General features: G+C 36.3%; 7 protein-coding genes across 12 annotated transcripts; 5 read left to right on the forward strand and 2 right to left on the reverse strand.

The window, feature by feature from the left end:
• The first annotated feature begins 15,764 nt into the window (after positions 1 to 15,764).
• LOC135156100 (uncharacterized) lies at positions 15,765 to 21,121 on the forward strand. Its single transcript, XM_064107238.1, has 2 exons — positions 15,765 to 15,803; positions 20,399 to 21,121. Exons 1-2 carry the CDS (start codon positions 15,765 to 15,767, stop codon positions 21,119 to 21,121), a joined length of 762 nt encoding a protein of 253 aa, XP_063963308.1.
• Positions 21,122 to 28,818: 7,697 nt separating this feature from the next.
• LOC129272783 (exogastrula-inducing polypeptide-like) lies at positions 28,819 to 40,724 on the forward strand. 2 transcript variants are annotated; one of them, XM_054909885.2, is made up of 7 exons: positions 28,819 to 29,227; positions 31,617 to 31,658; positions 33,610 to 33,771; positions 34,458 to 34,646; positions 36,504 to 36,719; positions 37,624 to 37,839; positions 39,506 to 40,724. In XM_054909885.2, the coding sequence occupies exons 1-7, from the start codon at positions 29,158 to 29,160 to the stop codon at positions 39,610 to 39,612; spliced, it is 1,002 nt and encodes a 333-aa protein (XP_054765860.2). In that variant the 5' UTR covers positions 28,819 to 29,157; the 3' UTR covers positions 39,613 to 40,724. The 2 variants fall into 2 exon arrangements, with proteins under 2 accessions (XP_054765860.2, XP_054765863.2); XM_054909888.2 differs by lacking the exon at positions 33,610 to 33,771 and having other exon boundaries at positions 29,003 to 29,227.
• A 1,565-nt stretch (positions 40,725 to 42,289) lies between these two features.
• Positions 42,290 to 51,189, reverse strand: LOC129272784 (aqualysin-1-like). The gene is made up of 9 exons (XM_054909889.2): positions 51,081 to 51,189; positions 49,555 to 49,668; positions 47,406 to 47,546; positions 46,499 to 46,628; positions 45,896 to 46,002; positions 45,340 to 45,481; positions 44,044 to 44,228; positions 43,267 to 43,438; positions 42,290 to 42,703 (listed from the first exon to the last, which is right to left on the reverse strand). The coding sequence occupies exons 2-9, from the start codon at positions 49,666 to 49,668 to the stop codon at positions 42,564 to 42,566; spliced, it is 1,131 nt and encodes a 376-aa protein (XP_054765864.2). The 5' UTR covers positions 51,081 to 51,189; the 3' UTR covers positions 42,290 to 42,563.
• Positions 51,190 to 55,825: 4,636 nt separating this feature from the next.
• LOC135156101 (uncharacterized) lies at positions 55,826 to 57,154 on the forward strand. Its single transcript, XM_064107239.1, has one exon. The coding sequence runs from the start codon at positions 55,826 to 55,828 to the stop codon at positions 57,152 to 57,154; it is 1,329 nt and encodes a 442-aa protein (XP_063963309.1).
• Positions 57,155 to 58,574: 1,420 nt separating this feature from the next.
• Positions 58,575 to 65,534, reverse strand: LOC129273147 (aqualysin-1-like). Its single transcript, XM_054910187.2, has 9 exons — positions 65,448 to 65,534; positions 64,472 to 64,588; positions 63,584 to 63,724; positions 62,930 to 63,059; positions 62,114 to 62,220; positions 61,432 to 61,573; positions 60,682 to 60,866; positions 59,997 to 60,168; positions 58,575 to 58,800 (listed from the first exon to the last, which is right to left on the reverse strand). The coding sequence occupies exons 2-9, from the start codon at positions 64,583 to 64,585 to the stop codon at positions 58,661 to 58,663; spliced, it is 1,131 nt and encodes a 376-aa protein (XP_054766162.2). The 5' UTR covers positions 64,586 to 64,588; positions 65,448 to 65,534; the 3' UTR covers positions 58,575 to 58,660.
• A 3,520-nt stretch (positions 65,535 to 69,054) lies between these two features.
• On the forward strand, positions 69,055 to 117,646 carry LOC129272785 (dynactin subunit 1-like). Of its 5 annotated transcripts, XM_064107600.1 has the most exons (23): positions 69,060 to 69,145; positions 77,336 to 77,448; positions 78,834 to 78,951; positions 80,544 to 80,645; positions 81,741 to 81,815; positions 83,330 to 83,404; positions 88,623 to 88,949; positions 89,603 to 89,879; positions 90,205 to 90,283; positions 91,295 to 91,418; positions 92,594 to 92,629; positions 102,270 to 102,374; positions 103,984 to 104,175; positions 105,532 to 105,648; positions 106,616 to 106,715; positions 107,586 to 107,671; positions 109,660 to 109,787; positions 110,603 to 110,717; positions 111,132 to 111,317; positions 112,657 to 112,740; positions 113,643 to 113,729; positions 114,412 to 114,514; positions 116,328 to 117,591. In XM_064107600.1, exons 2-23 carry the CDS (start codon positions 77,351 to 77,353, stop codon positions 116,438 to 116,440), a joined length of 2,727 nt encoding a protein of 908 aa, XP_063963670.1. In that variant the 5' UTR covers positions 69,060 to 69,145; positions 77,336 to 77,350; the 3' UTR covers positions 116,441 to 117,591. The 5 variants fall into 5 exon arrangements, with proteins under 5 accessions (XP_063963674.1, XP_063963671.1, XP_063963670.1 ...); XM_064107601.1 differs by lacking the exon at positions 81,741 to 81,815 and having other exon boundaries at positions 69,059 to 69,145; positions 116,328 to 117,646; XM_064107602.1 differs by lacking the exon at positions 83,330 to 83,404.
• Positions 117,647 to 129,603: 11,957 nt separating this feature from the next.
• On the forward strand, positions 129,604 to 140,231 carry LOC129272728 (dynactin subunit 1-like). Its single transcript, XM_054909835.2, has 12 exons — positions 129,604 to 129,704; positions 130,284 to 130,374; positions 131,235 to 131,363; positions 131,707 to 131,849; positions 132,644 to 132,819; positions 133,271 to 133,356; positions 134,444 to 134,515; positions 134,911 to 135,087; positions 135,820 to 135,969; positions 137,357 to 137,452; positions 138,122 to 139,005; positions 139,050 to 140,231. Exons 2-11 carry the CDS (start codon positions 130,303 to 130,305, stop codon positions 138,260 to 138,262), a joined length of 1,242 nt encoding a protein of 413 aa, XP_054765810.2. The 5' UTR covers positions 129,604 to 129,704; positions 130,284 to 130,302; the 3' UTR covers positions 138,263 to 139,005; positions 139,050 to 140,231.
• Positions 140,232 to 144,179: the final 3,948 nt, after the last annotated feature.

Here is a 144,179-nt window from a genome sequence, read left to right on the forward strand (position 1 = left end):
TTCAAAGGGGGGTCATCTATTGTTTCACCCCCCCCCCCCACTTGAATAGTATGACGTCATGGATCGACATCAGTGCCCCCATCTGTAATAAGCATGTGAGGCAAGAACATCGATGAATGACCATTGTGATCGTGACTACGGAAAAACGAAATATGCTGAGTCATCCCGATGTATTGTAAATGGCAATTTTTTTAGTTTACAAAAAATATAGGGAGCACACCACTAATCATCCATATTTAGGCTCACGTGTTAGAATTAGGATATGATAAAATCACAAATTAAAATAAGTGTTAATAATGACACGATTCACACCCTTGTCATTAGTAGATCATTCTGAGAAGTGTTTTCAGGGTTTCCTTTTTCCCCCTCGGTCGGGGGCCTGCATCCCGAATACTCCGAAGCTTGGCTGTAGCAACCATGGCAACAGTAGCCGTGGTGGTGATGAGGATTCTTGGGCAACTAATTAAGTCCTCATAATTTCCACAAAGGATTAAATATGATACTCCATTATGGAACTTACCTGAAGTAGCATCAATTCATCTTCATATTATTATACAAAAAAAAATCCAAAATATGCCTCACTGATTTAATAAGAATTTATTTATATAAATGACGCGCGGGTAAGGGGAATTCCCTGATATGTCAGGAACTTATTAAAGGTGTGTAACCTATAATACTAGAATAAGATTATGAGAAGCTAAAACTGTATACTCTGTACTGATTCCTTTCATATATTTTTGATTTTGTATAAAATTATCGCATTCAATCGTTTCAAGACAGTTTGTATTGATTGCCAGATATTTACAAATGTACTCCTCAAATTGAAGATTTGCGTCACATTTTGCCAGCTTTGCGCCATGGTTAAATTTAAAAGCGGAGTTCCCAAGACGGGCCATTGAGTTTATTTTGTTTGAAAGTTTTATACCAATTCAACTAGGATTAGCAATGTTTCCATTTGGACCTTATCAACAGAGATGGAAATTCAAGACGAGTGAAATTTGCTGAATCATCATCATGTGTAAAATTTGCCGGCGAAAAAAATAAATAAACGAAAATGAAGATTCAGAAATCCGTATTCGGAGGGAGTGTTTGATAGCTATTGAATCTGTGGTCGCTATGTGCAAACATGGCTCCTTGAGCATGTTGAGTACGTGCTTTATTCACGGTACATTGTTTTCCTACGATGGCGAATTGGCGATTATCTTCGCCAGTTCTATGAATTACTAGAAACGAAGTCAGTCCTCCCCTTAATTGCTATGTCATCATGTTTAATGACTATGTGATAACTAAATCATAGAACGATTCCGTTACCATGGTTTTGGATGATTTTACTGTCGGAGTTAAAGTGATGCTCTGGTCTGAAATTATTTATATCTGAATAAATAGAGTAAAATTCAAAAAGCAAAATGCCGAAAATTTCATCATGTCATCATTTAATGACTATGTGACAATTCAAAACCGAAATAAAAGCTTATTGCAAGTGTAAATCCAAATCAGTGGCCTCATCCAATCGCAAAATCATAGAACGATTCCGTTACCATGGTTATGGATGAGTTTACTGTCGGAGTTAAAGTGATGCTCCGGTCTGAAATTATTTATATCTGAATAAATAGAGTAAAATTCATAAAGCAAAATGACGAAAATTTCATCAAAATTTGATAACAAATAAAGAAGCCATTGAATTTTAAAGTTTAGGAATATTTTGTGTAAACAGTTATGCATGCACAACGTCATGAATATTCATTAGGTGGGCTAATGATGTCACATCCCCACTTTCCCTTTTCTTATGTTATTACATGAAATCATAATTGTTTCATTATGTCATACATGTGTGAATAATAATGTCTTCCTTATAATTAAATAACATCAATGAATATCTAATGTTGTTAGATAATAATAATCAGTTGTCGATCCATTTCTTTAGTTCTTGGAGGAAAAAAATGAATAAACCTAATTTCATATAATAAAATACAAAAGAACAAGTGGGGATATGACAGCATCAATTCGCTCATTGAATATTCATGAAGACATGCCTAGAACTGTTTCACTGGAAAAATGCAAAACTTTAGAATGTCATAACTTCGTTATTCCTTGTCCGATTTTCTTTATCAGTTCAAATCATATTAACTTTAGCCTGGATTAACCCTTTAATAAGGACTGGAAATGGTCGATCCCATGCATTTTAATTATGCGTGTGTTATGCAATCCAACAGATTGCAGATATACAAAAATTGTGCATGTGTATTTGGTCGTTCCAGGCATGTATCAACAACTGAATATGTATTATTTACGTCTGAGATCGAATTTTACGTCACCATCCTAAGGACGTGAGAGTAGACAGAGCGTCGTCATACATGTCATATAAGTTAATCAATGTTACAAACCATCCTCAGTAGTGTTCAGTTGAGGAAACAAATAAGTATTGAAGACGCCTTGCCCCAAATGAACGTACAATGAAGGCGCCCCATAATGCATTCCCTAAACCCCTCAATTTGTATCGTATAATTAACTTAATTGAAGTGCAAAATCTATTCTATCGCAGATTATCTGTTAACATAGAGATATACAAACATTTATCTTCGGTTTTCTAAGAATTTAAATCCTCTTTAAACTTTATAGGAATACGATTAAGACCATTCGAACATCTTTGATAAGATCAAACAGGTCCACTGAAAATTTGCATTTCGGATATAACGTAATTGATTAATTACCAGCAAAGAATAATTAGGTATTCATCAAGGAATTGTTTTGAATGTTCAAACTTAGAACGGATGAAGATCAATTCTTAATCGACGCTATCATTATGTACTTCAGAGCCTATCATGAGCGTACAGTTGTATTTAAAACCTTGAACGTCAACAGATCGAATGAAATAAAAAGGATAACGGTCTTTGTTTATGACGTAACAATAGCTGTCGAACAGTGCAAATAAATGCACTGTAGTTAGGGCCCGAGTTAGGGATGGCAACATGCAGCAATTACCTCAAATAAAACCTATAAAGGGTTGCTAATTATCATCAACATGCACATTTAAGCACACGAGCTAGTCTCACACACACCCACACACCCTGATCTCACTTTCACGGAAGGGTCCGGAGGGGAACGTGTAACGATAAAATAACATTGTTTTAATTGTTAAAGGGGGTGGGGGTGGGATAAGTCAACATTAGGACACCTTGTTCCGAGCAAGGTGTCCCAATGTTGACTTATCCCTCTTTTAAGAAAACGAGCGAGATGTATAGTTACACATCCCAACAAACTCTTGAATCAATTTCATTCTTTATTCATTCTTTTTTTCTTCCTTTCCCCTTCTCATTTTTCTTCATTTTTCACAACTTGAAACAGTGATAAGAGACAGAAACACCCTTACCCCTTGTTATTCCAACCCCTGATCACATTTGATATATAACTTCAAGCAGGGGAAGATCCAAGTTTTTCCAAAGGGGGAGGGGGCACATTTTCCCCCGAGGATTGACAAATGGAGAAGGAAATAAATCAAACAATACCTGCTGGAAAGAACGCGGTGTCACACAGTGTGATCACAGTATGTTCACATAGTAGACTATGTGTGAAAATATTATTCACACTGTTAAAATGCTCAAATTCAACAGTGTGAAAACATTTTAACACATTGGACACTTCGACAGTGTGACTGTTCACAGCGTGTTCACATAGCATGCATAGTGGACTAATTTAATTTAATATGTGATTCACACTGTTGAAATGCTCAAATTTAACACTGTGTATTGGATTTCAAATTTGTTCCACACTGCGAACACACTGTGGCACATACTCAGGGACATTGTGCTCTTTCAAGCATAGCGCTGAAAATCAATACAAGTTGTAAGATAAAAAGATATTACATTTTAAAGTTTCGATTAATTTCAGGAAACAGTTATTTATGCACATAATGGTTGGTATGGCAATGAGGTATAAACCGTTGACGTCAGTCATTTACTATTTCTCTCTTTTTATTCTATCATTTGTAATATGATAGGCTTATAGATTTTCCTCATTAAATGTGTATTAATGTTGGATTCCTCTCTAAACAAATGGATTTGTCAAAAGTACAACCTATATTATCATTTATTGAAAATTTCTTATGGTAAAATCGACCCCCTCCCAAAAACATTTGTATCATCCATGTAATGAAACACTGAAATACAGACTAAATGGTGAGTGTGTGACGTCATTAACTCTCTCAGTCTCATTTGTTTATTACTTTTGTTGTGCATTTAGATGTTTTATGAAAACAAGCGAAACTTCAGAATGTCATAACTTTCTTATTTGCATATCACTTTTGTTGTGTTGTGCAAATATAAATTTATATGAATGTTTGTGAAAATAAGTGCATTTTTTTATTTATTTTACGTCCGATTTCGATGAAATTTTCGGCCTTATTGCTTGTTTGATTTTTCTTTGTACAATCAAGCTAAGTTACTGCAGGAGTGGACTTGATTCGATTCTCATATAGTCGGACTTTCATAATCGCGTCCAACCTTTTTCGGAAGGAAACCGGATGGGCTACTTATTGACCCCCGAACGATAGGTTATGTTTATTGTTTAGTTTCCTTCCATTTATCTGTTATAATAGGTCAGTAATTCCAAGGTCAATATCCTATTTTGCTACTCATTGGTTCATGTGTTTGTTAGTTGTTTTGTTTTTTGGGTGGAGGGGGTTGGAGGTGCTTGAGAGACGATTTTATTTACAATATGAATACTTATCAATTTAGTTGATTTCACGAAATGTGTCAATATTATTCAAGAACGATGGACTGACTATGAAAACAGTCGCAACAACCCCTCACTTGCAACTTGATAATCGACCTGAAAATTCGTCTTTCATACAAATGCTCTCAAAATGTTTATATTATTGGAGAATAAATCATGGAGTGGGGGGGGGGGGGCATCCAATGCACTGATATAGCACCGAACATGCAACTTGTAATCATCAAAATTCCATTCACATCCGTAAAAAAAATCTTCTGACGACAATTTTTTACTGTTAAATGTCGGAGTCGATGATAGAATCAAGGTTTTTCAAGATGAAATTCTAGAATCAATGAATATTAAGAATAATACTATTTCAATCTCTTACAAACTTCTTAACACATGTTTTGTTGTATAGCGCATATCACATTATGTCATAACGTCCCTATGCGCTTCCAAAGGACTTGGATATTATTACCATGGCTTTATGCCCCGCAGCCTTTTACAGCGCGGAGGCATTTCAAGGAATAAATTCCTGCCAGGTACCCATTTATCTCACCTGTGTTAAGTGCATGCAGCACAATGTGGATGAATTTCTTGCTGAAGGAAATTGATTCGATCTTTAATGATGTTTATTTTCCTTCCATTGTATTTTCCACTAATATTTGAAAAAAGTAATGAATGGATTCGATTTTTATTATTCATATTTTTGTGCAATGCCATCACATTTTAATAAGAGAAACCGACGAGTGTATTGGATATATAAATTACAGTCAAAGTATTGGATTATACAACTGATTAACATTATCATGAAAAACACCATGAAAGATACAATATACCATCAGTGATTGTTTGTCTTGTCATTTATGCAAATACATAAATACATTTAAACTATAATGTAATAACACATTTAATTGATATTATTATGAAAAAGACCTTGTAAAATACAAAGTACCTTGAATGATTGTTTGTCTTGTCAACTTGACAAGAACACGTTTTACATGTTTCGAATTGATAAATTATATTTGTTAATGTTCATAGGGTCTACAAAATACAATCTTTATCAAAGTTTAAAGTTCACATTAATGTCAACGCAAATGCATGACGTTTTTATTATGTCCTTCCCCTATTATGCTGGTACTATTATGTACAGTGATATAAGAACAATATAGGCAAAGTCTTAAAGGTCAAGTCCACCACAGGAAAATGTTGATTTGAATAAATAGAGAAAAATCAAACTAGTATAATGCTGAAAATTTCATCAAAATCGGATGTAAAATAAGAAAGTTATGACGTTTTAAAGTTTCGCTTATTTTTCACAAAACAGTGATATGCACAACTCAGTGACATGCAAATGAGACTGTCGATGATGTCCCTCACTCACTATTTCTTTTGTTTTTTATTGTTTGAATTATACAATATTTCATTTTTTACAAATTTGACAATATGGACCAACTTGACTGAACCAATTCCATATTTTCAGAGAGAAATTATTTTAGTTTCACTTGACAATGAGGAGAAAATTAGAATTTTTCACATTTCATATAATAAAATACAAAAGAAATAGTGAGTGGATGATGTCATCAGTCTCCTCATTTGCATACCGACCAGGATGTGCAGATAACTGTTTTGTGAAATTAAGCGAAACTTTAAAATGTCATAACTTTCTTATTTTACATCCGATTTTGATGAAATTTTCAGTGTTATGTTTGTTGGATTTTTCTCTTTTTATTCAAATAAACTTTTTGTTGGGGTGAACTTGTCCTTTAACAATTGTAGAAAGAAGCGGTATAAAATTACGAGTTATACGGTGATGATGATGATGATGATGGTGGTGGGTGATGATGATGATGATGATAAAAATGATAATGAAATAATGAAAAATAATTCAGCTTTCTGGTCAGTATAGTTTATTTTCTTTAATTTAATTTCTCACATTTTGATGCAATGTATTTATTGATATTTGATTTTTTGTAATAAAAAATGCAAATGTATGTTATGTTTATGTCACATGAAAATACTACAGTGTATTCAGCTGGATGGGGTATGGGTTAGGGCGGTCCGCGGACTATAGTTATTTGGTTAAAGGACAAGTCCATCCCAACAAAGAGTTGATTTGAATAAAAAGAGAAAAATCCACCAAACATAACACTGAAAATTTCATCAAAATCGGATGTAAAATAAGAAAGTTATGACATTTTAAAGTTTTGCTTAATTTCACAAAACAGTTATATGCACATCCTGGCGGGTATGCAAATGAGGAGACTGATGACGACATTCACTCACTATTTCTTTTGTATTTTATTATATGAAATAGGGAATATTCTATTTTTCTCCTCATTGTCAAGTGAAACAACGATTAATTCCTCCCTGAACATGTGGAATGAGCATTATTTAATACTATATGGTTCACTCAAGTTGGTCCTTATTGTCAAATCCATTAAAAAAAAATGAAATATTGCATAATTTAAACAATAAAAAACAGAAGAAATAGTGAGTGATGGACATCATCGACTAAATCACCTAGTTGTGCATATCACTGTTTTGTGAAAAATAAGCGAAATTTTTAAATGTAATAACTTTTTTATTTTACATCCGATTTTGATGAAATTTTCAGCGTTTTGCTAGTTTGATTTTTCTCTATTTATTCAAATCAACATTTGTCTGGGGTGGACTTGACCTTTAACTTTGTCCAATGCCTGGTTGCTCATCCGGGTGAATCCAGTATTATTTTTGTGTTACTGTATTATTATTGTGTTACTGTAACAATTATTTTTATCATTGTAATTGAAGTGTTTAAGTGATTTGTTTTATATTCTGCTAAATAAGATAATGATAATAATAATAATAATAACAACGATGATAATGATGATGACGAAATTGACGATGATGAAAACAATCAGTCAGTGTAATAAGTCTGATCGTAATATGAATAATTTTCAAGTTGATTACAATGTAATTTTAAACCTAACTCAACAATACTAGCATCATCATATTCATACATTAATTTCCAAGCATATATAGCAGTTTCGTCGTAAGCGTTCTTGTACAATTTCTTCAAAATATTGCATGCAAAGAAACACCTTTAAAAGAACAATGCTAAATTCAAAATGACCTTTGCTCACTGATAGGGTCTGTTTATGGTCTTGGTTTTAAAGGTCTCCGTTAAAGTTCTTTCGCCGAAGTCACACTGTTTGCCAACTCGACAAAGAATTTGTAGAACGTACGGATATTTCAAACAGCTGATTTCTTATATTGACAGTGCAGGGTCTCACACGAGAATAAACATTCATCAATATCACTCTTTCTATAAAACACACAAAAATAAATGGCTACAGAACTACTAGAGGCGGTTTCGGGATGTTTTGATAGGTGGGGTAGGAGTGGGGGGGGGGAGGTTACGCCCGAAAGGTGACGTCATGGCTTTTATCATCTGAATTGATCAAATAGTTACACATCCCAGGACCCCGTCTTACAAAGGACTACGATTAAACCGATCAACCTCAAGTATTATGAAAATCCATAAATTAATTATTCCTCAGATAATTTGCACAAAGTCCATTGTAAACAAAATGATTATGCACATTGAATTTTCAAGAACACTATAATCATGATAATCTAGAAAATGTTGAACAATCATGCTAGTTATAATGACGTTGCTGGCTTTCCATAGTTGTGGTTGATCGGATCAATCGCAGTTCTTTGTAAGACGGGGCCCTGATCTCAACTGTTTTCTCTTCTTCCTTCTTTTTCTTTCTTTCTCTCTTTCTTCCTTTCCCCTTTCCCCTTGTTCTCTCCTTTCCTCCCCATTTTCACGACACGAACAATCCCGGGAGGCAGTTGCACCCTACCCTCCTGTCGCGCTGCTCCAGCGCTAGAGAATTAATATCTTTTGGATACAGAAAAGGGATTGTGGGAGCTACTGGACAATTCTTAACACCATGTTTTGAAGAAAAATGAAATAAAAAAGGAAGTATTAACATGAAATTTGTTTATACAAGTACACCCATCTCCGGACACCTCCCCGTTGGGAGATAAAGTTTGGAATGGATTCGTCAACTCTGACGGTGAGCCGATTTTTTTTTCAGGATATAAATAGTGTAGGCCAATAACAATAGCTAGGTCTACAGGATACAAATATTTACTTTTATTACGAGTTTATTCCAGAGATTGAACAAAATCAATATCAATATCTAACACCAATCATGTTAGTACAAAATCTGGAATTGATATGACCAGGGGTGATAAAGGAGGAGGGGGCAGGACAAGGGGGGCGCCCCGTAATTTGGGTACAGAGGAAGAAATCAATATAACCAAGAAGAGAGGATTGGGTCGTGAACTGTATATTACTCCTGTTATTCAACGTGTTCAATTAAGAAAATAAAATAATATCACTTTCTGGATGTCTTGACCCACCCCATATCGAAATTTCATGGCGCCGCCCTGGATACGACCAATTGTATGCAAATTAATCAAATACCGTTACAACAGAGCGTGCGGGAGAAGGTTCCCAAACAGAGAGGTTCTGATAAATCACAATTATAATCGTTTGTAAGTATAGTTTTGTGTTGATATAGTCGATAAAATCAACGACTTCATAAAGGATATCGATTTTTTTTTGTGTGTGTAAATATTAAACAAGATTAAAAAAGGGAAATCTGAACAATGAGAGTGAAAATAGACACTGACACTTTTTTTTTTTTTTTTACAACGGATGGGTGTGCGTTTCAGGCTATATAGGCCTACGGGTTTTTGTAATCAGGTAATAGAGAGTGGAGGATAAACTAATTGTAGAAAGGGAAACCAGAAGAGAGAGAGAGACAGAAAGAAGAGAAGAGTCGGAATAGATAAAGAGAGGAAAATGAAGACCAAGTAAAGAAGCGAGGATAGTAGAGAGAGGAGGGGGAGAGATACATGGGGAAATGAGGAGAGAGAGAGAGAGAGAAAGAAAGAAGGAAAGATGGAGGGATGGGTAAAAAAAATTATAGCAAACGCAGAGGGGGCTAGACTACGAAATTTGACAGTGGGGGTGCCGTGGCCGAGTGATCTAAGGCGCTTGACTGGAGATCCGATGATCGGGGGTTCGATTCCCGGCACGGCACTTATGCCCTTGAGTAAGGCATTTTATCCACATTGCTGTTTTATCGTATATAAAATGAATGAAAATGCTATATGCATTATGAATATCAATGTGTGCTCTTTTTTAACCCCCCCCCCCCCAAAAAAAAAAAGGAAGAAAAATTCCCTTTTTTTCAAATGATTATCCCCTTAACCGACACTCTCCCGCATTTTATTCTGGTCTTGTATGCATTATATTGACACGAATGGCAAGTGGATCTGTATGGAAGTGAATATAATACACCCCTTCTTTCATTCAAATCAACACTCGGCTAAAAATTTTACTGCAAACCCCCCCCCCCCCAAAAAAAAAAAAAAAAAAAAAAAAAAATAATAATAATAATAATAATAATAATAATAATAAAAATAAAAAATAAAAAAAAAACGGCGACATAGGCGCCGGGCATATGTGTGACAATTAGGGGTCAACTGAAAGCTTTCAATTATACCAGTTTCAGCAATAAAGAAACGGTACCAATAACATTACAGTTGTCACAATATGTGCCTATATTCAAAGTCTCCTTGATTTACAGCTTCGTACAAGTTATGCTAAAAGATAGGTATGCACGATAGGAAATTATAATATTTTAAGATGAGATATAGAATCAAGGTTCGATGAACATGGGCCCATATCATCTGTGGCATGCTATCGCGTTCAAACTTACCCCCACTACCCTGACCACAGCACATATTTTGTCACTGGGTAAATATTAATGGTGTAGGGAACTAGTTTGTACATTATTCAAGTTTATTGCAGTTTTGTTTGTTCATTTCAGTTTTGGTTACAAGTTCATTACTTTAAGCCAGAGTTCACAGAGTTCTTTAACCCCTCTCTCATTTTCAGGACATTGCTCTACTCCAAAATAACCCTAATTTATTTTCCCCTTTTCTTCAGTCTCCATCAGCATTCTTGCCTTTTATCCTCATTTATCTCTGTTATCCCCATCTCCTTTGTCATCCTCATCCATCCTTCATCCCTTGCACCCCACACTTGATCATTCCTTTTGTTATCAAATTCCTTTATCTCTTGGTCCTCTCAGCTATGTTAATTACTCCCCTCATCTCTCTTGGTTGACTGAATCATGAATATTTATGTTGTAAGACTCCTTATGTGTGATTGGTTCTTATTCAGGATGATGCGTTACTTCTGTTATTGTCATCCTCCAAGTTAATTTGAATATTTATTGAAATCTAGTACCTTGTGCAAAGAAAGCCGAGAGAGGAAATGAAGAATAAATTATGCCCTGCCAAGCTAAGGCAGTTGAGCACAGACCTTCAAACCAGCAACATCTACCTCTTTACCTGTTCTTGTTCTGTGTTGGAAGAACCCGCGTATACTTAGAGCTAATAAAATATAAAATACAGCTCCTACAATGGAATATTTTAAAAAAGTTTGAAGTAAACCAGGTTAGGCACTCATACAATATTAATTTTAATATGAATATACCGCTCTGATCACCACTTGAACATTAAAAAAAATATACAGTCACTATCATTCATAATATATTCACAATTTATTCATATATAGATATGAATTTATTGACCAGTTCTTTTGTCACATTCCCAGAAAAGTAGTTATATTTACATTACATGCAACGCTTAAAGGGGAAGTTCACCCTGAAGAATAGTTTGTCGTAAAAAAGCAGAAAAAAATAATAAAAATATTGGTGAAGGTTTGAGGATAATCCATTAAAGATTAATAAAGTTATTAGAATTTTAAATTTTGGATTTGTGACGTCATAAACGAGCAGCTGCCCCATATGTTATGTAATATAAAATGCATGAATCTCTTTTTTAATGGTTCCCGATTACTTATTTTTGTTTTCGTTTCATGATCGGGTGTGAAATGATTTGTCTATTGATATGCAAAAGGTACAGTAATAAACATTTTCAATTTTCTGAGAAAATGACATTTCCTTGATTTTTAACCATTCGCTATGTAGGAATGCTGCTCGCATATGACATCACAAATCAAATAACTCAGATTTTAATGAATATTTAATTCTTTGATGGATTTTTCTCAAACCTTCTGTAATATTTGTTATTATTTTTTCTGCTATTCGTACAATAAACTTTTTGTCAGGGTGAACTTCCCTTTAAGTATATGATATATTCATTTGATAATTCATTTTCAAAAGCTAATATATCCCAGAGCAGGAGCTATGGACTACAAACAGTTTCTCTCCGAGGATATTCATTCAGTAAGAAGAGTCACCAATGATGGAGCTATGTACTACAAAGAGTTTCTCTCCGAGGATATTCATTCTTTAAGAAGAGTCACCAGTGATGGAGCTATGTACTACAAAGAGTTTCTCTCCGAGGATATTCATTCCTTAAGAAGAGTCACCAGTGATGGAGCTATGTACTACAAAGAGTTTCTCTCTGAGGATATTCATTCCTTAAGAAGAGTCACCAGTGATGGAGCTATGTACTACAAAGAGTTTCTCTCCGAGGATATTCATTCTTTAAGAAGAGTCACCAGTGATGGAGCTATGTACTACAAAGAGTTTCTCTCTGTGGATATTCATTCCTTAAGAAGAGTCACCAGTGATGGAGCTATGTACTACAAAGAGTTTCTCTCCGAGGATATTCATTCCTTAAGTAGAGTCACCAGTCTCCTGAGTATATCCAGTTTTAATTCTCTCTTGTTATTTCCTTTATCATCCTCGCTTGTATCGGCTGTAAATAAAGAGAGAAGATATGATTATTGATACGATTCATATTAACCAATCGTATATTTCGATGTTCATGACGAAATGCAACGAGGGCTGTATTCAAGATTATAAAAAAATACGTTTCGGAACCGTGCTATTCGAAATCTTGGACGTCGCAGTACAAACTGTATACAATCCATAATACAACGATGAATTAGGTAATTAGATTATGATTAATTTATTAAACTGCGCAATTATTGTTCCTAACACAGCTATACATCGTCACTTAGTGTGGAATATAACATTGGTTTATAACAATAGGGCTATATTATATTTCTAAAGCGCTTACTCTAGTTGTTTCAAATCATTTGATATCGACAAAATTTGATATTATACTATTGGCAATTTCACCATAAAAATAATATTGTATAGACAGTATAGATGGTCATATTGGCAAAGCGACTTAAAGCTTTCTTCATATTTTCTCCCAAAAAAAATCATCTTGGATGGTGAAATTGGCGGTGACACCCTGCTCTGGTTAACCCCGCTCCCGGTTAATGAGTCTACTCACGAGAGCATCCGCTGTAGAGGTTATTCCTGTAGCCCTGGTAGCATTTGCAGATATACTGTCCAGTGGTTCGCCCAAAGGTGGACTTCATACACTCTCCAAACCCATCGCAGTTACTGGTGTCACGGTTACAGATGGCGAAGGAATCACGTGCCTCGACATCCAGCTCAATGTCTCGGGCGATCATGGATAGGTACTCCCGCTCATCCAATGTCATGACTGGTTGTATGAGAGAAGCAGAAAATGCCAAAGCTTTTACTTTTTACAATATTTACAATTTGGTGATATTGTCGCACCCAGTAGCAAGACTGGTCTTTAAAGGTTGCTAGCGCACATGCGAGTGTGGCACGACATCCAGCCGACTAAATGCGACTACTTTGTCGTGCGAAATCTTGCATCAAGTCGTGCAACGCTGAACATTCGAAATTCGCACGACTGGTCGTACGATCTGCTGCAAGTTAATCGCGATCTTATTTGATCGCGTTTGGAGTTTGAACATGTTCAAAGTTCAGATGCAACCAGTCACGACCACCTCGGGTTCGTGTGATCGTCTGCAACGACTTCGAGTGTTCGAAAGACAAAAGCGATCGATCGTGCAACACCAGGAAAAACCGTTCTACACTGATCGGGATCAATATTGTGAAAGGGCCTTTATTGCTTGACCAATGAAGGGGTAATCTAAGCTGAAAATGACATTTGATCGGATGAAGTAAACTCTTACAAGCGAAGCAGTGAAAATTTCATCAAATTTTGGAGCAGGAATAACTAAGTAACAATATAAAAAAATGCATTATTTAGGTGAAATAGTATTATGCATGTCTTCATGAATATGCATTTAGGAAGCTAATGTCATATCCCCACTTATTCTTTTTCTATTTCCTTATACGAAATTATATTTCTTCAAATTTTGTCCACCAAGAAAGAAAACAAATATTGATTAACAGCAATGGCGGATCCAGGGGGGGGGGGGGGGCAAAGCCGACCCGTGCCCGCCCCCCCCCCCCTTTGAGAGGCACAATTAAAATTTGTAATGTAAAAATGTCGTTAAAACAGAAGTGTGCCCCGCCCCCCTTTGAAAATGAAGACTTTTTTTTGCTTCTCAAAATTTTCCTCGAGAAAATGTGCACCCCCTTTTGGAAAATCCTGGATCTGCCCCTGATTAACAGATCTGTTATATAAGATTATTGCTGCAAATTATTTTGCAACAAGGGAGACATTATACATACATACATGAAAATATGAAATAATTATGATTTCATGTAATAACATAAGAAAAAGGAAAGTGGGACATGAGATCATCATATAATCGTTTTCACAATATATAGTTCACATTTAGAATTCAATAACTTCGTTACTCGTTATCAGATTTTGATGGAATTTTCAGCATTTTGCTTGGTGAGTTTATGAATATAATAAGAACGACCGAAGTCCACGACCATTTCGAGTAAATCCAGAAAGGCGGAATAATTGTTGTGTCAGTTTTTTTTTTCATTTCTGGATAAAGATACCAACATCGTCACCACACCTTAATGAGACGATACAAACATCGTCACAACAGCCAAATGAAGTGATACAAACATTGTCACCACACTCGAATGAAAAGATATGAACGTCGTCACCACACCCTAATGAAAAGATATTAATATCGTCACACCACCCTAATTAAAAAAAAGCAAAATTGTCACCAAACCCTAATGAATAGATACCAACATCGTCACCGTAACCTAATGTTTAGATCCCATCGTCGTCACCACTCTGTCATTAAACGGCACCAACATCGTCACCACACCTTACTGAAAAGATACCAATATCGGCACACCACCCTAATGAAAAGATACCAACATCGTCATCACACCCTAATGAATAATTACCAACATCGTCACCGTAACCTAATGATTAGATCCCACCGTCGCACAGTGGGCCAGAATGAGTTGAAAGTGCGCCAAAATTATATTCCGTGTTAGATTTTTACTTTAACATGTTGCCATGGGTAATTTTGGGCGTAGAATCGACTGAACATAATCTAAAGCCGATATGACGTCACCTTGATACCAAATTTTGATTGGCTGCTTAAAACCTATTTGTGAAAAGACAAATTACGCTAAACAATGTGTGGTATATAAATGTTGTGTTATGTGCTACTTTAAGATTGACCAGAGTGAATGTTGGTTTATGCTTCTCACATGCCTATTTTGATACCTAATTTTGATTGGCTGCTTAAAACCTATTTGTGAAAAGACAAATTACGCTAAACAATGTGTGGTATATAAATGTTGTGTTATGTGCTACTTTAAGATTGACCAGAGTGAATGTTGGTTTATGCTTCTCACATGCCTAAAAGGTGTGTATGATATGCCGAAAATAATTTTATGGCATCAAAATGATCATTAATTAGATTTATTAAAAAAAACTTTAAAATCTGAAAAATATTAACCGCGCTTTATCAAGCTGTGTTGACTTTTGTAAAACGCAGAGTATATAACACCACGAATGTATCACTATGAGGAGGGTTTTTGGCTGAAATTATTCTACAAGTAAGTTTAACTCTAGAAGAGTTGTGGGTATAGCCCTTATTTGGGTTAGCAACCTTTATTTTGTTTATTATGCCCGGAATTATGTCATTTTCATGGAATGGAAGGGGAATCGTCCTCGCCATGCAAAAGCGAATGGCAATTTGCCCATACGGTGCGCTACGATGACTGCGCGGTATAAAAATGACCGTTTTTGAACAGGTTTTTGGGGTGTTGTGTCAAGTAAAATCGGCTCTACATGACAACGGGCAAAAACGGGCAGCTAAATTTGGTATCGACTTAAAGCTTAGACATCGGGAAAAATGATGCTTATAGAATATAGACGGAAATCCACGGAAATCTAAACGTTTCTAATGTAAATGCAAAAAACATGGATTTTCAGCCTATTTCGAGGAATAATCATCCTATAAACCGCCTGAAAGGTGTCTTTTATCTACTTTGAACCCTTTCTTACGAAAAAAGAATATTTCAGGATTATGTTGGAGCCATTTCAGATTCCTACATGAAAAACCTCCTGTGAAATGGCCTGCTTTTCAACTAGGTTATCATATACGCGAAATTTCGCAAAATGTCACATTTTACGATTTGAGGTAGGAAATTAACAACCTTTATGCAAATTCCGGAATGAAATATTTTGCTGAAGTATTCTTCAAAGTGTTGTCTTTCAGCTGGGCATAACAAAAATTAAAAATCTGAAATTGCCCAAAATGACTTTTGGCGCACTTTTGTTTCGCCCCGGCCCACTGTGCGTCGTCACCACTCGCTCATGAAGCGGCACCAACATCGCCACCACACACACATGAAACTACACAAACATCGTCACAACAACCTAATGAAGCAATAAAAACATTGCCATCACACTCTAATGTAGGATGCGAAATATATTGTACGTTTGATTTTGCCAGCGCCATAATGTGGCTGCGACGAATGCAAGGAATGCTCCCCAGGGAGTGGAAATTGTGCACTTTTCGTGCTTGATTGAAATGAATCAAATGACCGGGGTAATAATATGCTGTAACGCGCTTTGGGCCATTCTGGGAAAAGCGCTTTATAAAAATTGGCTATTATTATTATTATTATTATTATTAATGAAAAAATATTAACATCATCGCGCACACATGAAGCAATACAAACATCGTCACACCAACCTAATGAATAGATATCAACATCGTCACCACACCCTTATGAAAAGACACCAAAATCGTCACCACACCCTAATGAAAAGATTCCAACATCGTCATCACACCCTAATGAAAAGATACCAACATCGTCACCACACCCTAATGAAAAGACACCAACATCGTCACCACACCCTAATGAAAAGACACCAACATCGTCATCACACCCTAATGAAAAGACACCAACATCGTCACCACACCCTAATGAAAAGACACCAACATCGTCATCACACCCTAATGAATAATTACCAACATCGTCACCGTAACCTAATGATTAGATCCCACCGTCGTCACCACTCGCTCATGAAGCGGCACCAACATCGCCACCACATATACATGAAACTATACAAACATCGTCACAACAACCTAATGAAGCAATAAAAACATTGCCATCACACTCTAATGAAAAAATATTAACATCATCGCACACACATGAAGCGATACAAATATCGTCACACCAACCTAATGAATATATATCAACATCGTCACCATAACCTAATGAAAAGATATCAACATCGTCACCACACCCTCATGAAAAGATACCAACATCGTCACCACACCCTAATGAAAAGATACCAACATCGTCTTCACACCCTAATGAAAAGATACCAACATCGTCACCACACCCTCATGAAAAGACACCAACATCGTCACCACACCCTAATGAAAAGATACCAACATCGTCACCACACCCTCATGAATAGATACCAACATCGTCACCACACCCTCATGAAAAGACACCAACATCGTCACCACACCCTAATGAAAAGATACCAACATCGTCACCACACCCTCATGAAAAGACACCAACATCGTCACCACACCCTAATGAAAAGATACCAACATCGTCACCACACCCTCATGAATAGATACCAACATCGTCACCACACCCTCATGAAAAGATACCAACATCGTCACCACACTCTAATGAAAAGATACCAACATCGTCACCACACCCTAATGAAAAGATACCAACATCGTCACCACACCCTCATGAATAGATACCAACATCGTCACCACACCCTCATGAAAAGACACCAACATCGTCACCACACCCTAATGAAAAGATACCAACATCGTCACCACACCCTCATGAATAGATACCAACATCGTCACCACACCCTCATGAAAAGACACCAACATCGTCACCACACCCTAATGAAAAGATACCAACATCGTCACCACACCCTCATGAATAGATACCAACATCGTCACCACACCCTCATGAAAAGATACCAACATCGTCACCACACTCTAATGAAAAGATACCAACATCGTCACCACACCCTAATGAAAAGATACCAACATCGTCACCACACCCTAATGAAAAGACACCAACATCGTCACCACACCCTCATGAAAAGATACCAACATCGTCACCACACCCTCATGAAAAGACACCAACATCGTCACCACACCCTCATGAAAAGACACCAACATCGTCACCACACCTTAATGAATAGATACTAACATAGTCACCACACCCCATGAAAAGATACCAACATCGTCACCACACTCTAAGGAAAAAAATCAACATCGTCACCACAATCTCTGGAAAAGATATCAACATCGTCACCACACCATAATGAAAAGATATCAACATCGTCACCACACTCTAAGGAAAAGATATAAGCATCGTCACCACACCCTAATGAAAAGATACCAACATCGTCACCACACTCTAAGGAAAAGATATCAACATCGTCACCACACTCTGATGAAAAGATATCAACATCGTCACCACACCCTAATGAAAAGATATAAACATCGTCACCACACCCTAATGAAAAGATATCAACATCGTCACCACACTCTAAGGAAAAGATACCAACATTGTCACCACACCCTAATGAAAAGATACCAACATCGTCACCACACCCTAATGAAAAGATACCAACATCGTCACCACACCCTAATGAAAAGATACCAATATCGTCACCACACCCTAATGAAAAGATACCAACATCGTCACCACATCCTAATGAAAAGATACCAACATTGTCACCACACCCTCATGAAGAGATACCAACATCGTCACCACACCCTCATGAAAAGATACCAACATCGTCACCACACCCTAATGAAAAGATACCAACATCGTCACCACATCCTAATGAAAAGATACCAACATTGTCACCACACCCTCATGAAGAGATACCAACATCGTCACCACACCCTCATGAAAAGATACCAACATCGTCACCACACCCTAATGAAAAGATACCAACATCGTCACCACACCCTAATGAAAAGATACCAACATCGTCACCACACCCTCATGAAAAGATATCAACATCGTCACCACACTCTAAGGAAAAGATATCAACATCGTCACCACACTCTGATGAAAAGATATAAACATCGTCACCACACCATAATGAAAAGATATCAACATCGTCACCACACTCTAAGGAAAAGATATAAACATCGTCACCACACCCTAATGAAAAGATAACAACATCGTCACCACACCCTAATGAAAAGATACCAACATCGTCACCACACCCTCATGAATAGATACCAACATCGTCACCACACCCTCATGAAAAGATACCAACATCGTCACCACACCCTAATGAAAAGATACCAATATCGTCACCACACCCTAACGAAAAGATACCAACATCGTCACCACATCCTAATGAAAAGATACCAACATTGTCACCACACCCTCATGAAGAGATACCAACATCGTCACCACACCCTAATGAAAAGATACCAACATCGTCACCACATCCTAAGGAAAAGATATAAACATCGTCACCACACCCTAATGAAAAGATACCAACATCGTCACCACACTCTAAGGAAAAGATATCAACATCGTCACCACACTCTGATGAAAAGATATCAACATCGTCACCACACCCTAATGAAAAGATATAAACATCGTCACCACACCCTAATGAAAAGATATCAACATCGTCACCACACTCTAAGGAAAAGATACCAACATTGTCACCACACCCTAATGAAAAGATACCAACATCGTCACCACACCCTAATGAAAAGATACCAACATCGTCACCACACCCTAATGAAAAGATACCAATATCGTCACCACACCCTAATGAAAAGATACCAACATCGTCACCACATCCTAATGAAAAGATACCAACATTGTCACCACACCCTCATGAAGAGATACCAACATCGTCACCACACCCTCATGAAAAGATACCAACATCGTCACCACACCCTAATGAAAAGATACCAACATCGTCACCACATCCTAATGAAAAGATACCAACATTGTCACCACACCCTCATGAAGAGATACCAACATCGTCACCACACCCTCATGAAAAGATACCAACATCGTCACCACACCCTAATGAAAAGATACCAACATCGTCACCACACCCTAATGAAAAGATACCAACATCGTCACCACACCCTCATGAAAAGATATCAACATCGTCACCACACTCTAAGGAAAAGATATCAACATCGTCACCACACTCTGATGAAAAGATATAAACATCGTCACCACACCATAATGAAAAGATATCAACATCGTCACCACACTCTAAGGAAAAGATATAAACATCGTCACCACACCCTAATGAAAAGATACCAACATCGTCACCACACCCTAATGAAAAGATACCAACATCGTCACCACACCCTCATGAATAGATACCAACATCGTCACCACACCCTCATGAAAAGATACCAACATCGTCACCACACCCTAATGAAAAGATACCAATATCGTCACCACACCCTAACGAAAAGATACCAACATCGTCACCACATCCTAATGAAAAGATACCAACATTGTCACCACACCCTCATGAAGAGATACCAACATCGTCACCACACCCTAATGAAAAGATACCAACATCGTCACCACATCCTAATGAAAAGATACCAATATCGTCACCACATCCTAATGAAGAGATACCAACATCGTCACCATACCTTAATGAAAAGATACCAATATCGTCACCACATCCTAATGAAAAGATACCAACATCGTCACCACACCCTAATGAAAAGATACCAACATCGTCACCACATCCTAATGAAAAGATACCAACATTGTCACCACACCCTCATGAAGAGATACCAACATCGTCACCACACCCTAATGAAAAGATACCAACATCGTCACCAAATCCTAATGAAAAGATACCAATATCGTCACCACATCCTAATGAAGAGATACCAACATCGTCACCATACCTTAATGAAAAGATACCAATATCGTCACCACATCCTAATGAAAAGATACCAACATCGTCACCACACCCTAATGAAAAGATACCAACATCGTCACCACACCCTAATGAAAATATACCAACATCGTCACCACACCTTTATGACAATACACCAAAATCATCACCACAACCTCATTAAAAATACAACCATCGACATCAAAACATTGTGAAAGTATGCAAACGCTGTCACATGGTGCAAAGCAATCAACAGAGATAACATAGTCCGAAGAAAACATATGCCAACATGTGGGAGATAATGGATTCTTATTCATTTTATTTGATGTACGTTTCAAGGAGAGCAACAGATCGCCATCTACGACATGAAGAGAGCAAGGTCATATCAATATTCAAATTACATTGTATTTACCCTCTATTTCGAGCTAACAATTAAGGCATGATTGACAGGGCTCTAGGCCTACATTTTAATGATGTAAAATGCTAATTCAAACATTTTGTATAGATTAGAAGTTTAGAACAGACTGCTGATACAATGGATAACACTAATATGAGAGTGGTGTTGGCTCAGTCGGTAACGCGTCTGCCTGTCGAACCAAAGATCGTGGGTTCGAGTCCACCCCGGGCGGATGACTGAAGCCAGTGCGTTGTGTGTAAACGTCTCTCCCATGTTTCATAGATGCAGGCTATGTTACAATGGAAAACACTCCGTCCCTCGGATAGGACGTTAAATGGAGGCCCCGTGTAGAGGAGAGTCACCACCTTTGCACGTTAAGAACCCACTGCTCTATTCGTATAAGAGTAGGGGGAAACCCCGGTGTAGTGGTCCACCTGCATTCCCCCCAATCAGTTATATCGGGAGGAGAGACCTGCGGGTCATAGTGATTCAGTTCGCTTTTCGCCTCCCAGGCACAGGTGACGCCAAACAAAATAATAATAATAATGATAATAATATTGCTATTTTGCATTACAAAATAATTCCATTGAATGATATGTACAGTCTAAACTGTATGTATATGTTGTATCTGAATAGGTGAGTGTTTTTTCACTTAGATTTTGATTCACCGATTTTTGACAAAGGCTGTTTTGTCATTGAAGGGTTTTTAAAAAAAAGCGCCTCCGGAGTGTTTGCGAAGATGTCCTTGTCATTCCAAGCGGGGTCGTAGCGATGGATCTGGGGTTGACCAGGAAAGGGGCTTCTCAAACGTTTTCTTCACAAAACTCTATCAAGCAAAAAGGGGCTCATCACCCTGTATAAGATGTATTTCGCCGTGTAAATAACAAAAGAAAAGAAAAAACAGGGGTTACGATACCCACTGATGCCACGGACTGGGGCCTCATTTTCTAAATCAAACCTAAAGTTATGTTTCTTCACTAAAGTTTTACATTTTCCCCGAGGGTTTGGAACCCGGCCCCCATGTCCGAGAATCCACCACTGCGCGGACGATATCATAGAATGGAAACTTTAAGTGTCTTTCTACATGACAAGTTTACAAAATACTTTATCTTGTCATTTCGAGTAAATTTTGTTTGTCGACATGGCCACAAAGTATATCTCACCATGTATACTTCTGTAAAATGACTTATCGCCATGGAATTATAAGGTTGGATAAACAATAATTACGTTATATAGCAAGACACACTTTTTCATTGAACATTGTCTCGACAAAAACATACAGTCGACTTGATAAATTCCAGGGATGTTGGCGCTCGAATGTTTTAGTAATGAAGACATCCCTGGTAAACTCTAGCTACCAAGGCTTTATTCGATTGCTTCCTTTGAAATAAATCTGTGAGGCTTTACCTAATAAAAGACATTGTATATCTCAGTGTTATTTACGTAAAAAAGCTTTTAAAACAGCTATTGTTAAGCTTCTCGACACCTGAAGTTTTATCAGGCCACAAATCCAGTTTACTTTTGTTTTCTCTATTGCAGCTTACTGTAGCAGAAGAAAATACAACGTGCTGCAAGAAACAGAACGCATAAAAAATAAGGAAAATTATTATTTTAAAAGGACAAAAATACAATATGTCTATATAAGAAGAAAAGAAAAGAAGAAAAGAGAAAAAATGCAGGAAAAAATGAAACAAGAAAAGAAAAAGAGAACAAAAGAAAAGAAAAGAAAAAAAAAGAAATGAAAAGAAAAGAAAAAAGAAAAGAAAAAGAATAGGAAAAAAGAAGAAAAAAAATAAGAGGAAAAAGAAAAAAAAATAACAAGAAAAGAAAAGAAAACAGAAGAAAAGAAAAGAAAAATAACAAGAATAACAAGCTGTTGAAAATGAACAAAAGCTGTGGCAAAAATAGTCAATCCTGACTGGTTGCCAACCAAGGAAAGAAGAAGAAGAAGACATGCACTCATCGGAGTAGAATCGCATGAATGAACAGAACGCTAGAGCAAAACAGAATAGGCCTATAGATTGTAGATTGTGGGATATTGATAAAGAAAATAGGGGATGATGTTTTAAAAAGTATAAGTAGATCAAACGTACTCGTTGTATGCAGGGATTATTCATCAAGGTTGCTGTTGTCAGTAATTCCCCATGTGTTTTCTTGGAAACATTATTTTCTTGTTTTACATGTATCTTCAGTAATGGTTATACTAAATCATGTGGACCGTTTACATATGACAAAATATATCATTAAACATTTTCTTTAACTTATCTAATCAATGAAAATTTCAATACCACTGTAAGTAAATATGTTGTCAGCTGTTTAAAATACATGCATGTCTTTTTAATATAAAATTGCGTTAGGAACATGACGTTTCTACAATCTATACCTCTCCGAATAACAGCGGTTAGACTGAAGATGGTTATCCAGCTCATAATATGTGGAAAACTAATAAATAAACATAAAACAAAACGAAACAAAATAACCCAGAATCATACTTGAATCAAGCAGTAGGTTCCATAAATGCACATCATATTCAGTTCATATTCGTATCTTCAAGATATTGTTCAGAATTATACCATATTGTAACAGAGCAGGATGGGGGGGGGGTTAAAGTCCGGATTGTTAATAACAAGAACGAAATTCCTCCTTTTTCCTTAGAATTTGAAAACAAAATATAGATCCATCGATTCGTGCAGATTTTTGTTATCATTCATCTTCATAATAGTGTCCAGTATTACTTTTATAACAATTCATATATTTCTTGCTAAACTATCATACTTACTGTGCTTGTTGGAGTACAACTTGTCCGATCATATAAAAAAAATGATGATTAGTGTATGGTCTGCCATTACACTTTTATATGCACAAACAATTATGGGTGAAGTTGAACATGTTGAATAGCTCTATACAAGGAATCTCTAAGCTGGTGTAGTATTGAGTTTTTATACCTTACGGTTTGAATGCATCGATCTTAAAAACGTCCACACTCAACAAATGATGCACTTTTATCCGTCAATATATATGTACATAAAATAAATTGAATAGATGCGATTTGTGTGATTCAGGAATCAGGACATTCCCTTTCCATTGCTTTCTAAACACGACAATTATCCCTATATCTCCTGGAAAGTTTTTAAAGAAAGAGCTTTATTCTCCCTTGTCTGAATTTCCTTTATATCACGTAACTTTCCACGTCAATGGTTGCTTTGTGAAAAAGTGACCGATTTAAGACCTTTCGGCTTGTCGGTGTTAAGTAAAGGAAAGAGGAATCCTCAATTGAAACAGAGGAGCTAAAATTTCTTCATCGGCTGACCAGTGCTTACTGTCTAACAACCAGTTTAAAAGTACATGTCTAATAGCAAGATGATAAGGGGCAAATAGCCAGGCCAAAAATAAAGAACAAAACTGTATTCTGTAGAAGGAGACCATAAACAATATAAAGAGTCTCTGGAAATATTAAGTCTGAGTCGATCAAAAAAACCCTCTTACTCAATGTAAAGGACCCCCATGGAAGAACAGTGGTAATTTGTTAATACCGCTGAAATGGGCCATCCTCCATATTTTATATGATGTATACGATTTGTTGAATTTGAACATAATTATTTTTATATGGAAATAAATACAAACAAACAATGATTCTCGTTGCTCTGCCTTGTTTATTCATTTTTTTAATGTTGTTTTGGTGTTTGCGTGTGTGTTGGAGGGAGGGGCGTGTTTGTGAGTGTGTTGGGATTCTCGTTCTTATTGTATAGCGCATAACAAAATACAACCATAGGATCACCACAAGCATCTAGGCTGACACAACACAACTCTTTCCAGGACAGCGTGTACGCTTTTTGCTGGGCTTTTTTTTTGGGGGGGAAGTACCTTTTAAAGGTTCAAGGTTCAAGGTTTACTTATGTTTCAGTCACACCGCCCATAACAACTCCAATCCGATTAATGATATGCCATTCAAATGAATATAATGATTGGTCCTGGGTCGGACGGTTAGATTGGTATGACTGAGGCATTACTCTTCGTTATGATGATATAAGTGGTTCCCATTTTCTTCTTCTTCTTCTTCTTCTTTTTCTTCTTCTTCTCCTTTTTTTCTTCTTCTTAATCTTCTTCTTGTTATTATTATTATTATCATTACTATTATTATCATTATTATGATCATTACTATTATTATAATTATTATTTATATTATTATCATCCTTTCTTCCTTTCTTCAAAATCTAGTTCTCGTTATCTGCCTCCGCTCTTTTTATTCTACTTCACCAAAGCATGCATCTTTGCATCTTCTGATGAAAGGAACAGAATACGGAACCCTTCAAAATGTAAAGTTATACAGTGTTTATTCATTTTTTAAATTTTGCTCTTCAACAAACCATGCTTTCTTTTGGTAAAGAGCACTGTGTGATTTAAAGGAATTTCCTTATATCGATAATAATCCGATTCCACACGAGAGTTGCTCATTGAAACAGATTTACGTTTACAAATCTTTTCACATGAATAACCATCGCTTTATTTACAAAAAATCTCGATATTGATTTGTTATTGTTCAAGTATGACACTGACATCCCCTTATGAATGAAGACGAATTTTAAAGTTTTGAAGAAAGTAAAAGCTACTCAGGCGCGGATCTAACCGGATTGGACACAATAGTTTTGAGAGTCCTACTACTGTGCGACATGGCCCTAAAAATGGTAGAGTGTCTAATCTGACTGTACCCGCTCCCACTTATCTGCGAGTAATTCTCACGCCTTCTACAGTTTGTACAAGGTCTTTTAATTAAGAATCAAATTTCAATTTTATCGGATTCCCATCTGAATTCATAACATACTGTTGACATATTAAAGAACGAATTTGATTGAATTTATTTCTACGACAAAAACACAATACAAAATGATATAGTATTACATTAAAAAGTACATATAAAGATTTTCATTTATAAACAATTTTCATTCAAATACAAATTATAGGGAAATAATCTCTTTTGAACGATGTGTCACATATTATTGCCTTCTATTTGTTCAAACAGATCGAATCCACAACGCCATCAGTATGGCAGGATGTAACGGCTAGTGTTCCTTCTTTCGACTATCCAATGGCGGTGGCGGTTTCGTTTTGATAGCATTATGGAATGTGTTTACGATTTTTTTTGGATTTAAAAATACAGAGAAAAAACATTATTTTGGAACATATGCATGCAAGAGAAATCATATACAATTAAAACAAAGAATTATAAATATGGGAGATTTATTTCATTTTGTGTACGTTCACTTCGGTTTGCATTTGACGTACTCATGATTTATGTTCTGCTGTTCTACAATTATCACGTAAGAAGGCAGACTTCAGTCGCCAGAAATGAAATACTAAGTTGTATCCCATCTCACTGCCACGCTTCTTAGCTGCGGAAGATACGGTACAAGGAAGTCGAGATGTTATGCTAGCTTCAAGATAGGATTAATTAGAAATAGAAACGGTTGAGGTGTTTAAGGCTGAGTCTTTGCACAAGGAAAATAACAATGGAAGAATAAAGAAGGAAATCCAAGCTCAAAAGTGCAGTTGGTTGAAAAAAGAAAGCATTCTAAGATATAAATAACTCTTTACATTGGGCCTTTTCTACAATGAAGAGACGCTCATGCCGCGAGCGATGGGGAAGGGGGGGGGGAAGGTGACTCGGTCGTTCAACTTTGGTTAATTTTATTTACTTTTATTTCCCATATCTTGAACTATTTCTGAGAGTGTACCAATTAATTCACTTTAGTTCATTATTTTAGTTCACTGTCAAATTTCCAAATCATTTCAAAATGTTACCCCTCAATTTGAACGAAACTTCAGTTTTATATTTGATTTAAACACCCAGCTCCGTTTTTATCAAATCACTTTTGGAATAAGATCTGCAATAAAACATTATTAAAAAAAATGCATCCCATATCATGGCTGTAATCGGAGTGTCATTCGTTACCTTATATATACTGTGTTGTATAATTTTAGTACGGGGTTAAGAAAATCCAGTGTTAAAAAAACGTATGAAATGTTTATTCCTGAGTGAAAAATAAAATCAGTGACAACAAATGTCACATCTCCTTAAATTATTAGCCTTTATTAGCTTTATTAGCTCTCGAACCTCTACAAAATATGGTGACCGCGCCTTTTCTTCAATTGCCCCTTCCCTTTGGAATAAGCTACCATCTTACATTCATAATGCCAAGTCTGTAAATCAGTTCAAAACCCTACTCAAAACCTACCTGTTTAATAAATGATTCACAGTTGTGGGTCGGTCAATTGGAGGTGCACACCAGTTTTGATTTTTGATTATTAGTATAGTTGTATTAGCTGTGTCATTTTCCCCTGTCACTTTTATTTTACTAGTATTTTATTTTTAACCCAAATACAAACCATAAACAGAACACAGTGCGCTTAGAAACACCAGTAGTAAGCGCCTTATAAATGTTATGTATTATTATTAAAATGGTATATCTTAGCATTTCTAAGAACGCGTATCACTGAAAAACATTGTTTTAAATATAATTTGACAAAATGAACTTGGTTCTATTTCATGCTCTATCAGTGCAGTGAACACATTGAGCTATGAAAAAATAAAAGAAATTCAAGCATTTAGAACCCTACAGCTTGTTCATTTCTCATCTCCGTACCATTTCTTATAATTTTTTAAATCACTTAAGTGCATTCTGCTGAGTACATTCATGTTGAGTAAAGTCAATTCAAATGCGTAAAAGAAACTTGTTATGGACGTAGTGTTGACAGACAAATCCACGCTTCATATAATTTCCCTATTTATTGTGTCGTGGAGGTAAACAACCTAGGGCCCGTAACACATAGCTTAACAATGATCGTAGAACATTTTCTATGATTGATTCCATTGACTACAATGTACAATCAATCGTAAAAATCAAGCGTACGATCAATCGCTAACCTTTGTGTTACGGAGCCCTGTTCAGTATTTTGTACCACTTTTTTTTAAATAATGGTACTCAATGAAGCTTGGTCATAACTAATACGTTATTCTTTCAAGTAATACAAGTCTGATAATTATCAATTTGATAATTTTTTTTCTAAACTATCATAAACATTGGGTTTCCTTTTATTGACATGTCACGTATAGTTTCTTTTTAACTTGTCCAGGTTGATTTATGATAGGAGAACCTCAGAAATCGACTTTCTTAGCAAACACTAAATCTACAAAAGAGCAAACAGAAATGAATTTGACGTAACACGCCAAGTGACGCGTCGTTGTTGTCAGGCTCCGTGTGGTTAGTGTATTTTGTTTCCTTTCGTAAAAGATACACCGATAATCTACTCCCCGTCCACTCTCCTAGCTCTTCCCATTTTGCATGTTTATCTAAATCCGCGTTAGCTTTAGAACTACTTTAATTTGAATGGGGCCACAAAATCTCTGACTCATTCAGTACATCGTTGATAATTGTCCGTTCGCCCTCCAGATTATACATCTGAGAAGAAAAGAAAGAAAAGCTTTCAATCAAAGCAACGCATTCAAGAAGGAATCCCTGAATTCTCAGGTAACTCATAAAATGGCACAACAATGGCAAGAATGCTCATCCGCAAAAGCTACTTTCTAAAGACTCCCACCGTTTAACGCTCGCCCCCGGGTTGAGTCGACGCCTAATTCTTGTCAAGGAAAGTTGATGCCTGGATGGGCACATGGTGCAACTGGGCGCGGTCCAACGAAGAACCATTCACTTTCCCCTGAACCGTATAAAATGGAAAAAAATCTTGTGGCTGTCTGACACTTTCATCCAAATTTCTGCCAGGAGAAATCTTTCTGCTCTGCGCTGCGTCGGGAATAAGACTTCAAGATGAAGACATATCTTGCTTTCATGGTCGCCATCATTGGCGTTGGTATGGTTGTCGCTGAAGAGAATCTGAGTACGTATTCTTCTTTTTATCTTCATTGATATTCACTTTCTAATTAATAATAACTGATAATTGAAAGGCAACGTTTTGTTGACATATAGTCCTAGCAGTATGTCACCCTCTTCGTCGTTGTTAACCCTATTCGAATAATGTTCGTATCCTTGTATTGCTTTATGATTTTTTTCTATTGTTTTATGTTACCTTTACTTAGTCTATTATTGTTGTATTTGCTATTGCTCTATTCTAAACTCTGTTTTTATTGCATTGAGTGAATAATATGCTGACTATATTGATCATTTCCTTCTTACTATATATTTTTTTTAAGGCATGTGCCACGAAAATATTACTGCCAAATATTCAGCGTTTAGATATATTTTATTATATCCAATTTGTTCTCTCTATCCCATCACGTTTTGTGTAGAATCTTCGCCATCATGCAAAGCGTTCCCCTTTTTTCTTCAAAATTGAGAATCCGTATCTATATTTTTAGTCCGGACTTTCGCATTTACTACGGAAATACTTTTTCCTAGGTCTATGCTACAAGGCACCAATTCCTTTGGAAATGCAAGTCAAATCATAATGGAGTGCTGAGAGGCTTTTGTCGAAAGTTGGCGGACTGGACTGGGACAGCATCGGAATCTCTTGACTCTGGACAACGACGTTTTGCAATTGTTCGTCTGGTGCAAATCTTCGGTTTATCTGCTGTCCCAGTCTATCAACTTTCGACAAACGCACGTCCGCTCTAATTCTCCATTGTGACTTTCATTTCATTTTAAAGGAATCGATGCATTGTAGAGAGTGTCTGAGTGTGTCTCCGTAGTAAATGCGAAAACACCCAAATGATGTGCCTTTTCAGTGTTGTTTTGAGGGATAATGAAATATCCTCGCATGTCTCGCGATATCCATATAATTATTGATTAAATGGATGGGAAATATGATATTAGAAAATATTGAAATCTTGCCGGAAAATGTGGGAGCTTGCAGAAAAGTTGCAATTAAATGAAAAGGAATCGATGCATTGTAGAGAGTGTCTCCGTAGTAAATGCGAAAACTCCCAAATGAGGTGCGTTTTCAGTGCAGTTTTGAGGGATAATGAAATATCCTCGCATGTCTCACGATATCCATAGAATTATTGATAAAATGGATGGGAAATATGATATTAGAAAATATTGAAATCTTGTGGGAAAATGTGGGAGCTTGCAGAAACGTTGCAATTAAATGAAACCTAAAAAAGAGATGAAACGGGATGAAACGTTACATATTTTCATCCCAGATGAGCTCAAGTATGGGACTTACAGGCCCGTATTCTGAACTCATGTTTAAAGGAGAATGAAACCCTTGAAACCAGCTGAATCCATATCAAAGAGAAAAATCAAAGAAACATATTGTTGAAAGTTTGAGGAAGATTGAATGAATAATAAGAAAGTTATGAGCATTTGAATATTGAGATCACTAATGCCATGTAGATCCTCCCATTGGCAATGCGACCAAGATCTGTGATGTCACACACGTACAACTCCCTCATTACTTCAGTACTTATTTCACTTATATTCTCACTTTTATAGAGTCTATCACAAGGTGAGGTGTTCATTTTATGAGAGGACGAGTACAGAGGTTTCACAACATTATATCATTGATGAATCGTTTGTCATATGATTAGAATGAGCAAAAAGAGATGTTTTGGGGTATATTTTCAGTGTCCAAATGGGGAGAGTTGTTCATCTGTGACAACATAGATCTTGGTCGCATTGCCAATGAGAGGATCACCATAGCATTAGTGATCTCAACATTCAAATGCTCATAACTCTTCTATTGCTAGTCCTATTTTACTCAAACTTTTTTTGATATTATTCTTTGATTTTTCTGCTTTCAAAAAAGCTAACTTGCTCCAAGAGTTTCATTCTCCTTTAAATCAAACCCTGGTTTAAAGTTGTGGTTTAACTATGGATAGCCAATTGGAACATAAATCTCTATTAGTTCATGTTCAATTTATTAACTCTTAATGACACTCAAATCATTTATATATAACTGTTTCAGAAGGATAACTGAAATATTTTCTTCATTTTGAAAGCAAAGGGAAACAAAATAGTAAATATAAGAAGTATACAATATAAGCAGAATGTTTGATTTTTTTGCTCTGCATAATTTTAGCACAGAGTTAGACTTACTATGGTCTAAAGTTAAACCTGACTTAAGAATACGGGCCACAGTATCTGATATCTAAATTAGCATTTGAAAACGGTCCGTTCAGAAGCTCGTCCAAGATACCGAAGACTTATTCAAGGTGATGGTCAACTACTTATAAGGCAGTCTACCCTAACAAGTACATGTGGTTAATTTCCTTGCCGTGATCGAATTGATCCTATTCAAATTATATACATGTATACATTTTTCTTTTCAGAGGAAAGGCTCGTGGTAGCCCTGAAATCACTTGTACAGGACAGTAAGTATAAACTAATTTTCATTAAAAAAAAAAGTTAATAAATTTCCGAGAGAATATATCTAAAGGAGAATGAAACCAGGTTACACTATAAAAGCAGATCAACTAAAGTTTGAAGGAGAATGGAATTGAGGAGGTTAAGATTTGAATAATCACAAAATATGTGATGTCCACTGATCTGTAACTGATCAGTGGTTACGTCACACCTGAACAGTCACTCGTTATTCTTGTAAGGATTCAATCTTCATTCTATCTCGTCTAAAAATTACACATTGCAGAGGACAAGTACACAAGCTAACCTGTTCCAAAGATTTCCTTCTCGTTGAAAGGATTTTGTACATATACTGTACGGTACCGTATGTAATTGTAGAAACAAAGAATTTACATATATCTCAAATGTTCTCTTTACTATATCCAAAGTAAGTTCCCCTCATAGTAGTGGTTTACAAGATTATTTTATATCAGATTATATATATTTTGAACGACAAGATATAAGCAAACTCATTACCTTTGTTTTTATTAAGCATTAATTTCTCCATATCATAGTTACATCTTCCATATTTTGGGTAAATATAATAAAGCATAGTCATGATTGTAGGCAAAAATAAATTCACAAACTGTCCATTTGGAATTCGGCAGAATGTAAATGAGTTTGTCATTTCCTGCGATCCTGCGGACAATTAACTATGCTTCCGACCCAAGATGCAAGTTTGGCGAATCCCTGGAAGAGGAATTGAAATCCCCATGAAAGTGAGTTATCGCAAATACTGGACAGACGCTTTCTGAAACGTTGAGAATATATTGTCAAAAAAACCTTCGTGAAAAAGCAGTCCTTGTCGAAAATCGGTGAATCAAAACAGCAGTTTCGTCCTGGTCTTTGGACAATGATAAATTTGCAATTTTTTGTCCGGTCCGAGTCTAGGGACGATCTGCTGTCCCGTTTCACGAATTTTCGACAATGACCTCTAATCTGTTCATGGTAATTTGACGGGCATTTTCAATAGATTTTTAACGCTTCAGAAAGTGTCTGTGTAGTGGTTGCGAAAACTCGCCAAAGCCACAGTCGCACAAACGAAACCGACCGATGACACGTTATAGGAAAAGACCAAATAGCTTTGGTCGGTCTGGGAGTGGGAAGCCTACTGAACTAGATCATGGTCGCAGACAGGGGGGGAAGGCCGAGGCGCATGCCCCCCCCCAAAAAAAAAAAGTTCGCTTGCTTTGCTTCCTCGCTTTCGAGTTTCTTTGTATTTTTTTATTAGTCCCCCTCTTAAGTTTGGGTTAGGGGGAGTAGCTCCACTTTAACACAAGCCAAATTGGACAATGATCTTGTATATTCACTTTGAATTCGTAGGTGGTACTCTAGCAGGGAATGACACACTCGTTCAATTGTTAAACGGTTTTGAATGCAAATTTTGCTTGGAGCGTTGTGGCCCGGTAATTAAGTCATTTAGTCACAGGTGTTCAAAACAGAAAGAGGGTCGTGGGTACAAATCCCAGTCAGAGGTAATTTCCTTCAGCTAGAAATTGACCCACAATGTGCTGCACTCAACCCAGGTGAGGTGAATGCTAGTATGGAAGTATTTCCTTATTTCCTTTTCCCCTGAACATGTGGAATTACCATTGTTTAACGTTTTATGGTTCAGTCATGTTGGTCCTTATTGCAAAATCTGTAAAAAAAAAATGAAATATTGTATAATTCAAACAATAACAGACAAAAGAAATAGAGAGTGTGGGACATCATCGATTCTCTCATTTGCATGTGACTAAATTGTGCATATAACTATTTCGTGAAAAATAATCGAAACTTTAAAATGTCATAACTTTCTTATTTTACATCCGATTTTGATGAATTTTTTAGCAATATGCTTGTCTGATATTTCTCTATTGATTCAAATCAACATTTTTTTCTGGGGTGGACTTGACCTTTAAATATCATTACCTTCCGTGATAGATGAGGAGCTAAGTCTGGAAGCCCGAGACTCTCAGACTAGGTGCATGATGGATACCAAGAACTGCAACGAACACGGTTCATGCGTTTCGGACCGATGGGGATCGTACTACTGCAAGTGTACCTGGCCATACAGATATGGAGGATCCGACTCTTCTTGCCATCGTTAGTATACAAACGAACAAAATTGTACAAGAGTTGCTCTTTTCCTTTCATAGAATAATTGCTCACACTTGTTTTCTTTATACGCACACTTGAGATAGATTTACATCTATCCGGACAAAAAGAAATAATAACACCCCCATAGCTATATCCCTAAACACATCCCTTACAGTCGGACGTATGTCCCCGACATACCCTACATCCAAGTCTTTTGAAAATGTCCTTTTGTTTGAGTGGTATCTTCTCGTTTTGTCCCAAGTGTCATCTGAGACTAAGACGGAATACTTACAAAAACTTACGTACCCTTTAAAAAAAATGTTTAAAAATGTATATCTATTTCATTGATGTCTTCTCGTATTGTTCCCATCTAAGACTAAGTCCTAAGAAATACCCTCGAATCATAATGTACACAAAAATGAAAAAAAAAAAGTAAAATGTCTTTGTCTCACTGATGTTATTTCGATTTGTCTCGAGTGTCATATAATAGCTTCTCGTCTTGTTCCCAGGGCCATATGAGACTAGCTCGGAAGATTAAAAAATGTACACGTTCCCTATAAAACAAATAACAGATGTCTTTTTGTCTCCTGGATGTATTTTTTCTCGTTTCGACCCCAGTGTCATAATTCTTACACACGTTCACTATCAAAATAAAATTCTGTCTCATTGATGTCTTTTCGTTTTGTCTCCAGCGCCACCTGAGACTAAGCCGGAAGACCTAGAGATGCAAGCCAGAGACACCGAGAGCAGGTGTATGACAGACACTAACGAGTGCGATGGACACGGTACTTGTGTTCAGAGTACGTTCGGTAGGAGGACTGGACAGTTTATCTGCCGCTGCGATGCTGGATACAAGAACAACCTAAATGGTGGTTGCAATGGTATGTATCAAAATATGGGGGACAGGGGCGACTATGACTTTCAAGCAATTAAAAAAAGAAAAAGAAAAAAGAGAGGAAATGGATGAGAAATACGAATTTCTCGGGATTGAAATAGATCCAGCGCGGCTTTAAGTAGGTTCTAGTCGCATTCTAACAATTTAAAAGAAATAACATTTCACTTGTATTTAACATACACACACAAAATGAGGATAAATAACATAACCCTTTTTTTTAGTCAAATGAGATTGTTTACCCAAATTGTAAAACGACACTTAATGTGATGCATTCACGACACGAAATTATGGATAGTTGAATAATTTTTAGAAACACGCGCTGATGATAGTGAAAGAAGCTATAAGTCAATAGGTTTTCAAGTATCACTTAAATATTTCCTATTCATTTTCCCAAACTACATAGGCATCAGAATACAGGTATTTGCACTTATTGACCTGGTTTTCCTGAATTATACCTCCTCCCGGTTATCCGAGAATGCACTTCTATTGATATATTTAAACGTTACTTGAAGGCACGTCTATTAAATTTTTCCTATTCTTAGTGTAAATTACTCCTTCTTTATACCTCGGATTCAAGGTAATGAAAAAGCTGATAAGTTAGCCAAAGAAGCTTTAGATCTGGATGTAACAGAAATACAGATACCTTACACGGATCTAAAATCAAAGGTTAATACTTATATTAGAAATAAATGGCAAACATCATGGGATCTAAATCCTAATAATAAACTCCATCAACACCAACCAAGACTTGAATCACAAAATTCTCTTCCATTAGCTAAACGACGGGAAGACATTGTATTGACCCGTGCTCGTATTGGACATTCTCACTTAACACATGCATATTTATTTGCAGGAGAAAATCCACCTCAATGTATATCATGTAATTGTACACTTACAGTTAAACACATCCTCATTGAATGTGCTGATTTTGCACATATTCGTACTAACTTTTATGATGTTCCTGACCTTAAGACATTATTTAGAGATATTTCACGATTATGTATTGTAAATTTCCTAAAGGAGATCAATCTTTTTATTAGATTTTAGGTGGGAAACTGTTCGAATCCCAATCACAACAGGTATACCCTTGGGCAAGGTATTTTATTCCAATTGTCTAGTCTTTCGGAGGAGACTCTAAGCCGTCGGTCCCGTGTAAGGGAGAGTCACACCATTTGCACGTTAAAAAACCTACTCCTCTTTTCGTAAAGAGTAGGGAAGTTATCCCGGGGAAGTAGTTAACATATTAATTTATTGCTGATAATCACTTATAATCCTGTTCCTTTGTAAAGTTGCATTAGGGTAATTTGTACTGTATTATAGTAACCTTTCCAGATTAACTGTCCGACACTTATATGACACGCATGTGTTGATAGTGTCGTTAAATTTTTATCAATCAATCAATCTTTATACCTCGGTCACATTTGTTCTACGGCGGCAGTATGGCGAGTCGAAAACAGTCGTTTTAACATTTTTTGTACCAGCTAATTATAGGTGGTTTGAATAAAAATGAATAAAACGGCTGTTTTCGACTCGCCGTACGGCCGCCGTAGAGCAAATGTGACCGAGGTATTAATGTATCATTGCGAATGTTGATTTTTTTTTCTCTCCATACCTTCTTTCTTTCATTGCCTCTTGGGCGCCCTACCGCTACTACATACTATCATCATCACCATCATCATCACCTTCATCATCACCACCATCATCATCACCATCATGATCATCATCTTTATGATCATCATCATCACCATCACCATCATCATCGTCATCATCATCGTCATCATCACCATCATCATCATCGTCATCATCACCTACATCATTACTATTATTATCATTACTCCTGCAGCCCTTACTGAACGAGAGATCGAATACCTGTCCAACGTTGCTCGCGACATGGAGCTGGAAATGTTGACCCGTGACACAATGTCCCGTTGCGTCTCTGACACACAGAACTGCGACGGGAACGGCAAGTGCACACAGAGTACCTTCGGCCGTAACAGCGGACAATACATCTGCCTCTGTGACGCTGGCTTCAAGAACAATGCATACGGAGGCTGCTCCCGTAAGTATTCAACATCTTTACTGTCACTTGGTGTACAGGCAGTTACTCTACTTCTCGCATAGTATAATACCACGTGGTCTAATTCCATTTGGTCTACCATCACATATACTGTGTTTGGTCTATAATACACTTGATCCTATACTCAGACAATTCTCATCTAAGCTAAAGCACAGTTCTTATCACCTAAAGCTAAAGTACAGTTCTAATCACCACTTCGTCGACTAATTATGGTAAACTTTGTCACTATTTGGTCTATAAATAGTTCATCTAACCATAGAGACTAGACTCTTAGACCAAGTGTATATTACATAAAACAGGCGGCCTAACGGGAAATTAGACAAAATTACGCATGGACATACTGGTGATTAGATCAAACAGTGCACTAACTGGGTGGTGTTTTCTTTAAATAAGAGTGGAAAACGCTATAATTCCTTGGCTTTTTTCCACTCCTTACCAGCCTTTTGCCATTGCGTTTTTAGAGTGTACGAACTCGGATTAGACCATGCGCGATAAGACCGAACGAAGAGAAGACAAAGCAGGTCTATTTAGACCTATCGGTAATTTACCTATGCAACATACTCAGAAATTGTAACTACTATTGCTGCTATTATGAAATAAAAATGATTAATATTTAAAGTTACCGATGTTTGAAAATATGATATAAACGGGCTGGGCATCTTTCTCCCTTGGGGGTGGTGGTGGTGGGACGGAGGGGGTTGTTAGAGTTTCGGGAGCTGTATAGTAATATTCGTTTATGAATCCAATTGACTTGATTGATATCTAGCTTTACGAATATCCTGATAGAACGTCCCGCTTTGTTGACCGGACCCTCATTGTTTAACGTTGTTCATTAGTATAGAATCGTTTGACCAATATTCATATTTGTGTTTCCCGACATATACAGCCCAAACAGAACGTGAGGTTGAGTTTCTAGCCATGCTCTCTCGCGATCTGCAACTGGAACTGCAAGCCCGTGACACCTTGCGTCAGTGTAACGCTGACACCAACAACTGTGACGGGGCCGGTGAGTGCAAGCAAAGTGCCTTCGGACGTAACCTTGGACAATACATCTGTTGGTGTAATACAGGCTACAGCAATAACCTGTATGGTGGATGTTCACGTAAGTATATCATTTAACGAGTTATTGTGTGATTTTATTTATTTGTTTTAGTTATTTATTTACCACTCGTGGGATGGAACACCCTATCTGCAAATGCTGTTTTCCATAGGGGTCCATACATACAAAAATAAAAATGTACAATATACAATCAAACATGGTAATGACAAAAGCATAAAAACATAAAATAATGGCGAAAGAAACAAAATACAATATGATAATAAAAGCAAAATATATATAAAAGCAATAAGGGGATTAAAAGAAAAAATGTTTAAAAATGTAAACAATAGAAAAATAACTTAAAGATAACCTAAACTCAAGCAGGGGCTAAGGGATTGAATGAAGAGGGAAATGGTGTAGGCGTTGCTAAGAACAATAATCAGGATGAGGGGGATGAGCATGTTTTTAAGGTGTGTTTTAAAGGAATGTAAAGTGATTCAAGGGGGAATTTTCTTTTCAATAAAGTTCCATATTTGGGCACCTCGGTAGACAAAGCATCTTTTACCATAATTCGTCTTTGGATGCGTTAACCTTAATTGTGTTTTTCCAGATCTGGTATTACCATAATGATAAAGGCGCACCAACAAAACCGTTTCCAAACCAAGCGATTCTCTGGTATTATAAATTAGTTTAACTTAACAGTATGGTCGGTCTGGTTTGGTTCTACCAGTATGAATGTGGCATAATGAGAAGTATTTCCATAATTCAAGTTTGAGGCCATTGTAAATTAAATTAATTTTGATTCCCAGTTGAAAATTTTATTGACCTATCAACATTTTTACACCAACCTAAACATAACAATAAATTATTTCAATCTGGACTGGACAAATCCAGATTTTGTCAAAATATTATGCCAAATTGTATTTTACTTAACAAATACGAGGATAATAATATCTTTTCCTTTTCAGACATATAAAAAAGAATGAAAAAACATTTTACAACACATCATTCATGTACAAAAAGTGACATTTTACATTTCAATCATTCACACTCAGTCAACTCATGAAGAATCACTCTAACAATTCACACTTGAAATTCAAACATCAAATAAATTGGGAAAGAATAGAGCAAAAGCGGTTAAAGATATACAATTTATTTCACAAAACAAATCGAGAGGTAGTACGAATCACCAAAAAGGGATAAGCTTATACCAGTAGGATACTCTACAATGTATGAAGTAATACAAATCAAGAAGGATAAGCTTATCCCTGTACAATACTCTGTAATGTATGAGGCAATGCAAATCAAATGGGAGAAGCTTTTACCTGTATGACATGTCATGCCTTTACATGTCTTTATGAAAGGGACGAAATAACGTGATATAGCTGCTGTGGATCAGGGGTGGCACGAGTCCTTTGTTTCTCAGTGCAATGTTTATGCTTTACCACGGAACAATGCAGGGGGGAATTCGATTAAACCAGCCTTATTGCGCGTAATCTTTTTTAAATATAATTTGAAGTACAAAACCCGGAATTGATTATCTATATTACCAAAATATGCAAAGATACAAATACACCTTGTATGTTGGAAAGCGTGGAATAGGAGATAACAAAAGCCCACATGTGTATCCCTACCAGATAAGATATTGCGACGGTGATGATAAAGTATAGGTTTCTAAAAACGTACAATAGATTGAAATAAAATGGGTATTTCTTTTTTCTTTCTCCAGCCGACGAACTTCCTGAGAATAAAGAAGAAGATGAGGTCGCGGATGACGTGTCCAAACGCCGAATGGAACTTATGCAGCAGATAACTGACCTCCTAGCTGAAGAATAAACCAAGTATAAAGAGACCAAAACTGTGATACCATTAGAAAATACTCTATGTTCCCTCTAATTTCCGCTCAGTCGTCATTAAAAGAAAGAAGATGGTGTGTTGTAGGCTTCGTGTAGAGTCGGTGACCAATCAGAATTACCTTCCAGTCAAATAACTTTCCAACTCCATATATCTAGAGAGTCAAACTTTTGTAATAGTTCCCCCGGATATTTCATAGATTCAGTTTGAACCCTGGGGGCCGTTTCATAAATATGTTCATAAGTTGAAAGCGACTGGTGATCCTTTCTTGTGGTAAACGATATTCACCATTATGTTCATTGGTGATTATTTAGCGCGTAAGAAAGGTTCACCGGTCGCTCTTCAATTCGCTCTTAACGAACAGCTTTATGAAACACCCACCAGGTATATCGTAATTTCAGCTGCTACACTCAATGATATGAAGTCGGTTGGTTCCCGGTTTACTGTTAAATTTGGTTAGCATTTGGTTTAGTGTAACTAGGTTGGTGCCGAAGATTTCGGAAATTCTATGATAATAACCAAACTCTAAATTACTCTGGCACCGTACCCTCATATGTGACCAGCTTTTTCAAACTAATCAAGTCAAATGAGCTTGTAATTCGTTTAATTTGATTTTTAAAATCAGTTTCCCTGTTCAAAGGTATAAGTTTTAGCATTATTATTACCATTGATCATGTTAATTAATGTAAAGATAGTACCAAAGGTGAAATATCTATAGCCACACTTACACTTACATAAAAAAGGCACAAATGTCTCATCTTCCATGAAAAAGTTACCCAGACTAAAACGTCGATATCACTGTTTTGAAAAATAGGTCATGGAAATAGGTTTATCCAATATAAGATTTATATAATATAATTGATATCATTATCGTAGTGGTTATTATTGTGATTTATTATCATTATTGTTAACATTTTTATACATCTGATATCTTTATTTTCAAGCTGCAGAGAATTAATGTCTTCTTCCATGTTTGCGAATAAATGACATTTGCAATGGAAAGAATCGCGCCTTGTGAAATTTCTTTGTACATTAATCTCTTCTTCATGATACAATTATGACATGTTCATGTGAGATTATAATACACAAATGAATTAATCTTGTGTAAATTTCAAATTGACACATGTTACCTGTCTACAACTTTTATAAACAAAATAAGTGAATGAATGTCAAGGAAAATTGGAAAACTCACATTTATTTATTTCATTTTTATTTAGTTTACTGAAAATTTGTCCAGGGAATGTAAACTTTGGAAGAAGATCTCATAAAGAAAAACCTATCAAACAACACAACTATTGATGTTTAGGAAATCCTTGCGTATTTCCGTAAACCCCGCGCATTTTGGTAAACGTTTGGAACGGAAATGTTTTATTTAAATTCTCGTGAACACACCCTCGTGTGTAATATATCATTCTCGTCACCACACCCTCGTGTAAGATATCATTCTCGTCACCACACCCTCGTGTAAGATATCATTCTCGTCACCACACCCTCGTGTAAGATATCATTCTCGTCACCACACTCTCGTGTAAGATATCATTCTCGTCACCACACCCTCGAGTAAGATATCATTCTCCTCACCACACCCTCGTGTAAGATATCATTCTCGTCACCACAATCTCGTGTAAGATATCATTCTCATCACCACACCCTCGAGTATGATATCATTCTCCTCACCACACCCTCGTGTAAGATATCATTCTCGTCACCACACCCTCGTGTAAGATATCATTCTCATCACCACACTCTCGTGTAAGATATCATTCTCGTCACCACACCCTCGAGTAAGATATCATTCTCCTCACCACACCCTCGTGTAAGATATCATTCTCGTCACCACACTCTCGTGTAAGATATCATTCTCCTCACCACACCCTCGTGTAAGATATCATTCTCGTCACCACACCCTCGTGTAAGATATCATTCTCGTCACCACACCCTCGTGTAAGATATCATTCTCGTCACCACACTCTCGTGTAAGATATCATTCTCGTCACCACACCCTCGAGTAAGATATCATTCTCCTCACCACACCCTCGTGTAAGATATCATTCTCGTCACCACAATCTCGTGTAAGATATCATTCTCATCACCACACCCTCGAGTATGATATCATTCTCCTCACCACACCCTCGTGTAAGATATCATTCTCGTCACCACACCCTCGTGTAAGATATCATTCTCATCACCACACTCTCGTGTAAGATATCATTCTCGTCACCACACCCTCGAGTAAGATATCATTCTCCTCACCACACCCTCGTGTAAGATATCATTCTCGTCACCACACTCTCGTGTAAGATATCATTCTCCTCACCACACCCTCGAGTATGATATCATTCTCCTCACCACACCCTCGTGTAAGATATCATTCTCGTCACCACACCCTCGTGTAAGATATCATTCTCATCACCACAGCCTCGTGTAAGATATCATTCTCGTCACCACACTCTCGTGTAAGATATCATTCTCGTCACCACACCCTCGAGTAAGATATCATTCTCCTCACCACACCCTCGTGTAAGATATCATTCTCCTCACCACACCCTCGTGTAAGATATCATTCTCATCACCACAGCCTCGTGTAAGATATCATTCTCGTCACCACAATCTCGTGTAAGATATCACCCCTCTAAACCATTACCATCTCAGCTGACAATTTGTTTAAATGAAACTCAATTTATTACAGTTGCAAAGGTGCTATATTAATCATAACATAATATCGACATTTAGGAAAATTCCACATAAATCTGAGTAGTATATATGCGTGTGGAAAGGCAAACCTTTTGAATAGAAGCTACTGCATTTGGGTCGGGATTGTTTTGCATGTTCGGGATAAGTGTATCATGCATTTATTGTAGCATTTAAACATATCCAAACAGATACTGGTAGATAGTTGGTAAAATAATCTTACAAATGGGGTGGATCGGGTATTAGTTGGTATATAAGAGGAGGTTTGGAGAGAGAGCCCTGACGTCACTGATCTTGTTTGCAGAAGCATTGCCGAGGAGGGCGCTAGTGACAGAGGCTGGGGAAGCATTGGGGCTTTCTTGGAGCATCAAGGCGATAACACCTGAATGAGGAGAGGGCAAGAAAGATATGGGGAAACGAATCATTAGTTACCAGGATGGGATAATTTATTACTGAGTAACACAAAATGAAAGAATGAATGGAAAGCGAATTAATGCAGATAGCGATGAATGGGAGATTATGGAGAGAGATGATGATGCAGAGTGAGAGAGAGTTGGGGGGTTCGAAGAGTCTGGGTTTTTTCATACAATATCTTTATCACAAATCCACAGAATAGAGTGCAAATGCATTCAAACTAAGGTCTGGCCATGATAAGTTAAACAACGATGGACATTTTTTATTTCTGTAAAAACATAACTAACAAATAAATCGGATACAAATTCAGCGTTGCGATACCAGCAAAAGAACTGTGACTCTTCAAACATTCCTTCCCGAGAAACTTATCTTATTTTTATACATCGAACTTATTCGTTTAATTCACTATTCTCCATTCTTAACCATCAAATCAGTTGGTCTTGGTACCCTACTTGTTTACTTTAATCCGATTCTAACGAAATAAGAGTTGAAAGCGCACAGAATTAATGCATTGGAGTGCAGTAAGATTACCTGAGACGTGTGGGCAGGCCATGGAGGTACCACTGATGGTGTTGGTGGCACTGTCGGAGCGGATCCAGGTGGAGGTGATGTCCACACCAGGAGCCCAGATGTCTACACAGGAGCCGTAGCAGGAGAAATAGGCACGGGCGTCATTGATGTCGGTGGCTCCAACTGTTACGGCCTGTGTGGTGGAGAACGAAATATACGTTTAAAGGCTTGTAGGGTGGGTATTTAGCCAAATAGAGTCCGCCATTCAATGCCATTTCAAAACTATGCTTGATGCTTAGTTTAGAAATAACAAAAATTAACTCGTTTATCCTGAATATGTTTTTTAATACAGTTTTTACAAGCTGTAGACATGGTAGATAATTGCCCAAGCCGTGTTATTATTACTTACGACAATTTTAATTTAATGAATTACGCGCTTTAACACACCTGCAAAAATGTCTTACAGCGCTACCCCTGGGCTCGATCTGAAACATTCATGTTTACAAGCAGTTAATTGTTAACGGCACTGCCCAATCAGCATCATTGTTGCATTCGCATACTAGTCATCAGACCGATCATAAACCAATCAACAGTATTCTTTCATTTTTCAATCCATCGCAAACCTTTGTGTTACGGGGCTCTAAATTTACTGAGTATCGGTATAAAACAGATGTGTAATGGCTCCCTACGTGTTATATTTGTGAGGAATAAAGTAATCAAAGAATCTTCATCCATTTAGACTGCTTCAAATATGCCCAGAGATATATTATCAACTTGCACTTCACCCTGAGTACTTACGTAGCCGGAACGAGCGGGGGAATAGTTGCATGAGTTGTCGTCACTGTTTCCGGCTGCTACGGAGACCACGAAGCCGTTGCGGTACAGAGTCCTGACGGCCTGATCAATAAGGGCAGATCCACCTCCTCCAAGGGACATAGATACAACAGCTGGCTTGCTACCGTACGTTGCAACGTAGTTCATACCTGAAAAATGATAAGAAAATGATGCACAAGAGTCTTGGTCTAGTGGTTATGTCTTAATAATAATAATATAGGGTATTTATATTGCGCACATATCCACCTTGTTAGGTGCTCAAGGCGCTCCTATATTACCCGGCTAAGCTAGGCGTTCATAGCGCACACAGCTTTTTAAGGAATTACTTCCTACCGGTACCCATTTACCTCACCTGGGTTGAGTGCAGCACACTGTGGATCAGTTTCTTGCTGAAGGAAATTACGCCATGGCTGGGATTCGAACCCACGACCCTCTGTTTCAAAGTCCGAAGACTAATCCACTGGGCCACAACGCTCCTTATAGATCATAAGGTCAGAGTTCGATTTATGCATTTTCTACACTTGACCCAGGTGAGGTAAATGGATTCCCGACTGAAATCTGTTCTTAAATTCATCTTATTGGCAGCTTTGCTACAGCCGGGATAGTAGTAGGCAGCATTTGTACAAAGGCCTTTATAAATGTTACATATTATTATTATCATTATTATATTTAATGATAAACCGAGCGTTATAATGAAGCTGATGGTGAAACTAATGATGATCAGAGTGATTTTACTTATATGATAACTTTGTCACTATGGCAACTACCATGGACTGACTGGCTACTGAGCCCTGCTATCATGTATTTAACCGTAACCATGGTAACGGAAAAACTACCATGATCGTAAGTTTTTTTCATGAAACGGGGTATATGATTTGATTTCTCTTTACACATTGCTAGCAATATGAATCTGAGAACAAGCTGTGTAACATTGGAAGATATAATTGATATATAAAATCGATTGGGTTTTTTTGTGTAAAAGGACCTCTCTAGATTTAGTTACGCTCAATTCTACAATTTATTTATAAATATTTGTTCATGTTTGATAGTTTTGAATTACAGCTATAGAAAGAGTGGACTGGCAAAACAAAAAAAAATCCTTGGTAGAAGAAAATGTGACGGTCGTAATCTCGAGCCAAAGAGTATTTCAGCATGAAAAAAAAACTTTCTTTCCGGAACAATAACAATTTTTAAGATTTGTTGTTGTTGTTGTTTGTGGTGGTGGTGGTGGTGACGATGATGATGATGAGTCAGTGTTACCGTCAACGATGCTGCTATATGATCCAGATCCGAGGCAGCTCAGTACACGGACGCCGAAGAGATTGGCATTCTTGGCCACTCCGTATTCGGTTCCTCCGACGGTACCAGCGCAGTGAGTTCCGTGTCCGTTGCAGTCAACACCCTAGTTAAGGGATCGAAAAGCAGGCAGGACAAAAATTGATTTCATTATTAAATCGTAACATAGTATTATACGGATCATCAACACTTACACTAAATTGACAGGTAATTTTGTAATTTTGTTAGATGTAAGGAATAATTGTATTTCGCGTCAAACGTTTTACATACATATTTATAATTAATAGCGCATCGTCTTGATCGCTCCACACCAGTCGAGCTGATCGATGCGTTGGGAATTACGCTATATTCTGTTCCATGAATATTTCATTAATATTCAGGAGGCGTAGTCTGACCATAGAGCTATTACAGATGGTCTGACTAAATAAACCCTACTGGGCACCGTTTATAGTAATTATCCCTTATCGTATTAAGTGTGGGGGAAATACGCCAACCGCACTTTGTAACAAAGAAGACTTACGTCGCCTCCAAGAGCATCATAGAAGATGGAGCCACGTCCTCCGAAGTCGTTGTGGGTGTTCCAGATACCGGTATCGACAACGTAGACGTTGACGTCTGATCCGTCGTCTGTTTCATAAGAGATTGATATTGAATAGGCAAATAGAAACTCACCTAAAGTCTGTGATATATCGTAATCATTTTCCAGAATGAGATCGTGTTTCGTAATAGCAACCATTCATTACAATACATAGTTTGCCTAGTATATTAAAAGGTATCTTTTAATTCGAATAAATTTCTACAAAAACATATTTCTATTTTCTTATTCGCCATATTCTTGCATGTGAGCAAGATTAGTGCCCCTGGCTGACAATATTCTATGAACTATTACCAACCCAAGATTTCGTTTTAAATAATCACGTGGGTAGGGCGACATTGGTGGGTAACCAGCGACCGTGAGTGTTATTTTATTCAGAAAATAATTCAAAACGAACAAAGGTATGCCATTGCAAATAACATCATTTAATCCGTCTGGAATAAGTTTCATTGGGTTGACTTCGATAATAACCTTAGCTTTATCTAATCACACATATCTGTTGAAACTGAATCGCGAATTATAACTTACTAATTGAGTTGTAGGTGTTATCAAGAGGAAGATCCCTCTGGTCGATACGATCAAGACCCCATGAAGAGACGGCCTGGGTACGGACAACACCATCCTCCTCAACGGTTACGATTCCATCAAAGCGACGAACCTGTCAATGACATCGGAAATAAAAGGCTCTACATTATACTTGTGTGAATTTGATTGAACGAGTACTATTCGAGAGCCTTTTTGTGATGCATGCATGATTCTAATGTGACGTCTCGGCACTATTTTATAAAAGATCTTGACTCTGATTTGACTTTCAGCTTCGAGCAATCCTTTAGTTTCAATTTTCAGTTTTTCAATTTCAATTCAACATTAATTTTCTTCCGACTTATATTTCATCCATTTTTCATGTAGAATGTACAAATCAATAATATCATGAATATGCAAAACAATGAATGTAAAATACAGTATGTAAAGTGTGTTCATAGAAGGCGTAAAAACCCCAGAAAGCAGGTTCTTGTGTCAGAATACGCCTATAGAACTATAAATCTATATCAGTCAGTTAAATTGACTGAGAGGTAGAATCTTTGGTTTAAGTGGCTGAGTAGAACTGATTTCTGATGATCGTCATTGATCTGTGTAATGGGTCTCGTCAAACAGAGCCTACTCAGAGGTCTAAATAGATGTGGTAGATTTTACTTAATATTACAAAAAAGAGAAGATATCATATTTCATCCCTTTTCCTGTCTATGTTTTTTTTTTCTTGATCGTGGCCTCCCCCCATATGTACCCGAATGGTCCTACCATCGGCCAGTTTGCGGTCGGTTTCGCTATTTAGGATAATACAGTTCTCAGATTAGACTAGACCGTGGTCTAAAAAAAGGCCAAATCTTCTCCCTGTAAACTTATTCCAAGTCGTGGAAGGAATATGCCAACTTACGAAGTCGACGGCCTCATCGCTGAGTTCAAGAGAGAGGGCCCTGACAGCACGGAAGACTTTGAGGACCTTTCCAAGCTTGAATCGACGAGTGTTAAGAGCCTTCTGGAGACGATCAGCAAACACACCTACTTCGACGTCATCCTGGTTTTGTAAAGGGAAGAAAATATAAGAGGGCGTTGGAATAATGATCCTTTTTTTTTTTCAGAATAATTTTCACGATCGATAACAAGGCTCTACTTCGTTTTTTAGTGAATAAGACTTGGCGACCCTTCGGCGGTCAACTCGTGGTCTTATAAACGCGAGTGCCCCGAAGTTCATGAAGTTGGAAGCCAAGTCGAATTGTTATTTTGACCATTGGCTGGGTAATTCACTCTGTTTTAAAGAATGTTTATTTAAAAAGATGACACTGAAAAATACACATTTTATTGAAGTAATTTTTTATTATATATATTTTTCAATCTAGGTACAAGATGTTTATTTCGACCTTGTAAGTTGATTCGCTGAATGAATTCTTACATAATAACATTATACTACACTCTTAAAAATGTTGGGCAACATACTGTCTACAAAACAATTCTGGGTAGTTTAAACCAATAATGTGTGATTTGGGTGAAAACTACACAGTATTGGTTGAAAACTACCCAGAGTTGGATAAAATTTTTAACCAATTGTTGTGTGGACAGTGTGTTGCCCAACATTTTAAGAGTGTCACTTTAACATGTATGTGGCTGTTTGGAGATTAGTGGAAGGTCTGTTTACTAGCAGTGTGTGCTACACATATACCCACACACACACCCACTTACACACAAAAAGATAAACTGTAAGTAAATATTCCAAAGAATAAATTTTTACATGAACAAATAAAACAACTGAAAAAACGTAATTATAATTAAAAAATATATTGGGTATAACCCCAATATGAAACCAAATAATATTTCCTTAGTCTATTACATGTTATTTTAGTTATTAGAATTTTGATCATTGGTGGTAATGGTATTTGTATATGAGCTGTGTTACACTCTACGTCATAACACATGTCAGTACAAGCAGTAACCAAAATACCTTAAATCTCAAGCCATCTGGAAAACGGAATAAGGTTTTATTACGTAAACTGATGGTAAGTATATTTACTTATTTACTTTATGATGATAAGGTGTTATAAGAGATAAGAAGTAGTAATCGGGTTATGATAATTGAATAATATTGGTCATTTTAAACCAAAAAAATGTGATAAGAGAAAGAAAAGGAACCAATAGGGAGAAAATAATACTTGAAATTATGTTAACTGGTGTGATTATCTTTTTTTTCCATTTCTGTTTCAGAGCATAAGCTAGTGTATTATAATCAGGCATGAAGGGATAGTGTAAATAATGTGATTCGTGCACTCTGAAAACACTGAGTAAAAATTTATCCAATATTGGGTAGGAAGGAATCATGCATGTTTGCTGGATATTTTCACCAAATATTGGGCAAAATGCACGTTTTAAGGGCAAATTTCAATGCAACATTGCGTAAAATTTACAAAATATCTTTTTGCCCAACAAACAAGTAAATTCCCATTTTACCCAATATTGGGTAAACTTTTTTTGTGTGTGTATATATTCGTCTGGTCAGAAATACATGAGTTGACTATCAATTAATCAAATTTCGATTCAAAACCAAGAGCTTGATTTTTATGATATAAAGGATTTTCCTGGTCGCATTGTCAAAGCTCAGTCACACCAAGCCAACCGACTCCAAATCGACCGATAGTACGTCATTGGTAATAACGTAATAGATTTGATCGGTCTGGAGTCGTTTTCGTGGGTGTGACTGTAGCATTATCTATTAGCTATTAGGGAGCTATCGCACTGCTACGCAAAACGCTTTCAAGAACATGGAAAATGTATTGTCAAATACTCTTCATGACAATGAACAGCCAAGCAGTCTTTGTCAAAAATCGGTGAATCAAAACAGCAGTTTCGTCCTGGACTCTGGACAAACGACCTATTTGCATTTTTACATCAGCTCCGAAACTCAGGACCAAACTTTCATCTGGTTCACCAATTTTCGACAAAGCCCTCCAAGCTATTCATCGTCATCTGCCGGCATTTTCAATACTTTACTGTGTTCTAGAATTCGTCCGATGTGAAAACTCAAACATCTATACCTTGATAGCCACTACATATCGGTTCTCGATCTTCTCTGTAGCGGTGTTGTAGGAGGCGATGCCGTAGGCTGAGACGGCCATACAGGCCAGGAGGCACAGAGTAAAAGCACGCATCTTCAGGTGAAAAGAAAAGAAATTTATAAACATATGTATGTAAGCCATGATGGAAAGAACACACCGCCTTTACAGCTTGAGAGTTCACAGTGTGTAAGCTTAAAGTGGACTGTGTAAATATGTGATTCACAGTATTACAATATTCACGGTCATGGTGGCTCAGTGGTAGAGCGTCCGCCTCATGAACGGGAGGCTCGTGAGTTCGACCCTCGGCCGAGTCATACTTATAAAAATGGGACCTTCTGCCTACTTGCTAGGCGCTCAGCATTTAGATTAGAGAAGGGTAACAATAACATAATTATTATGTTATGCAGGGCCCGCTGGTAGAGCAGATTCCTAACTGAAGTGGCTATACCCTGGGTAAATAAAACGTTATTATTATTATTTATTATTTTTTGACGCTGTGGACACCTCGACAGTGTAATTTTTCACAGTATGCTCACATAATGGAATATGTAAAATTGCGATTAATACTTTTAAAATGCTCAAATCTAACAGAGAGTTGAATATATTTTCTCCCTGTAGACTCCTCTACAATTCGAGGGTTCACATTATGGCCTATTTGAAGATGCGATCCGCACAGTTATATGTGAAAATTCACAGCGTGGTGAAGATATTTCTACACCGTGGACGCATCAACAGAGAGTGAGAGTTAGCATTGTGTTCACATACTGCATGGACCATTTGAAGATGAGATTTACAGAGTTAAATGTGAAAGTTCACATTGTGAAGATATATTCATATAGGGGACACCTCTCCAATATGAGTGTTCACATTGTGTTCACGTAATGTAGTACGTAAAAATGTGATTCATACTGTTAAAATTCTCATATTTTCTAGTGATAAGGATGATTTCTGTAGATCACTAGGTTTTTTCAGCAGTGATGTTCTAATTTTGTACTGCTTTAAAGATTTGCTGTCTAGTGAAAAAATATAATTAATTAATATTGATAGTACATTTTGACTATTATCAAATGGATTTATAATTTGTTCAAAATTACTTCCAGCATAGATTGAAACATTTTTTTTGGAGGAGATACAAGAAAATGTTTTTTGTGAAACATATGCGTATGTGTGTAAATGACAGGAATCACTTACAAGGAAAGCTTAACAACATTGGGTACTAAGTCATAATTAATAAAACCATGGCTGTTTTTTTTTCAAATTATTTTTTTAAATAAATGTCGATTGATACATAAAATGTAAACTTGATAATTGTAAAAAGGAAAACAGATGAATAAGTATTTACCCTTTTTAATTAAAGGTTAGTATTACCCAACTCTACAATGCATATATTTACTGCCTACACATGTAAAGTGAACCATATCAAGAAAATACAAATTTTACACATGAAAGAAACAAGACAGAAATAAAAAAAAGACCAGTATAAAATAATAATGAATTGTACTTACTGTGACCTGGTAATGTCTACTTGCTTGTTCTGACTAAAACTGGAAGAGTGTACAAAATGGAAAGATATACCCCAATTTATACCAAATTTCTTCTTTCTATGCTGGAGACGTGCAAGATTGGTGCAACATAATTATATAACATATAATAACATACTAGAATCAACAAGAGACTACCTTGAAACAAAGAGGATTAATTTCATAATATTCAAATTAGGAGTCGTTGACGTTTGTTATTATTTTAATCTGCCGGACCCACTGACCTGGCCAATGGAATCCATTGACCGAGATTGGTATAGAATAACAGATGTTAAGTTTTCACGAGGCTTGAGGTTATGGGGTTCAGGCTAATTGATTCACTATTTTTAGAAGTTTATTCCAGCTAAAGATTTAGATTGCATCATTTTCGATGAACGTCATATGAATGTCAACTAATTGGGCTTAAATTAACGATAAAAATTTGATTATTTATGATTACAAAATTCCCTGTTATGTAAATGAATTGTATGAGACTGAATGTTTTTTGTATAATATTTGATGTTGTATTAAATCATTTCCAACAAATTTAATGAAAAAAAGTTAATTAAACGAACGACTGGATCACATGCACGTAGAATAACAACAACCCAAGGATAATATCCAATTTTCATAGATGTATGTTTATTATCACAATGAAAAACATTATCACAATGAAGTTTGTATGAAACATCTGGGGACCGTTTCATCAACATTTTTGTCTGACAAGTTGCCAGATCTGACATCTTTCCTTCATTATGATTGGCTGAGAGACACTGTTGCTATAGTAACTGTCGGATAAAACGTCCGACAAGTCCATTCATGAAACGCTCCCTTGATCACCCCTAAAATTACCTGCATAAAAGAGTGATGACTCATCCCCCTCCCCCTTCCCGCCTGGATTATTATATGCGTAGTACGAATGCAGAAGAAAACATTTAAAATTAAAAAATGATAAAACGTTACCCCCTTCTTTCTTCTTCACTGTTGATTTCGTGTTGCGTTTGTGTGTGTGTGGGGGGGGGGGGGGCTGGCGGTTAAAATGTGATAATTTCTTGCGATCGGAATCTTCTTTTTCCGGTTGTTCATATTTTTTGCCAATTAAAGTAGAATAATATCTTATGAACCCACCCACCCCGTCGATGAAGTCCAGGACCCGCTACTGAATCAGACTGAAGTAAAATTTGTCACTACGAATCCAAACACGTAGCCATATCATCTTTCTTCATTATTTTTTCAGTCAGCCCTAAATAACAAACACATACACAACCAACAATATAAGAACCCTATCTCCTTACAAATCCAAGGAGGTCCATGCTTTTATCAAGATTGTTATTAGTATACTCCACCTCTCATAGATTAATGTTCATCTTTTAATTTTGATTAATTTATATCAATTTGCATGTTTGAATGGAAAAGATGATAACGCATTGGATCTCAAGTCTTTAATTATGTTTATTTTGGTTTGTACAGAGAAAGTACACAAAATATATGACTGGGGAAATCAACCATTTTCTTTGTGATCAAGTGTATTAATGTATTCTGATTAGCTAGTCTGAACTAGTGGACAATCGCAATTATATCCGTATAAAATAATTATATGCATTTAGATGTTTGATATGCTCATTTATGCATTTCCATTTTATTTAATTTCAACTGATTGTTGCCGTTTACGCACCAGATGCTCGGCTAGTGACTGTTTTTGTTTTGTTTCTATTTTTAATGTTGAGTGTTACGTATTAGCTCTCCAACTTAGGGGTTTAGTTTGTTTTTTTCTTGCCATGGAACATATTTGGGTCATTCTTGTATGGTGGGTAAATTGGCCAGTTACTATATAAGACTGGATTGCATAATGCCTCATCCTTTGGCCCACCCCTCAACGCTTCGCGCGATTTTACCTTTTAAGAATAAAATACTAAGAAATTCTAAAATCAAAGAAATACGTTAGGAAAAATTTTGCTTTCATAATTTTTCTTCATGAAAACCTTGAAAAATTATTACAAAGACGACATCTGGAAAATGCAAGTAGTGTTTTTGTCGAATGAATTTGCATATTTTATTCCTATTTAAGTTTTTGTATGGTAGAGAAAAGATGTGCGTGCCAAATTTTGGTGCGATCGCGCGAACGGCGGCCGGGATCAAAAGAAGGGCAGTAACCCCCCCCCCCCTTCCACTCCCCGTCTCCAATACATCTCAAATAGTCCAGTCGTTTTTGTTAGAGACTTTCGAAGCGGAATATCGGGAGGAGAGTTTCATGAAAAGACTTGACAGAGTAACATTCGATCATTTTTTGATCCTCCAGCCGGTTCCATAAAATTTCTCCGGTACCCTATCACAGGGGCGGATCCAGCTTCCGCCAATAGGGGGGCCCGAATTTTTTTTCACCCATATTTTCCCCGATCGGCCGCTCAAAGTTGATTTTTGTTTGTTTCTTTGAAGGGGTTGTCCCAGTGGCGTAATGAGCCAAAAATGTTGAGGGGGCTCGATACGGCATATATTTTTATTATTATTTTGACCTAGGACCTGGAAATTCTCGACCTAAGGACATTTTGTAATCATATGAAAATGATGACTATCTTCCTATTCATTTTCCTAAGCGCGATATGAAACTTGTCGATATTCCTCTCTGAAGGTACAGTTTAGTTATTAGGAATCAATGAAAATTTTATTATCATATTTATTAATGTAATAAGCCTAATGAATGAGTGAAATTTGTTGACATTGAGGCCTGAAAACTGGATATTTTAAGCACTTTTGTAATCATGAATAGGATTCATGAGTTTTGTTGTTGTTGATAAACTGTCATAAAAGGGGGATTTTAACTAGTTTGTTATAGAATTAATATATAAAGGATCTTATGGAATAAACAAAGGCAATAGGTAGGCCTACTTGGCAAATCAATTAATGCGAGTGCACAGCGCAAAAGGCTGCAAGTGATATTCACAACATAAAACGGACATTTTACAGAGAACTTAAAAAAATCAATTTGTAAATCAAACAAAATAATGAAAGCTAGCTCGATGTCCGAGCTGAAATATGCTTTGTATATTGACTTCAAAACTTGATATTTTAAGCTACATATCAGCCTATTGGGTAAGATGTGTATCTCATCGAACAGGCAATGCGAGCGCGAAGCGCGTGCGAAAATTTTATATAGTGATATGAAATATTTTAAAAAATCATTTTCCAAGACTTCCCCTGACCTTATTTTATTCACTCGTCTCCCTCTGCTTAATTTTTTCTCCTTTCTTTCCCCTTCTTTTTCTTTGTTTTCTTTCTTTCCCTTTTTTTCATTTTTTGCTCCGCCAATAGGGGGGGGGGCGGGCCCCTCGGCCCCCCCCCCCCTGGATCCGCCTATGCCCTATCATAATCTTAACATAAAACCCCTATCACACCCCTAACCCTAAACCTACATCTTTAAAGCCCGGAACAATTGTCGCAGGAGCAAATCTCGTGTCACCCTCCAAACAAGTGAAGTTGTTGGACATGTTGGATCTGAAAGCTCGTCGGGTGCCACGGTGGTGCGCATGTTGATGAAACGCTACCCGGGAAACACCGTGAATTGTCTGGGTAGTACCCTTTGGCCCGTATTCTGAGGTCGGGTTTAACTTAAACTCAGGTTTAAAGTTGTGGTTTAAGTATGGGAAGCCAAAAGTATCAAAATTTTTATTAAGTTGTATGTTTATTATGTTTACTGTGCTCTTTCCTGACTCATCGATGATGAAGACAGTCATCTATTTATACTTCCTAGACAATTACGAAGATTTGAGAGCCAAATGAGCTGAAATATGATATCTCTACTGTTAGTTATTTATGTAACAATTGGCTATCAATACTTAAACCACAACTTTACAACCTGAGTTAAAGTGTAATCCGAGTTCAGAATACGGGCCTATGAGATCATTGCAAATCCAAAGTTTAATCAGCATATTTTAGGTTCACTGACGTTCAGATATAGGACTGGACTATTTGAGATGTATTAAAAACGGGGAGGGGGGGGGGTTAAAAATATCAAGACCGAGGGGGGAAAGGAAAAAAGGAAAGGATAGGGAAAGAAAAAGTGTGAAATATATAATTTTCTGAATATTATGTCAAATCTATCACAAAGTTATATTTTTGTATCTAAAAGGTCACAAAATTTGCTTCATACGACGTGTCTTGCACCCTCAAATTACGCCACTGGTTAGGCTAGAGTACTAGTCTCTTGGAAACCATTGTCTCTACCTACTATATTTGATATACCATGTACACTATTCGTAGATTTGTGGATTACATTAGTGCGTAAGTAATTTTGATTTTTTTTTCCGTCTCAAAATACACATTTCTGCTCAGTATTTATCATATGGGTTTCCTCTTTTCGTCCACGGCCCGTCTTGTAATACTATTAATCTCATATCACATTATACACGGCCCGATGAGAGAACAGTTCATATGAGCTGAAGTAGCCTCTCTGGAGTAAACAATGAGTTGATATTCAATTATATTACATGACCTATATAGATACTTATGCGCGATTGGTCAGCATACCGTCACGTGACCATCGTAACAAGGATGATTATCGGTATCTTTCCCAACATGACGTAAAATACGTCATACCTCGGAATATAACGCTGTGATTACGTCATACCTCGTAATATAACGCAGTTATATTCCGAGGTATGACGTCACATGAGCATATTTGCGCCGCATTCGCGCAGCGCGAAATTGGAAGAAACAAAATTTTGTTCGTCAAAATGGCTGCTTCAGCGAGTCGATTCGCATCGCTTGGTGAGGAACAATTAGAGGAAATCATTGATCAAAAAGATGCCCGTTCAACTAAAAGGGTTATCACTTTGGCGGAGAATGTTCTCAAAGCTTACTGTGAACACAAAGGATTTACAATCCAAGAAACAATCACATCAGCTGAGCTGAGCAATTTTCTTCGATCGTTTTATGCGGAGGTGCGTAGATCAAACGGTGAACTGTACAGTAAACGTTCGATGATAACGCTACGATATGGACTACAGAGACATTTCAGCAAATTTGGTTTCAACATCGTGAATGACCCGGAATTCAGAGAAGCAAATGACATGTTTCATGCTGTTCTTGTAAAGCTGAAGAAGGAAGGAAAGGGATCTGTTGATCACAAGGAACCGATCACAAAAGATGATTTTTTGAAAATTAAATCATCGACAGCAACTGATGTGAACACACCGAGAGGACTTCAAAACAAAGTTTTCATGGACATTATGATGCATCTGTGCAATCGTGGGAGAGAAAACTTGCGGAATTTTTCTAAGAAAGATTTCGTCGTTGTAAAGGATTCAACAAATGAGAAATATGTCTACCTCGCCACTGATAAATTAACTAAAAATCACCGTGGAGAATCACTGGACGACTCACGCAGTCAACAAGGAAGGATGTATCAAACCCACAAACCGGACTGTCCCGTTGAAACTTTTGAACTGTATGTTTCTCATCTTAATCCTGCATGTGAGGATTTTTTTCAGCGTCCGAAGATAGGTGTGGAAAGAAATCAACAAGTGTGGTACTATAATTCTCCCGCAGGCAAGAATACATTGGGTGAAAAAATGAAGAAAATATCACTTGAAGCCAACACATCTAAGGTGTACACAAACCACTGCTTACGCGCAACGTCAATCCACGTCCTGGATGCGAGTGGATTTGAAGCGAGACACATCATGTCCGTATCCGGACACAAGTCGGAAAGTAGTATCAAACACTACTCTTATGTTGATGAAGCTAAAAAAAGATGCATGAGCAGATGTCTGTCATCTATGGGTGATGGAACAGCTGGTCCATCGACACAGACGAGGCCTACAGCACCGTCCACTTCTCGCATTCATCCTAGTACTAGTACTAGGCCTACTAGTCCAGGACCAGGTCCAGGACCAGGACATAATCCTACAGCTCTCGTGCCAGCAGCAAATACCGAAGATGCATCGTCACAAAGTTCACAGTCTCAGTCTTCACCTCAAATAAATGTTGTCTCGAACAAATTAGCCTTGGACAAGAAGCGGCAGTACAATTTTTACAATTGTACGGTCAATTTTTACAACTAACATTTGACTATACAACGGAATCTAGATAGAGACTAGACGTATTCAGCATCGTGTTTACTTTTAAAGTGTTGGAATTTTTAGCGTGTTCAACTTGTTGGTGTTTGGAAATATTTAACAATTGGATTTTATCATGTTTTTCGGATTTCTTAACATCTAGTGCAGTGGAACTACAATATTGGTGAGTCAGTACAATTTTCTACCTATCTTGTAATATGCATCTATACATGTCATTGTAATATAACAGATATTGACTTTATCCTTCGGGAACAATATAACATTTAATTTCCCTTGGGTAGTTATATTTTTGTCTTGGGAACTACATTTTTCCTCAGCGCTACGCGCTTCGGAAAAATATAATATCCCTCGACAAAAATATAACTCCCCTCGAGGATCTCAAATGTTATATTTTCCCTCTAGGCAGTCAATATCTGTATAATATCACCTTGTATATGATAATGATATTCAACTCTATTTCCCCTCTCCCTCACGATATCATATCTCTCAGTCATGTACATTTATATATTTGTCCTTTATACTTCTACCCCCTCTTTCTTTTTTTTTTATTTCTCTCTCTCTCTATCTCTAAACCCCTTCCCTGTCTCTTTCCTTTTCTGGTGACACAACATTTGCTCTTGCATCAATTGCTCCTATCCGGGCTATATTTCGTCTAAGATACAGGGTTGGGGTTGCAATAGGGTTTTATGTTAGGCTTAGGATAGGGTAAAGCGTTAATTCGAGGGTTTAAGTTGGTCATTCCATTAGTGTGTGGAATTAATAGCAGTTGTCGCCGGAGCAAATGTCACGGAACCACTTTTCTATATATTCCCCATCCTCTCTCTCTTCCCCTCTCTCTTTATAATTTAGATAGATGGATGGATAGATTGAAAGATAGATAGATATATATATAGATAGATAGATAGATTGATGGATAGATAAGTAGATAGATAGATAGATAGATAGATAAATAGATAGATAGATATGTAGATGGTTAGTTAATTCGAATAAAAATTGCTATTCGAATCCAAAACATGTAACCAATAAGTATACATATCTCCATGCTTCGTAGTTTGACAACTAAATTGTGCATTGGATTACAAAAGTATTTTAACAAGGTAAAATTTCACATAATTTCTGTATGTGTTCCTCTCACCCCCCCCCCCCTCTCCCCGCTCTCTCTCCCCATCTCTCTCTCTCTTTCCCTCTCTCTCCAGTATCGCATATTTCATTCATGTCAGTTACCCACCTTTCTCTCTCATTCTATAATTTCTCACTTTTTCGTTCTCTCTCTTTTATTTTCCCTCTCTCTTCATGACCTTTCTCTTGATCTTGTCTCCCTAGTCGATATTTATCGACCCCATTCTGACTCTGTCTTCAACACAGAAAATCAACGAGTAACAAATAAACGTCCCAGTCATATATGTCTAATTACATAACAAAATTTATTACTTTCTAATCACTCTACATGATCTATTGCACCAATCGGAAAAATCGTCAATACTTCATAGTTTAGTTGGTGAAGAGGAGAAGATTTGGGGAAAGGAATCCAATGTCTGTGACCAGTCCAGGGGTAGCGGTGCTCAGCAAGTCGTTGCCGATGGTGCCGGGGGCGGCGCTGGGGCTTGCCTGGAGCATAAGGGCTGCAACACCTGCAGAAAGGCGAAAATGGGCGACAATCAGATGTTAAGACAAGATATATACTAAGTAACGGTTTCTGTAAGTTCTAAAACCTTTTGATTACAATGACATGTATCGGGACAGTGGCGTATCTACGGGGGACGAGGGGCACGTGCCTCCCTAATCAGTTGGCAAACAAAAAACAAAAAACAAACGGGATAAAAAGAGGAAGAAATAAAAGAAACGTAGTGGGGGAAGAAGAAATTGTTGCATATTATATTGTATTAAAATAATACATAAGAAATATTTGTTCATAATTTTATGAAATATTTGCTTTGGGCCTGTGTTCATCATTCCTGGTGCTCGCATTTTCTGTGTTAAAGAGATAAAATTTAGTCTTTGTCAAAAATATTGGTTGGACCTATATATGTTTCCGGAACACAATATTTTTTTTAATTTGAAATCCATTGAAGGGTGGATGATCATAACACGCCTCCTCCTGAAATAATAGAAGGTCGAGTTTTTTATACGACGATGACGACGATGATGACATCGATGTCGACAACATTAACATAGAAACATAGTATACAACATAATATACAACATATACTCTCCTTCATTTCTATGTTTCTATCTCTCTTTCTTTATGCCACCCTTTCAACCCTTAGTCTGTTAAAAGTTGTACTTAGTCTTAAGATGTAGTTATTTCATATTATTATGTAATTGAATGGTGAAAATAATGTGTAATCAAATTTGTAACATTACAATTGTAAACTTCATGTAATTCAGCCTTTGGGCTGCGATGTGTTGTTTTTGCCAATAAATACAATTTTACTACTACTACTACTACTACTACTACTACTTAACATCACATCCTTATAGTGTGTGTGTATTTGAGTTTTGTCAGACGTGTATCAATCAGATATGATTATTTACGTCTGGGACCGACCTTTAACGTCACCATCCGAAAGACGTGACCATGGCTCGAACCTCTGCATCAATTTGTAACTTCCCCGCATAGCTTGGATTACAGGCGCACGCCACAACGCCCTTATAGTCGTGCATGCAGGGGGCTATTTATACACATGTCCAGCCACTTTGTGTTTGTTTAATCTGCATCCTTTATTCTACAAACTTCACATCAGGAAAAGGGTAATGCGGAGAAAGAGGAAACTGTACTAAAGTTTTCCATCTCCAGTCACCCCTGCTCCTGGTAACCATAACTTACCTGAGACATGTGGGCAGGCCATGGAGGTACCGCTGATGGTGTTGGTGGCACTGTCAGAGCGGATCCAGGTGGAGGTGATGTCCACACCAGGAGCCCAGATGTTGACGCAAGAGCCGTAGCAGGAGAAGGAAGCGCGGGAATCACTACGGTCGGTAGCACCAACGGTCATGGCCTGCATGGAGACAAAAAATGAAATCATTTGAATTATTTTGATATCCAATTGTGATAACAAATTGATATCAAATTGTTATCATTAGGTTGAACAATGGTTGAGAAATCAAACAGTCCGCGTGTTCTCATTCGAATTTGCATACTCCATGAACATGATAACCTCGAAATTGTTGTGGGTTCACAACAACTTTCAAACTAGATATTTTTACTAATGATATACTTGCTTCGAGTGCTTCAATATATATATGGATGCATACGCCCAAATTCCCATACCAACCTCCGAGTCCAAATCCAAACTGACAAAACCTATTCGTTGTAATGTAGTCCAGATACCTTGTACCCTTATCTATCGTTCGAATATAGTCCAATAAATAGTATATACCGACACTTATGCAAGTGATAGCCTTGACTTTCCTTAGGGTTGTGTATAATCGAGAAGAAGTGGAGGGAACGGGGCTCAAGGGAATAACTTGGTTGATGTACTTTTGGATGATGGTGAAGGGTAAGCACTTACGTAGCCAGAGCGAGCTGGGGAGTAGTTGCAGGAGTTGTCGTTGCTGTTTCCAGCAGCTACGGAAACGAAGAATCCACGAGTGTAGAGGCTCCTGACGGCATTGTCGATGAGGGAGGAGGCTCCTCCGCCGAGAGACATGGAGACAACGGCTGGCTTGCTTCCATAGGTGGCAATGTAATTCATACCTGAAATATAGAATGGATGAGTAGGAAGATAAAAAATTGATAATCATGATACAGTCCCCAAATCCAAAAATGGAGATTGACCGTCGTATAGAATTAGAGTTACAGTATAGTAATTATTGACTCCTAGTCAACATAATACATAGAAAGCCATTAACATTTAGTGACGACAATCAATGTCGTACCAAACACATCATCAGCATCCACATATTAACCACAAATCATCATCATCATCATCATCATCACCACCATCAACACCATCATCATCACCACCACCACCACAGCATTGATATCATCACTATCATCATCATCATCATCATCATCATCATCATCATCATCATCATCACCATCAACGCCATCATCATCACCACCACCACCACAGCATTGATATCATCACTATCATCATCATCATCATCATCATCATTATCATCATCATCGTTGTCGTCAGCGCCACCACCATTATCACCACCGACGTCATAATCCAGTCAATTATCTTGAGCTGAATTTAATTGTATCAAAATAATTTCTGAGTTTGTATTGCATCGATATATTATCATATTCTTCATACCGTCAACGATTCCACTGTATGACCCAGATCCGAGGCAGTTGAGAACACGGACGCCGAAGAGGTTGGTGTTCTTGGCCACTCCGTATTCGGTTCCTCCGACGGTACCAGCGCAGTGAGTTCCGTGTCCGTTGCAGTCGTTGCCCTATGAACATTAAAGAAAATAAAGATTTGTCTTGATGAATATCTTTGATATGAATTAACTCTTTGACAGTAAAAGCAAAATAAAACGAAAAAACCCTCAAGATACAAATTTGGAGGAGACTTTCTCCGAATGCCCTTGGTCAATGGACTCGTAAAGCGTTCTGGCTAATTTTTAAAATCTTGAATCTTGTGAAACCTCTTCTAATTATCAATCGGACGTTCCCCAAATCTTTTTCGAATATTGGAAGCGTTGTCAATTGTTCTCGGAATCTTGGAGAAGTCTCAATTTGCACAAGTCCCTGAACAACAATGACTACTTATAACCCCCGCGAGAGCTTGGAGCCTTATATGAATGTCAAATTATTTCACTTTTCGACATCCGCATTTTATGCAAAACACTCACGTTTTCATAAAACCACATACAGCTTGTAAGGCTGGCTCTGCTATGGGATGTGAGGAATATTTCATAAATATTCGAAGTCGAAAGTACTTCGGTAAAGACTTACTATATGCATTCTGTTTTTTTTTTTTACAAACTTACATTGCCTCCGACAGCGTCGTAAAAGATGGTGGCACGGCCTGCGAAGTCGTTGTGGGTAGCCCAGATACCGGTGTCGACAACGTAGACGTTGACGTTGGAACCATCGTCTGAATATTGACAATATGGAGAAGAAGAAAAAAGGGTCAATTTCAAACACGATTTTAACGGGTACTCTCTAGAACTGACCGATTAAATAAACAAACAAATTAAATCTGAGGACAGGAATTTGTTTTAAACTTGTTAAATTTTACATAGCAGACTAAAACAGCACCGTCACAATTTTGTTATATTGAAAGAAACGGTTTGAACAGTTAGATTTTTTTTCAAGGTCAACATTAGGACGAACGAAGATATTAATCCGTTGAATTTGAGGACTGGAATTTGTTTTAAACTTGTTAAATTTTACAAAAGCTGACAAACACAAAACCGCCTCAATATTTTTTTTCTAATATACATGTATATATTTTTTTAATCAAAGAAACGGGTTGAAATATTAAAAAGTATTCTTTCAAGGCAAGCATTGGGATCTGTTTTAGATGGGAATCGACAATAAAATGTCAGTAATTTGATGCAGATTTGGAGCCGAGTGGGTGTTTGATTATTACGCCTTAATATGCTACTCATCCAGTCATCAGATATACCGGCAAAAAAAGGTAAATAATGATAATAAGGGGTGTAAGATAGAGAGATACGCTCAATATTCACAATTAATCACAATAAAAAATGCCTGCACATCCATGATTAGCCATAGAGTTCTAATTACGTTTAGTTGTGCAATTAATCGTATCTTTAATGTAACCGGGTCCTTGGACTTACAGGCAGAGTTGTAGTTGTTATCCATGGGGAGGTTCCTCTGGTCGATACGATCAAGACCCCATGAAGAGACGGCCTGTGCACGGACTACACCATCCTCTTCAACGGTTACGATTCCATCAAAGCGGCGAACCTGTCAATGAAATCGAAGCATCGAAAAGGATGTCAACCAACTTGCTGGACCGACATGTACATTGACTACCATATTTATGAAATCGTAGAAGGCCGACAAGATTTCTTTCAGTTTACACCGTAAACACATAATAATCAACATGTATATAAAATTTTTAGTATCTGGATTATCTTATGAACTTATAGTGGTTTATATTTGAACAAATGTTTTCGAGATTTGATCATATGATCAGGAACTCTTAAGCAATAAATATTAGAACACTTTTGCTTGGACTTTAAACATTTTTTGTACCACAGCCAATCAGATAGAAAGATTTCAGTAGCTTTTAACTGTCATTGACAAGTTGTTATTATAACAAGTTTTATGAAACGGGCCCCATGACCCGGGCTCTTCTCTAAATTAAAGTCGCACTCTCTTCCTTATCCTTGCACAGTCTCACCCCCTCCCTTCACCAAATCAGAAGATGCCGGGCCGCGGATGGGTAATCTAAAGTATCCCTTTATCAAGATGAAATTTTTACTTACGAAGTCAACGGCCTCATCGCTGAGTTCAAGAGAGAGGGCCCTGACTGCACGGAAAACTTTGAGGACCTTTCCAAGCTTGAATCGACGAGTGTTAAAAGCCGTCTGAAGACGATCGGCAAAATCACCTACTTCGACATCATCCTGCGAGCATGGCGAGTCAACACAAAAACAATGATTTCTTTTTTTAAAACAATAAAGCATAATTAAAAATAAAACAGTAAAAAAGACACTGATAGCAATCATATCCAGCCTGTCTTGGAAGAATGGGGCATTGAATAATTTCTAAGACCACCCCTTTCCAATTAACTTGCGATATCAAGAAAAGATTGCTTGTCATGCAAAAGAATGTTCACATTTTTTACTTCCATCAGTTTGATTTTTACAAGCCCCGACAAAGAAGTATAGTTGCTTTCCCTTAACTAGCTGGCTGATACAACAATAAAAAAGTGTTTAACATAATTTTAAGGTTATTTGATGCTGTATACATTTTTCAATCTTCCTCTTCCATTCAAGACTCCCTTATCCGTTTTATTTTTCTTCTTTCTCCTTTTTAATTCTCTACATTTATTCTCTTTTAGTTGATACCCATATATTTCCACCGATATTTAAATTTTATATCATCATATTGTGTATTATATTTCAGTATTATTAATTTATGTTTTGTACACTTTGTGTTTAATATTAGTGACGATATTGCAGTGAATGTATGCTATCTAATAATTATTGTGTATTATTTTCTGTGGAAACGAACAAATGTTAATCTTAAATCTTGAAATTTTTAAATCTTCAATGCTGACTGTGAACTTGGTAAGATAATGAAGGCGCAGAGATGTGATTAAAAGAAAAGAGAATGAATGAATACGGTCAGCTATGAAGCATCATACTTACACTGATAGCGACGAGGTATCTGTTCTTGATCTTCTCTGTAGCGGTGTTGTAGGAGGCGATGCCGTAGGCTGAGACGGCCATACAGGCCAGGAGGCACAGAGTAAAAGCACGCATCTTCTAGAGAATAGAAAAGAAAAACGAAGAGAAGTCAGATAAACAGATCAGAAAGCAACATATCTGTTGCCTTCTGAACAGACATTAAGAAGTGTCATACTTTTGCAAATAGGTTTTTTTTCGCAACTGCAACGGGGAAAGATTTAATGACAGAGTAAATGTATTGAATACATAATGGGAATACTCCCCAGGGAGTGGAGGATTGCACGCATTGTGTGCGGGAATGACTGATTGAATCCGATGACCGGGGTAATAATATATCTGTAAAGCGCTTAGACACGTCGTTCCGACGTATTAAGCGCTATATAAAAACGGATTATTATTATTATTATTATTGAAAATTCCCGTCAAATAACAATGAACAGCAAGGAAGTCTTTGTCGAAAATTGCTGAGCCGGAACAGCAATTTCGTCCTAAGTTTCGGAGCTGACGAAAACTTGCAGATAATGTTGTTTGTCCAGAGTCCAAGAAGAAGATACTGCTTGATTCACCAAGTTTCGACAAAGACTGCTTGGTCGTTCAGTGTCATGAGGGGCACTTGATTATACATTTTCTATTTTCTTGAAAGCGTTCTGCGTAGCGGTGTGAATACTCCCTTCTATCAGTTTTACCACCGACCTTAAAAAAAATACAGCATTGTTTGCTGACATAGTGATGCTCTTTAAGTATGCAAATGTGTTACAATTTATGATAAAAGTATATAATGAGATGTCTTACTCCTCTTCATCTATGGTTTAGGTCCCCCTTTGCCCTTTAAATATTTAATGACAGGATGATTTAATCGCTGAAATTAATGAAACATGTCGAAAACAAAAGTTCATGATCAATAAAGAAGAATGAAATCATAAAAAAAAATACTTACTGTGGATGAGATCTGTCGCTGCTGACTGAAACTCAGATGTGAAACATTGGGACACAATTTTGCGGTATTTATACACTTTTCATTGCTTGTTTCATGATATTGAAAATTCAACGGCTCCTTTTTACTAAATGGTTTATAAATAGATGATATGTGTGTGTATTTATGACGTTGTTGATAATTACCAAACAATTGATAAGATGATTTCAAGATATCTATCGAGTTTAGGCTTTTAAACAGATGTGCCATATTCCACCAATATTAGGAGATAACGAGAAATCTCATTAATAGAAATAAACAGAAATTTACAACAATTAATAGGTAATTCTTTGGACAAACATTGAAAGGTAAATATTGTGTGTTTTGTTTTCAGATACAAAGACCGCTGATGTCGTTTGTTATATATCCCACGTATTGACCACAACCGGCATGACCGAAGGCAATAATGCATGGCCGATTGCGTGAACGAGTGTGTTTATGTGTGTGTGCGTGTGATGGTGTGTGGGGTGGTCGGATGTACGTGTTTAAAGCACTGATCTCTCAGTGGTTTAAAGGGGCAGCGGCAACAGTGTAGATAGACATGATGGGGGTGTAGCCAGATACAATGGCAGTGACAATGGTAATGATTTTAAACAAAACTATCAAGGACATTGAAGAAAAAAAATTAACTAAACAGAAAATATATAGGCCTATATAAAATACAGAAACTATACATGAAACCAAATGGATAAGGAAAGGACATTGATTCAAATTACATCAACATTTTTCTAATGTCTTGCGCTTGACGTTCTTTTGGTAATAATCTTGGACATGGTAAATTAAGGTCAGTTACAAAAACATACATGAATGATAGATATAAGATACAATGAAAAAAGGGAATGTGAGAAAAGAGTTAATTCGAATGTTTCATTGAGAGAAAATTTACACCAGAGCTTTGTTCCAAGATTAATGATAATTATTGGCATGTACCTAATAAACATGATATGATTCATGTTGATACTATCGATGAATTGTGCATTGGTAACTTACTAGAAGGGAGCGCATTAGATCATAGCTCTATCTTGCACCAAAGGGTGTCAAATCTAGCCCCTTTTCCAGCAGATGGCGTCTTCGAAGACTTTTGCCAAAAGGGGTGATTTTTGTTGTTGTTTGTTTTAAAGCAGAAATTCGCCGGTGGACGCGGATTGGTAGCACTGGGGGGTTTGTTTCCATTCGTCTAATGACAATTTGTCCATTTGCCAACTCGTCTACTAATCATTATTTTGGTCTACCTTCAGTTCGTTCACCCACCACATGGTCTACTTTCATTTAGTCTGCGGCCATTCCGTCTCATAACCAGTTGGTCCAATGGTCATTTAGTTTCATATACCATTTGGTCTAATTGTACTAAGTGTTAAATTGTGCAAAATGAGTGAATATTAGACCAACTGGTTATGAGACGAAATTGTCATATAGACGAAATGGTGATTAGACGAAGTGATGATTGGACCAAATGGTTGTTAGACGAAATGTTGATGGACGGAATGGCATTAGACTAAATATAAGCAGACCATGTGGTGAGTGCCTGAGTGGACGAGTTGGCAGTATACGAATTGGCAATTTACCGCACTGGGTATCAGAGGTACATATTCAGTGACACCCCCCCTCCGCGGCTTACAATAAAACACTCTGATTTTCCTTATACATTCCACCCGTAAACATGGTAAAGAAGATATAGATATGTCACATTATAAAATGAAAACATAGTACTCATCATAATTGGAACTCTACTGATGAGAAAAACTTGATTACAAATTAAAGCGGATAATCTGCCTAATTAATTAATGTATATCATGCATAAATTTCTTTCAAGCCTCTATAAATAACGTGTACTTTAGAATTTATATTTTTAATCACAAGTTTGTCACATACGCATACTTTTTTTCTCCAGGCCGTAAAAAATTATGCTGAGAACATAAGCGAGGGTGCAGACCCGGGGGTGCAGAGTAGCCGAGATCGTATATCACAAGGGAGTTGTTGCTGTTTTCATTGTACACTAATATTGAACTAGAAGGATGTATACTTTGGAGGGATATTGTAGAAATTGCCAGTATCAGATATTGTCAATGAAAAGTGATCTCCCATGAGCACGGGGCGTATGCATGCAGGGGCCGCGGAACGGTTTTGAAAGTGGGGGGGGGGGGGCTGACCATGCAAAAAATTGCAATCATATGGTAATTTTTACGTTTTTGTACACGGTTTTGGAAAAAAGTGGGGGGCTGAAGCCCCCCAGCCCCCCCCCCCCCCCGCTTCCGCGGCCCCTGGCATGAACCGTTATAATTGGGGGTTATACACTAAATAGGTAAAACTTTTAATTTTAAAATGAAATCTTGATAAACCATCAGGTCACATTTGCCACACCCCCGTGCAATTTCAGTTGTGTTTCACAATGTTTTAGAAAACTTGTATAATTATTTATTACGAAATCTAAAATGTACATACCCCGTTAGGGACGGGGGGGGGGTCTAGCAGCATATATACACCTTCCCAATTGAATTATGAATTTTAATGGATATTGAGTTATTGCAGAAAGCTAGTTATTTTGTTTGTGTATATAGTTTTCTATTGTTGTTGTAACACATTACATAGTATTTATATTCTAAAGTCAATGGAAGCTAAATATCTTTGTATGCCTACATTTATGGACTGACGAAATAATCTTGAATTTTGAATTGAACCTTAAATCGTCAAAAATTACGATCCTAACCTGAAATCTGTAATTATTTATGAGTGATTATGATACAGAGGCCTACCAAACTCAGAGATAAAGTATTATACCAATCTAAAAAAATGAATAAAAACTAAATCGGATCGCTTTTACCAATAAATTAATTAGACAAATAAGAATGAGAAATTGAGATGAGGAGAGAGTGAGAGAGGGGGAGCCGGGGAGAGAGTGAGAGAGGGAGGGGGGGGGGGGGGAGAGAAGGGGGGGGGGGGATCCGACAAGTTTCCATTCTATGTGCAGTACAATTAAAATAGTGGCCTGCAGGAGGCAGGCTTAATTTTGAACCATAGAGATTAATATTGCGCATCTCTATGATTTGAATCCACTTCCAGTGTGGATCAACTCCCTGATACTGTAAGGGAGGCTACACCAATCCCCAAATTTAAAGAACTTCTTGCAAAGATCCAAATACATTAAGTACACATCCAACTTCATGCACTGTAGCCAAAAATGTACGGGATAGCCAAACCAGGCGTTTGTACATCAACCATCCAGATCCAGATTACAACTTCACTTAATAGGGCCGGGGCTACTGCCATTACAAAGTACCAATGCATACAGGTATTAGCTTAGGTAAAAATTAGAGGCACATAGTTTTCACCCTATCATAAAAATTAAATACTGGAGGCATTACGCTGGAGATATCATGTCAACCCGAGGGAAGTGGAACTGCCAAAAAGTGAACACTATGCTCATTTATCAAAAAAATATAAAAAAGAGAGAAAGGGGGGGGGGGGGTATTACTATAAGCTACAATTATTACTGAGGACTGGGCCAGTGGGGCACCACCGGGCACCACGACTCGGTGACAACAAGTAAGTGCGAGCACGAAGTGTTGACGCCCTCTACGGTACGTTAATGACATTGTCTCGATATCTGACGAACAGGGAGGGAGTAGGAAATTTTCGGAAAAGTGGATTTTGGTCGTGACTAGGTAACTTTTTGTTCCCATATTTCTTATTTAATAAGCAGAAACTATGGTGTCATTATTATATTGGTATATAGCAAGTCTACCCAAGACTTAAAAGTCTGAATATCGGCTTTGAGAGAAGGCGTTGCCCTATCCTTACTCCCAATAATAAGCTGTGGTCCCACATGCTTGATATTGTGTAATGTTTTGACGGACAAAGTCTGTAATGTTTACTGTATTGTTCATGTTTTCAACACATGTTCATGTTTTCAACACATGTTCATGTTCAACACAGTCATTGTTCATGTTTTCAACACATTTGAATCTAACATAATAAAAGACAAGCAACAAGCATGACAAGTCAGTGTTAATTATGAAATGGGCAAAGTTTATTTTAATAGGGAGTCTTTAAATCGGGATTGTACCGTTTCGCTATTTTATTTGCATATTCATTTTCAGAATGAGATCTTGATCTTTATTTAAGACAAGTTAATGTAACACCTACATTAGACAGCTGGCAGCTGTTTCAAGGAGTTTTTTAACATTTTAATTTTTTTTTATTTCTCGTACACAGACGGCTCGCTATCGTGCAGCCACCATTAGGGGGTTAATAATGCAAAATCCCCCCGACGGGCTCATTGATTTTTGTCTTTATTTCATATGAATATATAAAAAGAACTACCATAATAAAAATTATTATTCCGTTTTGGCCTGAAATGCTCCAAAACGGGGAAATAAAAACTTAAAAGGGGAAAAAACAGTGACTTACTTCGTCTGTCGCGCAACTTCACTAATATCCGAACTTAATACATAAACATATGGCCATTTAACCCAGAGAGCTCCCGCCCGCTACGTGGGCGGGAGCCCAGAAGCTTACCGTGTATTTGACCATATTCACCGGACTAGGGTGATTTATGGTCTAAATATTTCTCCAAATGAATTGTGAAAACAGAAAGTATACAATTACCACGATTATATGGATGAAGGTCTAACGAGTGGCAGTTTCCTGACATCTGGGAACAGACTGGAACCTCAAAAAAACGAAAAGTTCTCTCCTTCTACCCCCGTTTCGATCGGCCATTTTTGTTAAAAATCGTAACAAAATGGCCGATCGAGACTGGGGTAGAGGAGAGAACTTTTCGTTTTTTTGAGGTTCCAGTCTGTTCCCAGATGTCAGGAAACTGCCACTCGTTAGACCTTCATCCATATAATCGTGGTAATTGTATACTTTCTGTTTTCACAATTCATTTGGAGAAATATTTAGACCATAAATCACCCTAGTCCGGTGAATATGGTCAAATACACGGTAAGCTTCTGGGCTCCCGCCCGCTGCGCGGGCAGGAGCTCTCTGGGTTAATGGCCATTGAGTCCCTGTACAGATCGAGCTAGAACTTTGGTCTCTGTATTTGGTGAGTGGAGCCAACGGATTTCAGCGGAACAGAGACAAAAGCTTTTGGTCTACACCTACATTAGTGTCTACAGTTACAGACTTAAGCCTTTGTTTAGGAATAGATCTCTCGACTTGTGAATATGATATTCATGATCTTGAGCTGCGATCCCTGCGCATGTGCAATTTGCGTTTGAGATGTTTTTGTTTTGGAATCGGCAGTGATAATACATGTGATAATGTGAGGAAATTGTTAGTCACTCCTAGTACCAATGAGGTCCTAACATTAATATGTATGGACCTCATAGGCGACAATACCACAAAAACCGGTTTGTGTTTCCTGCACCCAAGTATTTAGTGATATTACTCACTAAGTACGAGTTGTATGCTGGTCTGTTCCTTTTCGTTTTATGATTGAGTGAAAATTTAAATATAGCCCATGTTATCCTAGTTTAAATGTAATAAAATAAAGGAAACTTACATTTTGAGTCCTATTTCCAGCTTTTCTTGGCAGTCGGTCCGGTCACCGTGGAGTGCAATTGAAGTGGTACAAAGCTGATTTTCAGGTCACGTGATACGCGTACTCGTTTACCTGATTGGTCGGTTATCATTTTCGTGAGACGTCAATAATTGTAAAATTTGATATAAAAATGTATATAGAATAAAATATTTTATACATCTCTACAATTAAAAGATACTCTGTGATATCGATCTCATACTTGACTTAAAAGACAATATTTAACAAAATATGTAAAAAAAATAAAAAAATAAAACAGAAAAAACGCCTAGAACACAGTACAAAAAACCCTAACAAGAATGTGCAGCTGTCTACCGTGACAAGGCTTGTCCCAAGAGTTTGGACAAAACTTGGAGCGCCAGTCTGAAAACGAGTATCGTCCATGTTTACAGGGACTGTATATGTAATGATTTCTCTACACGAGAAGTGTAGAGAAAGTGCTGACATGTTGGCTGATGTCAATCGAGTGCATAGTCACTGTAAATATCAGGTTTCATAACAAAATTGTAGGAAGACGGCAAGTACATGAAAAATACTTGTAAATGGTGAACTACAAGGCGTATAAAAAAAACCGGGACAGTTTTGAAAAGTCTATAAAAAATTTGTTTCAAATTATTATATCTATATTTTGATGTTAATAGATGCTCTGAGATCTTATCTTTGAAATGCCATTTTAAAAGATAAATTTTGTTCATGCTTGAGCAAACACGGGTCGTTTTTGTCGGGGGCTCAAAAAGAGGCTTGCGCCAAAATGGCAGAAATGATAAATTTGATGATTAGACTTTTGGCTAATCAGCAGACTTCCTCTTGATCTTTTCATTATCTTTGCCATAATTTTTGTCTCACCTGCATAGCAGAGTGAGACTATAGGCGCCGCTTTTCCGACGGCGACGGCGGCGGCGACGGCGGCGTCAACACCAAATCTTAACCTGAGGTTAAGTTTTTGAAATGACAGCATAACTTAGAAAGTATATGGACCTAGTTCATGAAACTTGGCCATAAGGTTAATCAAGTATTACTGAACATCCTGCCTGAGTTTCATGTCACATGACCAAGGTCAAAGGTCATTTAGGGTCAATGAACTTAGACCATGTTGGGGGAATCAACATCAAAATCTTAACCTAAGGTTAAGTTTTTGAAATGTCATCATAACTTAGAAAATATATGGACCTAGTTCATGAAACTTATACATAAGGTTAATCTAGTATCACTGAACATCCTGCATGAGTTTCACATCACATGACCAAGGTCAAAGGTCATTTAGGGTCAATGAACTTTGGCCGAATTGGGGGTATCTGTTGAATTACCATCATAACTTTGAAAGTTTATGGATCTGATTCATGAAACTTGGACATAATAGTAATCAAGTATTACTGAACATCCTGTGCAAGTTTCAGGTCACATGATCAAGGTCAAAGGTCATTTAGGGTCAATGAACTTTGGCCAAATTGGGGTATTTGTTGAATTACAGCCATAAATTTGAAAGTGTGTTGGTCTAGTTCATAAAACTTGGACATAATAGTAATCAAGTATCACTGAACATCCTGTGCGAGTTTCAGGTCACATGATCAAGGTCAAAGGTCATGTAAGGTCAAAGAACTTTGGCCACGTTGGGGGTATTTGTTGAATTGCCATCATATCTCTATAAGTGTATTGGTCTAGTTCATAAAACGTGGAAATAAGAGTAACCAAGTATCACTGAACATCTTGTGCGAGTTATAGTAGTTTTCAAAATCAGCACTGCTGCTATATTGAATCGCGTGATGCAGGTGAGACGGCCAGAGGCATTCCACTTGTTGAATTATGCTGTCAAATTTCATTTACAAATTTATTGATTTACCTGAATAATATTGTTTTTCATTTAAACTTCTTTTACCTTTGAATTTTCCTTCATAAGTAAGAAAAGAAGAATTTTTGTCAACCCAAGTAATAAGATTTGCATTATTAATTGGTAGAATTTGTAATTATTCAAATCCTTTTATCATGTGAAACAAATTATGTTATGGTACCTTTAAAATTATAATGTGAAACAAATTATGTTATGGTACCTATAAAAGACATGAATCCTATTTTCAAGGGGTTATTGAATCCTTCACCAAGTTTAATTATGTGCTTGACAGGACAAACAGGAAAGGATTCATTTCTTTCAATGGCAATGGTTTATTGAGTCAAGTTTTAAGGAGCAAGATATGGCAGATCAGGTAAAATGTATTAAAAAGTTGTGAAGCGAGCAAGCAAAAATTTCCACTTTTTAAATTAAAATATCAAATTTTGTGATTTTGACATAATATTCAGAAAATGATATCATATTTCACTTTCTATGATTCTGTTATTTTCCTTTCCACTTTTTTTTTGGGTCATTATTTTTTATTTGGGGGGGGGGGGGAGTACCCCTAGCCCCCACCGATCAGTATGCCACTGTTCAAAGGCACCATAACCTTTGTAGCACACAATGAAAGGATTTGAAAAAAAAAGCGCTCTCCCATACTTTGGTTAAAAAAATAAATGTTCTTGCCTAAAGAAGGAATATTCAAAGCTAAAAGAGAACATATTAAAAAGGAACAACAACAGAATTATTCGAGCAAATAAGTAGATTTGGAAATGAATTTTGACCGCATAATTCGAAAATTATGGCAAAGATAATGAAAAGGTTAAGAGGAAGTCTGCTGATTAGCAAGAAGTCCGACCATCATATTTATCATTTTATGCCATTTTGGCGCAAGCCTCCTTTTTAACCCCAGACAAAAACATTCCATGTTCGCTCAAGCATGAACGAAACAAAATTATTTTAATGGCATTTGGAGGATAAGACTCCAGAGCATGTATTGACACCAAAATATAGAGATCATAATTTGAAAAAAAAAACTTTTCAAATATATCCCGTTTTTTTTTATACGCACTGTAGAGGGAATAGAGGCCACAGCTTATATTTTAAGCACTCTCAATTCCTGTAATTGCTTCTGCAGGGGAAGTGAAAAAACAAACAAACTGTGCTCATAAACAATGACAATCTCAATTATTAAACATGGGATTTGTCTTTGTTTATAAAGATATCCTTGTTTTCTGGGACAATCCTCAAACAGGAATGTACCAATGATCCAGATTTACATCTACAACGATTTGGTGAATATTACATGTAGCTTTAATTTAAAAGACTTTCTCATGAAATAATTGTTTACTGCAAAGTTTTTGAAAAAGAAGGAAGATTGTTTCAGCTTTAAGATTGAGCAGGGGATAGTATGGGTAAAGTTCATGGTGTGCACTTCATCTTGAAGATACATGTAATAGGCCTACTTTTTTTTAAGTTGAGAAAAAGGACCTGAAACCATAAATAGGTTCACTATCAATTATTCTATAACTTGTTCTTGGATTATCCATCGCCATAAAATTTGTTTCATTCATGTTATGAGGTGAAATGTGAAATTTTAGCAGCCTCATGGATTTTTTTTTTCATACGGTCAAACAGTTTAAAAAGATGGCAAAAAGGTTATTAGCAGTTGCTTGATTGGTGTTCAAATGTTTTAGTCCTTGCCCTAGTGGGAAAGATATTTCACAATTTAAAAAAATCAGAATGGTCAAAACTCAAAACTTTTTAGATCAAGCTCTCCACTGAAGGGTAACAATATGAAAAGTGTCAAGAGAGATATTAGATGTCATACAGATACGTATGATTGATATTACTAGGTTTTGCAAATCTCACATGATCCCTGTGATCATTGAAAAGGGAATGTTTTGTCATTACTGGTAGGAAAACTCATGTAAAATTATTTCACTCAAAGCTGTTTGTTACAAAGCATTGTCTTATTTACGTGTGTTTTTTAGGAGGTTTTTTATTTTTGTGTTTGTGATAAGTTGCCATTGGAGATTGTTGAATGTTGATACATTCCTTTACAAAACTCCTAAGTGTTTCTTCTTCATCCGTTGAGTACAGTCCTTTTTGTACATGTAGAGTGTAGTCGTACTTGAATGAGACCGCTATCACAAAAATACATGACATTTGATGCAGTTGAACAAAACTAAAAACTATTTGTTCGGAGGAACTGCAGAACGATTTTGAAGGGGGGGTTGAGTAAAAAAGGATTTAGGGGTCAACATGCATTCATGTAAAAATCATAACGTTCATGTAAATGTTCACTAAAAGAAGTGGGAGGGGGAGCTGAAATCCACCACTATCCTCCCTCGCGGTTCCACAACCCCTGCTTTGGATATAAAATACTTCTCATTAATGAAATTTCATTGCACGTGGTAAGAGTAAAGGTACATATGACAAAGAAATTAAATTCACAGGCGTGTGTGTGAATACCAGGTTCTAATCCAAGGTACCAGTGCATATTATGAATAGACCAAGACACCGTTCTCACTACCTTCCTAAAACTAGTTTACTGGAAACTAGTTTAACGTGTAGTGAGAACGGTTGAAGTGATCTTGGAAGCAATCACGATGTAGTTTTCAAGATCGCTTTGTCTCGTTAACCTGGTTTTAGCGTAAGTGAGGACAGTCAGAACTGTTCTTCGGGAAGCGATTTTTGCACATTTTGAGCGCGCTACTCCACACACTGTGTGTAGATTGCCTGTGCTGCGGTTTCAATTTTTGCTCGAAACGTGTCACCCCATCGAGAGCGTTCCCGTAGCAACAAGATCGCTTTACATGAAGTGGTTTTGAAAACTACTTTCAGGTGATCAAATGGGAACGCTAGCAAAGCGGTCTTCCAAACTTGTTTCCTGAACCATTTTCCAGTAAACTAGTTTTAGAAAGCGTAGTGAGAACAGGTCCAGGGGATCACTTCATGGAAAGTCTTTGTCAGTGATTTTCAATGACTGTATTAAGGTATCTGCTTTCAGCCAATTAGATACACAATGATGCCCAGGAGCATAAAACAGTTAAAATCACTCATTGTTTCATGAAATACTCATCAGTATACTTATTCATTGCCTGACACCTAGTAACAAGGTATTTCACTACCCTGTGTTCAAGGAATGAACCACACCTGTACAATACTTACTGCTACAATATGTCTGCAAAGATTAAGGTTGACTTAAATGACATTTGTTTAGAAGGTATGCATGAAATTTGAATAGGATTTATTCCAGTAAATGGCCTTTTGAGGTTCTGGTAATCTAAGTCTTATTCAGAGAGGAGCCTGTGAAATTTTTGTACAATTCAAGCATCAATTCGAACATTGTGCACTTCTACACTACATGTAGGTTGTGCATATATCTACTGTCATTGTCAGCAGTTGACTTGTGCACGTACAGGTTCAAGTTTACGAGTGCAGTTTGTGAAAAATCGTGTTTGAATATGGCGACCCAGGAAAATGATCAGGGTGATGTATTTCCAGATTCTTCTCTCCAGTCTGCTATGAAGTTCTCATTGGTAAATGATTATTTAAAGATGACAATATAGGGAAACTGCAACTGTTTGTAATTAGTTGGCCTTATGGTGAAGCGCTTTTATTCAGTCACATGCACTGGTTCCCTTGTTTGCTCCTCCATTCACTTTTTGTCTCACCTGAACAAAGTTCGGCAGAGACCTAGTGATTAGCCAGCTAAGCTGGAAAATAATGGAATATGCAAAATTTGATATTAATCATTATCAATATCCTTAGATTAGGGATGATGAATGTGTGATGCCGGTGGGCGATGGCACACTTACATACACATGTATTTGCTTATCAATTTGTTATGAACGATTAAATTGTTTTGTGAAAATGCTTTATCCTAAGTTACATTTCAGGATCATAAAAAGCAAATGGCTTGTTGGAAACGATCTTCATAAATATATACAAATTTAAAACAAGAACTGGATTAAATGAAGATGCATTGAAATGGAAATATGATTACAAGATACAAAATATTTAAACAAAATGAGGAAATATAGAAGACTGGAAAATGCGTTTTATAGATCATTACATTTGATGAAAAAATAGTGCCTATTGTCTTTTGAATGCTGTCCTAAAAGGAGTCTAACGTTAGAAGGTTACTCCATAGAACTGAGCCTTAATGATATTGAATTTCATCTGTCATGCATATGGATGGAGTTTTATTTATTTTTATTTAACTCGACTACATTCGTGTGTACAAACATTCAAATGAGAGTTTCTTGCAAAATAATCATTAATTAGAATGGCACATTTGGAGTCATTGAGATCCACCTTTATACCTTTACATTGCAATTTTGTATTTTTTACCTTTTTTAATATACTTAAACTTATATTTGTTTAAATGTCCTGATTAACTTCTGACTGGAAAATGCAACTTTTTCACATTTATAATTTGTTGAATTACAAGAAAATTCATTGTTTTATTTGCAGAAAGAAAGACAGAGTATGGCTGAGAAGCCAGTCAAGATTGGTACCCGGGTAGAGATCATCGGGAAAGGATGGTTAGGAAAGGTAGCATTTGTTGGAACAACAACCTTTGCAGCGTAAGTGTTGTATTTTTTATTCTATCTATATTTTTGTGGGGGGGGGGGATTGTCCTCCAAGGGGTAGGGGTCAAGAAATCAATTGTGCAGTGATGTTATTTTCTTAAATGTAAATTCACACAGCATCCTATTACTATTATCAGTGCATGCAATAAGCCAGTTCATAGTTCCATTCTGCTCATGATCAGAAGATTCTGCGCATGATCAGAGAAAGGTCATTTGTACTAAAGTGGCATGGTGGTTTAAAATTTAATGAGATAAGCACCAACTTTGGTGTCTTGATTATTCATATATTCTTTTCAATTGTGTTTTTCATTTGCATCCACAAAGAACAAAAATGCGTCCACGACTGGTAATTCACTGCAGTTTGCCAAGTACGTGTACATTGTACAACATGCTATAATATGCATTCAAAGTAGAAATGCAACAAATACCTTCATGGAGTCTTCAATGGTGTGTTATTCTAGTCACCTGGTATAATTCAATTTCTTCATCCTGCTATGTGAGGCATGCATATGTTATATCCTGCTTTGAAATCTGCCTATCACAATGAAATAAATGAAAGGTCATTTGACCAAAATTGTCCCTGATGTAACTACGAACTGGTCTATTATAAATGCACAAATATCCAATGAGGATATTGCAAAGTACAGTAATTTGTATTACATAGGAGCTTAATCCCAAGGTATAGCACAATTGAAATTATTACAAGAAGCAGCCTTACATTCAATTACATTGTACTGCAAGTAGCATTTTATCTATGTTTAAAGTGTTTGATTATTCTGTTGACCTACATACAATGTACATGTGTAGCGATAAATAGCAAACAAAAAATGTAATTCATTGCTTTTTAATCAATTTCAATGCAATGACCTTGATGCTCACTCCCTTTATTCAGTTTGATATACATTGTAGATAAAATAAGTCTTTCTGTACATACATGTGTGTTACAGAAGGTGTTTTTTTGACATTTAGTCTATACAAATCTTCATTATAATCTTAAAACAAACAAAAAAGACAGAAAATAAACAGCAATTATGGAAGTATAGATAGAAGGGACAAGGAAAACACCTGAAAAAAAACAGGGCTTGTAAGGTTAGGGTTCCCTTTGTGCCAGTTACATCTATGAACTAAGAACAAAACAAAAAAATGGATTTAATTCAATTTATTTTATTTCATTTTCAACAGAATAAAGTAATGTGGTTGAAATAATTACAATGAACTTATACAGACAAAATAAATTGAGGCATGTACAGTATATGGTATTTATCTAGAAGTAAAAGTAAAACAGAGTATTATATGTAAGCAAAATATCATAAACATTATAAGATAAAATTCTGAGAATGATATTAATTCTCATTCATTCTATGAAATATTCAACACAGTGGTAAATGGATTGGTGTTGTATTGGATGAACCAAAGGGGAAGAACAATGGAACCGTCCAGGGCAAGAAGTACTTCTCCTGCCCTGATAATCATGGGATTCTCATCCGACAATCACAGGTAGGTGAACGGCATGTATCACAAAGGTTTGCTATGGCTTAGTCAAATGATTCCTTTAATAATAATAATAAAATAATATAGGATTTGTAAAGTGCACGTATCCACCTTGCTACATGTAGGTGCTCAAGGCGCTCCTATATTACCCTGGCTAAGCTACAATGTAGTCTACCGATTCTGGTGCGCACAGCTTTGAGGAATTACTTCCTACCCATTTGCCTCACCTGGGTTGAGTGCAACATCATGTGGATAAATTTCTTGCTTCTTTAATGAATTTGGATGGTGTTTAATGTTATTGGTCATTTTGCATGTTTCATGGAAGGATCACATTAAAATATAGGCCTACTGATCTGTAAAATGGCCCGAGAAAGGCATGGCATCTAAAATTGTTAGCACAAAAACTAATTCTATGGAAACCCATACAAGCAAGAAGAGGTATGGGTAGAAGGAGGGCAGCATACATTGATGGTTCTATTAGGGACACTTGGCTTGACAATTCATCTTACTATGAATTAATAAAAAATGCAATGAATAGATAGGACAGCTTGGAGACATTTCGTCCATAACTTATAGGCTAGTCTTATGTCACTCAAACTCGTAGTAGTAGTAGTAGTAGTAATGGAAGTTAACATTAATATTTTACCAGGCTATTTAATTTCCTTCATCAAGAATTTCATTGTGCTGCATTGCATCCAGGCTCAGTGAGTGGGTATCTGGTAGGATTAATTCCTTGAATGCATCCTGTGCTGGGAATGACTGCACGTTCTAAACCCAAGGAAGTAATGATATTATAATAACAAGTTGTGCCTCAGAATGGTACTGTACAGATATTTTTTGTCTAGCGGTTAAATTAGAATATTTTGCTTCTCTGAGGGAGTCACATTTTCCCAAAATATTTTGCCCTTATCCACACTTTGAGGGAAAATATTGTCCCCATGGGAAAATATAAGGGGGGGGTTAAGAAACCTTATCTGTCATAATAGAAAATACATAGCTAGTGCAAACATCAAACTACTTGATTATGCTGCTTATAAGCAGTGAGTGACATTACCCTTTTCCACACTTTGAGGGAAAATATTGTCCCCATGGGAAAAAATAAGGGGGGGGGGGGGTTAAGAAACTTTATCTGTCATAATAGAAAAAATAGTGAATATGATGTAATTATATTCACTGTGGTTAGGTCAAAATCTACAACATAAATGCAATCCTTGCAGCTCTTGTCATGTGATCGCTTATCACAGATTTGAACCTACATGTACTTGTGTATAATCTGTGTGATATTGTAATATTTCAAGATAGAGTGATAGACGACATCTGCTGAATGCTGATTGCCGGCGCAATGCATTAGTGTGATCAGCCGTCACATATACTTTACAAGCCAATATTTTAGTGTACAGATAAAAATGATTTTAGATTACTTCGACATATTAGCTTACTATTTTCAAATTTTGAATCATGCTTCTATGTACTTCAACAAATATATACATTAAACATTGCTGATTAGAAATTTTAGCAGTTACATGGTTGCAGAATTTCTGGAAATTAAACCTCTGTGAAAATTCACCTTATACACCATGATATATTACTTCTTACAGGTCAGTATCTTAGATGATGGAGACCGCACCCCTTCACCCGTGACCACGCCCGCTCCATCTAGCAGCATTCCGAAACCTTTTGCAGCCAAGGGCAAGGTCGATGTAAGTCCTTTTTTCTCTCTTTATATAGATAAACCTGCAGCTATCCTTATCCCATCCACTCTTTAAAGCCCTTTTTGTACTGTAGGTAGAATGTAATTAAGCCCTTTTTGCATTTTCTATCCTCTACCCCTCCCTTTCTCCCTTGTGTTCACAGTCACACCAATGATACAGACTCCAAACTGGGCCCCAAAACACAAAGATAAGTGATTAATCGCTAATTTGAAAGACCAATTCTGATTGGTTCCTAGTCAGTCTATTGAGCGAAATGTGCATGCAACGATGATCTTGATAGGCCATTTCATTTAGCGATTAATTGCTAACCTTTGTGTTACCGGGGCCCAGACCAGTGATATGTCATTAATGAATGACACAATAGCTTTCATTGCTTTGGAATCGATTATGTTGGTGGGACTGTTTCACTAACCTTCATGTGATTTGTTGTGAGGTTTGCCCTACTTTGTTGTGTACATGTAGATAAATGGACTATTTGGGTGCTATCATATTCTATGTTCTCCCCTCTACTTCTAAAAAAACAGACACGTAGGGATTTGTTACACTGTGTTTGCTGTGTTATTCTACACTTGACTTGAATCACCCGATAACCTGTATCTTAATGATCTATTGCTTTTTCTCTGTCACTTTACGTGTGTTATGACACTTTGCACGATGGAGACTCTGAACTATTTCTTTCAGATAAAGCCTTTTCTTCACTACACCATGTACATGTACTTCTTAAAACAGGGTATTACTTTGGATCAACTTGGTAATTGGGTAAACTTTTAGCGGTACCACAATAACTTATTCTGGGTGTTGACTTTAGTTCATGAAACATGGAAAATTTACCAAAAAAAGAGAGACTTCCCTCGATTGTTGAAGTGTAGGATGAATCCATGAAAAAAATAACAAGTGAAAATAATAGGCAGGGGGCTTATTGTAAGAAAATTTTAATATTTTCTACTTGTACATTATGTACATGTATTTACCTTGGTTATATTTGATAAAATTGGAAATGGAAAAATGGGATTTTTCTATCCTTTGACACGAAAAATGCTGAATAGTTGTCAGATCATGACAGATACTTGAATAATTTTTCAGAGTACCTTAGCGTCCAAGCAGTCGAGAGCTGCAATGTACGCCAAAAAGTTGACAGAACGCAATTTAGAGAAAAGTGTGAGTTGGCATGCATATGCAGGAGAATGCATCAAGCACGGCATGTCAGATTTTCTGTTTTTCATAACAAAAATATGTTCTTTAAAATTTCATTCATGATCCACACATATATATCTTTCATTAATTTCATATCTCATTCGTCACCAGCCCAAATAGAATTAGATTTTTTGGGATCTTATCAAAGCTTAAACATCGTCAAACTTTGTGATGATACATTTACTGTACTTTTATACCACTTAAAAATCAGATAATTCAATTTACTATCAATCCAAGCAAAACTATTTGATCTGTAGTCCTGTATGATGTGCAATATTACTACCAAATTATTGCAGTCAGACCGATTGGAAATGATATCCATAAAATTAAACTAGCCATAAATGTGATTGAAGTACTTTTTAAAAGATATCATTATTATAAGCAAGTAAAAATATAAAATACTTGATATTTACAATATCACTTTATTGACACTGATTTTTCCTATTTTGGTCTCATTTTCCTATAATATAATAATAATAACGGTTACCAGGTATTTACATGTATATGCGCTATACACAAATAGTATCACAGCGCTTACAATTGTCAGAAGTAAAATATAAATATAAATCTTAAGTAACAAAAACATTATAACATATAACATTTCTTTTTATAGAAATCACAATTTCGTTTTTCATTTTATACATATATTTATTTAGTTTTCTAGCAAAAATTTACACTGCAAACAATTGCAAATTGCATTACATGTACACCTCTCACGTGTAATTGAAAGTGTATGAAAGCCGGGATAATATCAAATGAAGATGCATGACTTTACCATTTTCAACAAACTTCTAGATCATTAATTGTGATCATCCTTCATGAAACTATAATATTATTTTCCAATTGATTATTTTTCATGATACATACAGTTTACAACTGAATGCATGCTTTCATGAACCATTTTTTACACATAATCATTTGATTGCCTTTCAAAGTTTAAAGAAAAAAGGAATAATAGAATTTCTATTTGTGCATTGTGCCTGTAACTTTCTTTCATTTGTATTCTACAGAATAAGGGACAAAATCAAGGACAAAAAAAGGTGCACAATTCAGTTTACCATGTGCTTATATACTGTATTTAAAAGCAATAATGCACACACCCATGGCATCTTGTGAAAATAAAATGCACTTCATATATACCGTACCACATTCGTATTGTGTTCCCCCATTCACCCCTTCAAAAAGAATTTAATTTCATCTATTTTCCCTTAGAACAGAAATGGATGGAAAATATAAGTCTATTCATGTCCATTCTGAGGTATTTTATAGGAAATTATTTCATTATATTCCTTGAAAGATTTATCTTTTTCCCAAATTGTTCAGTCTTGTATGCTGTCCATGTGTGTTTCTATACTGTGCATGAATTTAGCTTTCAATAGTCATGTTATGATTCCTTCATAGAGTAGCAGTAGCTTTAGATATTCGTGTGTGATTTTTCTTGTGTCTGCACATAAAAACACCCAACGTCAAATAAACAGGCCAATAATGGTGGTAGAAAGTCGTCCATTCCTTCGTTGATGCGGCGGTCCAGCGACATTCCAACCCCGCGAAGAGTGAGTCTGTTCAAGTGTTCGCATTCCACTAACCCAGAATTACTAACATCGCTCAAAATCCTGTAATTTTGCTCACACTTTTTAACCAACTTAACCAAAACAAAAAACGTTTTATTACAGAAAACTAACATTTTTATGATAAGGTAAACTTGTTAAGTCATAAAACTTATATGTAAATGTATGCTGACATAGTATGTACTACAGGTAAGTGCAAAGATCATATTTAAGAGGAACTATTTTCATGCCCACAACATGTTATTACACTGTGCATGTACCCCTCTTTGTAGCCCGTTTCCTGTACTAATCCCTATGAAAATGGAAAAAAATATTGCTGTTTTATATCTGTTATTCATTATGGGATCAAAACAGCTATAAATATGAGACAAAACGGTTACAAAATAGCAACTTTCTCACTGCGTATTGTACACATCTTTATGAAGTCAAGTCAAATAGTCACCAAGTTAATGCATTATTTAGATCAGATTGTCTAAAAAATGTGTGATCTTTTTAGTCAAAATCTTTCAAGTCAACAGAATTTTGTGCTTTCACTATAGTCGAAGCGATTCAACTGAATCAAGGTTAAAAGCAGACTTTAAAAGAATTGTCTTGATAAGTATTCCTTTTTATTTTTTGTTTGATATGAGTTCGATTGAGTTTCAGTTGTTAGAAATCTCTCTTAAAATTTATACTATTTAACATAATCTTCAGCTCTTGCTATGCCCTCATTTCTTCCTATTAACCCATCCCGATAATTTCACCCAAGCTTAAGTGTTAAGCACATATATTAATTTATGATTAAGTTTCTAATATTGTACCAAATCATTTCATTTAAATATTTTTTAAGTATTCATGTCATATATATTCATGTATCCCACTTGTTAATTTGATTTGTTTTAATATTATGCATCAACTGTAAACTGTTGCTCACTTTACAGGTACATTACTATATTTTTTCACTTTATCTATTCTATGGGTTGAAAAATACATTATTATTACTTTATGGACCATGCTGGAGCCTCCCATTTGCGACGAGATGATCCAGATTAATCCATGGTAGTGTAAAAGGGGCTTTTTAACTAGTGCTGCAAGTCAGGCGGCATGTTCGGGTTCTGTTCGGTTTGGCAGTGTTCGGCAAATTTTTTCGGAACTTTGGTTCGGTTCGGAGTTCGGCAATAAATGCGCAATTAAATTATCAACATATAAGACTAAGGATTGCCAACCCTCGAAAAAATTTATCACAGAAAATATCTGTCGTATATTTATAATAAATTTTGTTTCTAAAAAGAATGGTTATAAAAATTGCTGCATAACATTCTTTTATTTATTTCAATCTTGAAACCAAAAATAAGAGTCATTTCTACTTTCATAAATGAAAAATTGAATAAAAAAAACAAAGAAAATAATATTGATAATGAGAGAATGGGGACAGAAACAGAATTACAAAGAACATAATATTTTTTGTTCATTGATTATTCCATGTAGATATGATCATGATCGATTACAATGCCATTGCAAACGCAGCTTGGAAAGTTTGGAAAGTGTTGATCGGGAATGTCGGAACAGTAGACAAACAACCTCCACTCAACTGTTATTATACTGGTAAAATTCACATTCCAAAGAATATGAAATCTTTTAGAAAGTCCCTATTTTCTGAAAAGTGGTTAAATCTGGTCAATCAATTACTTTAAAAAGATAAAATATCAGTCCATTCTTGGTCCCGAAAGATCGACACTCGAGTGACTTCAAACATATTTCCAACACGAAAATGAGTACATGGGACTGTACTGTGTATTTTAGTGTTATGAAATCACTCGGCGTTGATCGTCAGAACCAAGACGGAACTGAAAATTTATCATTTCATTTTCAGTAAATGACCAGATTAAACCACTTTTTAGAAAATATTGACAATGGAAAACATTTCAAATTCGGAATATGAATGTTACCAGCGTAATAGCAACTGAGAGCAGGTTGTTTGGACTTCGTGTTTCAACTTTCCTTATCAACCATTTCCGGTACACGATCAGGGAACATGCGTTGACTTGCTTTGAATTTTTATCTTTTCTGTTTTTTCTAACCTCATTCCTTCATCTCTTATTTATTTATCTTTAATATTGATATGTATATTTTAGAAGGTGAAATATACATACTTTACCATTACTTTGTCAGTCACAAGGAATGAATTTATGTCATTTTTTTTCTATTATTAAATACAAAACAATTACATGAACGCCCGATCACAATCATGATCGATTACACTTATACGTAATTCAACTACACTTTTTAACCGAGTTTAGCTTCAAATGTCCCCACATTTTATGAGAAAAAAAATAAATTCATGGTAATAAAAAAATTGAGACTGATAAAAATTCAATCAAAGACGAGACCGAAGCTGTTATACTTTGTCATTTACGAGGAATGAATTTATGTCTTGCCCTTTTTCTTAATTAAATAGAAAACAATTAGGTCCGATTACGATCACGATCGATTACGGCAATACGTAATTCAACCACACTTTTATACCGAGTTTAGCTTCAAATATCCCCTCATTTAATGAAGAAAAAATATATTCATGTTAATAAAATATTCTTAAGTTGATAACAATTCAATCAAAGACAAGATGTGAGCTTAAATGGTGGATTTAAAAAATATTTTGTGTGGAATTCTTATTGTGCATAATCACTAACCAATATTTTTTTTTCAGTTTATATTTAAATATATGTAGTCCCCTCTCTATATCATATTACGTAGTGAATAAATGTGCCGAATTTTTTTTTTTTACCGAACCACCGAACCAGGCCTTTGTGTTCGGTCCGGTTCGGAAGTGCCAAGTTCGGTGAACTTCCGTTCGGTTCGGCAGTTCGGCTACAGCACTATTTTTAACCCATGAACCCAATAGGCCGAAATACCTTCCTGAAGCCATGTGGCTTGAAAAATATTCTAAATGTCAGGCGATCTTTTAAAGATGGCATCTTTGCTCAACTTCAAGGTATTTCATAAAATTTCTGTAGTGAAAATTCTATTTAAAACAACCTCATCACATATAACTCGAAAAAGTTCCATTCATTTGTGATTTAAAATATATATTTTCTTTGTATTCAGCATTTAACTTGGGTTTTATAATCTCTTACATGTAGTATTCAAAAAGTGATTATGAACTAACCTAGCTAAATATAGGTACATCCGTACATGTATATCACAGTAACTAATACTGCGAAGGATAATTGTAGATTGCAATAGACTTGTTGCTTTGTTGGGCAAATAGAAAAGTATGCCCAACTTATCAATACATCTTGGAGGCAATTCACATTCTTACTCTGGAAATATATCTTATTAAACAGGGGATTTAAATCATTTCTATAGTATACAGACCCCTTTATTCTAGATACTTTGAATACATTCAAAATAGGTGCATTGTCAGGCAAGGCTTTGTCAATCAGAGTTTTTTTTTTGGACCTGCTTTAATAGCATTTGTGGGGTGCATAATCTTTAGTGTTTAAAAATTGCAAGAAGTACGGTACTGCAGTGTAAATTATGTTACTCATCAATGTAAAATTATACATTTAAAGTAATTTCTCACTGTTAAATTGTAATACATGTACATGTAATTCATCAACATAACATGACATGTATGTTATTCATCACTGTAAAATTATAATACATTTTCAGTAATTCCTCACTGTTAAAATTGTAATACTTGTAGTTCACCACTAAAATTGTATATGTACTTGTAATTCATCACTGTAAATTATATTGAATGCAATGAAATTATGATACTTATGTAACATGTTATAACATTGTGTTTCACAAAATCACCAAAATCATAATTATACATGTATATGTCATATTACCATTCATGATTGTCAGGAGTGAGGATTCTAAGGCTCCTCTTGTAAGATCAAAATAATTTTTTTTTCAAGTTATATTTATACATGTACTTATAATAAAGTGAATTTAATACTGAGAATATGAACAGATTTTAAATCAAAATTCTAACCACTTTCACTAAAAAAAAAATATTTGAGAAACTTCCCTTCAGAACGAAGTAAATTGATTTAATTGGGAAGAACTTCTGTCCTTATCTGGTTTCTTCTTCCTTTATGAAAGCTGAATAACAGGCCATATGGATATAGGTCTGTTGAAATGAAATTTTGTTTGGCAATATTCATCCCTCAAAGTATTTTTTTTTCTTTTTATGAACATGTATGAAAAAAGTGCACTTCTGCAGTCTGCATTTGCAAAAAATAAAAAAATATTTTATTTTGTACATAAATTAATTTTTTATTATTATTTAAGAACTTGTAAAACAGGTTTTGTGTGAATTTGTACACTTTTAGTGACAGCTTATCATTTAACTGATTTACAATATTTTGATGTCTTTTTTCCTTCAGTTAAGTTTTAGCTCCTTCGCTGCCTAACAAAATATAATTTTTGATCGTAGCAAGATGATTACCACTTAAATATTTATTCTTACTACCTCTTTCAACCTGTTAAATTCTTGTTAAGATTATTGCTAATATTTATTTAATTACTAATAAATGCATGAATTCTTAATTTCGTTATGCTGAGTTAATGATTCAAAAGAAATCAACAGAATGTGCATACATTATTTTACTTAAAATTCAACTTGATAAAATTGTGTACCTCATAAGTTTTATTGCTGATTAAGTTGGAGATATAACCTTTGATTCTAAATGCATGTCCTTAATTATTACTGTCAATTGATGTTTAGATATTGTGTGATTCTGGATTCATATAATTGAAACTCCAGGGCCCTGTAACACAAAGGTTAGTGATTAATCACTAGTTTGAAAGAACAATTCTGATTGGTTCCTAGTCAGTCTCCTGAGCAAAATGCGCATGCAACAATGATCTTGATAGGCCATTTCACTTTGCAATTAATCGCTAACCTTTGTGTTACGGGACCCGGAAGGGCTAATATAACTGGATTTCAGATCACCGTTCAATGTATACCATTTCTTTTCAATCTTTTGTGTGCAAGTATATTTTTTACATTTATTATACCAAGTTGGTTCAAAAGAATCTGGGCCCCTTTAACATAAAGTTAAGCGATTGATCATTTTGCTGATTTTATTGATTGCATTGTTTGTTGTATGTGATCAATCATAAAAATAAACCCCATGGTCAATCGCTCAGCTCTGTTACGCTAACAATTCCAGGGCCATGTTTGATATGAATCTGGTTTGATTGAACTTTCCAGAGCTCCTCCCCATCTGGCATCCAAGCGCCGAAGTCGATCCAACGCCCGTCGACCAAGCCAGCCACCAAGATCGGAAAGCCTGCATCTTCTTCCTCCTCTTCCTCTTCCAATGCCCCTTCACCAACCCCAGCCTCTGCCCAGGCCCCTGCCCCCGAGCCGTTGGCCTCGGTGAGTAGCCAGGGTGATGGATTCTCGTCGGAGGAGGCGGAGATCCTCAAGCTTGAGGTGAAGGATCTCCAGGAGAAGCTGGAGACGTTGAAGATGAAGAGGGCAGAGGACAGGGCCAAGCTGAAGGAAGGGGAGAAGATGAGGATTCAGCTCCAGCAGGTAAGAATTTAAGAATTTTTTAATGATTGACATCTTATTAGATGGGGGGAGGTTTTACGAGAATGAAGAAAAATTATACCAAAGATGATGATGCTGATAGTGATTGATTGTGTTGATTGGTGGTGATATTGATGTTGGTGATGGTGATGATGGTGATGGTGGTGGTGGTAGCAATGGTGATGTTGATGATGAAAGTGGTGGTTGTAATGATGTTGGTGGTGATGGTGATGATGATAACGCTGATGATGATGAAGATAATTACATTGACGAGGAGGATGGAGAGGATGATGCTGATTGATGTTAAGATGTTACTATGATGATGATCTATTTATAACGGTTATGACCACATTGATTTACATAAATTATCGGTTCACTTTTATACTGCAACTGGACTCAAACCACGTATTTAATGTTCTTCGAAGAAAAGCTTGCATTTACTAGCATTTACTTGATATAATTTCATACACTTTTTATGCCTGAAATCTGCATAAACCGTTTGTTTCAAAGAAAATCAGTTTCAAATCTAGCTAAGAATTTAGGTGCCCAAAAGCAATGGGTTGATGTAATGTACATATCGTAATTCATGTTACTTGCTCGATCTGTTATTGAAAGCATTCTTTGTAAGAGTTTGCTGTTTATTATTTCCTATTCAGCTCCAAGAGTTCAAGTCCAAGATGATGGAGGCCAAGGTGGATCTTGAACGCCAGCTCCAGGAGGCCAAGAACGAAGCCAGGGAGGCCGTGGAGGAGAGGGAGCGCCATGCGGAGGAGATGGCAGGTGTCGCAGAGACCATCGAGATGGCTACCCTCGATAAGGAGATGGCCGAGGAGAAAGCTGACACTCTCCAACAGGAGGTGGACTCGCTCAAAGAGCGGGTGGAAGAGTTGACCCTTGACCTTGAGCTGTTGCGTAGTGAGATCGAAGAAGGAGGTAGGGACATTTTCAATCACATTTTAACAGTAATGATGATAATGATGTCAATTATCTTACCTTGATGAAAGTTAGGACTTGCCTGGTGATATTGAAGTTTATGATGTTGAGCATAGTCATTGATGAGGATTTTATTTTCATTTATCCATTACTGACTGGTGGTGTTTCACAAAGATTAAATGTGGTGTTTATCTTAATAGTTGTGAGATGATGCATTATCACCATAAATGGCACTTTATAAGTCACATTGCTATCTTATGTTGTACATGAAGTTACCAATTTTCCTTCTTTTGATGTGACAATTTTTTTAAAATTTGAAATCCAGGAACGGAAGGTGCATCAGCCAGCTACCAACTGAAGCAGCTTGAACAGCAGAACAATCGTCTCAAGGAAGCTTTAGTCAAGTGAGTGTTCTCAGAGGCCTGAAGTAGATTATTTTCCAGTTCCCCTTCGTCTGAAACTTACAGTGTACCATCCAGCAATTGATATTTCATATGCCAATGTTATGTAATTGCTCAAAAGAAAAACCAAGGTTTTTGCCTCGCCTGCAGAGCAGAATGAGACTGTAGGCGCCGATTTTCCAGTTGATACTTACAGATCATTATGGATGACTCGGAATGGGAATATTTCTGGTTTACCATGAAGAAAAGCCATCCAATACGAATTGTTATCTTTAGTGATCATAATTCATTAGACCGAGCAATATGACACATTATTACCTGGATTAGGCATTTTGGTGACAAGATATAAACACAAGATTGTGTCTGTGAAAATGATGTGAAAAATGATTACCTCCATGCAAACTGTGTCACAATAAATCAGGAATGGTTCAACTATATGATGAGAGACCATGATATTCATACACCCCGTCTCCGCGAATTCATCATTTTTCCTATTGCGCTTACGTAATAATCCACGTTCCTAGTTCATCGGTCCCAACCGCCAGTCTTGTGTACATTTCAAAGTGTGTATACGTGCCAGGCATTGGTGCGCACTTGCACAGTGACAGTTAACATCACAAATACAGGATTACTCTTCATGTTCATGAGCAACCAGAAATCAGAAGTAACAACATGCACTCAGGCATATAAATTGCTACAAAAAATTGATTTGATTACTAATTACAAAAAATAATATTGACGGGCATTCATTTTCGGAAGATACCGTACATATATTACCATCAGTAGACCCGTTGTGAGACTCCTTTGGGAAATATTAACGGTATCTCCCTCAAAGCCAGTTAATTTATTGACATTGCTAAACATGTTTTGTGCATAAGCCTTAAAGGAATTTGTCAATGTTCGGCTTATTGTGTAATTCACTCTGATAATGCACAGTCGTCCAAATGAGCGTTTCAATGAACATCTAAAACACCCTATATAGATAATAATATGATTTAACCTATTTTTCTACAGACTGCGTGACCTGTCAAACACTGAGAAACAGGAGCATCAGCGAGCTCAGAAGGACAAGGAGAAGCTATCACAAGAACTTAAAGACATCAAGGCACAGAAGGACAGTACCAACAAAGCTCTTAAGGTAGGACACCAAGGATATTCTAAAGATGATTTGTGCTACTGACCATACAGCCACCAGGCTCGGTAATCGAGGGTTCCCCCCAAAAATTCTGGCAATCCCTTGTCTTTCATTCAATGGCCTTTGTACGGCGGACCGCGAGTATTGTGATTTTATGGAAGTGCTGTGGTGTAGCGGTTTTGACTCTCGCCTTATAATCAGAGGGTCGTGTGTAAGAATCCCACCATGGCCTAGCATCCTTTGGCAAGGTGTCAATCCACACTTTGCTATTCTCATCTAGGTGGTAATTGGGTACCGGTAGGAAACAAACGTCATTGTGGTTTGTTTAGCAAGTGCACACCAAACAGGCTATGAATCCAGTGACTGGGTAATAATTGTGAAGTGCTTTGAGCAGTCGTAGATTGATATCGCGCTATATAAAAGCCAGTTATTAATATTGGAATTTCTGTCTCAGAGCAATCCCTCATGAATGGGTATGTGAGCAGATAACTCACCCTATTGGCTTGAAAAAACACTGGGGAGACTAGAAGCAGTCATATTTTGTCTTACAAAATAAAATTAAAAGCAAATAAAATGGTGAACTTAAGCCAGATTAGCTGCCAAATAAAAATCGGCTCAATATGCACTTGCATGTACACACATCCCAATCCCACCCAGAGTGGTTTTTACAATTCTGCAATAATATTGGAAGCATCAATACTAAAATAAAAGCAATTACATTGTAGCGGGTAGCAAAAATTTTAAGGATAGAACAGATGATGATTAGTTTTCATCATCACTTATTTATACTTCATAGCATTCGGGCCATGAAAGTATGGTTAGCAAAAAAAATCAAAATCGAAAAATGACAATTGATTTGCTGGTAGTAATTATTATTATTTATTTGACCAAATCATGATACATGTACAAACATAGATGACATTATACATAGTAAAAACAAACAATACAGAATGGAGCAGTGCTACATGCTGGTCAGGGGTGATAAAAGCATAATAAATAGCTGATGCTCGGAAGCATATCACCCCCCACATGTAGCATAATGACAATGATTATAGTGGTGATGGGGTGACAATGTTTACTTTATTGATTATATTGACTGGAAATATGTGTCTGTGTGCTGTATCAGATTGTGATTAAAATTGCCAAAATAAGAAATTGTTCTTATCTTTTCACTTCAGGATGCAGAAAACACCATCATTGAACTGAAAGAACAGGTGAGAATTTTTAATTTCTTATTCTTGATTTTGCCTTTTTTTTTAATAGTAAAGCAGCCTAACAATCATTTAATGAAAAGGATTAAATGATTGTTTCCATTGTCTGACATAATTGTGAACCCAATTTAAAGCTGAAATATAGTTTGATAACAATGCATTTTAGTAGAGCGGATTAGCTCCAAAAATCACAACAATTGTGCAAATTTTGACTAAAGCATGAAACTTTCACAAGTATTAGTATATGCCGTAAGATTTATTTTAAAGGTGGGAGGTAAATTTTAAAATGCCATTTTCGGCCGTTGCCATGGCAACGGATTAATTTCTCAAAAATGACATACATTCCCATGTAAATGGTAAATAAACATGATATAGATGACCAAAATGATAATTTTCAAGTTCCCAATTGAATATATATAAAATTTAGAAACATTCAAAATTAACAAGATAGTTCCAATTGGTCCGTTGCCATGGCAACGACTTGTTTTTCCCCAGAAAAATAAAAAATTTGATTAAAAAAACGTTGTAGAATAGGATTTATCTTTAATTTCCCCTAATTTTACAGTGTTAAACAATGATATTTTGGTTGCTCAATGTATAAACTGCATCTCAAGCCATTGCCATGGCAACCAAATAACATCAATTTACAAAAATAACATGGTTAACAAGACAATGGACAGGTGGAAAATACAACTGGAAATGACTTAATCTGTAAGCTTAAGTTTTGACCCCCTCATTTGAACAAAAAATACAGAAAGTGTTCTGCAGGAGTTCTTTATAAAGATAAAACATTATGTTGCCTTGGTAATGCTTGAATTAAATTAAAAAAAACGAATGTTGCAAAGGGCCCGTTGCCATGGCAACAGCTTATTTCCCTCTAGAAAGGTAAAAATATTGATAAGAATGTAGAATACAGACATGTATGATCATCTTTCCATTTTCAATAATTTTAAGGTACTAATCGAGATATATTTGTGACTAAATTTATAAATATAACATCTTAAGCCATTGCCATGGCAACCAGATAACATCTAATAAAAAAAAACAGCAGGGATGACAAGGCTATGGATAGGTGAAAAGTACAATGAAAATTAACTTATGTAATATGCATAAGGTTTGACCTACTCAATTAATTTAGGGAAAATAATACAGTGAGTGTTCTGCATGAACTAATTGGAATGATACAGATTGATGTTGCCTTGGTAATACTTGAATTCAACGATAAATATCAATGTTGCAAATTGCCTGTTGCCATAGCAACGGATCATTTAGTACCAGTTTTTATAAAAAAAGGACTATAGAATCTGGTTTTTCTTGCATTTCCCCTAATCTTAGTGTGTTAAACATAGATATGTTTGATGCAAATTGTTTAAATAACATCTAAAGCTATTGCCATGGCAACCAAATGATATCTAATTCACAAAAAATATTAATTTGGATAACAAGATCATGGACAGGTGGAAAAAACAAATATAACTCAATATGCGAAAGCTTTGGCCAGTCATTTAATTTTGAACAAAAAATTCACTAAGTATTCTGCATGAGTTCATTAGAATAATAAATTGATGTTGCCTTGGTAATACTTGAATTAAACGATAAATATTAGTAATTCAAATGTTCTGTTGCCATGGCAACAGCTCATTTCCCCCAGAAAAGTATCATCAGCTTTGATAAATAAAAACATGATAAAATCTTATTTTTCTTTCATTTCCCCTAAGTTAAGGGTGTTAGAAAATATATGTTTGCTGTTAATATGTAGATAACATCTTCAGCCATTGCCTTGGCAACCAATCAAGATGTAATTTATAAATACAAAAAAAATTACTGTTGAAATGATAATGGTCAGGTGGGATGTAAAATAAAGGTTTACTTAAGCTACATAATGTTTGACCAGTCATTAAGTTTTGAACAAAAATTACAGTAAGTGTTCTGCATGAGTACAATAGCATGATAAAAACTGATGCTGCCTTGGTAATGGTTGAATTTAATGATATCATTTTTTTGCAAATGTGTGTTCGGTTGCCATGGCAACGGATCATTTTCCCCCCAGAAAATAGCATCTTTGAAAAAAAAAAAAACCTAGTAGAATCTTATTTTCATTCATTTCCACTAAGATTAGGGTGCCAAACATACACGTACATGTTTGTTGTTAAATGTATAAATACCATTTTAAGGCGTTGAAATGGCAATAACATAACATTTCATAAAAAAAAAAAAACATAGCTGACAAGATAATGGACCGACGGAAAATACAATAAAATTAACTGAATATGCGTAAGGTTTGACCTACTCTTTTAATTTTGAACAAAAGTTACATTAAGTGTTATGCATGATTTCATTAGGATGACAAAAATTACTTTTGTTTTGGTAATGCTTGAACATAATGATGAATATCAATGTTACAAATGGCTCCAGAAAAGTACAAATTTTGATAAAAATATGTTTATTTAGTTTTTTTTCCTTATAGGAGGTTGCTGAACATAAATATGCTAAATGATAAGCACCATCTTATTTCATAATACATGGCATCGAAATAAGACCTACAAAAATCACATCAGACTTTTTTTGGCTCAAATAAATTCCCGAAACTCTAATTCCGATGCTGGACAATTACGTTCAAAGTATTCGCAGGCGGCCATTTTGAAGAAAGCGTTTTGGGGTAATTTGTGTTTTAAAGCTGTTCATCATATCAATATCTAAGGGGATTATAGGGGTTGATAAATCAAAATCTTAAGTCTATTTGAGGAGTAGACATGGTCTTGATATCCTAATCAAGGTAAATACAGTAAATCAACTTTTACATGGAGATCATGAAATCATGAAATCATGCCTTGTCCGACTGTTTTAGCATACTTGGCTTGACATACGATAGCAAATCACTATTAGGCATCATCTGCCAGGATACACTCTTTAATTCCTGCATACAAATATCAGAAAATTGTTACTTTGTGAAAATTCCCATCATTTCTTTAAAAATTCATGAAAATTGCCGAAAATTAAAAAAATTCCCACAAAAGTCACGTTTATTCCCATGGAAAGTTTCCATCAAGAAAATTCCCGGGGATTTTGCAACCCGTCTCCCCCCTCCCAAAAAAGAAAAAAAATCATTATCAAGAAATAATACAGAGAAAGTGAAAGAGAGATGGATAAAATATGATTATTTTACGAATAATATACCAAAAATGAAAAATTTGGAAAATTTTGCTCTGTCGCTGGCTCGGTGAGAACATTTTAAAGTAAATTTTGCTTGATACGTCATATCTGGCCCCCTTAAAATTGCATTGCTGATTTTGACGAAGAAAATTTTGTAATACTGTGATAATTTTTAAAGTAACATATGAATCTATTCAACGCCAAGTGTAATCTATTCACTGGTTATTTTAGATGAAAAGTAGACTGGTCAAATAAGATAAAAAATACCTTTACTGGTTGAAAGGTTAAAAATAATTTAAGCACTCAAGGGTATTCCAAGATGGTGCCCTCAGTGGGTGCCATAGGCTAAAAATCCACAATTCATCCATTACTTGATAAAATGGCTTTAATTTGGTTTCTATTCATTGGTTTTAAGGATCAAGTAGTACATTGGACCAAGTTACAGGGAAAGCCAGTGGTCTGGAATGTCCAAAAATCTAAGATGGCTTCAAAAAATTGAATCTAAAATGGTTGCTGATACCTAAAGCGGACATAGCTCATTTCATATTGGCCTGGAGGATGATATTTTGGTGTCTAAATCATTGGTTTCAAGAGTCTAACAATATTAGTACAAGTTACAATGACAGTCAGGTGTATTCGAAAATCCAATATGCCTTCCAAAAACTATTCTAAAATGGCTGCTGAGACTTAAAAGTGGAATAGCTCCTTTTATATTCACCTGTGAGATATGATTTTGGTGTCTAAACCATAGTTTCAAAAGTGAAATAATAAATTAGGACATAGTTTGTTCAATATCTGTCTGGGGAATATGATTTTGATGTCTAAACCATCATCATAAAACCATGGTTTAATGCATTAGAACAAGTTACAAGGACAACCAATGGACTGGTATGTTAACAAATCCAAGATGGCCTCCAAAATGGGGTCTAAATTGACTGTTGTTACTTCGAAATGGACATATAATTCATTAATAATACACATTGGGGATATGATTTTGGTGTCTACCACTGGCGTAAATCCGTGTTGAGGGGTGGGGGGGATGACTGAAATATTTTGGCATTTTTTTTGCAATCATGTTTTTAGATATGCAAGGAATTGTAATTGATATGTCCACAGTGGCGTACCGTGGGTCACGGCATTGTGGGGGCACCAGCAAAATCTTTGAATCACTGAGTGAGCGCGCGAAGCGCGCTCAGTTGCTAGTTATTCTGACCTAATAGAGACATTTTAAGGACAATGTCATTGAACGGATATGTATCTCACTGATCAAATTATGCGAGCGCGAAGCGCGAGCTGAATTTTTTTAATATTCACACCTAAAAAGGGACATTATAATCAAATTTGCGTAATCATGATAGTTACCTGTCTCGCTAAACAATGCGAGCGCGAAGCGCGAGCTGAAATTTTCGTATATTTTGACCCCAAACAGCGAGATTTTAAGGAATATATTTTAGGAATCCATTAAGCAGGGGCGGATCCAGCTTTTTATAAAGGGGGGGGTTGGGGTGGTATGCTAGGGAGCGTAGCGACCGAGTCCAAGCGAGCGGAGCGAGCGAGGGGGGAGGGTGTGGGAGGGGGTGTCCCCCCTCCCACAGTAGGGAAAATTTTTGAAAATCTGTGTGTGAAAATGGCGTTTTCTAAAATTACAAGTTAAAAAAAAAAGATAAGATTTAAAAATATGGTCCCCGGATTTTTTTTTTGGGGGGGTTGCAACCCCCCCAACCCCCCCCTCTAGATCCGCTTCTGTTAAGAGTATGCATATCTCACCATAGTCATCTAATGCGAGTGCCAAGCGCTTGCTGATTTTAGTAGAATTACATCTGAACACATGAAACACTTTTTGTAGTCATTGCAATCATGATTATCATACGCATCTCACTAATCAAATATTGCGAGCGTGAGCCGCGAGCAGAAAATTTAGATAAGTTAGATAATTCAGACCTGAAGTGGGGCATTCTAAGGTTTCTTTGTAGGAATTAACTTGGACCATACGTATTTCATTAACCAAATGATGCGAGTGCGAAGCGCGAGCTGAAAATTTTTGATATTCATATCAGAAAAAGGGACATTTTAAGGACTGATTTTAGGAATTCATGAAGAGCAGACATATCTCACCAATCCACTAATGCGAACGTAATCACGGACAGGAAATGTTTTTATATATACGAAGACCTTAACATGGGGCAATCACTTTTTGAGTCATGTAAAAGAAGCATAGGCCTATGTCACTACATAAAACAATGATAACTCAAGTGCTAGGAAATATATTTGGTTTATATTGACTTGAAAACGGGATGTTTTAGTACAACAGGATTATCGTTGAACAGACAATGCGAGCACAAGGAACAATGAAGACGTAGGCCCTGGGCAAATTATGTTTCATAAAGTTATGATAAAAATGTTTCTTATGTAATGTAACATAACATAATTATAATATAATATAACATTATAATGAATAATACTTTCTTCTTTCCCACTACGTTTCTTTTCCTTTCTCCCTCTTTTCTCTTTTTCCCCATTTCCCCGGGTTTTTTTTGGTCAGCCGATGGGGGGAGCATGTGCCTCCCATGCCCCCCCCCCCCGTAGTTACGCCACTGTATGTCCATATGGCAAATACCCCTCCAATATTATTATTTTTTTTACCCCATGATGGTTTAATGGTTTTATTAGAGATTACATTAAATTTTTTTTGACATTCCATCTTAATCCCTTCCCAAAGACCCCAACATTGATGAATTGGAAGAAACGGGGGTTTCTCTTCAATGTTATGATAAGGACATAAGTATTTCGTTTGGAAATGGTGAACTGGCTCTTTATTTGCATTTTATGATTCAATAATATTGTTTTATTTGTTAAGCGGTATTTTAGGAAGAATTTTCACCAATAAAACAATTATCTCTTGTGATTTTTTTTTATTTCTTTCGTAAAAAGTGGGGGGGATGATTGTACAGGCCATCCCCCCCTCCTCGAAAAGTGGGGGGGATATATCCCCCCCATCCCCCCCGGGATTTACGCCAGTGGTGTCTACACTAGTGTTTCAAGGGTCAACTAATACTGTACATTGTGTCAAGTTGAATAAACAGTCAGGTGTCAATATTGTGTCCAAAAATTCAAAGATTGTTTGAAAAATGGGGGTTTTAATGTTACTTAAAAGTGGACATAGTACATTAAAAAAATACTCCTGGGGATGTTATGTGTTCTACATTAGGATTTCAAGGATCAAATGATGCGTTGGGACTGGTTACAATGATGTATAGTTGTCCATTTTGCCTGAAAATCCAAGATGGCTTCAATGAATGGGTTAAAAAACTAACCATCCTTGTTACTTGTCCTAATGTAATAGTGGACCCTTCATACCACAGTGTAGACACCAAAATTGTTTCTCACAGGTTGTATGAACTCTGATAATTTTTGAGTGATAGAAGTCATTTTAGATGCCATTTTGGTCACCCTCTTGGATTTTTAGGCAATTTGGACAACTGGATATCATTGTAAGTCTAAACGTATTTTTCGAAACTTTAAACCAAAGTTTGAACACCAAAATCATTTTTCCTTGGTTGACTTTCAATGAACTATGTCAATTTTTAAGCAACAGACTCCAATTAAACCCCGATTGTTTGAAGCCATCTTGGATGTTTAGACATATTGGATTACTCACTGTCCTTGTAACTTGTTCCATGTCATGATGTATTTACTGACTTTTAAAACCATGGTTTAGATATCAAAATAATATGCCATTGGCAGATATTACACGAAATATGTCAATTTTTTTGTAACAGGGCTATTCTATAATCCATTTTTGGAAGCCACCTTGGATTTTTGTCATACTTGACCACTGACTGTTCTTGTAACTTGTCCTAATGTATAGTTTGACACATTTCACCATGGCATAAACTTATTCCAGGATATTAAACAAACTACGTTTTTAAATGCAGCAACAACAATTTTGGACTCCATTTTGGAAGCCATCTTGGATTTTTTTTTAATATACTGGACAACTGACTGTCCGTGTAACTTGTCATAGTGTATTACTTGACCATTGAAACCGTGGTCTAGACACCAAATCATATATCCCAGACGGATATGAAATAAGCTATGTCCATTTATATATCAACAGCCATTTCAAACTCCATTTTCTCAGGGTCTTGGACACATCAGACCACTGGCTGTCCTTGTAACTAGTCACAATATACTACTTCACCCTTAAAACCATTGCATAGAAACCCCATTAAGCCACTGAAATTAGATGTCATTTGGTTGTCATGGCAATGGCATAAGTTATTTGTATATCAACAGCAAACATAATGCTTTGCACTCTAAAATTAGGGGAAATTTATGACAAAATGCAGATTCTAAACTGTTTTTCGATCAAATTTGGTACTTTATACGGGAAAAAAGGAGTCATTGCCATGGCAACGGGCTATATGTAACAGTGATATTTATCATTAAATTCAAGCATTACCAAGGCAACCTCAAATTTTATCATTCTAATGAACTAATGCGAACCACTGTAATCTTTGTTCAAAATTAATTGACTGGGTCAAACCTTGAGTTAATAGATTGCATTTTCCACCTGTCCATTATCATGTCAACCATGTTATTTTTTTCAAATTAGATGTTATTTGGTTGCCATGACAATGGCTTAAGATGTAATTTGAATGTTAACAGGAAACATATCCACTCTTACCCTAAAATTAGGGGAAATGAAAGGAAAAAATCTGATTCTACAGATTTTCTGATCAAAACTGGTACTTTTCTTGGGGAAATGAGTAGTTGCTATGGCAACAGGTCATTTGCAACGTTGATGTTTATCGAATTCAAGTATTACCAAGGCAACATCAATGTTTATCATTCTAATTAGTTCATGCAGAACACTCATTGTATTGTTTCCCCTAGATTAATTGAGGTCAATCCTGATGCATACAGTGATGCACATCAAGTGAATTTTCATTTTTTTTCACCTGTCCATATCCTTGTCATCCATGTTTTTTTTTTATTAGATGTTATCTGGTTGCCATGGCAATGGCTTAAGATGTTATATTTATAAATTTAGTCACAAATATATCTCGATTAGTACCTTAAAATTATTGAAAATGGAAAGATGATCATACATGTCTGTATTCTACATTCTTATCAATATTTTTACCTTTCTAGAGGGAAATAAGCTGTTGCCATGGCAACGGGCCCTTTGCAACATTCGTTTTTTTTAATTTAATTCAAGCATTACCAAGGCAACATAATGTTTTATCTTTATAAAGAACTCCTGCAGAACACTTTCTGTATTTTTTGTTCAAATGAGGGGGTCAAAACTTAAGCTTACAGATTAAGTCATTTCCAGTTGTATTTTCCACCTGTCCATTGTCTTGTTAACCATGTTATTTTTGTAAATTGATGTTATTTGGTTGCCATGGCAATGGCTTGAGATGCAGTTTATACATTGAGCAACCAAAATATCATTGTTTAACACTGTAAAATTAGGGGAAATTAAAGATAAATCCTATTCTACAACGTTTTTTTAATCAAATTTTTTATTTTTCTGGGGAAAAACAAGTCGTTGCCATGGCAACGGACCAATTGGAACTATCTTGTTAATTTTGAATGTTTCTAAATTTTATATATATTCAATTGGGAACTTGAAAATTATCATTTTGGTCATCTATATCATGTTTATTTACCATTTACATGGGAATGTATGTCATTTTTGAGAAATTAATCCGTTGCCATGGCAACGGCCGAAAATGGCATTTTAAAATTTACCTCCCACCTTTAAAATAAATCTTACGGCATATACTAATACTTGTGAAAGTTTCATGCTTTAGTCAAAATTTGCACAATTGTTCGGCTAATCCGCTCTACTATTTGTAGGTATACCAAGTATCCCTGATCATGTGATATGTATTTCAGTTCACAAGGGGATTAAGAGTTATTTTAGGTCAATAAACTTGAAAAATTAACCTTAAGTAAAAGATTTTGAATTTGCTGTAGATTTTAAAGTTCACAGCCTAAAAAGATAAACCTTCTTATATGCTTTTCACACTGCACATTTTCCCGAGGTTAAGCTTAGCCCACCTTGGTTTCACACTACGTTTTAGCAAAGTGGGCTCGCACGATAAATCGCACAGTACTCTCTGGCCCTGCAAAAAAGCAGGGTTAGTGGGCTTATTGCAGTGCTAAGAGATGCAGTGTGAAACGAAACAGGGCTAAGGAAAGGTGGAGCTAAGCATTAGCCAATACCAGGAGTCAAAATTGCACGTTAATCACGCTCTGTGTGGCAAAATCATCAATATTCATGAGCTGTGCGATAGTCCGGGTTTAAGGCGTTAACCTCGGCTAAGCAAATAGTATTGGGTTAAGAAAGACAGTGTGAAACCAAAAAAAGATAGTATGGGGTTAAGGATAGTCTGGGGTTAAGGATAGTATGGGGTTAAGGAAATGCAGTGTGAAAAGCATATTGAGGCTGACCATCTTCTATTGTACTCACCATACGTAGGTGGATGCTGCACTAGGAGCAGAGGAGATGGTGGAGAGTCTGACTGAAAAGAATCTTGAGATGGAAGAGAAGTTCCAGGAACTAGAGGCCACCATGGCTGATCTCGTAAGTAGACCTTGGACCCGTCTTACAAAGAGTTACGATTGATCTGATCAACCCCAACTTTTTGGAAATCCATCAATGTCATACCTTTTTCCACAGGAAATTTGTACAATGTCCTTTGTAAACGAAGAGAATTACACTAAATTTTCAAGAAAATGATGGATGTATGAATATGCAGCATACATGTACATGTATCTGGAAAATATTTTGAACAAACCTGGGCCCCGTCTTACAAAGAATTGTGATTGATCCGATAACCAACAATGAATTGCCAGCAACATCAACATCTAAAATGCATGTTTATTCAAAATATTTTCTAGATATGATGTATATTCATACATTCATTGTTTTCTTGACAATTCAGTATGCTTATCTTTGTTTACAAGTACATTGTGCAAATTTCCTGTAGAACAAATTATGACATTAAAGGATTTCCATATAGTAGAGGTTGATCAGATCAATCGTAACTCTTTGTAAGATGGAGCCCAGGTGGATGTTTCATAAAGCTGTTCTTAAATTACTTAACACACGACTGGTAACCCTTTCTCAGCTGTGTGTTGTATCCTGTGTACCTGACTTAGCACCTAAGAACATGTTTCAGTCATGCGTAAAGTCACGCTTAACTTAGTGAAGAGCTTCATGAAATACCCATGAGTACAGGGGGATGTTTCATAAAGCTGTTTGTAAGTTATGAGCGACTCTAAGAATGACTGGTGATCCTTTCTTATGGTAAATGATATTCGTAACTATTTAGCGCGTAAGAAAGGATCACCACTCGTTCTTCGTATGGTAAATGATATTCACCATTAAGTCGGTGATTATTTAGCGCGTAAGAAAGGTTCACCAGTTCTTCAAGTCCCTCTTAACTTACGTAGAGCTTTATGAAAGACCCAACAGTTACTCAACTCAATACTTGACTCAGAAAACTAAGTATCTGAATTTTGCTTGGCAAAAATGCTTGGCTGATTTAGGTATTAAATTCACGAATTACCTTACTTTACCTTACCGCTGTTCCTTGTCTTTAAAGGGGTTGGGTGTCATGGTTTTCCATCTGTCTCTGTCCAGTGCTATCTTGCAGCATTCATTTATCTTTCTGCCTGTCATCTCTTCAATATTTCCAAGCCAGCTTTTCCTTTTACATCCCCTTCCTCTTTTGCCTTCAATTTTTCCCTCCATGATTTTCTTTGACAAAGATTCATGTCTTCTAGTATGGCCATGATATGAGAGTTTTTTTTATTTTATTGATATCAATAGTTCTTTCCGTGTGAGATCCATTAGTTTCAGGACATCATCGTTTGATTTCCTTTCCTTCTATGATATCCTGCACATTCTGCGATAGGACCACATTTCGAAGGCCTCTATTTTCTTTTCCATACACTGTACATGAGTTTAATGTCCATGTCTCACTGCCGTACATGAAGATGGACCACACATAGCATTTGATGAGGCGTAATCGTGTGTTACTGTATATTCCGGTTGGTGAGAATTAGGCTAAGTAAGGCTAAGAGGGAGACTTGGCCAACTAATTCAGAAATCTCATTGGTAGTTTCACTGTGTTGTGAGTTCAGTTCCCCTGGGTGTAAAGAGTCATCACCTCTCTTCCATGTAACAGGAAGCGATGAATGATATGAACGAGGAGCTCCAGGAGAACGCGAGGGAGACAGAGATGGAGCTGAGGGAGGAGCTCGACATGTCCAAGAGCCAGATCTCTCAATATCAACTCAAGATAAATCAATTCCAGGAGAACATCCAAGATCACCAGGTGACCATAGCCAAGTTCAGGGAGCTCACTGCTTCTCTTCAGGTAAGGCTCCTCATGAATATTTCAGTGTATTTGAGGAGCTCAGTTGCAAAAGGGGTTAGGTCCATTTTTCATGAATTTTGTTTTCTGTCTCAAAACCTATAGATTTTTAGTCGCTCTGATGAGACCAAAGAAAATTTGAAATTCACATTAAAACGCGAATGAAAATGGCAAAGAAAAATCAATTTTTTATTCTAAAGAGATTGGATTCATTTCAGTTTGCTTGCAAAAGGGGTTAGGTCCACAATGATAATTTTTGAAAAAATATATAGAAAAAATTGAAGACATGTAGATTTCTTTTATACCCAATTTTATGTTCACATGATAGGGTAGTACATCATGACAATTTAGTTTCTCATAAGAATATTGCAATAAGTGGGAATAAAAAACAGGATTTTTCTCGGAATGGTCCAAAGTGGACCTAACCCCTTTTGCAACCGAACTCTTCATTTGTAGGTAGATTGTTCATATTCAATATTCAATATTCATAGGTCGTAGCCTGAGATCATCGCACCAGCATCTTCTTAAGACTCCCAAACACATGTAGCCTATGGTGAGCGGGCTTTCTCTGCCGCAGGCACCTTCTCTTAGGAATAATTTGCCATTGAATTCAAGAATTATATCATCACTGGAGACTTTCAAATCTAAGCTGAAGTGTTATCTTTTCTAACAGTATTAGTTATTGGTACTTTGACACTCATCCAAACTATCTTATTCTTTCTTTTCTTGTGCGCCTCGGAATAGAATGTTTCTAGATAGATGGCGCCATAGAAATGCCTATTATTATTATCATTAATATTTCATGTTCTGGATCTGAAACCTCTTATTGTATGTATTTACTCGGTCCCTAGCCATTAATGATGCATTTTGTCTAAGCACTACAAGTGTCAAAACATAATTGATGCAAACACTCTGCTGGCCATAATTTTGGGACAGTCTCTAATAAAATATACATCTGACCTCTTATAAATGGGACCTCTTGAAACGATTTTTGTCTTTTTTAGTTCCTACGAAAACTTGTAATTCTCTGAAAGTATCATAACTTGAGCAGATTACGCAGTGAAGTTAAAGATTGTAGAAAACTTGAGGGTCAGACCTACAAAAAAGTTTGATTATTTTCTGGATTTGCCGTAGAATTCTCATCAGTATCCTTAAGCTGTGTGCGCTATGAACGCCTAGCTTAGCCGGGTAATATAGGAGCGCCTTGAGCACCTAACAAGGTGGATATGTGCGCAATATAAATACCCTATATTATTATTATTAATATGACACCATCTTCTCTCGTCCATCTGTTCACAATGCTTTGTGATCTTTTAACAAGAACAAATGCTCACTGATGTTTTTTAATTTTTGCTCCAGGAGAAGAATCGTGATTTGCTGAACCAGACCCAGTCTAGCGAAGCCGATAACTCACCATCCGAGGCTCCTGCGTATGACTTCACTACCAAGTTTACTGAAGCAAAGGTGCAGTCTAAGGTAAGAAGGTAGAACTCTTGATGATGCTCTTCACTTCAGTCAATCATTCAAGATGGTGTCTGATGCTTAAAGGGGAATCCAACCCAAATAAAAACTTGTTTTTATAAGAAAAAGAAAAATCAGACAAGTTGATAGGTGAAAGTTTGAACAACATTGGACAAACACCAAGAAAGTTATGAATTTTTAAAAGTTGTAAATATTGGTAATCACTATACTCATGGAGACTTCAAATTGGCTGCATATGGGATGTCATAGTGATGTAAGGCAAGGACTACTCTTCCATGTACTCCAATACATATTATGGCTAAAATGTCATTTTTCCCAAATGTTTTACTTCAAATTATATTTTTCTTTCATGAGGACATTAAACAATATACTACCTGGGTTATATTTAGATTACTGCCCCAGGGGAATGGGTACTTAGGAGAAAACCACAAATCCCTGATAATAAAGTACATGGCCTATGGGAAAGTTGTCCTTGCCCCTTGTCATAATTTACTTACCCAGTTGCCAATTTGAAATGTACCTACTATTAGTGATCTCAATTTTAAAGCAGCTACATGTATAACTTTCTTATTGCTTGTCCGATTTCTTTCAAACTTTCACCATTCTGTTTGATTTATTCTTCTCCTTCCCAACAAAACATTTTATGGCCAAGGCTGGATTCCCCTTTAATCATTGTTTGAATGTAAGAGATCACATACAGGTATGTTTATTGTCAGAAAATTATCTGACCAAATTTCATAAAAAACTGTTTCCAACCATTATTCATTTTCAACCTATTAACCCCTCTACAGTGTCCCAGTTAACTGATGTGGGTACCATTGTGTGCGATTCTTGTAAAAATGTAAACAAGATATTCGTTAATTTATTAAGCAATATGTTTCCTTTTTTTTTCTCCCTCCCCCCCCCCTCACGTCCCCTCTGTCTCTCTTTCCCCACCTTATGTATATCCTATCTCTCTCAGACTATTGAGGTTGAGCTTCGTAAGTTGGACGTGAACCAAGCCAACGAGCATATCCGTCTGCTCACATCCTTCATGCCAGACTCATTCCTACGCAGAGGAGGTTAGTATCAAGTTCCAAAGCAAGAAATTGTTTGTATTGTCAATTTTCAGTTGAGGGGCAAATGTCGCAAGTGGATATTAAAAATTAACAGTTAACATTTATTTTCCTCTGTTATTTCAGGGAGCTTGTAATAGCAAGAAACAAATCTATCACTGTGTTACAAAACCTTTAATATTGAAGCTGGATAGTTGAAACAGGTGTAAAGCAGTTCTGATGGGTAAATACCAGGGTAGAAAATTACTTCTGTTAGTGATTTCCTTACGACTGCCTGACGGTTGCAATGTATGCTAATGACTAGGCTCTTAATTTCAAATGCATAGGATCTCTGTTGATTACATGTACATGTTTATGCACTTGATACCTAAGACTCATACATATTTATTCATAACAAAGTTATTTATAATAGTATTGTTTAGGAAGTTGCTTTTTTTTCCAAAGTTTGACAGATTTTATCACTTCATGTATGTATCATTTTAAGATTTTAAATTCATGTACGTATATGTTTATAACCAATGGAAGTGGGGCAGAAGGCATATTGCCACAGTTATTCAGTTAACTATTTCTCCCCCTGGCATTCTAGTGGTTAATTTCTATTCTTATTGTTCATTCTTTGATATTTGAATTGTCTGTATTCTGTATTTAATTTTCATTTTGCCAAATAAAATAATAGCGATAATGATTCTAAAATGCAAACAGTCCTTTTTGGCTTTTGTATGTTTGTATGACGTAAAGATGGGTTTTAATATGGCAAAATGAAATCAAGAATCTAGATATAAACACTTGATATTATATTTAGCTGTTATATACTGGGAGAATAAAACAGAAATGCATGTAAGTGTCAAGAATCATGTGACTATCTTTAACTGTCAGGTGACCATGATTGTGTCCATGTACTGATGTTGGTGTCTCGTATGCTGGCCAAGTCTAAGCTTCTCATCAGTCACATTAAAGATAAGGTATGTAAGATTTAGAGAGGTACGTAGTAAATCGCTTCCATGACATTTGCTCTGGCGACAATTACTCCGCCCTAAATTCCACTCACTAATCGTCTGACCAACTTCAACCCTGGGTTTAACCCTAAACTGACCGGGGGGGGGGGGGGGGGGTTGAATCAACCCCCCCTCAACATTTTCTGCGATCATTCCGCCGTGCGAATTTTTTTGACCGCGCCACTTACAAAGTTTATACTTTCAAGTCTCGCGCATCTTTTGACACCAAATTTGCGACGCCCGGGTACACGGTTCCGAAATTACGCAACATTTCGTAAGTGCATGTCAGACCAAAAATTGTTCCAAAATGTGATTTTGTGTACAAAGTCAATGCAAATTGAGTTTTCTCATCTTATTCATAAAGATATGATTATTTTTGCTTTAAACAGCTGAAATCAATTTGTTTTAGCATAATTATGCTTCAAAAAGGTTGTGCAATAAATTTGGTGGAAAAAACAAAGAAAAACAAAAGGTTGAAAAACAGAGAAATACATAAGAAATTCATAAAACAATAAAATACATAAGAAATTGATTTCCAAACCGAAGTTTTTTTCAATTGCGATTGTTAAGAATGCTTCAAAGAATGTTTTTACCAAAAATGAGCATTCTAGGAGCTTTATATAGTGAATTAGAGCAAAAAGTATGATTTATGCATAAATTAGCATAATTAATTAATATAAAATAAAATCTCATTATTTTGGAAAATTTTACCATACAGCCTTGTAGATTACATCGCACACTACCAGCGTGCAAATTTTTGCGGCGCTCGCGTGATCGGCGGCCGAAATCTCAGGGGGGGGGTTGAATCAACCCCCCCCCCCTGGCCACAGAACAGCCAAAAAAGCCCGGCCTAGTTAGGGTTAACACTATACCCTACCCTAAACCTAACATAAAACCCTACTGCAACCCTAACGCTAACCCTATATCTTAGACAAAATGAAGCCCAGAGCAATTGTCGTAGGAGCAAATTACTTGTCACCTGGTAATCATGTGATTTCATGTTTTTGTCACATGACCGTCTTTGTGGCTATTCTCACATTTTATGATGAATACATGCAAATTCTTGTTGGATGCTTACTGGCATCAAGATTCAAGATATTTGAATACATAGCATAACAATTTTGGGGGTCTTAAAGCTATTAATTGTGCAATGTATAAAATAATGTGGTATTGATTGCAGGATCACAGATACAAATTGAAAATGAACATCCCTTTGTTAGAAACATATTCAAAATTGTTTTCATTCATTCAATAATTTTCTCTAGTTTTTCTTCTTACATACACCTAATACATACAGTCTTGTTTCTTCCGTCAGCACCTTTAACTGAATGGTATCTGATATGTTATTTTTCTAAAATGAATATGCAATATGTTTCATAAAGATCTACATTTTGTTCAGATCGAGGGCCGCCCTGGTGTGTTAGGATTAGTTTCAATATAAAAATTGAATTGAGATTAATCATAAGTTCTTATCTCATAAAGTACAAAATGGAGATCATTCTGAAGTTAAGTTAGCTTCTGAACCTTTAACTATTCCCAATCTCAATTATGGCCTATTCATTTTCTTATCCCGATTCTGGATTTAAAAAAAAAAGAAGGTATTCTGACAAATTCATGTTGGACTTAAGAATATGATTTAAAAAAAAAAAAAAAAAGTGCCATGGATTTTCAATCTTGACTACCAAACTTCTTTATTCGTATTTCAAAGCTACGGTAGATTCAAGCTATCATAGCAGTCAATTATTTAATGCAAGGTTTGAATTTGAATGACAAAATTGTGGGAAAGCTAAAGTACATGTATGAATACCATTTTCCAGTCAGATACAAATTTAGTAGCATGATATTGTGCTGTTGTCACTTAGTGTGGTACTTGAATCCAAACATATTGTACAGATTCTGGAATTTCAATCTTTCAATGTTTAGAATGAAATGTATATGTTTTCTTGTACTCTTAGGCTGATATACCGGAGACGATGAACCGAGAGCAGGTACTTCGTCATAACCACGGGGAGCAGCTCTCTTTCTTCAACTCGCTCACCTTCATGATGCATAAACTGAGGACGATCCTCAACAAGTATCATACGTGAGTCTGTCTGAATTACCACCCCATGATTTTTTTTTTTCAGTGATCAGGAAGAGTGGCGGAACAGGCCGTGTTGCAATCGACAAGGGCACCATGCAATGAAGCTAGTACGCACTGATAAGTTGTCATTCTGTGACAGTCACCATGGTAACAGTCAGATTGGTGTCTCTAGGTCAGTCAAATCTGAGTATTTCACTGAATTTGTCAGAGCTGACAGTTTAATCAGTGCTGACAAACATGTGTGAACACCCCCTTCCCATTCCGTCGGTGAAATTATCGGATTTGATTGGCTGAGAAACGATGGTGTCTGATTGTTACCATGGTAACTGTCATAATAAGACAACTTGCCAGTGCTGACAGTCACAATGAAATAGTCCCCTTATTCAACAGAATAAGACAGTTAATACTGGATAGAGATGGCTTTTTTTATAACATGCAAAACTCCTGTTATATATTGAAAGAATAGTCTTCTGGTGGGTTATCTTAATTCCCCTTTCAATGTGCCCAGGTGCAACCACTGGTAATAGGCTTGCTTATAGTGGGCTTTATCAATACGAGTATGTGTACCTGGAAATGAAATAAAATAAAAAAATAAAAATGTTTCTTATTTTTTCTGGTAATTTTACAACAAACTTTTTGTCAGGGTGAACTTCCCCTTTATTCGTTTCCTCTCTTGAGTAATGATTTGTTGTCAAATCCTGCCCCCCCCTAATTTGTTTTCAAATGCACATTGTGAATTTTTTTAAGGGAAATATGGAAAATTATAACATTTCGAATTTCTATTTTTATTTATTTTTGTGTTTTTTTGCGAATAGTGCCCTTAGTACCTGCAGTGTTGAGCTCTTCTGCAAGATTGGAACCCTTTTCCCCGAGATAGCACCCCATGAACGATGTGTGGATCACATGCTGGATCTCCTGAAAAAGGATCAGGTAAGTTACCAGTCTTCTTTACTATTCAGGAAGCTATCTTGTGTACAGGTGTGACACCTTTAAAAGCAGTGACATTTGGATTTGATGAGACATTTTTTGCAAGTTCTGAGAAAAAGTGACAAATCGTCTTTTTGGGTATTGTATATTTGTTGAAGACACACTAAAAGCTTCCCTGAAGTGCTTTGGCATCAACCCTGATACCTGGGAGGAATCAGCTGAGGACCTTTCTTGCCTGGCACGTCATGGTTAGGGCTAGTGTGTCAGGCAACGTGTCGAGATGTGTGGACCGGTGCTGTAGTTTGAAAGGTTGCAAGTTCTGCTCTTGCTTTGGGCACATTTTATCTTAACAGGTATGCCATTTGACCTTCAACAGATAGCTGATCTCAAAACCACTATTCCTTTCTATCTGTTTAGCTTGATGAGAATGTCTCCATGGAATCCCTGGAGCGAGCCATTGAGTACCTGGAGCATCTCTACAGCGTTCATCTTCTCCAGGAGGAGATCAATACTACTACCCTCATGGCGAACCATATTTCTTTCATGTCATCTGGATCCGACTGTGTCGCCCTCGAGGTCAAGAAACTAAGAGTTCTCATGCAGGTGAATAGTCTGATAATATGAACATCTTCCAAGACTCAGGTTTCAAAAAAAAATTCCTACTAAAAGAAAATTTTGGTGATGGGTAAAGAACAAACGGAGAAATGTGGTGACTGCAGATACAGTGGTGCACCAATGACATAAATTTATCACAGGATAATTGCTGCATGTAGGAGTAGATGTACCTAGCAACTAATAAAATTCTAGAATTGCAAAGGTGTAATTGCGATGGGAATGTTATGCTTGACCTGACATCAGTTCTGGGGGCCATTTCATAAAGCTGTTCGTAAGTTAAGAGTGACTTTAAGAACGACTGGTGATCCTTTCTTGTATTAAATGATATTCACAATTAAATGTTCATTGGTGATTATTTAGCGAGTAAGAAAGATTCACCAGTCGTTCTTAAAGACACTTTTAACTTACGAACATCTTTATGAAACACCCACCAGGACTGTTACTATTGTAATTTTTAATTTGATTTCATTTGATTTATCAACAATAAGAGGAGAGAAACTAGAAATGAAAATGAAAAGAGTAGCTGTACAGTTTGGTGGATACTGAAAACCCACATTTCAGAATCCTTGCACAGACCGTGTGACGACGTCACTCCTTGGTGCTAATCCTGAGGGATAGGTCTACAACAGTGTACTTCACGCCCTGCATTAGTCTCCTTTTCTAAATGATTACAATGCTACAACTTTTCACTGCTAGTTCTACAGCTTAATCTTTATTCTCCCTGAACTTGTGATTCTGTTTCCAGTTAAATATTAAAAAAAACTTCCATTCTCACTCTCGCCGCGTGCTACCATGGAAAAAGTTGTCAACCCACAAGTGGAAAACTATCCCTCTCGTAATGGATATTAGTGGTGCATATTGTGAAATGCTTTAAAGCAGAAACGAACCTACAGCCTGAATAGCATCACCTTTCCTGCCTTAAATCCTCAACTACTATCATCTGGCCAGGTCCCTTACCCATAATGCATCATTCTGAGCAGTGTAGTCTTGTTATACAGACCCACCTGAATGATAACATGCTAATTCACTACTTGATATATTCTTACTGCAGTAATTATGCTACCAAGTAGCTAAACAAGTAATTTCTTCTCAAATAACATTTAACTTTCTCTATGCAAATTAAATTTAAAGGCTATTCATACTCTGTATTATTGATAGTTATCTCAAAAGCTAGATTTAAGACTAACTATAACAAACAAACAATTAAAGACTGCACACAGCGTTGATCAGTTCACTCCCCCTTCTGTTGGTTTTCCAGTTCATTCACAATGGTACATGTATATCATATTGCTATTTCTTTATGTACATGTATGTATCTTTTACACAGGCCAATCAAGAGACGGCTGATTTCTCAATCTTGATGCGTGATATGGAGAGTACTAACACAGATCTCAAACAGTTTGCAAGAATGGTAAGAGCTTAGTCCCCTATCAGATCTTGCCCTAAGCCCAGAGTGAAGTCTAATGTAGGCCCGGATCAAGTTGGATCAGACACAAGGGCCTGTATTCTGAAGTCTGATTTTACTTAGGTCAGGGTCTTACTTTGTGCTCAAATTATGGGAATCCAAAAATGCCAGGTTTGCTTACAATGTTTTTTCTCATGTTTGATTTTCTCTTTTCTCTTGCTTTAATGGTGAGAAAAACAATTTTCATATTATTTCCTGAAAGCTATGAGTCAAATGAGTTGATAAATTAAACTTGTACTGTTACAAATTAGTGTAAAAATTGGCTATTCATAGTTAATAACTTTAGACCAAAGTTTAGTTTAAACTTGAGTTCAGAATATGGGCCAATAGGTTTTAAGGGACCAACTATTGAGTACAAACAAACAATACGAGCCCTGAAATAGTATCATATCCAACTAGGGTGGATCTACCACTGTAATACATGAAATATCAACAGAATTTTATTTGACTTTGACTTATTCATTAATTTTTATCATACATTTAATTTTCACTTCAGTGGTCATTGCTCCACGACTCTAAAAATTTCAGACAGGCTCTTAATGTAATTATCACCACCATCAATACCATTATCACTATCATCACCATCCTCCCCATCATCACCATTACCACCACCATTATCATCATCATCATCATTATCATCATCATCCCCATCATCACCATTACCACCACCATTATCATCATCATCATCGTCATCATCATCATTATTATCATTATCACCATTATCATCATAATCATCATCCTCATCACTTTTATCATTATCACCACCACCACCATCATCATCAATTATTACCATAAGAGAAACGTTTCTTTAATTTATAACCTCTCTCACTGTCATTTTATTTTTTTAGATTCGTCGACGTCTACCAAGCCAAGCTTTGGAGTCTACTATGGATGGTCCCAGTCCAGGCCCAACTTCAATCTCCTATGGTGTTGATGTAAGTCATAACATTTTCTTTCATTCCTTTGTGCATCAATCAATTATTCCTCATTTCATACTTGGTCACAATTCATCCAGAGATACGTAGGATGCGTAAGGAGAGTGGCCTTACTGAATATTCTGTACATTCTATTCTTAAGCACATAGAAGATCTCCGTCCATATGATATATACAGGTAAGTTTGCATGTGTACATTCTGGGAACTTTCTTTATGGTTTTTATATAAATTCCCTTTTGTAGCTATCGATAAGCAATGCAATCAGTTGAACTTTAATTTCTCTTGTGCATGGAGAAGTCCATACATTACGTCTGTAGCATACATGTATTTCTTTGTATCCATTATTTTAATGTTTCTTTTTGTATAAACAGGGAAATCTGAATTGCATATGGCTTGGAACTTGATAACTATATTTCAGGGCCATCTAATGTAAAAGTTCAACAGTTCGATCTATGGTTATTCCATGTAAATCCATGGGAACAATGTTCAAAGGGACACAATGATTGCAAACATTGATTACACTGCTTTATGGTTCAGCCCTGAGTACAGTATGTCTATCATAATAAGAATTTTCAATTGAAACCAAACAAAAGAAATTGACATAGAAGAGCATCAGTAAATACACTTATTTTTTTTTATGAACATGTTTTCATGGTGTCACTCTGATCATTGTTTATTGCAGGTTCAAAACTCGCTGTATGAGAGTGCTGATCTTATGGTGAAGGTGGTAACCGCTTTGAAGGACTGCGGACACCACGCCATGAAGCATGCTAGCTCTCTTGCAGGTAAGGTTATCTCTTTGACAATATTAGATTGGGTGACTGATGTGGTGATGGCCTATTGAGTTCTGGTTTTGACTGGGTTTCACCGGTTTTGACGGGGAATTTAATGGTTAGTGCTGGTTATTGATGGTATGTGATTGATTGTATCTGCTGCGAAGGACTGCGGACGCCACCTCATGAAGCATGCCAGCCCTCTTGCAGGTTGAGTGTTATAATTCTTGCATCTCTTTGAAAATATGAGTTTGGCTTGGGTGACCAATTGACTGGATGATGTGCTGGTCTATTGAGATCTGGTTCTGACTGGTTGTGACAGGTTCTGACTGATTGTCATTGCTGGTATGTTATTGATTGTATCTGCTTTGAAGAACCACAGACAAGTCTTGAAGCACACCAGCTGTTTCAAAGTTAGATTAAGTGATGAGAAGAGCATTGGTAACCGATGTGGAAGGTGGTTTGATGATGACTGATGGAAGTCTGGTTATGACTGGTTGTTTAATATATGATAGTTGGTATTGCCCGTATGTGATCTGTTGTATCAGGGGCTCGTCTTACAAAGAGTTACGATTGATCCGATCAATCGTAACTCTATGGAAATCCATCAGTGTCATAATTTTTCCACAGAAAATTTGCACAATGTCCTCTGTAAACAAAAAGAAGCACAGTGAATTTTCAAGAAAACAATGAATGCATGAATATACATCATAGTTAGAAAATATTTTGAACAAATATGTAATTTAGATGTTGACGTTGCTTGCTGTCCATAGTTGTGATTGATCGGATCAATCGTAACTCTTTGTAAGACGGGGCCCTGCTCTGAAGGGCCTTGGTCACCAAGTCCTAAAGCATACCTGCTCTCAATTTGATAAGGTTATTCACTGCAGTCCATATTCTGAAATCGGGTTTAATTTGAAATTTGGTCTTAAGATGTGGTTTAACTATGGATAGCCAATTGTATAAAAAAAATCTAATACAGTACAGGTTCAACGTAGCATCTGATTCGTTGCTGGAATCATTTAGACCTGTCTCGGAATGATGACTCAATTTTTTTTTCACCATTTAAGCATATAAGGAAAGAGCAAAGTAAATGTAAGAAATACACAGTGCAAACAAAATGTTGACATTTTCAGCTTCCCATAACTTTAGCACATAGTTAGATCGTGGTCTAAGGTAAATTGGACTTCAGAATACGGGCCTGTAGGTGTATCCCACAATGCTGTATGAGCTGATATCTATAGTGGTCCAACACTAGAATCCTCTTACACAAAGCTTAGCAACCGATCTATTGATTGTATAATTGATTTTTAAGATTGTTTGTATACTCTGGTCAATGCAATCAATCATAAAAATGGTTCCTACCATCAATTCCTAAGTGACATGTTGCAGGACCAAGAATTATGACACAATGCTTAGGTGATTTCTGTTGATGTGCAGGATGCATTAAACAGAGTGGTGTGGTGTCTTGGGAAAATGGTAGTTGATGCTGTTTTTAGTTTGCGACATGTATGTGATTCATTGTATCTATATTGAGAGACTTTGGTCATCTTGCTGTGAAACATGCCAGCTAAACCCACAAGATACACTGTGAGCTGTCCCAATGTACCTTGTAAGTACTGAATAGTACTGGTTATAACTGGTTTCTTGGCCAGTTTTTCTGGTATCTAACATGCTATGTACTAGCAGTATGCATTCATGCTTGCTCAGTGTAGCCATAAGAGACATTAATTTAAAAAAAAGATGATGAATATACATGTACTTGCATGGATCTTTTGAAAAAGTGAAGTATGTGTATTAGTGGATTGAATTTGATTGTACACAGACGAGGCAGTGAAGAACAAAAACAAGTCCGATGAAGAGGAGGCCAAAGGTCGGATAAGTAGCCAATCAGAGCATTCTTTGCATCATGGAATGTTGGCATGCGTACCTTATTAACCAATCACCTTCCACCTATCTATACGATTGAATGATTTATGCTCTGGTGACCATTCCTCGGGGTGAATATTGGATATTTGCTAAAAGTCAAACTAAAAATTGGATTTGACACTACCCTTCTAACCCTTACCATAATGGTTTAATCGCAAATCATCTGGATGTTTTAAATACATACATGTAGACCCCATTGCATGAACTTGCATGGAGTCCTTGGTGGCTGTTGATCAGCGTTACCATGGTAGTTATCATTAGATGGCAAAGTTACCATAATAGGAATTTTTCTGCAACAGGGCCCAGATCTAGATCTTGCAGTTTGCACTGTCTTCACATTAGCCCTTTTTTTACTGGTCCAACCTGTTTCTCACGTCGGACCTGTAGATACCCAGCTTTTCAATTTTTTTTTAATCTTTCAATATTTATTGAATATATAAATCAACATCAACAAGTTTTCCATTTTTTACTGGTCCAAACTTAAAATTTACTGGTCCCCCAAAATAAAGAAAATCATAAAAAAGACTTGAATTTATTTTGCTGTCTTTTATTGCTTATTGTTACCTCCCCCCCCCCCCCTAAAAAAATAGGGCAAATTACACACACACACACACACAACATAATTCATGAGAGCCAGCTACTGGCCCGACAACAATTTTGACTGGTCTGGGACCGTCAGACCAGTGCCAGTGTCATGCAGTGAGTTTGCACTGGCTGAGAATTGTGAAGTGATAGGAGAAGAAGACCCTATTGTCATGTTACACCAGCAAAACCGACTGCAAACCAACTAAACGTATCACATTGTTTCCAATGACAGTCGATCAGTCGGTCTCGGGTCAGTTTCATTGGTGTGACTCTACCATTAAACCGATTTCAATATCAACCATCATCTCAACTTGAAAAGCTGAAATCAAACCTTATAATCGTGTCATTGACACTCTTAAACTTTGTCTGAATTTGAAACAAAATCTTGAAAATTATGTTTAGATCAGACTCGTACCCGCCAACCAGTAAGATAATTTTAAAGCAAAATTAATATATTTGAAGGATGTGCAGTATACTTTAAGTGTGTAAAGATTTTTTTTTTTTAAGGATTTTTCATTTTAAAATGTTGACAGGTGCATGTACAGTGTATGAGATCTTAACGTGTATCTGAACTTAAATATAAAAACAAAATTCACTGTTGTAAACTGTTTGGAGTGAATGTTTCATTTTAATTTTCAACGTCTATTTGTGTCAAAATGAGAAATGAATCCTGGAAGAAATGTTCACCAGAGCAAAGGTCATGTCAACTATCCATAGAGATACCAGAGCCACTAACACTAACCCCTTTTTACAAGCTCTTTTTCTCTTTTAATAGAAAGTTCAGTATTTACAAAGTGATGTATTGTTAACATTCTATTGTACTCTAGGAAATTTTTCTAATTTTATTTTCATTGGTTACAAATACATTTTTATTTTTGTAATCTAAAAAGTTTAAGTCAATGCTGGTTTACTTTCTTTAAAATTCCAGTAATTTGTATCGAAAGATACACCAGATTTTTTAAACAGTTGCTAGACTTTTGATTATCTATTACTTTTGCATGATTTTACTTTAGGCTTCTTTTATTTTTGTTTGATTTGCTTTTGAATGAAATTGTAGTTAAAAAGTTTGAACATTAAGCTTGATTAACTTGGAAATCTGGGTTTTAAGATTTATTTTATTTTAAATTGTGCAATTATAGATTTCAAATCTTGATAAAAGATTGATTTTGCATTATTGATTTAGGTTTTATTAACTTATATAGTTTATTATCATTAGTTACATGTATGAATACACATTCAAATGGGACAACAAACTTGCGAAATATGTATACTGTCGAATTGATGAAATTCACTTGCTGAATTGAATTGTTCCTGTAGCTAATGCTGAATTGGTTCCATATGGGGTTAAAACTATGCATTGTCACTCACAAAGCAGCAAATGACAGATATCAATCAACTATTTCAATATTCTGTGGTCCTATTTGAGGAAAAATGAACTGGTAACTACAATGATCAATATGATAGCAAACATGATATATACCGCTCATATATTCTGCATACTATATCTGGTTTGCAAAGGTGCAACTTGCCACTCGCAAGGAAAAATTTGCAAGGAAAAATACTGGGCTAGAAAATGATTAATCAGTAGAGGCAATGGGGATGACATTTATATGCTTGGTGTTGTGTTGGCTGATATGACAAAATATTTTGAAGTCTTATTAAAATAATGATTATTTTTATTTGTTATACATGTAAATACAGGTTATTTACACAACTAATTTTGTATTAAAATATGTACAATATGTACATATATCAAGACAACTTGATAAACAATTGCTGCTCAATATCATATATTTGTGTGGAATCAACTAAAGCGATTGATTTGAAGAAGTAAAAAAAAAAACCCAGCAAACTCTAGTTACATATTTATTTGTTGCTATCTCTCTCTCTTTTTTTTTTGAGGGGGTTAGCTTTAGTTTAAACTACACTAATTAGTATTTCTGAGTGGCTCTGGAAACATAATATGATAATATGAAAAGCTACATGTTTCTAAAGTAGAATACAGTTGTGAGCATGCAGAAGGCTGCCAAGGAGTAACACCCCCCCCCCTCTTCCATCTCCTTTTCAATTGTAAAAAAAAAAAGAAGAAAGATATACACTTATAAAGTGTACTTTGGAAGTCACTGTCATTACTTTTTTTCTCCAGAACTGAAGTGAGAGATGAATGTGAGATGTCTGCACTACTCATGTTTATTTTTACCACAATAGCCTCTGTATAAAGCATTACAATGTTTACCTTTGATAATTAACAGCCAGCATTTCTTTTTTAAAAATGCTTGTAAAACCTAGATTCATAGAGCAATCGGGAGCTTGAATTACACAATTGGAATCATCTGTTCAATTTCGATAAGATTTATTACCCATTTTCATCTGAATTAGAATTAAATTAATGCCTTAATTATTAGTCCACATTATAAAGTAAGGTTTACAAAGCTTATTTACAGGGCAAGTTACATTTTGCCAGCTGTCATAATTATTCAGATAAATTAAATGTGTTTTAATATTATCATGTTTTGTGCAAATAATCTGATATCAGATATGTGAGTATAATTGAACCTAATACCCATTTCACTTCCAGTAACACGAAATGTGAGAATCATTTTATGAAGATAATTACAGGGTATTACAGTAATTGTCTTGAACACAATTGATTTGAGCCGAGTCTGTGCAAGCTGATAGAAGTACATGCCTAATCCTAGATTTGTGACTATGGTTTGAAAAAGTAGAATTTGATGGATCTATTTGTTATAATGGTTATTTCTCACTTCACCTTGGTACTGGATTTCAAAGTAATGATATTGGCTTCTTTCCTTCCCCCAGTTTTAATTTACCTAAAATTTGTATATTAGGAATGCAATGCTACTATTCAATTGTACATGAAGTCTGTGAGAGCATGCTATTCATGAATAATGAATGTGTTCTGTAAATAATGTGTAAGAATTCTACTGGGGGGAATCTTAGGGCCTTTTCACTCGTGAATCTTGAATCATCATTGTAACGATGATTGCAATTCGTCTTTAGAATTATCGGACCTTTCACATGCTCACTAAAAAACTGTGATTTGAGTGAAACTTAACTGGAGTTCACCTCCGGAGTAAAATTTGAATTTGTGAATGTGATTAGCGTTCGTGATTCTTATCATGTTCTAGTTCGGTTTCACACATGCTAAAAATTTGTCCTTAGCCTTATTTTTCACTGGAATCATTCAAATTACCCATTTTTACTATGTGAAAGGGCGGTTAAACTACTCAATACATGCATAGACCTGAGACATGTATTTATTGGGTATTTCCAAGGGGGGCCACTTACATTGATGAGTGGATACCATGCGCGACCAAAAAACACGTAAAAAGGATGTCTTTTTCAAGATAGGGCACGTTACGTACGTAACGTAATAAGAGTGTCAAAAACACTAAAATAATAAAAAAAAGGGTATCTTTTTTCTCTAGGAAGCTACGTGTTAAGGGTCAAATTTGCAAGGGTATACAAAATTAAGACTAAAATGTTTTGTAAAGGATGTACTTTTTACCACAATAGTCAACACTTCGTGTTTAGAGTACGATTTGCGCGAGGTGTGGCTGTACTGAACCCAATCGATGTATATAGGTAAAGGTAAAACCGACGACCGATCGACGTCTAATTGAAATATCGCTGTACTTGTTTAGGGGTTCAATTCAGGGAATACTTGCCAATAAAATCGTTTTGTTTCCAATACTTGTTAAGGGTAGGGTTTTACACGCCAATACTTGTTAAGGGGTGCATTTTCAGTATATGGAAAATACGTGTTTAGGGTGCTTTTCGAGACCCCATGGTCGCACATGGTATCCACTTGTGAATGGAAGTGGCCCCCCCCCCCCCCCGGGGCGTTTATCAACTTTCCAGGTTGGAAAAATATGTTTTAAAATTTGCTTTGTATTATGTTTTGGATTACTTTTCCAAAGTTCTTTACAAATAAAAAAAAAGCTGCATTTATCATCTGCCATTTGGCCTTAGGAGGAGGGTATGCAAACTGTACAAAATAGTTTCAAAACTACATACATCTCTATTGTACACAAACAGACTTTGTATTTCACAAATTTGTGCAATTCAAAAAGGTTTTCGCACCTCTTGATTAATACTTGCTAGCAGTTATATGTATCTGCCCAAAGTACCCTGAAATGCTTTTTGAAATTTTAATTCTACCTCAAAAATGGGTGATAAATGTACACAAGTCATTCTGCTATTCATTCAGGGCAAGAGACAACATACACATATGATGGCCTTTTTTGGAAATTGTTTTGATAAACAAAAAGTAAATGTTAGGTTCTCTCTCTTGAAATTATTTTAAATGAATCGGGCCATGATACCATCTCTCCTAATGTAAAAGGATATAGATAAGATAATATATTCAGATAGTTGCCCTCCTTGATATCAAAATTAGATACAGCATACATGCATACCTCTCAAAGTTTAATGTATGCATAATTAAAAAATACACATTGGGGCAGTAATATTTGTGCTCTGTATCCTATGTAAAATGTAAATCCAGGCATGTATATGCCAAAAGAATCAAGACGTGGAATGTTAAATAATATTTGGGGAGAGTATGAAATTGGGGGAGGGGTGGTGGTAGGGGTGAGGATGGGAGCTGGGGCATGGGGGAGGGATAACAGGGGGGGGCAGATTAAAATGAAAATGTACTGTTGATATCAATGTTTTCATCCCCTGCATGTTGATTGCAGTATTTAAGTTTGTTTTGTTTTGTTTTTTATTTGGAAATAGGCTTGCAATGCATGATTTATGCCCCAGATTATAGTTACTATTATTTTCATTTTGTTGTCAGTTACGTTATAAGATTTCTTTTACTATAGTTTTATTTCTAGTATTCAATCGGAAAATGCTCACTTTCATGAAACATTTTCTGAATTAATTGTTGAGTTCTATAGAATGTTTATTTGATTGATGTTTCGTTCATTTCCACATCATTTTATGATTTATTTATATGTTATAAATAGGTTTTGAATCAACCTATTTTGTTTCATTTATTTTTTGTGAGTTCTGCAGTAGTACATGTAATTATGTAACTATTTTGGAGATCATACTTGATCATTTAAAATTGGGAACTGAGCATATTTACTTGGCTAAGTAACATTTCCCAAATGATAAGCAATTCAAACAAAATATCTTATTGTGTTTTATCCTCTTGAAGCTTGTGTAAAACTCACCCAACATTTCAACAGATTAAGCTAGATCTGACTTTACGTTTAATCATGAATAGCAGTATCTCCATGCATAAAGCCTGATTGTAGCAGGAGTATCGTGAGAAATGATTTTGCGGTGAGAAACCAGCAAATGCAAAAGGTTTTTGCATGGCCCAGGCATATCTAGGCCAAGTTTTGGTTCATTGAATGTAATATTCCCCATGCTGTCCAAGCCTCGGGGCCAATGATCGGTAAAAGGGATGGTGGATGAAATTAGAGTGATCAAAAAACAAGATCCTCCATCTCTCTCTCTCTCTTGCTGATGCATTTATGCGAGATTTGCTCACTTTCACTTCATTCCATGGCACACTTTTGGGAGTTGGGTTTCAACACCCCTCTCCTCTTCCATGGATCGACCCAGCTGTGAAGCTTGTCTTTGTATAAAAGACAACTGTGATGGATAGTTCAATCTCTCGTGGGGGTGTTTGTGATTTGATGGAGGGAGGGACTTTTTGCATGTTATTGACCTATACATACATACAGTATCTTCTCTCACTGTTCTCTCTTTTTCTCTCTACTTTATTTTTCTCACTTTTTTTTCTCATTTTTTGTTTGTGATTTAAAGCCTCTCTATGTCCAGACACCCAAAGGAAATGGAATCTCCCAAGCATAGGTGTACTCTCTAACTTATTTATTGTGTCGAAGATCCAAACTTTCTCTATTTTTAGGCACTCATTTTTTTCAGGGTAGTATAAATATCCATGTAACCTTCATTTATAGGTTGAGCAAACGTTTGCCATTTTTGTGTTACTTAGATATTTTTGTTCAATTTTTTTTTTGTTTTAATTTTTTTAGGGGGGGGGGTAGTATAAGTGGCCTCCAGGGATTTCTTTGATGAAAATGAAAAAAAGAATATTGAAAAAAGTTTTATCAAAATGTCAGTCCACAAGCTATAGGCGATGGTCAGAATATTATTAAGTTGTGATTAATCAAATCATTTTAAACACCAGTTGCACAGAATTCTAAATTTAATGTTGCAATATTACGATGTAGGCATACACAGTACTCTTTAAATATCAATATATAGTGTTAGTTTTTTCAGGCGTTCTGGAGCGTACTTTGAAATGTGTAATTTTATTCATACTATAATGCTAGTTATTTTTTTTTCAAAACATGGTCTTCTGTTTTAAATCTTGACACCCCACTCTAGGGAGCATTTCATCAAAATTTCAGTCAGTGATTTTCACGGACTAATTATTGCTGCCCTCGGCCAATCAGATGCAAGTATTTCAGTAGCTTATAACAATAGTCAGTGAAAAACCATTAACTTTTTGTTTCATGAAATACTACCTTGATATGATCATGAATATTGATGCCATGACCCATGACAGGGTCATGCCTCGTGTAAATGGATGGCTAGTCAGTCTGCTTCATAAATAATTCATTGCCTTTAGGCAGTACATGACGAGGACATGGCGAAGATAATTATTTGTATGTTAATACAGTGATGTGCTAGAATTATTCAACCACCCCTCTAACTTGAAATGGATTACCCCTCTTTCAGAGATTTATATCTAAAAGATTTTTTTTTTTCCTGGTTTTTCCCCCACATCTTGCAGTATTGTGAAAAGATTTGACCCCCTAATACCAGATATGGAAGGAAATGTATGTCCTTTATAATTAGCAGTGTTATCGCTATAGCATTAAGGATAAACTTAAAGAGAAAATTAAAAATATCTCTTAGAGTGGATGTTTATTTGGGGTTTATACAGATATGTATCAATCAGATATGATCTTTTACTTCTGGGACCAACCTTTTACATCACACCCCAAACAGACTTGATGTCTGGCTGAAGGGCAATTATTGCCTTGGTTGGGGTTTTGAACCCTAGACCTGCCTGTGTCTAATCACCCAACCACATGTACCACATGGCAATGGCCAGCAGCTGCTAAGCTAAAGGAGACAATTTACCTCTGTCGGAAAGCAAGATGCTTGTTGTATTCTAACTTTTATTTTGAAAGCAAAATGAGACTTTGGAAATTTATGACTTGGATATTTACCCCATCATGTTAAAAATAGAATGGAATATATATTTTTGAATAATTTTTAGAAGGGTTGAAATCAAAGAAGTGTTATAACCTGATTCCAACAGGATTTGACTATATTTACTCTTACAAAAACAAGTTGTCTCTATGTAAGAATTTTTTATCGGAACAGGAAACGATATTGTGATAACTGCTGGCCGCGCTTAACTTTGTGACAAGTCTGAAAAATAAGAGAAAAGGCAATGGTGTTCAGTTTCACCGCCGATCAGCCCCGTGAGCAAAAGCAACCGCCTGGCCGAGCGAAAACAACCAAACATCACCATATTTCGGAGAAGAGAAAGTGAGAAATGCAAATTCGAACAGGAGATATTGATTGAGGGATAGGCTGATGAAGTGAGTGAGAGAGAGAGAGGGAGAAGGGGAAGAGAAAGAAGAAGTAAGAATGAAAGAAAAGAGTAGGATAGAGAGAATAGTGTACAGTTGTTATGGAGAATAGTTATTTCTGGGATGGAGGAAAGTAGGGCAAGGTTTGGATTGCATGCTCTGGTTCAAGGAGGATAAATGAAGAGAGAAGAATGGAAAAAGATGAAGAAGAGGAAGAAATTGACTTTTTGAGTAAGAAGCAGAACCATTCTAAAAGGGGGCCTAGCATAATCTATAAGGCAGAAGGAAAGGGTTCGATTTAACAAGGGGCTTACTTCCTTAGGAGAGTGGGAGAGAAGAAAGAGAGAGCTAGAGGGGGAGAGAGCTGAATAGCATATTTTTGTCAAGGGGGATGGGGGGGGGGGAGACATCTCTCCTCTCTGCATCCTTGTCCGTCTGGGTTTGTTGCTCTGGAGGAGCTGCCGGTCTGCGGCGTCACTCGATGTCACGCCGCACTCATCCCCGTTCTTTGAACTCGGCCAGAGTGCAATTGCCGGACATTGGTTGAGGCAATCGGTAACGAACCCCCGTATCTGCGGTGAGGACAGTTCAGTGTTCTGAGTTTGATGTCAGTGCCCGGTCTCGGCGAGATGAGCGCACTCTCTTCCCCTTATTTCGAGTCCACGCCAGCATGGCCTGTTGCCCGATACCTGTGATTTAAGACCTGATTTTTAATGAACTTATTAGGTTACCAGACTGTGTAGACACGTGTAGGGGTGTAACAAGTGCTCAAGAAAGGAAGGGTGACAGCCAGTGATGGCAAGTCCACCATTGCCTGTTAATCAGTACCCCCAAGAAGGGATGGGTGATCCCTTTTTCCCGTTTGAGATAAGTGCACTCTGCATTGATTTCTTATCCTGCCTGTTACTCAAGATTCACGATTTAAAGCTAAATGAACGTAGTTGCAGTAAAACACTGATTTCGTGAGAAAGTCTGTAAAACCAAGGTAAAGTATTGATATATCATCGTGGATCTAGATCTGGTACAGTTACATAAACTGAACTTTGTGAAATCATAATATCTAGCTAAAAAACGATCACACTGAAGATCGCCAACACAGATAGGCACACGTGGGACAGTGTATTATTATTGCTGGAATAAAGACCCGACGGAAGTGACCGAATCTGCGCTTATTTCTCAGCAATTACACAATTTCTTCCAGAATCCTTTGGCACATATTTTTTATTCATACAAACAGACACTTTGGTGATCATTATAGTAAATTATGTAAAAAGTCATTTTGAGATCGTTCCCAAAACTGGAATTTACCTTTAAGGTTTGATTTTTTTTGGATGAACATTAGGGATTAGGATTTCACACTATGCAGTACGGACAGGGGTAAAGGGGTAACAAGTTCTAGAGAAAGAAGGGGTGCTGCTCCCCCACCTAGAGATGTGCGCCCTCTTCTCTGCTTTCTAGTCCACACTATCGCCTGTTGCTCAATACTTGTGTGCTGATGCCCGATTGTTAATGAACTTATTAGGTTTCCAGACTTCCGTGTAAGGGTGTAACAAGTGTCCAAGAAGAAAGGGGTGCTGTTCCCCTCTCCCTTTTATAGATGAATGCACTCTTCCCTGGTTTATCTTGATTTTTACTTCACAAAATGCATCTTGGTCAATTTGAATGAACATATTAGGATTCCAGACAAGTCCCTCCTAAGGTAACAAGTGTTGGAAGATGGGAGGATACCTCCCCCCTCGTTACTTAATACTTGTGAGTTAAGGCCTTTTTTAATGGATTTATCAGGTTTCCAGACAATGCAGTGTGGACAGGTTTAAGGATGTACAGTGCCCAAGAAGTGAGGGGTGTGGTCTCCCCCTCCCCTTCCCCATATTCTTGAGATAATGGCATTCTTGTGATTTCAAGTCCAATGTCGCCTGGTGCTCAGTACTCCTGATTTAAGACCTGATAAGGAAGGTGGAACAGGGGTAGGGGTGCAACAAATGACCATCTGAAAGAGAGTTGAAGGTTTGTTCCCGGGGGAGGGGGTGGGGAGCAGATGGCCAGCTGAAGAGGTGTCCTTAGTTTTCGTCTGCTGTTCCCATTTTTAAATGGATGGCTCTTCAAGACTTTGTGTAAGGGTGCAGAGATGGAAACAATTAAAAAAAAATTTTTATCGCATTGAAATGTTTATCAACAAGTGGGTCTTACACACAAGACTAACAAATAAAACTTGCTACTTGTAGTTCAAACTATTTTTTTTTCGATTATCAGGGATTGTTGTAGATTTATCATGCCCCCCCCAAAAAAAAAAATAATAACAATAAATAATTAAAAAAGATAAATAAATTTTTTAAAAATAAAGGAAAGTAAGTTTGTGAACATTGACATCTTTTGCTTTGGTTTATCAAGTTTACCATGAGAGCCAGAAGGGTATAAAAAAGACAGATGTTAACATCCTGCTTCTCGGCAAGCGATATTATTCCTGGACTGATCCACTTTAATGAGGAAATTGAATCATGGGACCGTGTCCTTGGTTGCAAATTTTCCGAGTTTCAGAAGCGGTACCCCAACCGTTTAGCAACTAAATTGTGGTAATCACCCCGCTGTGGGTATAGGTCTGCCAGGCATTCATGTCTCATTTTACCAATGCCATGTCCCTGCGTGATGCATCTTAATTCACACCCCTCTTTTCAGAATGGCCCAGTCCTTATTACAAAGCAATGTTATGATGTTCTTACTCGTACTACTTTCAATATCGTATTATATCCCATGCAGATTCCAAGGAATTATGTAGAGAATCAATACCATAATGTACACTTCAAATGCTTTTTATTATTTTATTTGTCGGAATATTGCACCGTTTTTTCTATAAAGCTAAAAGATTATGTTGAATTATTATCTTGTCATTTTACTCTGCTTTATGTTATTGGAAAGAATTGTTATTTCCATCAAAATATGATGTAGGCCTACATGTATAACCATATTTATGCCAAATTTGTACTAGAGTCGAGAAAAAAAAACTCCTATAAAAGTTTATCTCATTAGCCTAAGCCTTGATATATTTGCCAACCGTAACTTCTTTTAGCATGATATTATCAAAAGCACAATTTACTTTTGATGGAAAACAAAATAAAAAGTGGCAATTTAATCAATTTGTTAATTCTGTTACAAAATGAAACAGCTGCAAATCTGTTATGCACTTTAGGCCCTGTAACATAAAGCTTAGCAATCGATCTTTGGGTTGATTTCTACAAGTGATTGCATTGATTATTGCATTCATGATCAATTGTAAAATCAACCCCATGATCAATCACTCTGCTCTATGATACAAGGCCCTAATTATTTATGGAAATAGAATGCTGTATACTAACTACTAGTAACATTATCCACCATGGCATTTATGGTCGTTAAAGCAGGTCATCATTTACAGGTCGCTACAATGCATTTTATGATTGCAATATTATAATATCAGATATATTAATTATGATATCACTTTTCCCATTATTGCATTATTTATTAGCTGCACATAACAGATGCTGGTCGCTAGTAATGTATACTTATGGGGTTTGCTAATTTACAGGCAATTAAACTGCAATGATATATATTTGCACACACTTTCATCTGCAGTAATTTGTAAGATACAATATAATGGTGATAAGCATTTGCACATACCTTTCAGCTTAATGGTAAATAATTTACATACCTTGTGTATTATTACAGAATGAAATTATTGGAAGTTGAACAAAGTTCTCAAGACTTAGAATTTAATCCATTACCTTTCATTAGGTTTGAAACCAGTTTCTGAAATTTTGCCAAATTCAGATTTTATTTTTAATTCTTTAATGAAAATTATAATTTGATAAATGTATGAGATTGATATTTTCACTTGTTTTACACTTAATATTTAGTATTCTTTTCTGTTTGTGTTATCTCTTTAAGGTTGTCATGTAGCCCCCCCCCCCTGAAAAAATAAAATGAAAATAAATAAAATAAATAAATAAATGAATATGTAAATAAGTAAAAATTAATAAATAGAAAAATAAATAGATTGATAAATAAATAAATAAACAGTAAATAAATCAATAAAAAATAAACTAAATGAAAAATAGAAGAAAATACAGAAATGTTTGCCAATAAACTTTTTTTTGGGGGGGGATGTGAAATACATATAGCTCCTACATGTAGATCTATTATATAGAGGTAAACTAATGATGAAAATGTAAAGAATCTTGATGACAAATAGGATTGTTCTGCTTTTTGGTGGGGAGGGGCAGTCAAATTTAAATGAAAGAACAAAATCTGGCAGGTTTTACTAGGGTCAGTCAGGTATAAGACAGCAAATATATGTTTTGCCCTTTCTCTCCCTTCCAGGTACATCCTACCAATTCCCTTCATTCTTTCTCCTCTCTATTATCCATCCTATTTTGCCCTTTAAAAGATGGAAAAAGATTTTGCAATTTACTATGGTAATTCTTACCACACAAGGTTCATACAGTGTTAAAGTCTGTTCTTTGAAGAAAAAAATAGAATGTGAGCAAATCACAATGTCAGGACCCTGGCTTGCATGTTCAGTATGCTACCAACTGAGCTATCTGGGCTCCTGTTCAGTCAAAGGAACATCTAGCCCATGGATCGCTTTGCTTTTGTTGGTGGTGTGGGGTACTTACATACCAGTTCCATGACGTTTGCTCTGGTGACAATTGCTCTTATCGAAAATCTGCATGTTAAGCCAAGCATAGACCCTAATCCTTATCTTTACATTATTCTGGACCAAAAATCTATTACAATCCTAACTCCAATCCTATGCCCTATGAGATATTAAGACCGGAGCAATTGTTGTATGAGCAAACATCGTGTCATGGCCATACCAACATCTTCCTGTGTATGCTCATATATGCATAAACCCTTTATTTAACCTGCAATAAGTCACCAAAAGGCACCATAAGATAAGCATGAAACATATATTAAGACTGTCTCTTTGTCATTTTCCCCACAGATACTGATGGTATACCTGTGAAGAAGTTGGAACAACTTGCCGATAGATCATCGGAACTTGCCTTTGGAAAGGCTGACAAGGGACCATACCAGAGCTTCAGGTACTGTTAAAGTCTGTGAAGTACTGATCTTTCATATAAAGCCTATTTTATTTTGGGGTAAATCTCACCCAAAATACAAGTCATTATTCCCATTAACTTCTAGATTATTTTTTTTGTTGGGGGGGTTAATTTCATATTTAAGTTTATTTTCACATCTACATTTAAGTTTATGTTATTGTCCTCCTTTATCATGTTCGGTAAGAACCGATAGCCTAGGTTTTATGACCTTTGTTTATATAATTTATATGTTTCATCAATAAAGAGGTGGTTTATATAAATTATGTGCAATTTTTGACTTGCAGAATTATATCCAAGAGTAAGTTAAATCTTAAATTTGCCATTTTTGTTTGACTCTTGATTACTTGTTAATTATTTTGTTATCATTGCTTTTTGCTTTTTAATATACAAACTACCGTTTTGATGGTTTGATATTTTTTGCCCAAATGAAATTTCCACAGCTTTTGCTTGTATTTTGCCCTTTTCGTTCAAGTCAACTGCAGTATCCCTTTTAATGCTTGATAATGGACATACTATTTTTAGAGATTGTATACTTATAATCAGTTATTTCTGTCTTTGTAGGGAATGCCTGGTAAAGGCCATGGTGATTCTGAATAAGATCAGCACAGCAATGCAGGAGGGAGAATATGATGCTAACATTCCACAAGACAAGGTAATGGTGATGAAGATGATGATGATGTTGATGATGATGATGATGGTGATGGTGATGGTGGTGGTGATGATGATGATGATGATGATGATGATGATGATGATGATGATGATCATGATGATCATGATGATCATGATGATGATGATGATGAAGGAGATGAAGAAGATGAAGGTGGAGGTGGTGGTGGTGGTGGTTGTGATGGTGGTGATGGTGATGGTGGTGATGGTGGTGATGATGATGATGGTGATGGTGATGATGATGATGATGATGATGATGAAGAAGATGAAGAAGATGAAGATGAAGGTGGAGGTGGTGGTGGTGGTGATGGTGATGGTGGTGATGATGGTGATGGTGATGATGATGAAGAAGATGAAGAAGATGAAGAAGATGAAGAAGATGAAGAAGATGAAGATGAAGGTGGAGGTGGTGGTGGTGGTGGTTGTGATGGTGGTGATGATGATGGTGGTGATGGTGGTGATGATGATGATGGTGATGATGATGATGATGATGAAGAAGATGAAGAAGATGAAGATGAAGGTGGTGATGGTGATGGTGGTGATGGTGATGGTGGTGATGATGATGATGATGATGGTGGTGGCGATGGTGATGGTGGTGATGATGGTGATGGTGATGACGATGGTGATGGTGGTGACGATGGTGATGGTGATGGTGGTGACGATGGTGTTGGTGATGATGATGATGAGAAGGATGAGGAGGGATAGGAAAATGAATGTGTGGGTATTTGGTTTCAAGACTTGCAGTGAAAGTGAAATTGATTGTAACTTTTTATGTCTCGTTACAGTGGATTAAAAGGCCTAACAAAATTGGTTCATCCATTTGTTCATTATTTGTTATTTAAATAGATCCATCCCCCAGTTGAACGCCGTGCGGTAAAAGTGAAGTCAGAGATATGTGATGCCGAAGGACTTGGTCATAAACTCGAGAGTAAGGAAAGTGAGATGAAAGAAATGAAACGACAATTCAAACAAAAGGTATGCATGATCCACTTGAAGGTGATTCGTAATCTCATAGCCGTGGTTTACTTAAACTTAGGCTAGCCTTCATGTATTATCGAGGCGGAGGTTGCCGTCTATACATGTATGATGCAGTGATAATTTGTTAAAAAGCCATTTTTGTTCTGAAAATGAGAAGAAAAGGAATGAATTATGTGACCATTATCTTTGTCATTGATATTGAAGATTGATGAAACCTAGCCTTCTATACAAGTGAGGGCTCAACTCATTATTTAGTGAGCTAGTTTCACAAATTGTAGGACAATGGTGAAAATAGCAAGTCTGCTGTAACCATTCCCATAATACTCCTTTCCATCTACAGCAAGATGAAGTGAGTACAAGTCAGGTCCGTCTTGGTCTGGTTGAGAAGAAGCTAGAGAACGCAAGCCGTGATGCTGAGGACAAGGTCCGCAAGGTTGAGCAGAAGCTGTCTTCGGCTCAAGAACAGGCAAAGAAAAAAGAAAAGTAAGCTTAAAAAAGGGGCCAACTGAAAATGACAATCTTCCCAAAATCATTTCATGCATAGAATTTTAAAGTCTCCCAGGTTTTGGTAAACTCCCCAAAATATACCCTTGACTGGTCCAGTTACAGTCAATTATTACATTTTATGAATTTTAAAAAATATGAAAAGTGATATGGTGTATATCATGATATGAAATAAAAACAAGTTTAGTGGACATATTGTACCATTTTACAGTAGCATTTATTTTGGTCAGGTTTTTTTTTTTCTATTGATGTAAAACCACTCCTCTTGGAGTTGGCTGAAACTTTCATGAATTCAACACTGTCTGTAGCATTCTGATACCCAATCAGTAATTTAAGAAGATAACTGTTCAAAGGAACATTTTTTTATCGAAAATGAAAGTATTACAAAGAGAGAATGCTAGATATCCAATTATTCAAATAAAAAAAAATCACATGAAATAAACTTCCAATACATTTTTTAATGAGTTGAATGTTAGATGATACTCAATAATAATTCACCTTACAAAGTCTTTACCAATCTTCAGACAGGCTTTAGGCTACCTAAGACCATATATGCATATGCATATTATGCATAATACAGAGCAAAGTTATACATAGTAATGTTTTCCCAGGTTTTTGCAGGGAACCTTCCTTTACCAGAAGGGTATTTATGGCTTAATAAAAAAAGCCTCGATAATGCATATGCGGATCACTATATATTATCACCAAAAATTAAGTCAGGACGTTAACAGAAATGGATATTTCATTTATTCTATTTTCCTCTATCAATGCAGAGAGTTTGAGGCTACCTTAGACCATATGCAGGTGGACATTGATTCTCTTGAGCAAGAGAAGAGTGAACTCAAGCAGAGGCTGACTCAAATATCCAAGCGGACATTGATTGACAGCATTACCAGGACCACACCACAGTCTGGTGTCACTGCTGCTATGTCAGGAGGGGCTGGGCAAGGTATGGACACTCTCCATTCGTCTTTTGCAGTGTTTGATGTCCTTCACCTCTTCTTTATTTGTAATCATAATTTGATTTTAATCATTTCATTTTTTAGTCAGAGCTGGGTTGGTGTCCACCTGTCTATAGCATCCACCTGCCTATTATAGTGGCCACTAAAACTGATTCCCATGAAGTCAGATTATGAATTCAAGAACCCATCTATGGCAGTCAACAATCTTTAAAGGTCATGTTTTGCATTTCCCGTGGTTGGTCATTAAAGACAGGCTTCACTGTATTTGTAATTTCATATTTGTAAAACATTTGTGTTTCAGCTTTTGGTTTTTAATCATGTCAGTATTCAATGAATAAAGAATAAACCATAAAACAAGACTGACAGATATACTCAGTGACATTCTCGTTTTACTGGGATATTTTACAAACTGGAATGTCGTTTTGTTTTCTTTGATAGGTTCTGGTTCACCTGCCGGCCCTGCAGTAGGGTCAGGGGGCGGAGGTCAGGTCATGGTCAAAGATTCTCCCATGTTACTACAACAGGTAAAATAAATGATGTGAAAAGTGTCAAAGAGCCACATTGTAAAGCTGTGATGATATCTCATCATCTTACTGCTAGAATATTTGTATGTGTAATGAGGTGGTTTCTCATACATGTAGTTTCTACTGATGTTTAAACATTGTTTGATTATGTGTCAAATAATAAATATAGAATTATTACATACTTGGCATTGAAATGTATGTTTATTGAAAGAATGTCACTCAGTCAAGTTCTACATGTTTTTAATTAAGCTAATGCAACGGAAGTGATTGAAAACTTATTTGTTCCTCTCTCATTAACAGCTGACTTTTAATAGTGTGTTTTATTCAGGAGAATTCAAAATTCTATTCTTTTTTGTTTTCTATTATTGTTTGTGTGTATGTTTATTTCTCTTGAAGCGCCATATAAGTAGCCACCATTATTATTATTATTTTGATTGAAAAACACATTTCTGCTTTGCATTTATTAGTTTTTTGCTAAATGGTTGATCACTTTATGGAAAGCTGATGCAGCTAAAATGATTGAGTATTTTATTGTTTATGTTTTGATAAGGCTATTCATAAAGTTGATTACAGACTTATGGGCCTGAATTCACAAAGGTGGTTTTGAAAACTGTTGGTTGAACCCATGGTTTATTCAGATTTCCTGTATGAATTATGCATATTTACCGCATACATCTGTACATTAAAAATGTCCATTGCTAATGCATGCTTTTGTCAAAGTTCGCCAAATTGACGCCTGTTGCCGTGGTTAAGTACTCTATTTCATTAATGAGTTCACTGTTTTGGAGAGTGGACTCATTACGAAAGCGTGCATTGGCATTGGACATTTTTTAATATTTGCGGTAAATAAGCGTTATTCGTACAGCAAATCTCCATAAACCATGGGTTCAACCGATGGTTTTCAAAACCACCTTTGTGAATTCGGGCCATGGAGTGCAAAATTTGTCCTTTGATGGTTTGACATATTCTGATTTTTTTTGCAATTTAATCTTGATAAGATTGTTGCATTTCTATAAATACAAATGTATATATAACATTTCAAAGATTGTCAATAATGATATTTATGTTCATCTTTGTGTTTTGTCAGATGGATACACTACGCTATGCCCTCAGGCATGTTAAGCACGAGAACATTAGATTGAGAGCTCATAAAATGAAGGTACAGTATGTTTTGTTATTTTACAATAAATCTTATATTGCCGTCATTCTAAGTTAGTAATTGAGAAGGGACGTATGTAAGTTTAGATCATTGCTGGGTCATCTGATAAAGAGACTTTGTACCTTCAACTTTATGTAGCTTTAAAGGGGTAGTGAACTGACCAGCATTGTATGTGGTCTCTCATTTCATCATCAGTCCCCTCATTTGCATAATGACCAGGATGTGCATTATAACTATTTTGTGGAATTAAGTAAAACCTTAAAATGTCCTAACTTATTTTACACCCGATTTTGATGAAATTTTCAGTGTTTGCTCGTTGGATTTTTCTCGCTTTATTCAAATAAACTTTTTGATGGGGTGGACTTGTCTTTAATTTTTTTCATTTTTTTTTGTAGAATATCATGGATGAGCTTCCCCCACTGAAAGTCCCCAAGAAGCCTGTTGGTATAGCCAGCCCTACTGGGTTTGTGAAGCTAGAGACTGACGCTTCTGCAGAGAAAGAGGAGGACACCACCGCATTACCCAGCAAAGATGTGGCTCAACTTACCAGGAACACTCGCAAACTCATGCAGGTCAGTAGTCCGTTTTGTAAAAAAAGTTTCAACTATTGTCACTTTGCCTTTATGTCAACTACCATGGTAACAGGGCTCAGCAGCCAATCATAGTCAAGGTTTCCATGGTAATTACAATCGTGGCAAATTTACAATAGCTTTAAGCCTTTATTAAACAGGAGCTTGTTGTGGTAAAAATCTTAAATGAGTTTGATCGGAATTGATCACCCAAGTGTTTGCCTATGAGTGGAAATATTCTGGAAGAAAATGTGTAATTACTGATAAATAATCATGGTATTTGAGCCCAGGTTTTTTTTTCAATTACTAAAACATTGTCCCACATGTGCTTATCTGTGTATACATATTTTGGCATTTCAACAGGAACACTTGCGAGCTAATGCCCCACCCCAGGTTGCAGGTAGAAAAAAAAGTACATTGCCCTGCTTTGTAATTTTGTAAAAATTGTGTTAAAATCAGGGTTAGGTTTTTTTAGAATATAATAGAGTAAATGTTTGCCATTCTTTGATAACTAAGGGCTCTAATTCAACAAACATTCCACGCATATAATTTTAAGGGATTATGAATGTGACTTAACTATAATAGATTGACATTCTTTGTAAAAAGTCCAATAAGCTTTCATTCAGTGACGGATATATACAAAATAAATTGACATAGCTGTTAGAGATAGGGATATCTGTACTCGTAAGATCTCAACATTAAACTAACTTTGAATGTCGATCTCGACATTTGCAGGATTTACACAACCTTGCAGCCTGCCCTTCTGTGGTTGATATAAGCCACCGTAAACCAGGCACCTTGCCGGCCCTGGAGAAGGCCACACCCAAGCATCAGCTGGTTGATAGGAACTGCCGCATCCAAGATATCAGCAAGAACCTCACTCAGGTATTAACATTGATCGTAATTCTTCCTCGCTGGTGTTGTATAATTTTGTTAATAATTTTGTTCTGCATGATTTTACGAATGACTGGAATATATTCTTAGGCGTTAAAGGTAAATTCCAGTTTTGGGAACGATCTCAAAATGACTTTTTACAGAATTTAATATAATGATCACCAAAGTGTCTGTTTGTATGAATAAAAAATATGTGCCAAAGGATACTGGAAGAAATTGTGTAATTGCTGAGAAATAAGCAAAATAAGCGCGGATTCGGTCACTTCCGTCGGGTCTTTATTCCAGCAATAATAATACACTGTCCCACGTGTGCCTACATGTATCTGTGTTGGCGATCTTCAGTGTGATCGTTTTTTAGCTAGATATTATGATTTCACAAAGTTCAGTTTATGTAACTGTACCAGATCTAGATCCACGATGATATATCAATACTTTACCTTGGTTTTACAGACTTTCTCACGAAATCAGTGTTTTACTGCAACTACGTTCATTTAGCTTTAAGTCGGCTACATACTAGGGATATCTCATTTAGCATGATAAACAGGTCACCAATAATAATGAAAGTCATGCATAAACTGCCATATGAAGCTCCCTTGGCCTCATTTAACAACTATGAACACCCCTTTGGAAACAAAGAGGAGCACAAAGATTTGTCAAGAAATTGATGCATGCGTATGTATTTATAGTTAGAAAACACTTTGGACTGATGCAGAGATGTTGCCAGTGTTGGCTTTCCATAGGTGTGATCGATTGCAAGTCTTTGTAAGGGTTGGCCTTAGTATCTTAAGTCCGTCTTTTTAAATATCAGAGAAAAAACTAAAACTTTTCATAATTATTATTATTATTATTATTACTTATTTGTACTGCACTTTTCCAATTAGGCCCAAAGCGCTTACAATGAATTAATTAAATGTAATATTTTAAAATCTACAAAGTACGAAAGAGATGAGTTTTTAATGACTTTTTGAAAATTGCTAATGTTGGAGACTGTCTAATTATTAGTGGCAGGTCGTTCCAGGATTTTGAAGCCGACACCGTAAAAGTTCTGTCACCAGCTAATGTACGAGTTAATGAATATGTGAGGCGAAGGTGATCACTGGCCGACCTAAGTGCTCTAGTTGATGATTAATAATGATTAATGATGATTAATAATGATTATCAATTTAGAATGATCCATTTTGTGAACTAAAATTGACTTTGAAATCAATTGTAAGATTGATTGAAGACCCTCAGGAGGAAACCGACACTGTTTCGAACTCTGTTTTGATTTATCATAGGAAAACTAAAACATTTTAGATGTAATTGGTACATGTAATTATGATGATCAGTTTTGAATGAAACTACAAACTGTCATTGATTTGTTTCTTTGATTTTGCAGTTGAAAATTGAGGTGCAGAAGTTGGTGACATCACAGAAGCCTGGGGCGCATGTCAAATCTGCCTTCAGTCAATTCACTTCAACTGAATATTCCAAGGTGAGAAAAGTAAAGAAGATTTGGATAGGGGTAATGGAAATTCATAATGGAGGCAATGATTGAATCTGATGACCGGGGTAATAATGTATCTCTAAAGCGCTTAGACATGTCGTTTCGATGTATTATGCGCTATATAAAAGCGGATTATTATTATTGAATTAAACAGTTTGTTGGTGATGATGATGATGGGGGAGATTTTTATGATGATGGTGGTGGTGGTGGTGGTGATGGTGATGATGATGATGATTGATGATGATGATGGTGGTGGTGGTGGTGGTGGTGGTGGTGGTGAGTAAAGAACATTTGGATAGGGGTAATGGAAATCCATAATGGAGGTAATGAAATGAAACAGTTTGTTGGTGATGTTGATCGGGGAGATTTTGGTGATGGTGGTAGTGGTGGTGGTGGTGGTGATGAAGATAATGGTGGTGGTGGTGGTGATGATGATGATGATGGTGATGATGGTGATAATGATATTGTGGTTTTGATGCTGCTGATGATGAATTGCCTAAACATGTACATTTCCAGTGCGTGTTGTATCGCCACATTAGTCGGATCAAGCATAAGCACTTGAGCGTGACTTTTAGTCTGACTCAACTCTTTGTGATACACTCCCAGATATAGTTATGCTTTTTATCTCATCTTCTTTTCATTTTTCTATCATTTCAGGTCCAAGAGGAGAAAGACCATGCAACCAATCTCGGTAAAGTCTACATCCCTCTAGCAACCGGACAACAACCGACGTCTTACTCCCTCAATCTACAGCCCCATCAGCTCAAACAGCTCTATGCTAGGGTCCTATCAACATAAAGCATGTCCATGTAGTCCCACATGCTTTATATCATGTGATGATTAATGTATTTATGTGTAGTTGTTCAACTACAGTAATCGATTCTGTTGCCCACATGTGCTCACCCCACTTGAATCGGTGATTTAAAGCCAATTCAGTCATGTTTACATAGGTATATTATATGACCCAGCGATCATAAAGTTATGATTGGGTTAATTGTGGTTTTTTTTTCAGACTTCCAGAGTTCATTTCCAAATCATTAAGTATAAGAAAAGAAAAAAAATATGAACAATATGAGATTGAATGAAGCAGACAAATTTGTGAAGCTTTATTTCTTTCCGAGATTAAATTTCAAACTTCGTCAATTGAAAATGTTATTATTTTTGTAGTGGATACAAAATGAATTAACGAATATAATCATTGAGAAGAAATAACACACAATTTTGGTTGTGTCACATTAAAGCTTTTTGCAGAGTTCATTTATAGCTGTAATGAATTAAGTGAAACATATATGTGTAAGTGTTATTATGTAATCTTGTAGAAATTAAGATTATGAAACAGTAATATATTGATTGTAAAATCAAGTGACTACATACTTTGGTTTGATGTAAATGAAATAGATATTCTTTAATTAATACCAATTTGCAATGCCTGGACTTTGTGAATTAGAGTTTATACAACACCACTTAATCTTTTTGTACACAATATATGTACCAATGTTAAACAGCAAATTAAAGAAGAAAATACTCACTTTTTAAAGGGGGTTATCAACATTGTGGGAGATTTTTTAACAAATGTATCTCTCAGTACAAATACCTTTGATGAAATCTTGGAATAGGCAACAAAAATAAAAGATCTTTAATCGTGATATAATTGATGGACCTCATGGTAATTCAACTAAGGATCCCTACCCTATCAAGGCCATACAACATGCTTTATAATACAGAGCCTGTCTGATGATTTAATACAAATAATTTTGCTCATGCGTAAATCTGTTGACTTGTGAATTCTGTAATTCCCATAGGTTTTTGCTTAGTAACCTCCAGATTGTGGTTGGCAGTAGGTTAAATGCTTCCCAAAGCAAACGTATATGTATCAAATGTCTTGACCTTATTTATTTAGACCAATTATGTAAATAAAAGGATAGAAAAGCAATCGTTTTTGCCATTAGGAGTCAAAGCCGAGTAATAGACCTTAAGAGAGTTCATCCCCTCTATTTGTAATGCTTTGAGGGACAGATATTTCAGTGTGCAATATGGCAGTATCCTAGAATATGAGAACTTTTTCAACATTGTTTATCGTGTTAGGGAATAGCGTTCATGATTATATCTTATTTCTTTTTACAAAATTGCTAAGTTTGTTTGTCGTAATAAATTTATAACTTATAGTATTTATTTTTTGAAGGCGAGGTGAGAAGAATCTCCTGTCAGAACCGTTCAACACAAACCATAGGATTGATCGTTTAATTAAGCATTACTGCAGTTCAGAGACAAACCATGTGTAAAAAGTTACAATTGTATATCTAAATATTACCACCCCCGTGATAAATTTGCTTACAACTGAAGTTAAACTGACATCTATTATAGTAATGTTAAATATAAGTTGACATTGTAGAGATGAATAGAATACTTTTAATGAATAAATAGGTAGAACATCAATGAATAATTTTTAGATTATTCAGGTTGGGAACTGTTTTCTCTTTTCTTTTTTTTATTCAATATATTTCTAAATAATAGAAGACTGAAGTGGTATTTAACCATCCAGCTTGCCACAAAAGGATTTTCACAAGATCTTAATACATTTTATCCCATAAAATGCTATAATTTCTTTTCAATGGTATTTAAAAATAAATCATACCTATATTAATGTATCTAGCTTAATGAAAAAAATATATATAAGATTGCATGCTTGTTTGCTTAACGAATATGAAAATAAAACAGCTGTGGTTCATGTAATTGAGAATAAATTCTTTTCCTTGCTTAAACCAAAGTAACTTGTACAACAGTGCTTATTCCATATTTTGATAAATAAAATGATGGAGGTGTAGTATGAAAAGAAGATTGAGATGGATCTTAGGTTTATTTAATGCATGTAAGTGTTAGTTACAAGAGATGAAATAATAATAATATAGGATATTTATATTGCGCACATATCCACCTTGTTAGGTGTTCAAGGCGCTCCTATATTACCCGGCTAAGCTAGGCATTCATAGCGCACACATCTTCTTAAGGAATTACTTCCTACCGGTACCCATTTACCTCACCTGGGTTGAGTGCAGCACATTGTGGATCAGTTTCTTGCTGAAGGAAATTACGCCATGGCTGGGATTCGAACCCACGATTCTCTGTTTCAAAGTCCGGAGAGTAATCCACTGGGCCACAACGCTCCAATGCAAGTTTGTTTCTCATTTGGTAAATCATTTGATCAGTTATTTAATTTTTGGTGTTGCATTTGATTGCGTCTCCTGGGCAGTACTGAAACAAAATTTGGACATGTAAACCTGTCATTCTGATTGGTTGCTGGGTGCTGATAAAAGAGAGAGGGAACATTGACCGTCAGTTTTATGCAGCTGAAGTTTTATGGGGCAAAATGATGTTAATTAATGACAATATTGTATGTTTAGTGCTTGATCTGATAAATGCCTGATTAAGTGTCCTACATTACAAAGAAAATCAGAGGTCTGAAAGAGGAGGGAGTTACTTTAAGTATAGAAGAAAGAAAAAGAACATCTTTATTTTGAGCACTGCTAATTATGATTCAGACAAAACTGAATACTGAATTCAATCAATGCTTGTGTATAATGGCATTCAAGTTGCCAAGAATGTTCTGTCAAGCTGTCATCTTTCATTAGTACTCATCATATCTGGAAAATAAAATACTAGATCTCTATACAGAACTTCATAGTTTTTCTTTCAAGAAAACCTGATTCTTGCAATATCAACTGTAGTTTTTACGAGACCATCTCACAAAAGTTGTTGGCACTGATGAGTTTCTATTACCCAGACAGTTACCATACATGTACTTGTGGTTGAAATGAAAAGTATGTAGTAGGCTTTTTTTTAGTTATCTGTTTATCTGTTTGATATCTATCCTATATACTGTAAAGAAACATATCATATACATTTTACAACACAAATCAATAAGTAGCACTCGCATGCAGCATTATTGGCAGTGGTCTTGATCTGCAAAACTCAAATTTTATTTAAAGTTGCAAACAGTTCTAAAAAAATCCTTCACAAACTTCACAAAGAGTGACTTACATGTATGGACAAAAAGAAATGACATCTCTAAAACATGCAGATGTACAATTGATAGCCATACACATGCACTTCTTCAGTAGTTAATAATTACCAGGGTCAATTAACATACAGCTTAGCCATTGATTGTGGGGCAGATTTCTACAATTGATTGCATTGATTATTGTGCACGATCAATTGTAAATATCAGCCCCACAGTCGATTACTCAATTTTGTTACACAGGGCCAAAGTCCTTGAATTTCAAATGCATTCGGCACCTTTGTCTATTGTCATGTACATAGGAGGCACAGCCAACACATTGCATTACCATCAAGCTGTCGTTCAGATTACCATAGAGGCAAACGGGCGTGGTGCTATGGTAATTTGATGGGGGGGGGGGACTTCCTAGGGGTCACTTTTCCTTTAAAATGAAATGAAAGGTATTATATGATATAGAAAAAATCTTGTCAGTACATTTCTTTTTTCTTCGGTCTACAGGTCATGTAGATACCTGAAATTACATTCATCCCATCTGACTTGGATATATATAAAGTTTTATGAAACAGATAATTTTTTTCCAATAGGATATGATTTTCTTAAAAAAAATTGTTTGGAAATTGCTGGGCACTGGGAACGACTTTTAGATAAGGGGTGCTGGTTTGAAGAAAATTTTGATAACCAAAAAGAAAAGGTTTTCAACCCAAAATGATGGTGATTGTGGTCTGCTAAAATTGGACTTCCAAACAAAAAAAATTTATACATAATGAAGGTGATTTTGGTTAAATTTCTATTTAGCATCACCTACCCGATTTCTAGGGGTGCTGCCTATGGCTAAATAACACCACGCATCAACCCCCCCCCCCCCCCCCCGGCAAATCTTTGGGGTGCTTCAGCATCCCCAGCACACCCGCTTCCAAGAGCAATGGGAAATCGTATTTCATGAAGAAATAACGGGTAATGACCATGGCAACAACGTGGTTAGCAGCTCTGCATTAGACACAAGGAGTTTGATTACTCTATTAGTCAGTGTTTACTGGTTAATGACTCTGAGGGGTGTTGCAAGAAAATATTTGCGATCAATTGCAAATATTATGTTGCAGTTTTACAACTGATAGATCAAGGTTAGCTGTAGCAAATCAGATTAAACTTCTTGTCTCAAGGAGCAAATTAGCAATCACTAATTTGCAATTAACTGCAAGACATATGATAGATTCGGGGACCAAAAATAGCCTTGCAATTGATCGCAAGTTTCTTGCAACACCCCGTTAGTCACACTTCACTCTTTGTGAAACAAGCCCCATGCAGGTATACCAGCTCCTTTCACAAGATGGTAAGAAAGGCCTCGAAATGAAGCATCCATAATATCAATTTCAATGAATGCTCACTCACTAATGACATTAATAATTCTAATTCTACAGTCTCTTATGATATTGAACAGGTACGTCAATTACTATACAAGGTGCATATGAACTGATGACGTACATCTGTGATTAACACTTCCTATTCTCTCTTCTAATTAATAAACTTATAATTAACTTGCTAATTAATGGTCATTCATGAACCACTTTCCTCTTATAAGTGCTCTGAAAAGAGGGCATGTGATAGCAAGGGGCAGCCAAAATACATTTGAGCAGTACATGTGTTGTCTAAAAATTAGTAGAGGATGTCAATATATGAAAATTGGTCATTATACATTAAAGACCTATTCTGAAGTCGGGTTGAATGTAAACTCAGTTTAAAGTTGTGGTTTATGGATAGCCAATAATGGCATAAATCTCTAACAGTAGAATTTCAATGTATCAGCTCATTTTTCTGTCAAATCATTCTTGACTGTTTAAAAAGGAGAAATAAAACAGCTATCGATCTTCACCATTCACGAGTTAGGAAAGAGCACAGTAAACATAAGATCATACAATGTAAGGAAAATTTTGACAAAATTTGGCTTTCCATCATTTTAGCACAGTTACAGTTAGACAATTAAACCTGACTTAAGAATACAGGCCTAAGAGTAGTTCAGAATTTACGAGGTTGGCCTGTGTGAAACATGAGAAATATATTCTAAGTGGATCATCAATTTTTCTTTTTTTTTTCATTTCACTTTCATTATTATACAGAGAAAACAATTCAGCTGCACATGTATGGCAATGTGTTAATTGAAAATACAAAGAAATATTCTGTAGGTTTTGGTCATGCCTCATCAAGCACTTACCAACACATGAATCTACTCAAATCAGAGGCATAATGAGCCAAATATTTGGAGGAGGTCAGACATGGCATATGGGGCAACATTTCTAAATAGCTGCGAGGGAGCGAAGCAAGTGAGTAAAAATTGTGAACTTTTTAAAGTACATGATCAAATTTTGCGATACCTTTTTAAATAATATTCAGAAAATTGTATCACAACACCCTTCTCCCTGTCCTTTGTTCCCCTCCTTTTTTTCTTGGTTGTGAAACTTTTTTTTTTTTTGGGGGGGGGGGAAGGATTGGCATGGCCCACAAAGTCCTCCCCCCCCCCCCCTCTGTACGCCAGTGGAAGAAATCTTATGAAACAGTGTGAGGATAAAGCCAAAATATTAAATGTAAAATTTCAAGCTAGAGGATAAAATAAACTCCTCAAAAAAAGTTTGGAAATCTGACTTTGATCGATAATCCCTCCTCGGTTTTAGTAAATATCAATGTGTAATTAATATCAATGAATAG

Source organism: Lytechinus pictus, chromosome 12, assembly GCF_037042905.1.
Source record: "Lytechinus pictus isolate F3 Inbred chromosome 12, Lp3.0, whole genome shotgun sequence".
Taxonomy (NCBI): Eukaryota; Metazoa; Echinodermata; class Echinoidea; order Temnopleuroida; family Toxopneustidae; genus Lytechinus; species Lytechinus pictus.

Coding starts and splice junctions, on each gene's coding strand:
- LOC129272783 (XM_054909885.2), top strand. CDS start 29,158: ATGAAGACATATCTTGCTTTCATGGTCGCCATCATTGGCGTTGGTATG. Junction 33,772..34,457: donor ATCCGACTCTTCTTGCCATC/GTTAGTATACAA, acceptor TTTTGTCTCCAG/CGCCACCTGAGACTAAGCCG. Junction 34,647..36,503: donor CCTAAATGGTGGTTGCAATG/GTATGTATCAAA, acceptor TTACTCCTGCAG/CCCTTACTGAACGAGAGATC.
- LOC135156101 (XM_064107239.1), top strand. CDS start 55,826: ATGGCTGCTTCAGCGAGTCGATTCGCATCGCTTGGTGAGGAACAATTA.
- LOC129272728 (XM_054909835.2), top strand. CDS start 130,303: ATGGTGATTCTGAATAAGATCAGCACAGCAATGCAGGAGGGAGAATAT. Junction 130,375..131,234: donor CTAACATTCCACAAGACAAG/GTAATGGTGATG, acceptor TTATTTAAATAG/ATCCATCCCCCAGTTGAACG. Junction 131,364..131,706: donor AACGACAATTCAAACAAAAG/GTATGCATGATC, acceptor TTCCATCTACAG/CAAGATGAAGTGAGTACAAG.
- LOC129273147 (XM_054910187.2), bottom strand. CDS start 64,585: ATGCGTGCTTTTACTCTGTGCCTCCTGGCCTGTATGGCCGTCTCAGCC. Junction 60,169..60,681: donor CCCCAGCTCGCTCTGGCTAC/GTAAGTGCTTAC, acceptor GTCTCCATGCAG/GCCATGACCGTTGGTGCTAC. Junction 58,801..59,996: donor GGCCTGCCCACATGTCTCAG/GTAAGTTATGGT, acceptor GCCTTTCTGCAG/GTGTTGCAGCCCTTATGCTC.
- LOC129272784 (XM_054909889.2), bottom strand. CDS start 49,668: ATGCGTGCTTTTACTCTGTGCCTCCTGGCCTGTATGGCCGTCTCAGCC. Junction 43,439..44,043: donor CCCCCGCTCGTTCCGGCTAC/GTAAGTACTCAG, acceptor TCCACCACACAG/GCCGTAACAGTTGGAGCCAC. Junction 42,704..43,266: donor GGCCTGCCCACACGTCTCAG/GTAATCTTACTG, acceptor CTCCTCATTCAG/GTGTTATCGCCTTGATGCTC.
- LOC135156100 (XM_064107238.1), top strand. CDS start 15,765: ATGACCGTTTTTGAACAGGTTTTTGGGGTGTTGTGTCAA. Junction 15,804..20,398: donor TTTTTGGGGTGTTGTGTCAA/GTAAAATCGGCT, acceptor CCTCATGAATAG/ATACCAACATCGTCACCACA.
- LOC129272785 (XM_064107600.1), top strand. CDS start 77,351: ATGGCTGAGAAGCCAGTCAAGATTGGTACCCGGGTAGAGATCATCGGG. Junction 110,718..111,131: donor ATCTCCTGAAAAAGGATCAG/GTAAGTTACCAG, acceptor CTATCTGTTTAG/CTTGATGAGAATGTCTCCAT. Junction 112,741..113,642: donor TCAAACAGTTTGCAAGAATG/GTAAGAGCTTAG, acceptor TTATTTTTTTAG/ATTCGTCGACGTCTACCAAG.